Source organism: Salvelinus fontinalis, chromosome 37 (assembly GCF_029448725.1).
Source record: "Salvelinus fontinalis isolate EN_2023a chromosome 37, ASM2944872v1, whole genome shotgun sequence".
NCBI lineage: Eukaryota > Metazoa > Chordata > Actinopteri > Salmoniformes > Salmonidae > Salvelinus > Salvelinus fontinalis.
In genome coordinates, this window is record NC_074701.1 from 11,352,164 (window position 1) to 11,496,342 (window position 144,179).

The 144,179-nt window shown below is 43.0% G+C and overlaps 2 protein-coding genes across 6 annotated transcripts; one reads left to right on the forward strand and one right to left on the reverse strand.

Annotated features, from left to right (window-relative positions):
* Nucleotides 1-13,289: 13,289 nt before the first annotated feature.
* Nucleotides 13,290-74,362, reverse strand: LOC129836135 (regulator of microtubule dynamics protein 2-like). Of its 4 annotated transcripts, none has more exons than XM_055901959.1 (11): nucleotides 74,259-74,362; nucleotides 70,919-71,379; nucleotides 51,634-51,823; nucleotides 50,445-50,547; nucleotides 45,488-45,548; nucleotides 19,984-20,059; nucleotides 18,716-18,793; nucleotides 17,742-17,840; nucleotides 16,097-16,150; nucleotides 15,880-15,960; nucleotides 13,290-15,752 (listed from the first exon to the last, which is right to left on the reverse strand). In XM_055901959.1, the coding sequence occupies exons 2-11, from the start codon at nucleotides 71,368-71,370 to the stop codon at nucleotides 15,696-15,698; spliced, it is 1,251 nt and encodes a 416-aa protein (XP_055757934.1). In that variant the 5' UTR covers nucleotides 71,371-71,379; nucleotides 74,259-74,362; the 3' UTR covers nucleotides 13,290-15,695. The 4 variants fall into 4 exon arrangements, with proteins under 4 accessions (XP_055757934.1, XP_055757935.1, XP_055757936.1 ...); XM_055901960.1 differs by lacking the exon at nucleotides 74,259-74,362 and adding an exon at nucleotides 72,945-73,049; XM_055901961.1 differs by lacking the exon at nucleotides 74,259-74,362 and adding an exon at nucleotides 72,950-73,040.
* A 43,711-nt stretch (nucleotides 74,363-118,073) lies between these two features.
* On the forward strand, nucleotides 118,074-130,378 carry LOC129836137 (cdc42 effector protein 3-like). Of its 2 annotated transcripts, none has more exons than XM_055901964.1 (2): nucleotides 118,074-118,845; nucleotides 128,602-130,378. In XM_055901964.1, exon 2 carries the CDS (start codon nucleotides 128,874-128,876, stop codon nucleotides 129,864-129,866), a length of 993 nt encoding a protein of 330 aa, XP_055757939.1. In that variant the 5' UTR covers nucleotides 118,074-118,845; nucleotides 128,602-128,873; the 3' UTR covers nucleotides 129,867-130,378. The 2 variants fall into 2 exon arrangements, with proteins under 2 accessions (XP_055757939.1, XP_055757940.1); XM_055901965.1 differs by having other exon boundaries at nucleotides 118,074-118,716.
* The last annotated feature ends 13,801 nt before the right edge of the window (nucleotides 130,379-144,179 follow it).

The window sequence follows — 144,179 nt, forward strand, 5'->3', positions numbered from 1 at the left end:
AGAGTTGAACTAACCAATAAGAATGCTTGAACATTAAATACACATTTCTTTAGAGGCAAGTGGAAACATAACCAACCCTGTTACATAAGTACCACTCTTCATATTTTCAAGCACCGTGGTGTCTGCATCATATTATGGGTATGCTTGTCATCGGCAAGGACTATGGACTTTTTTTGCCAAAAAATAAATGGAATAGAGCTAAGCATAGGCAAAATCCTAGTTCAGTCTGCTTTCCACAGACACTGGGAGACAAATTCACCTTTCAGCAGGACAACCTAAAACACAAAGCCAAATATACACTGGAGTTGCTTACCAAGACGAGGTTAAATGTTCCTGAGTGGCCTAGTTACAGTTTTTACTTAAATTGGCTTAAAAAATATATGGCAAGACTTGAAAATGGCTGTCTAGCAATGATCAACAACCAACTTGACAGAGCTTGAAAAAAATGTTTAACAATAATGTGCAAATATTTTTCAAGCCAGGTGTGCAAACCTCTTAGAGACTTACTCAGAGAAAAATCACAGCTGTAATCACTGCCAAAGGTGATTCTAACATGTATTGACTCAGGGGTGTGAATGCTTATGTAAATGTATATTTCTGTATTTCATTTTCAATAAATTAGCAAACATTTCTAAAAACATGTTTTCACTTTATCATTATGGGCTATTGTGTGTAGAAGGGTGTGACAAATATAAATGTCATCCATTTTGAATTGGCTGTAACACAACTAAATATGGAACAAATCAAAGGGTATGAATACTTTCTGAAGGCACTCACTGTATTTGGTATTTTATTAGGATAAATCATTTCATAAGGATGGATGTATATGGGTGGGGCTTTCTTGGAGCACTTGTCACACCCTGATCCGTTTCACCTGTCCTTGTGCTTGTCTCCACCCCCCTCCAGGTGTTGCCCATCTTCCCCATTATCCCCTGTGTATTTATACCTGTGTTTTCTGTCTGTCTGTGCAACTTCATCTTGTTTGCCAGGTAAACCAGCGGTTTTCTCATAGCTCCCATGTTTTTGTCGTCCTTCTGGTTCTGACCCTTGCCTGTCCTGACTCTGAGCCCGCCTGCCTGACCATTCTGCCTGTACTTGACCTCGAGCCTGCCTACTGCCATGTACCATTTTGGACTCTGACCTGGTTTGAACTCTTTCCTGTCCCCGACCTGCCTTTTGCCTACCCCTTGGACTATAATAAATATCAGAGTTCAAACCATCTGCCTCCCGTGTCTGCATCTGGGTCTCGCCTTGTGTCGTTATTGCACTGGGAAGAGAGTTGAATGGAGGAATGGAAGAGAGGGACAGTTGTGTGTTAATTGTATGGATCGATTTCAGTGCCAACAGAAACTGTATTTGAATTTGTAAAGCACAAATTTAATCATTTAACTCATAATTACATTTGTATTTCATGATTTGAAACATAATTAAATGACTATTGCATTCAGTTTTAAAATTCAATTTCCATTTATTTGAATATTCAAATGAACTATTTACACTGAGTGTACATTACATTATGAACACCTGCTCTTTGCATGACAGACTGAATACATGAAAGCTATGATCCCTTATTGATGTCACTTGTTAAATCCACTTCAATCAGTGTAGATTAAGGGGAAGAGACTGGTTAAAGAAGGATTTTTAAGCCTTGAGACAATTAGAGACATAGATTGTGTATGTGTGCCATTGAGGGTGAATGGTTAAGAAAACAGATTTAAGTGCTTTTGAATTGGGAAATGGTAGTAGGTGGCAGGCACACTGGTTTGTGTCAAGGACTGCAACGCTAGTGGGTTTTTCACACTCAACAGTTCCCTTTGTGTATCAAGAATGGCCCACCATCCAAAAGACATCCAGCCAACTTGACACAACTGTGGGAAGCATTGGAGTGAACATGGGCCAGCATCACGGTGGAACGCTTTCTTCACCTTGTATAGTGTCCATGCCCTGACGAATTGAGGCTGTTCTGGGGGCAATAGAGGGGTTCCAACTCAATATTAGGATAGTGTTCTTAATGATGGTACCGTAATGTTGGTAATGTTGGTACCGCTAGCTTCAGTCTACCACAGAGAGCGTTTGATTCTATCAGTTCTCTATCTTTCCTGGCTGGCAAAGTACCTGGATGTTGTCTCGGAATTTAAATAACTGAATCTGAATGCACCTGAGAAGTTGAATATATGAAACTTTGGTCAACTTGAAAAGATAGTCTTGAGACTTGACACAGACAATATCTACCATATTTTGTTATTTTATTTTAATTTAAACTTTATTTAACTAGGCAAGTCAGTTAAAAACAAATTCTTATTTACAATGACGGGCTACCAAAAGGCAAAAGGCCTCCTGCGGGGATGGGGGTTGGGATTTAAAATAAAAAATAAATACAGGACAAAACACACATCACAACATGAGAGACAACCCAACACTACATAAAGAGAGACCTAAGACAACAACATAACAAGGCAGCAACACATGACAACACAGCATGTTAGCAACACAACATGACAACAACATGGTAGCAACACAACATGGTAGCAGCACAAAACATGGTACAAACATTATTCGGCACAGACAACAGCATAAAGGGCAAGAAGGTAGAGACAACAATACATCACACAAAACAGCCACAACTGTCAGTAAGAGTGTCCACGATTGAGTCTTTGAATGAAGAGATTGAGATAAAACTGTCCAGCTTGAGTGTTTGTTGCAGCTCGTTCCAGTCGCTAGCTGCAGCGAACTGAAAAGATGACCGACCCAAGGATGTGTGTGCTTAGGGGACCATTAACAGAATGTGACTGGCAGAATGGGTGTTGTATGAGGGCTGCAGTAGATATCTCAGATAGGGGAGAGTGAGGCCTAAGAGGGTTTTATAAATAAGCATCAACCAGTGGGTCTTGTGACGGGTATACAGAGATGACCAGTTTACAGAGGAGTATAGAGTGGAGTGATGTGTCATATAAGGAGCATTGGTGGCAAATCTGATGGCCGAACGGTAAAGAACATCTAGCCGCTCGAGAGCACCCTTACCTGCCGATCTATAAATTACGTCTCAGTAATCTAGCATGGGCAGGATGGTCATCTGAATCAGAGTTAATTTGGCAGCTGGGGTGAATGAGGAGCGATTACGATAGAGGTAACCAAGTCTAGATTTAACTTTAGCCTGCAGCTCTGATATGTACTGAGAGAAGGACAGTGTACCATCTAGCCATACTCCCAAGTACTTTTATGAGGTGACTACCTCAAGCTCTAAACCGTCAGACGTAGTAATCACACATGTGGGGAGAGGGGCATTCTTCTTACCAAACCACATGAGCTTTGTTTTGGAGGTGTTCAGAACAAGGTTAAGGGTAGAGAAGGCTTGCTGGTCAGTATAAGACTGTATCATCTGCATATAAATGGATGAGAGAGCCTCCTACTGCCTGAGATATGTTTTTGATATAAATTGTGAAAAGCGTGGGGCCTAGGATCAAGCCTTGGGGTACTCCCTTGGTGAAAGGCAGTGGCTGAGAGAGCAGATGTTCTGATTTTATAGACTGCACTCTTTGAGAGAGGTAGTTAGCAAACCAGGCCAAAGACCCCTCAGAGACACAAATACTCCTTAGCTGGCCCACAAGAATGGAATGGTCTACCGTATCAAAAGCTTTGGCCAAATCAATAAAAATAGCAGCACAACATTGCTTACAATCAAGGGCAATGATGACATCATTGAGGACCTTTAAGGTTGCAGTGACACATCCATAACCTGAGAGGAAACCAGATTGCATACCAGAGAGAATACTATAGACATCAAGCAAGCCAGTCAGTTGATAATTTTTTCCAACACTTTTGATAAACAGAGCAAAATAGAAATAGGCCTATAACAATTAGGATCAGCCTGATCTCCCCCTTTAAATAAAGAATGAACCGTGGCTGCCTTCCAAGCAATGGGAACCTCCCCACAAAGGAGAGACGGGTTTAAAAGGTCAGAAATAGGCGAATATAGGGGAAACAACCTTAAAGAAGAAAGGGTCTAAATCATCTGACCCAGATGTTATTTGGGGTCAAGTTTTAGGAGCTCCTTTAGCAACACGGACTCAGTGACCGCCTGCAGGGAGAAACTTTGTAGCAGGGCAGGGGAAAAAGAGGGAGAAGCATCTGGGATAGTTGCATTAGAAGAGGGGTGGGAGATGAGAAAATATTGGATGGGCAAGGAGGCATGGCTAAGTCAAATAGGAATCCTGACTTAATGAAGTGGTGATTAAAAAGCTCAGCCATGTGCTTCTTGTCAGTAACAACCACATCATCAACATTAAGGGACATGGGCAGCTGTGAGGAGGAGGGTTTATTTTCCAGGTCTTTAACCGTTTTCCAGAACTTCTTGGGGTTAGACCCACAGAGAGAGAACTGCTCCTTAACTTCTTGCAACTATAGGGGGTGCTGTTTCGCATTAGCATAATTTGCTCTACAGATTAAACTGCCTAGTACTCAATTCTTGCTCGTACAATATGCATATTATTATTATTATTGGATAGAAAACACTCTCTAGTTTATATAGCCATTGGAATTTTGTCTCTGAGTGAAACAGAACTCAATCTACAGCACTTTTCATGATAGGGAGTCAGATTTCAGACATCTTGGCCCCTGATCTGGAGTCAGTTTAAAGGTCCGTGTAAATGCTATGGAGAAACAGACACTTCTTACGTCTTCCCCTGGATGTCAGTACGTGATGACGCTTTGAATGGAGTCGATTGCGCAATCAGTGCCTCTATAAATCACCAAATACCGGAAGTAACTTTCTTTGGCTGCCTGCGCCTTGCGCACGAAGGATGTCGGACTCGCCTCCTTCCAAGCTGTTGTTTAGCCAGTAATATTTCTCCGGTCATGTTTTTACTAGTTATAGGTGTTAACAACATCATAAGGTAGTTAATTTGAACCGTTTTATAGCAATTTATATCCGTTTAGTGCGATTTTGAGGCATTGCTTTGTTGTGCACTTTGAAGCGCCGGGCATGTTTCGGGGTCCCGGTCGAACGTTAGTGGGCATTTCAACAGACAAGAGGACATCTTTCGACCAAAAGAAGATTAAACCCAAGAAAGGATACATTGCCCAAGATTCTGATGGAAGATCACCTCATAGTAAGAAATATTTAAGATGATAAATCGTTGTTCTGTAGAAAAATGTTAAACGCACGTTCCGCCATTTTGTTAGGTGTAGCTTTGCTTGGCGCAACCTGTATTGAAAAGTAAGGATAATTTAAAAAATGTAATTCCGCGATTGTATTAAGAATTAAATTGTCTATCAATCGCTGTCCACCCTATATTTTTTAGTCAAGTTTATGAGTATTTATGTATAAGACTAGATCACTGTCTAATATGGCGCACAACATTTTCTGACCAGCTGGGCTACTTTTGTCATTGTCTAACCATGATTTTGGTGGCTAAATATGCACATTTTCGAACAAACTCTATATGTATGTTGTAATATGATGTTACAGGAGTGTCATCTGAAGAATTCTGAGAAGGTTAGTGAAAAAATTAATATATTTTGGCGATATTTACGTTATCGCTCTCTTTGGCTAGAATCAATGCTCTGGTAATGTTTCCACATGTGGTATGCTAATATAACGATTTATTGTGTTTTCGCTGTAAGACACTTAGAAAATCTGAAATATTGTCTGTATTCACAGGATCTGTGTCTTTCAATTAGTGTATGCTGTGTATTTTTATGAAATGTTTTATGATTAGTAATTAGGTAATACACGTTGCTCTGTGTATTTATTCTAGTCGAGTTGTGATGGTGGGTGCAATTGTAAACTATGATTTATACCTGAAATATGCACATTTTTCTAACAAAACTATACCATAAATATGTTATCAGACTGTCATCTGATGAGGTTTTTTCTTGGTTAGTGGCTATCAATATCTTTATTTGGCCGAATTGGTGATAGCTACTGGTGGAGAGAGAAAATGGTGGACAAAGAAAAATGGTGTCTTTTGCTAACGTGGTTAGCTAATAGATTTACATATTTTGTCTTCCCTGTAAAACATTTAAAAAATCTGAAATGGTGGCTTTATTCACAAGATCTGTATCTTTCATTAGGTGTCTTGGACTTGTGATTTAATGATATTTAGATGCTACTATTTAATTGTGACGCTATGCTAGCGATGCTACTTAGTGTGGGGGGGGGGGGGGGGTGCTCCCGGACCCGGGGTAGATACTCGTGAAAGGTTAATGTAACTAACTTAGGCCTTCCAGATAGCCTGAGTGCACTTATTTCTCATTTGCCTTAACGAGAGTATGTGCCGATCCTTTCGCCAAATGCAATTCTTGAGGTGGAGTAACTCTGCAAGATCACGTTTGAACAAGGGGCTGAACCTGTTTTTAATTCTCATTTTCGTTATGAGGGCGTGTTTGTTAACACTACCACTGAAAATATTAAAAAAGAAGGTCCAAGCGTCTTCGACAGAGGGGATCAAGCTGATTCTGTACCATTTTACGGAGGCCAGTTCATGAAGGAAGGCTTGCTCAGTTTTTTATCAAGCATCTATGACAAATCAGGACAGGTCGTTCCACTGAGCAGCCATTACGAACACAGGCTGTAAAACAGTGATCACTAAAGTCATTACAGAAAACACCAGACTAGTGAGTAAGTGAGTAGGGGGCGCTATTTTCACTTTGGGAAAAAATCGTGCCCAAATTAAACGGCCTCGTACTCTGTTTTAGATCATACAATATGCATATTATTATTACTATTGGATAGAAAACACTCTGACGTTTCTAAAACTGTTTGAATTATATCTGTGAGTAAAACAGAACTCATTTGGCAGCAAACTTCCATACAGGAAGTGAAAAATCTGAAAACGAGGCTCTGTGTCAGGGCCTGCCTATTCAACTGGCTTTTATTTATGGATCTGTATGCACTTCATACGCCTTCCACTAGATGTCAACAGGCAGTGGAAGGTTGAATGGGGTGTCTAGCTTGATCTGAGGCCGAATAAGAGCTTTTGGAGTGACAGGTCAGCCATTTTGTCAGTTTTCCACGGCGCGCAAAGGAGCTCGACATTGTCTTCTGAAAAGCGTTCGGTATACACGGCGAATATCTCTGGCTCTGATTTTATTTGATACATTTGAGAAAAACATCATAAAGTAGGATTTTTCAACCGTGTTTGATCAGTTTATTAAACGTTTATTGGGACTTTCGGAAATTTTTCGTTCCAAGCGCAACATTTTCTTGGACACGTGAGCTCGACATGGCTAGCCAAAGTTGCTAATACGAAAGAAGAAATGGACATTCTAAAACCAAACAACGATTTATTCTGGACCAAGGACTCCTTGCACAACATTCTGATGGAAGCTCAGCAAAAGTAAGACACAATTTATGATGTTATTTCGTATTTCTGTGGAATATGTTGACCCTAACAGGGCGGAGAATATGTGAGCGCTGTCTCACAATAATGCATTTTGTATGTTGTAGTAAAGTTATTTTTTTAAATCTAACACAGCGGTTGCATTAAGAACCCGTGTATCTTTCATTTGCTGTACAACATGTATTTTTTAGTAAAGTTTATGATGAGTTCTTTGATTAGATTAGGTGACTGTCCAAAATATCTCCGGAGATTTTGGTGAATTGTTGCTACATATTCACAATGTATAACCACGATTTGCAGCTCTAAATATGCACATTTTCGAACAAAACATAAATGTATTGTATAACATGATGTTATAAGACTGTCATCTGATGAAGTTGTCCAAAGGTTAGTGATACATTTTATCTATATTGCTGTTTTTGTGAAATCTATGCTGGCGGTGGATAAATAGCTTTGTGTGTTTGGCTATTGTGATGAGCTAATATAATTCTATATTGTGTTTTCGCTGTAAAACACTTAAAAAATCGGAAATATTGCCTGGATTCACAAGATGTTTATCTTTCATTTGCTGTACAACATGTATTTTTCATAAATGTTTTATGATGAGTATTTATGTATTTCACATTGCTCTCTGTAATTATTCTGGCTGTTTTGGTGGTATTTGTGACGGTGACTGCAATGTAAAACTACGATTTATACCTCTAAATATGCACATTTTCAAACAAAACATAAATGTATTGTATAACATGATGTTATAACACTGTCATCTGATGAAGTTTTCAAAGGTTAGTGATTAATTGTATCTCTATTTGTGGCTTTTGTGAAATCTATGTTGGCGGTGAAAACATGGCGTTGTGTGTTTGGCTATTGTGGTGAGCTAACATAAATATTTATTGTGTTTTCACTGTAAAACATTTTAAAAATCGGACATGTTGGCTGGATTCACAAGATGTTTATCTTTCATTTGCTGTATTGGACTTGTTAATGTGTGGAAGTTAAATATTTCAAAAAAATATTTTTGAATTTCGCGCTCTGCGAAGGCAGCGGAATGTTGTGGGTGTTCCGCTAGCGGAACCCCGGGGCGAGAAAGGATAACATCGAGGAGAGTAGCCTTTTCTGGGTGTTTGGAGTCATACCTTGTGGGATTGGTAATAATCTGAGAAAGATTTGCTTTAGGACTTGGTCAGGTGGTTTAAGCATTTCTGAGTTTAGGTCACCTAGCAGGACAAATTCAGACTTAGTGTAAGGGTCTAGGAGAGAGCTTTGGGCAGTTAGGGTACAGGCCTTTGCTGATGGAGGACAATAGCACCCAGCAACAGTCAACAAAGAGCCATTTGAAGGTTTAATGCTTAAAACCAGCAAATGAAATGGTTTGGGGACAAAATTGGTGTAGACAATTGAGCACTGAAGGTGATCCTTGGTAAATATAGCCACTCCTCCACCTTTTGGAAGATCCGTCTTGCCGAAAAAGGTTATAACCAGTAAGGTTAACATCAGTATTCAAAACACTCTTCCTTAACCACGTCTCAGTAATGACCAACACATCTGGATTGGAGCTGTGAACCCACATTTTCAATTGATCCATTTTAGGTAATAAGCTTCTAGTGTTAATGTACAGAAAACCCAGGATTTTACGAGAGCAGAAATCAGTGAAGCAGATATCAGAGGACAAGTCAGACTTGGGGCTAGCAACAGTAGTTGGGCCAGGGTGTACATGCACATTTCCAGATATCATCAACAGTAATACAATCAAGGCACGGCAGAGGACAGGGAGAGCTCTGCAGTGCTGATTTATGACATCTGAATGTGCATCAGATGGCAACAAGATCATATTGTACAGCAATTTCATCAGCTAACACGAATACAAAGCCGGCGAGAGGTGGTTAGAATAGAATGGGAGGCCAAAAGTACATGTATCCAATAGAGTCAGTCCCGAGTGTGGGAACAAACACAGTCTGTCCCAAGGTTGGGTAAAGAAAGTTCACAGTCAACAAAGGATGCAGGAATCATGAGGCAAATAGTAAAATAGCAAAACGCAGAAGAATTAAAAAATATATATAACGACTTGGGGCTAGCCATTGTAAGTTCAGAGTCACTCGCCCCAACAGTGCGTGTGTGCTGGAGGTGAGCAAAAGCTCAGGGGAGAGGGGGGCAGTGTGTTGGGGGTACCTGTACCAGACAGGGGGAGACAGGCCAGGACAGACCGTGAACAGATCACCAGGTGGAATCCAAGCAGCAGTGCAGCAGGCAGTGGGAGTAGATGTCACACCCACTTGGGAGAAGCTTTTATTTCTGGAAGCAGATTTCTTGTAAATAATGCCATTGGTTGGCTTCAAAGTCTCCTCCCACTTGTTAGGCCCAAAGGCATTGAACACCTCTCACTTCACACCTCCGTGCTAATTGAAGTTGTATCTGGTCTGACCTAGCAAGCTCAGTTCCAGGTTGGATGGTGTCCTCAGGTCTCTGCTGTTTGTTTGCTAGAGCACCCTCCATATAGCTTGGAAAAAGGAAAGCAGTAATCCCTCCAGTTAAGGCCATGCTGTGGAGGGTAGCATCCTGCAAACGTCGCTGCCGAAAAAGTTTATCTAACTCTAGATCCATCGTTTTGTAAAAAACGCGTTGAAAAATGTAAGAGCTCACATGCAGCTGTGTCTCTCTCTCTGCTCCACCCCTGAAATGGAATATATAAATATTGAAATTGTATATTTAAATACAATGAACAATGAATGAAATTGAATTTTCAATGTATTCAATGTATCCCAGTGTCTGGTAGAATTTTAAAACGGAATGCAATATTAATTCAATTCAGTTTCAAATAATGAAATAGAAGTTCAATTCATTAATTCAAATATTCCATTTGTGGATTACAAATGCAAAAATATTGAATTCAAATTCAATGTCTTTAAACATTTTTTACATTCAAATGCAGTTTCTGTTGGTACTCATTTCGGTCCATATAATGGCCTGAAACCCTCGCAACGACACTACAAGCTCGGCACACCTGCATTTGGGGAGTTTCTCCCATTCTTCTCCGCAGATCTTCTCAAGCTCTTTCAGGTTGGCTGCCCCATCCACACACAATTACCTCATAATGACAAAGATATTTTTGCTAATTCATTGAAAATGAAATACAGAAATATCTCATTTACATAAGTATCCACAACCCCAAGTCAATACATGTTAGAATCACCTTTAGCTGCGATTACAGCTGTGAGTCTTTCTGGGTAAGTCTCTAAGATGTTTGCACACCTGGATTGTACAATGTTTGCTCATTATTATTTTCAAAACTCTTCAAGCTCTGTAAATTTGGTTGTTGATCATTGCATGACAACCACTCAGGAACATTCACTGTCTTCTTGGTAAGCAACTCCAGTGTACAGTAGACTTGGCCTTGTGTTTTAGGTTATTGTCCTGTTGAAAGGTGAATTCATCTCCCAGTGTCTGGTGGAAAGCAGACAACCAGGTTTTCCTCTAGGATTTTGCCTGTGCTGAGCTCCATTCTGTTTCTTTTTTATCCTCAAAAACTTCCCAGTTCTTAACGATTACAAGCATAACCATAACATGAAGCAGCCACCACTTTGCTTGAAAATATGGAGAGTGATACTCAGTAATGTGTTGTGTTGGATTTGCCCCAAACATACCCCACACATACAATTATCTGTAAGGTCCCTCAGTCGAGCAGTGAATTTCAAACAGATTCAACCAAAAAGACCAGGGAGGTTTTCCAATGCCTCGCAAAGAAGGGCACATATTGGTAGATGGGTACAAAAAAAGCAGACATTGAATATCCCTTTGAGGTTGGTGAAGTTATTAATTACACTTTGGATGGTGTATCAATACACCCAGTCACTACAAAGAAACTGGCGTCCTTCCTAACTCAGTTGCTGGAGAGGAAGGAAACCGCACAGGGATTTCACCATGAGGAAAATGGGGGACTTTAAAACAGTTTGAGTTTAATGGTTGTGATAGGAGAAAACTGAGGATGGATCAACAGCAATGTAGTTACTCCACAATACTAACTTAAATGGCAGAGTGAAAAGAAGGAATCCTGTACAGAATAAAAATATTCAAAAACATCCATCATGTATGCAACAAGGCACTAAAGACATACTACAAAATATTTGGCAAAGCAATTAACATTTTGTCCTGAATTTCAAAAAACAACAAAAGCACAAACGAAATGTGAAGCTACTGATGTGCACAAAGGCAACAATACGTAGAAAATATCCCACAACACAAACGAAGAAAATGGCTACCTAAATATGATCCATATCAGGCCAACATAGACATACAAAACCCCGAGACCTACAACACCCCTAGACATACAATAACCCTAGACATACAAAACTAGCGGACCCACCCTAGTCACACCCTGACCTCACCAAAATATAAAAAAGAAAAACAGAGATATCTAAGGTCAGGGCGTGACAGTACCCCCCCCCAAAGGTGCGGACTCCCAGCCGCAAACCTGAACCTATAGGGGAGGGTCCGGTTGGGCATCTACCCTTGGTGGCGGCTCTGGTTCTGGACGCAGCTTTGGAAGCTCCGGACCGTGGGTCGTCTCCGGAGGCCCCGGACCGTGGAAAAACAATTATGTATGTTAGCAGGGTATCAATTTAATATGATGAACAATAATGACATTTACTGTCATGGGTGGCAAAAAAATAGCTATCTGAAAGCCACACCTACTGAAAATAACCTATGGATTACATTAAAAAAAAAACTAACTGCTGGGTCAACTCAGCATGAAAGTGAATATAAACCAATTGACGGTTAAATTAACCCAATATGTTGGGTTATTCATGCAACACTGGCTGAATCAAAATAACCCAACGTGTGTTCTGTCCAATATCTATCCAACGCTGGGTTACCAAATAACCCAAATTGGGTTGATTTTAACCCAGCATTTTGTGTATGTGGTGAGGAATATGACCTAATCCCTGATAGCATGACTGATGACAGTTTGGTTTTGTGACTCATTACGTCACAATTTCCCATTAGCCAAAAATACTGACAGTCGTGTCTGTGATGGCCAATCATAAATTCATGACAGTTCCTCAAAAGTAGGATATAGTTGACCAACCTCCCAGACAGGCAATGTGCACAATAGCAGAAGTTTTTCAGTAAACCTTACTTTCAAGATGATGAACTACCGCAAACATTTCCAGTTAGGACATTATGAGAAGGGAAAGGAGAACATTTCCCAATTATGTAACTTGCAGCTACACTATGTTGTTCAGATGAGATAATAACCCTTAATGATTTCCCTGAGCCACTGGTATATTTGTTTGGCCTTTGAGGCTCATGAGACAAGTACAGTACGTTAGGGAGAGTTAGTGATTGTGGTATGCAGCAGGGTTGTGATTAAGACATTAACATGAACTTTTCAGTCCACTTTGGAAAATGAAGAGGCATTTGGTAAGAAGTTGCAACAGGATTAACTCCACTGACATGGACTACTGTAGTTCATTGCTGTGTGGAGGCAAGTTCCATTAATTTGGTACAAATGATAAGGCTAAACCAACGTTCCAAGGATTTATTTGGAGTTATTTTAATACTGAACAAACACCTGTGTTCCTTTAGGAGGTAATTGAATGAGTCTACGCCATAACAATAACCTGAAACATGACCAGACTGGAGGGAAGTCGGACTGGATTTGATCCAGTGACAAATTTAAATTGGCTCTGGAACAAACTACAGTCTGCACAAAAAGGGGAATGGAAGGGGGCGTACAAATAAAACGTCACACTTCACCTTTGGTAATCAAGCAAGAACTTGCGTTCATACCTTGCTATTCCATTACATTTGGACGGAGACCAGGGTAAATATTTGGTTGATAACAGAATGAAACTGTCCCGATTAGATTTTAATCAAGTGTTGCATACAAAAATAGTTGTGTGTGCATGTATTCCAGCAACATCCCCCCTCTCTCACACACACACACGTACACATGATTTCACGTATTTATTGAAAAATGGCACACTCAAATAACATTGATCAGTAGTGTCTATAGAATAGTAGTTTCCAGAGCCATGCATTTTCATTTCTAAATACATGGCTCGAGTAGTGTCTATATAATATTTTATGTACTGTATTTAATTTACAGGATATTATAAACTGGGTGGTTAGAGCCCTGAATGCTGATTGGCTGACAGCCGTGGTATATCAGACCATATACCACGGGTATGACAAAACATGTCTTTTTACTGCTCAAATGATTTTGGTAACCAGTTTATAATAGCAATAAGGCACCTCAGGGTTTGTGGTATATGGCCAATATACCACGGCTAATGGGCTGTATCCAGGAAATCCGCATTGCGTTGTGCGTAAGAACAGTCCTTAGCCGTGGTATATTGGCCATATACCACACCCCATCGGGACTTTTGCTTAAAATTTACTTCACTGCCCACTGGGCATAGACATCAATTCAACATCTATTCCAAGTTGGTTCAACGTAATTTCATTTAAATGACGTGGAAACAACATTCATTCAACCAGTGTGTGCCCAGTGGGTACAATGTGTACAACCCTAGATAAAACAAAAGCATACATTCATATTACTGGAACGTAGACAAATCTGAGGCAAAATAAATGATATCATTCTTGTATTTCACCTCTCAGATAAAGTATGCACCAGTTAATGGTTTCCAGAAGACTTGATAGGGAAGGAAACTTGACTCCTATGGTGGAATCTCAATTTCATACTCCTCGAGTCCTTTTTCCTCGCCTCATGTTCAAAACCCATTGGATGAGAAAGCCAGAGGTCCCTTCCCTCTGACCTCCTCCAATTGAGAAGGAGAAAAGGAGAGAGGACGCGACGAGTATGAAATTGAGATTCTCCCTAGGAGTCGTGTTTCTTCCCCTATCAAGTCCTTCATCTTATCCGATGGGACCATCATCTCAGTCTATGTATAACAGTGACAGGAACACAAAACCTGCCAACCAGCAGAGCTACACTAGTGGTCCACTCATTGCAGGTCAAAGAATACTTCAAAAATGTCCAAGTCTGCATCTGAAATGGCACCTTATTCCCTATTTAGTGCACTACATCAGACCAGAGCCCCTATTCCCTATTTAGTGCACTACATCTGACCAGAGCCCCTATTCCCTATTTAGTGCACTACATCAGACCAGAGACCCTATTCCCTATTTAGTGCACTACATCTGACCAGAGCCCCTATTCCCTATTTAGTGCACTACATCTGACCAGAGCCCCTATTCCCTATTTAGTGCACTACATCTGACCAGAGCCCCTATTCCCTATTTAGTGGACTATGGCCCTGGTCAAATGTAGTGTACTTTATAGGAAATAGGGTAACATATAGTTATAGTGCCTTCAGAAAGTAGTTAAACCCCTTGAATTTTCCCACTGTATCATGTTATAGCCTTTTTTAATCATTTTCTATTAAAAAATTAAAAATGAAAAGCTGAAATCTTTTGAGTCAATAACTATTCAACCCCTTTGTTATGCCAAGGCTAAATAAGTTCAGGAGTAAAAATGTGCTTAACAAGTCACATGAGACTCACTGTGGTCAATAATAGTGTTTAACATGATGTCTTGAATTGACTACCTGATCTCTGTACCCCACACATACAATTATCTACAAGGTCCCTCAGTCGAGCAGTGACTTTCAAACAGATTCAACCACAAAGACCAGTGATGTTTTCCAATGCACTTATTGGTAGATGGGTTAAAACAGAAAGAACAGGCATCAACATTTTTCTTTTAAAGCAGTTCTTAGGCTAGGCTATTTCAGTGTAATAAAAAAACGAATCAAGAATAATTATTGATACGTATGCAGTTAACAGAGGACCATATTCATTTCTGAAACCAACAGGCTGAGTATAATTATTAAAATATTTTCTAGCTACAGTATTGCCTGGTCCTCCACACTCGACTGCAGATTGTTTCAAGGTGAGATGGGAGATAATCTACATCCCATTGAACACCATTGATTGACATATACATCAAAGATAGGAACAGCCAATGAAATTGGATTCTGGGTGTAACTGCTTGCTGATAGGTCAAAACTGTCCCTTTTACTACAATCTCTTTAGTAAACAGATCTCAAAGAATTTTGATATCTGCTTTTACAAGACATCAAGCTGTGTCTGTGATAAACTTGTTCTCCAGAACACTGATCCCTAGCGTGCACAGCCGATCCAGTCATCTCCAATCCCAGAGAGTATTAGCAAGAGTCCGGTATTTCAAAAATGTTGAAGCCCCCATTGAAGGTACTGTCCCATCAGTAATCAAAGAAGACATTGATTTGGATTCCATTCATAGTGTGGCTTCCAGTGAAGAGGATCCTGGGTATCTCCCTAGCGAGAGGACGTAACCATTTCGAAACGTCCTCAATAAACACCTAGCGCAGGGAGAAGGTAGTCAAGCTCCTTCTGTGCCTCCTCATCCTTGGAGAGAGAGAGAAATAAAAAGAGACAACCCATCTCTTTTTGAACCACAAACAATGACAAAACGTGAGAAAACTAAGGCTTTAGAGCACGAGAATAAGCCAGTGACAATCCAGTCAGTACCCACCTCTTTGGAAACGGTTTCCATGGAGGCAGCAGCATCCCACATCTTCCTGGCCTGACCTTTCTGCCCCAGGTCTCTGTAACACTGACCAATCAAAAACACATTCCTCCTCCTCATCATTATCACCATGGGTGCACGTACAGAGTCCGTTTGATGATTGGATATACTGTAGATTCATCTAAGAGGCGAACATTACAACAACGCGGGCAGTCCGACTTACCTTGGCTAAAAACACATAGTTTAACTTGGAGTACTTGGGACGGATCTCCTCCACCTGTGAAAGAATCAAAACATGATAAAAAACACGAGAACGCTGCACTTGTTGACAATCAACTCTTTCGAGAGTTCAGCTTCCTGAGGCTGGGACAACATGCCCTCTCCCTGTCCAGAATCTCTGTATCCTGATTAAGAGTCATACTCTTGTGAAAAGGTAGCCCTGCACTGTAAGCACAAATCTCCCCCGCCAACCTAGAGAATGTCCGAGTTAAGTGTTACCATAAGGCCAGAGGAGGCTGGTGGGAAGAGCTATAGGAGGACGGGCCTCGTTGTAAAGGCTGGAATGGAATGAAGTGAGTCAAACGTGGTTCCCATACGTTTGATACCGTTCCATTGATTCCATTCCAGCCTTTACAAAGAGCCTGTCCCCCTATAGCACAATAACATGTCTGTATTCTTCCATTGGACCGGCACCAAAACCACAACCGCTAACAAAAACACTGCCTCACAGTTTACGTTCTAATGGCATCAGATCAGTCCAGGACAGGTACGGGGGGGGTTGGTACAGGATTTGGGCAAATGACTGCAATTGAAACTTAGAACCTGCTCAGCACACACAATTACAGAAAGGACTAACCATAGCACTATACTGCCTCTAGCCGTAGACAATTCTATTTCACTTGACTTTACCTTAATTCAGACCCTATATAGCCTGAGTACTAATAGTACAGTGAGAATAATACTAGGGAAACACCTGGGCACTAGGTATTGTGTAGTCACGGTTTGTGTACTTGGTTATAGTGGCACAGGTTGTATAACAGCAGGATGTGTTTGTTGAAGCTCAACAGCCTCTACCAGAGTCCTTGCGGCCAGAAGAGACAAGTTACAACAGAGACCACTTAAATTCAATTGATGGGTGAGATACACACGGCGTGAGGAAGAGGCATGAAGCAAGAGAATCTTGGCCAGGGGCAATTTCACATCTCTCTATATAAACATGTGAAATATGGGAACACAGATTAAGCCTCTGAATACTTGGGGTTTGGTCTTTCAATCTGGGTGCAGAAGTGACCTCTGGGCAAATCCCGACTCAACACCAAACCCGATAGGCTGATGTGCGCTACATGTTTCAATGGGTTGGAGAGAGAGCGTGAAAGAGAGCAGAGGATCTAACAACAAGTACGCAGGGAGGAGTTCTCCGAGTTTAAATGTACAGTGATCAGGAAAGCCGAGTTAAAGAGAGAGAACTTGGGGCGGCAGGTAGCCGGGCGGTTAGAGCGTCGGACCAGTAACCGAAAGGTTGCTGGATCGAATCCCCGAGCGGACAAGGTAAAAATCAGTTGTTCTGCCCCTGAACGAGGTAGTTAACCCACTGCTCCGAGGCCATCATTGTAAATAAAAATTTGTTCTTAACTGATTGCCTACTTAAATAAAATAAAACTTGAAAGGACTATGATTCTAACAGGCTAAAGTACACAGACTGAACTATGAAAGTAACAGAAACAGTGTAGCTGTCCATATTCAAAGCTAGCAGTTGGGCAAATGAGTAATGTACTGGTAAATTATATTTGCAAGGCCTGACATGCTTTACTCCACTAACACGCACTGCCAAACACCACAATCTGTGGTAGCAAGGGGAATCCCAGTACCTTGAGGAAGTTCTTCAGCGCATCTTGGACCGTGGCACTTGGAGGCTCTCCAAACAATGTGGCAGCGATTTTCCTCTCGATCCAGGACAGCTGAGCCACCTGAACAGAACCAGTGTATAGAGCCCTTTCAGAACATGGTAAATCAGATAAGCATTTAAAACAACATGGTGTGAACATGATTCTCACACTACAGTGTGTAAACAGTGCAAGTAGCATTTAAACAAGGGGGGGGTCATGGGAGTAAAGGATCTGGAAACGACTTTTTCCCCACCTTTTTTTTCATTTTTTCACTATGGAAAGACAGTTCCAAAATACTAACCAATGTTCCTAAAGCCCCGTCACTCAGGATGCGGAGACAATATAATCCGCAATGGAAGCAGTTTCTAATCCTAACACAAACCGACCCATCAACCAGTCACACACACACACCTTTTCCATAAAACCTGATTACAGGAATAAGATAATGGGCCTAATGTGATGGACTTGCTGGGTCAAACGCACGCACTGTACCTTCCCCGCCCCTTTCATCTTAGAAATGTGCAATTTTAGGTGTAGCACTGGCTTGCCGTCACCGTGGGCCCTTTCAAAGAGGGGCCCCTGCCTGAACGTAAACAGTGGATCAACGTTTAACATGAACACAGAGCAGAAAGCCCTTTAAATTCACTCTCACAAAACATCAGGTGTGACTTTTTCTTCCTGCTTCTGAGAAAGAGCCACTCATCTTGGACTGCAGCTAGCTACACATGGGAGGGTATGTGGAGGGTGTTTGTGTGTGTGTGTGTGTGTGTCAATGAGTGTATCTGTGTGTGTTGACCACCACCATTGTTCCATAGGCTAATGACTCCTTCTCAAAGCTTCTACATTGATCACTTTTCAGGGAGCGTATTCCTCACTGTATGGTTGACTTGGGTTAGTGTGTGTGTGTGTGTGTGTGTGTGTGTGTGTGTGTGTGTGTGTGTGTGTGTGTCACATACAGCATAGCACCAGCGGCCCAGCAGGTAGTAAGACATAGGATCCTGTGGTTTCAGCTCGATGGCCTTATCCAGATGATCCTGAACACAGAAGAGGACAGACAGCATTAAGCGTCGATTCATCACACCACACATTTTCCTCTGACCTGATCTGTCCTGCTCCACACCTACCCACAACTATGCCACAAAAAAAATCTCACACACACGCACATGCATCACAAGCTCCTATTTGTCATGCAGCCCTCTTCCTTTTTCCCTCCCCCTGTTCTTTTTTTTTCTCTCTCTCTCATATTTTTTTTCTATATAAATGCTGCATGCGGTTTCCCCAGTCTCAGCTGTTATGCAACCCATGCATCTGGGTGTTTTATTTATTTAACCCTTATTTTAGCAGGTAAGTTGACCGAGAACACATTCTCATTAACAGCAACAACCTGGGGAAGAGTTACAGGGGAGAGAAAACAGCCCATTTTAAGCTGGAGATGATTAGGTGGCCATGATGGTTTGAGGGCCAGATTGGGAATTTAGCCAGGACACCAGGGTTAACACCCTACTCTTATTACAAGTGCCATGGGATCTTCAGTGACCAGAGAGTCAGGACACCCGTTTAACGTCTCATCCCGAAAGACAGCACCCGTCACATGGCAATGTCCCCAATCACTGCCTTGGGGAACTGGGATATTTTTTTAGACCAGATGAAAGAGTGCCTCCTCCGAAAGAGTGCCACACCAGCAGCATCTGGTCTCCCATCCAGGGACCAACCCTGCTTAGCTTCAGAGGCAAGCCAGCCGTGGGATGTAGGGTGGTATGCTGCTGGACAGTGAGGGGAGTGATCTGAATAGAGCCCACAGTCAATAAGGGTAACGCCTGTACAGCAGTCAGTGTATACAAGCACGGACAATAACCGTATTTATAGGGGGAAAAATTACATTTAATTTGAGGGATACCTGACCTAAATAAGACCGTGGGTGATTCTTCGGCTGTCAAATTGTGGTTGTATGACCGGGGAGGACCCTCGACATAGCTGGGAACCAACACTGACTGAGCGAGACCACAGGGGAAGTTCTGGAAAAGCACACGCCCCGACCTCACCTCAGTTACCCTGTCTTATTATTGCTAAATTCCATCTGTGTGCCTGCCATCACCTCAGGTGCTGCTAATGTAGGTAAGGTCTGACATGCTTCAAGTACACACAAAACAAACACTTGAATCAGTGACTACATAAAGATATGGCTTTGTGTGTAGACGGTCTGTCAAAAAAAAAAATCACGTACTTTGAAGATGTAGCCATTCTTTATCCTGTTCTGCACAGTCTCGTACTCTGTCATGATTCCACACATTATGGCGTACCTAGAGAAACAGAGACAGAGACTTGAGAAAGTTGCTCGAGAATGTTGCTTTGGCAATTTGAATATGTCATTTTGTCATGCCAATGAAGCCTTTTGAAAGTGAGACAGATAGTGCCCTCAGAAAGTATTCATACCCCTTGACTTATTCCATATTTAGTTGTGTTACAACTGAATTCAAAATGGATTAAATATATTTTTTCCCCCCTCACCCATCTACACACAATACCCCATAATGACAAAGTGAAAACATGTTTTTAGAAATTGTTGCTCATTTATTGAAAATGAAGTACAGAAATAATCGCATTTACATAAGTATTCATACCTCTATTTCAAATACTTTGTAGAAGAAGAACCTTTGGCAGCGATTACAGCTGTGGGTCTGTCTGAGTAAGTCTGTAAGAGCTTTACACACCTGGATTGTGCAACATTTGCCTATTTTTTTCTCCCTGAAATTGCTTTAAGCTCCGTCAAATTGTTTGTTGATCATTGCTAGACAACCATTTTTATATAACTTGCCATAGCTTTTCAAGCAGATTTAAGTTCAAACTGTAACTCAGCCACTCAGTAACATTCACTGTCTATTTGGTAAGCAGCTCCAATGTAGATTTGGCCTTGTGTTTAAGGTTATTGTCCTGCTGAAAGGTGAATAAAACTCAGTGTCTGGTGGAAATCAGACTGAACCAGGTTTTCCTCAAGGATTTTGTCTATGTTTAGCTCCATTAAATTTATTTTTTTATCCTGAAAAACTCCACAGTCCTTAATGATTACAAGCATACCCATAACATGATGCAGCCACCACTACGCTTGAAAATATGGAGAGTGCTACTCATGAATGTGTTGTATTGGATTTGCTCCAAACATAACACTTTGTATTCGAGACAAAATGTGAATTGCTAAGCCACATTTTTGCCAGTATTACTTTAGTACCTTGTTCCAAACAGGATGCATGTTTTGAAATATTTGTATTATGTACAGACTTCCTTCTATTCACTCTGTCATTTCGGTAAGTATTGTGGAGTAACTACAATGTTGTTGATCCATCTTCAGTTTTCTCCCATCACAGCCATTAAACTCTGTAACTGTTTTAAAAAGTCACCATTGGCCTCATGGTGAAATCCTTGAGAAGTTTCCTTCCTCCGGCAACTGAGCTAGGAAGGACGCCTGTATCTTTTGTCGTGACTGGGTGCACTGACACACCATCCAAAGTGTAACGAATAACTTCGCCACGCTCAAAGGAATATTCAGTGTCTGCTTTTTAAATGTTAACCCATTTACCAATAGGTGCACTTCTTTGCGAGGCATTGGAAACCGCCCTGGTCTTTGTGGTTAAATCTGTGTTTGAAATTCACTGCTTGACTGAGGGACCTTACAGATAATTGTAAGTGTGGGGTACAGAAATGAGGTAGTCATTACAAAAAACCATGTTAAACACTATTATTGCACACAGAGTGAGTCCATGCAACTTATTATGTGACTTGTTAAGCACATTTTTACTCCTGAACTAATTTAGGCTTGCCATAACAAAGAGAGAAATTTGGGGGATGCTTATATTTGTCCTGTTACACACAAGTGTGCAATTGAAATGCGTCTCTTTGCACGTCTCAACTTGCCCTGAGACACCTGTAGGGAGTGGGGTCACGGCCAGGGTCGCCATTTTACAGCGCCCATGGATCAATTAGGGCTAAGTGCGTTGCTCAAATCAAAAATACCCCCCAAAAAGCAGCAGTAAAATAACAATATCGAGGCTATATACAGGGGGTACAGGTACAGAGTCAATGTGCGGGGGCACCGGTTAGTCGAGGTAATATGTACATGTAGGTAGAGTTTTTAAAGTGACTATGCATAGATAATAACAGAGTAGCAGCAGCGTAAGAGGGGGGGGGGGGGGGGGGGGGGGGGGCGCAATGCAAATAGTCTGGGAAGTCATTTGATTAGATGTTCAGGAGTCTTATGGCTTGGGGGCAGAAGCTGTTTAGAAGCCTCTTGGACCTAGACTTGGCGCTCCGGTACCGCTTGCTGTGCGGTAGCAGAGAGAACAGTCTATGAGTAGGGTGGCTGGAGTCTATGACAATTTTTAGGGCCTTCCTCTGACACCGCCTGGAATAAAGGTCCTGGAGGGCAGGAAGCTTGGCCTCAGTGACGTAATGGGCCGTACACACTATTCTCTGTAGTACCTTGATGTCGGAACCCGAGCAGTTGCCATACCAGGCAGAGATAACCCGTCAGGATGCTCTCGATGGTGCAGCTGCAGAACCTTGAGGATCTGAGGACCCATGCTAAAAAAAAATTGTCTCCTGAATAGGTGTTGTCGTTCCCTCTTCACGACTGTCTTGGTGTGCTTGGACCATGTTAGTTTGTTGGTGATGTGGACACCAAGGAACTTGAAGCTCTCAACCTGCACCACTACAGCCCCATTGATGAGAATGGGGGCGTGCTCGGTCCTCCTTTTCCTGTATTCCACAATCATCTCCTTTGTCTTGATCAAGTTGAGGGAGAGGTTGTTGTCCTTGCACCACACAATCAGGTCTCTGACCTCCTCCCTATAGGCTGTCTTGTCATTGTCGGTGATCAGGCCTACCTCTGTTGTGTCATCGGCAAACTTAAATGATGGTGTTGGGAGTCGTGCCTGGCCATGCAGTCATGAGTGAACAGGGAGTACGGGAGGGGACTGAGCACGCAGCCGAGGAGCCCCCGTGTTGAGGATCAGCGTGGCGGATGTGTTGTTACCTACCCTTACCACCTGGCGGCGGCCCGTCAGGAAGTCCAGGATCCAATATCAGAGGGAGTTGTTGAGTCCCAGGGTCCTTAGTGATGAGCTTAGGGGGCACTATGGTGTTGAACGCTGAGCTGTAGTCAATGAACAGCATTCTAAAATAGGTGTTCCTTTTGTCCAGGTGTGAAAGGGCAGTGTGGAGTGCAACAGAGATGGCATCATCAGCAGAACTGTTGGGGCGGTATGCAAATTGGAGTAGGTCTAGGGTTTCTGGGATAATGGTGTTGATGTGAGCCATGACCAGCCTTTCAAAGCCTTTCATGGCTACAGACGTGCTACGGGTCGGAAGTATTTAGGCAGGTTACCTTAGTGTTCTTCGGCACAGGGACTATGGTGGTCTGCTTGAAACATGTTGGCATTACAGACTCAGACAGGGAGAAGTTGAAAATGTCAGTGAAGACACTTGCCAGTTGGTCATCGCATGCTCTGAGTACACGTCCTGGTAACCCGTCTGACCCTGCGGAGAGCGTGATCACACAGTCGTCCGGAACAGCTGATGCTCTCATGCATGTTTCAGTGTTACTTGCCTCGAAGCGAGCATAGAAGTTATTTAGCTCGTCTGGTAGTCTCGTTTCACTGGGCAGCTCTCAGCCGTGCTTCCCTTTGTAATCTGTAATACTTTGCAAGCCCTGCCACATCCGACGAGCGTCGGAGCTGGTGTAGTACGATTCAATCTCAGCAAAACAGTCCTGTAGCATCTGCTTCATCTGACCACTTTTTTATTGACTGAGTCACTGGTGCTTTCTGCTTTAATTTGTGCTTGTATGCAGTAATCAAGAGGATAGAATTATGGTCAGATTTTCCAAATGGAGGGCGAGGGAGAGCTTTGTACGCGTCTCTGTGTGTTGAGTAAAGGTGGTCTACAGTTGTTTCCCCCTCTGGTTGCACATTTTGCACAGCAGGAAGTTAGGTCAAACGGATGTAAGTTTCCCTGCATTAAAGTCACCGGCCACTAGGAGCGCTACCTTTGGATGAGCGTTTTCCTGTTTGCTTATGGCTGTGTACAGCTCATTGAGTGCGGTCTTAGTGCCAGCATCGGTTTGTGGTGTTAAATAGACGGCTACGAAGAATATAGATGAAAACTCTCTAGGTAGTGTGGCCTACAGCTTATCATGAGATATTCTACCTCAGGCGAGCAAAACCTTGAGACTTCCTTAGATATAGTGCACCAGCTGCTGTTTACAAATATACATAGGCTGACACCCCTTGTCTGACACCAGAGGCTGCTGTTCTATCCTGCCGATACAGTGCATAACCCGCCAGCTGTATGCTATTAATTTCGTCATTCAGCCACGACTCAGTGAAACATAAGATATTACAGTTTTTAATATCCGGTTGGTAGGATATACGTGCTTGTAGTTCGTCCACTTTATTATCCAGAGATTGTACATTGGCCAATAGTACCGATGGCAAAGGCAGATTAGCCACTCGTCGCCGGATCCTCACAAGGCACCCCAACCTCCGTCTCTTTCCAACCTCCGTCACTTTCTGCGAATGACGGGGATGAGGGCCTGTTCGGGTGTCTGGAGTAAATCCCTCTCATCCGACAAGGGAGCAGCGAAAGATTTTTCTCCCCACCTTGTCGGCTCTGGTATTCAAACCAGCAACCTTTCGGTTGTACACATTTAGTAATGTTATTGCGGGTATAGCGAAACCTCCCAGACAAGCTCCTCATTAAACAACTTGAGAAGGAGAGATAAGATCAGCTGCTTCCCTCTTTTCCGTTGTTCTCTATCCCAATTAAAGCTCCAATCTGTACTTTAGGAAGCTGTTCAATGGTCATTTCAATTCTAGAATGGTTGCCAGTGTATAGCTCCAAAATACGGTCAAAACAATCGCTTGGATTTCATGGATCGTTAGTCCAAAACAAGTGAGGTGTTGTCTTTAGTTGTTTTTCGAATCCCAGAATGCAGCTTTAACATACAAGGGCCACTGGGAACAAGGAAGGGGCAAAATAAAACAGTGGAAGATGGTGTGTTTTATCCCCAGCCTGTAGCTGTGGGTTCTGAGAAAAGTGTGTTGTGCCAACCGCCAATGTTCACATTCTGTTGCCTGATTAGCAAAAAAGTATTAGGATTGTGTGTATGCTCTGTGTACCGATTTGCATATGCTCCATGTGATTCATATGTGCTTTAAAACCACCTATACGGTGGGTGTTGCAAAAATAAGACAGCGATAAATCAAGTGCCACCCACACCACACTTACAAAAGCATCTTTATCTATTATCTGCCAAAGCAAATGGTGGGCGAATTGTATATAACGGTAACAAAACGGTACTTGTTTATTTTCTTATGGCAGCGCGAGGTGCGGCTACACCAACTGTCGGTAATGTGGGTAAACTGTCGGTAATGTGGGTAAACTGTCTGTAATGTGGGTAAACTGTCTGTAATGTGGGTAAACTGTCTGTAATGTGGGTAAACTGTCTGTAATGTGGGTAAACTGTCTGTAATGTGGGTAACTGTCTGTAATGTGGGTAACTGTCTGTAATGTGGGTAACTGTCAGTAATGTGGGTAACTGTCTGTAATGTGGGTAACTGTCTGTAATGTGGGTAAACTGTCTGTAATGTGGGTAAACTGTCTGTAATGTGGGTAACTGTCTGTAATGTGGGTAAACTGTCTGTAATGTGGGTAACTGTCTGTAATGTGGGTAACTGTCTGTAATGTGGGTAACTGTCTGTAATGTGGGTAACTGTCAGTAATGTGGGTAACTGTCTGTAATGTGGGTAACTGTCAGTAATGTGGGTAACTGTCTGTAATGTGGGTAACTGTCTGTAATGTGGGTAAACTGTCTGTAATGTGGGTAAACTGTCTGTAATGTGGGTAAACTGTCTGTAATGTGGGTAAACTGTCTGTAATGTGGGTAAACTGTCAGTAATGTGGGTAACTGTCAGTAATGTGGGTAAACTGTCAGTAATGTGGGTAACTGTCAGTAATGTGGGTAACTGTCAGTAATGTGGGTAACTGTCTGTAATGTGGGTAAACTGTCTGTAATGTGGGTAAACTGTCTGTAATGTGGGTAAACTGTCTGTAATGTGGGTAAACTGTCTGTAATGTGGGTAACTGTCTGTAATGTGGGTAAACTGTCTGTAATGTGGGTAACTGTCAGTAATGTGGGTAACTGTCAGTAATGTGGGTAACTGTCTATAATGTGGGTAACTGTCAGTAATGTGGGTAACTGTCTGTAATGTGGGTAAACTGTCTGTAATGTGGGTAAACTGTCTGTAGGACCTTTATCTGGTTTTATTCTTTTTAAATTTGTGCAGTTCTGCCCTTGAGCCCTTCTTGTCTATTGGTGTTCTGCATAATTTCATGTTTTTATGTATTGTGTGGACCCCAGGAAGAGTAGCTGCTGCTTCTGCAACAGCTACTGGGGATCCGAAATAAAATACTGACTATTAAGGTTAGGGGAGGTAAAGCAGTCTGCCAGATGGCCTAAAAAGGTCCCAACAGTTAGTATCTAGGGAGCCACGAGGGTAACACCTTTCAGAGCCACCATGCCCCAAAACCCTATAACCCTATTTAACCCATGCATAACACATTTATAACCACAAGTTGATGTAGTGACGATGAATAACACGCCTGTAAAGAAGCAGCGTTTAACCGCCTAGAATAAACTGTACAAATGATAGTTTGTCGAGGAACATTAGCGATTGTCACGAGTGCAAACACAGTAGTGAAAAACAACAACTCTTCCATTTGTTTTTATGTAGTCCTATTCAATATAATATGATTAACAGCTATACATCTAAAGTGAAGTCAGGGGAGTGGAGTTGAGAAACACAGAGTAGCATAACAGAGGTGCGTACTGATCACAGTTCATATGGAACATCTCACAGGTGAGGGCTGTCTCAATATTAACCGCAGGACATTTTTCCTGTCTCTCAGTGGTTAGGCCGAGTTAAGTATTATTATTTCAGCATCTAACGCTGCTCTGGCATAGCCAACGAAACTCAACTCCATGATTTACGATGTGGGCGGACTGGAGCTCTGACATCACGTAAAATTAAGTTAGCAAAAACTACTGATTTCGCCTCCCGATTGGTGCAGCGGTCTAAGGCACTGCTTTGCAGTGCTAGAGGCGTCACTACAGATCCTGGTTCGATCCTGGGCTGTGTCGCAGCCGGCCGCGACCGGGAGACCCATAAGGCGGCGCACAATTGGCCCAGCGTCATCCGGGTTAGGGGAGGGTTTGGCCGGCCGGGATGACCTTGACCCATCGTGCTCTATCGACTCCTGTGGCGGGCACGCTGACACGGCGGTTGCCAGTTGGACGGTGGTTGCCACCGCTGCTAAAAAAAATAAATATTGAAACTAGGGAAAGACTGTTATGCCCAAAAAAATGTCCGGTCCCTATATACCCCTACCAATGCTTCATCAAGACACTTTACAGTGAGTCTTTCTGGATATGACTGTCCGATAAAGGTCTCTAGGATGTAGGTTAGAATGTGTCAAAGAAGGGTATTTGCACCTGCCATTTGAGATTCTTTTTTTGTTTTTTTTAAATGAATCTGGCAGCAGCTCTACCGTAAGCCAATTTCTCAAGTAGAAATATAAGCCAATGCTTAAAGTTTACATTTGCGATGTGTGAAACAGCACCTTGACTCCAGAGGCAGAGAGGGGGGGAGGAGAAAGCGAGTGGATGCGAGGGTGAGAAGTGGTGTGTCTGGCCCCAGGGGACCCCCCCCCCATGTTGTTTGGGGGTTTTCCCCCTGCTGAAACAATATCCCCCATAACTTTTTACAGAAAGGAAGCGAGGGAGAGATCAAGAGAGGTGGATGGCGTCACAGGAAACAGAGAAAAGCACCGTCATCGCCAGGACATTGCGCAAGGTTATTACAATCCACTTCTTCCTTGAAATCTCCCACTCCACTGGCCAAAGACAAAGGGGGGGAGGGCAAGTGTCAACTGCTTGGCGGAAGCAGCAGATTAATTTCAGCCATCAGATCCAAACATAGAGAACTCATTGAACTCAGAGAGAGGACCAGCAGGCAGACAGCACCCCAGGCTAAACCTAAACAGCACAGGGGTGGAGGAACTCTGAATCCTGGGCAACCTGTGTGTGGGAGTAGATGAGCTAATGTTCTTAGAAAAGAGCAATGGAACAAAAGTGGATAGTGTTCCTGAATTATTTTTTTGGGGGGGGGGGGGGGGGCACACCATGACAGTCGTTTTATAGTATGAGGAAATGTAAATCATAATTAACAAGCATAAACCAACGCCTGCCAAGGGGAAAGTTTGAGAAGTCTGAGGAACGACAATAAGTTCTCACGGAAATGGTAAGTAGAATAAACAGTGTTAACCCAGATTTATAAACTATCTTGCAACACCGGAACGGTTTGGCCCTAAGTGCCCGTCCCCCACACTTACGCACGCACTCCAACCTCAAACTGGGAGCTTTATCTAATTTCCCATCTGTCCATTAAACCGGGGCACGGACCCAAACTGCTTTAAGTTTCTTACAAACTCCATTAGTGGATATAGGATAAAGCTGTAGCTCTTAATTAACTAAACAAACACGGAAATGTCTCCCTCTTTTACTTGACAACAGTGAGCTGTGGTATGTGTGAATGAGCTAACGCTAATTATTTCCTAACGAGCAAGGCAAACAGGACTGTTGGCTCACAGAGCAGGCACATGGCACCCTGTGACACTTTTCCATGGGAAAATACACACAGCAATTTAAAGAGGCCAATAACATTCAGCGAAGATAGGTTTGGTTCACAAATGACAATTTCACTGGTAAATCCTAGAAAATGCACACACTGGGGAAAAGATTAGCCTTCGTAAAACAATGTGTTTGCAAGTACACATAACATACTGCAAGTTACAGTCCTTGCCATATGTATTTGGACAGTGAAGCTAACATTTTTATTTTGTCTCTGCTCAAGCATTTTTGATTTGAGATCGAACGATTGACAAGTGAATAATAAAGTATTTTCATACACATCTTCTTTAGACATAAAAGCACTTTATGTATTGTGGTAAACCGTGGGGCGTTTGGTTTGAGCGCACAGAGATGGACACAGAGACAGGGAGGCTCTAGTCAGGAAAAACGCCTTTACTGGGCAACATAAAATAAACGTAACAAAATAACTTCTCCCTCCTGGTCCGACTCGGGCCCAGTGGAGACCTCTCGCGGCTGGGCATGGGTTGCACAGGCGACAGTGCGCAGAGGGCATGGACTCCTCCCGGCCAGGACAGCTCCACGCAAGCTTCACGGCCACGGATGGTTCCGTCTGGGCCCCATTCAGCCCCTCATCTCTCTCGGTACCTTTCTTCCCCCTTCCCGCGTCTGCACTCTCTGCCTGGGGTCCTTTCAGCAGGTCCTGGGTGTTCTGGTGGGTCTCCACCGCAGTCAGCAAATCCTCCAAGCTTTGGGGGTCCTGCATACTCGTAGGAGAGGGACCGAACGTACCGATCCAGGACAACCTTATCGATTATTGGGAGGGATAGTACGTCAGTCAGTAGACAGCCCTTGGGTAAGGTGACTCAGGATCTCGCGTTTGAGTCCCTCATAATGCTCTGTCTGGTCAGCGTTCGAGTCGAAGTAGGCCTTCTGGGCCTTCCCGGAGAGGTAGGGTGCCAAAAGGCTGTCCCACTTGGGCTTGGGCCACCCTTCACGCTGCGCTGTCCTTTCGAAGGTGCACAAATACATCTCCAAGTCATCTTCCTCCGTTAATCCGTTAACTTGACCAGGAACTGACTCGGGCTAGACTCCTATGACGTACCACCTTTCAGCTGGGCTACGTCCGCTACTAATCAGAGGTTTTGTATTGGTTGACACTCTCCCTTAATTGGTGCCGTCAGCATCGGGGTGCCCAGCACAGGTACTCCCAGCAGAGGGAGTCAATATCGCGGCACGTACCTCCCCTCTATCAGCCAACCTCCGGGGGTAGACCTCCCGGGATACCACAGTATCTACTCCCCTTGTTTGAACAAAAAATAAGTATCTGGTCAAATTAGTTTATTAGAGTAGTCAAAATGTGATTATATGGTCTCATATGTCATGCACTCAATGACTACATCACGCTTGCAACTCTACAAACTCATTTAGGTTTGTTTAGGGTCATGACATTAAAACTGGTGAGGACCGTATAGCAGGTTGGATCGGTTTATGCTATATGTGAGGGAGATGAATAACTAGCAATATGCAGGTCAACAAAATATGATTAGCACGTATCGCACACACCATTTATATTGGTGGCAAATTAGTATATTTCAGCAGTGCATTATGGGAAATAACTTTACAGTTTCAGCAGAATCAGAGGGCTTGATCTAGTACAATCTACTATAGCTGTATTCCATTCGTTGGTCGATGATGAGCAGTCAAGTCCAGACAGGCCCCAGTGTTTCAGATGAGGAATGCAGCATTGGGGCCTCCACAAACACAAACAGGATCCATGCGGTTACTTTCTACCCCAGAGAACTAATTAAAAGCAAGGGGATTTTTCTCTACACACCAAGCAAGGTGGTACACTTTTTAATCAAAACCAGGTGGGGGTTTATATCTACTTTAGATTTTCAGGAAGTGATGTGCCACAGAGGTGATATAAGGAGAGGTGGTTGAATTTACAAAACTAAATGGTGGAGTGCTCAATATGAACATCAAACTTTGCTTGAGAAGGACTCTCTCTGAGAAGAAGGTAGATGACATGGGAGCCACTATGAGGCTCATTAACATGAACCAATACAACTATCACCAACACAACAAGTATAACCACACAACATTAAATCTATTTAGCCAATGCCTTCAGAAACTGATCATACGTCTCGACTTATTCCACATCACAGCCTGAATTCAAAATGGATAATTCATTTTTCTCCTCACCCATCTACACACAATACCCCATTATGACAAAATGAAAACATGTTTTTAGAAATTTTGCAAATATATATACAAAAGTATGTGGACACCCCTTAAATGAGTGGTTTTCGGGTATTTCTGCCACACCCGTTGCTGACAGGTGTTTAAAATCGAGCACACAGCCGTGCAATCTCCGTAGAGAAACATTGACAGTAGAACGGCTTTACTGAAGAGCTCAGTGACTTTCAACGTAGGACCGTCATAGGATGCCACCTTTCCAACAAGTCAGTTCGTCAAATGTATGCCCTGCTAGAGCTGCCCTGGTCAAAGTGCTATCATTGTGAAGTGGAAACGTCTAGGTGCAACAACGGCTCAGCCGAGAAGTGGTAGGCTACACAAGCTCACAGAACGGGACCAGCAAGCGCTGTCCTTGGTTGCAATAACGAGTTCAAAACTGCCTCTGGAGGCAACGTCAGCATAATAAACACTTCATCAGGAGCTTCGTGAAATGGGGTTTCCATGGCCAAGCAGCCGCACACAAGCCTGAGATCACCATGCGTAATGCCAAGTGTTGGCTGGAGTGGTGTAAAGCTTGCCCCCATTGGACTGGAAACGCGTTCTCTGGAGTGATGAAGCACACTTTACCATCTGGCAGTCCTACGGACGAATCTGGGATTGGCGGATGCCAGCTTCCTGCCCCAACGCATAGTGCCAACTGTAATGTTTGGTGGAGGAGGAATAATGGTCTGGGGCTGTTATCCATGGTTTGGGCTCGGCCCCTTAGCTCCAGTGAAGGGAAATCTTAACGCTACAGTGTACAATGACATTCTAGACGATTCTGTGCTTCCAAATTTGTGGCAAAAGTTTGGGGAAGGTCCTTTCCTGTTTCAGCATCACAATGCCACCGTGCACAAAGCGAGGTCAATACACAAATGGCTTGTCGAGATCGATGTGGAAGAACTTGACTGACCTGCACAGAGCCCTGACCTCAACCCCATCAAACACCGTTGGGATGAATTGGAACGTCGACTGCGAGCCAGGCCTAATTGCCCAACATCAGTGCCCGACTTCGCTAATACTCTTGTGGCTGAATGGAAGCAAGTCCACGCAGCAATGTTCCAACATCTAGTGGAAGCCTTCCCAGAAGAGTGGAGACTGTTATAGCAGCAAAGGGGGGACCAACTCTATATTAATGCCTGTGATTTTGGAATGTGATGTCCAACGAGCAGGTATCCACATACTTTTAGTCATGTAGTGTATCACATTTACATAAGTACTCACAACTTTGAGTCAATAAATGTTAGAAACGCCTTTGGCAGTGATTACAGCTGTGATTCTTTCTGGGTAAGTCTAAGAGCTTTGCACTACAGTTGAAGTCGAAAGTTTACATACACTTTTAGATTGGAGTCATTAAAACTCGTTTTTCAACCACTCCACAAATTTCTTGTTAACAAACTATAGTTTTGGCAAGTCGGTTAGGACATCTACTTTGTGCATGACACAAGTCATTTTTCCAACAATTGTTTACAGACAGATTATTTCTCTTATAATTCACTGTATCACAATTCCAGTGGGTCAGAAGTTACACTAAGTTGACTGTGCTTTTAAACAGCTTGGAAAATTCCAGAAAATTATGTCATGGCTTTAGAAGCTTCTGATAGGCTAATTGACATCATTTGAGTCAATTGGAGGTGTACCTGTGGATGTATTTAAAGGGCTACCTTCAAACTCAGTGCCTCTTTGCTTGACATCATGGGAAAATCAAAAGAAATCAGCCAAGACCTCAGAAAAAAAATTGTAGACCTCCACAAGTCTGGTTCATCCTTTGGAGCAATTTCCAAACGCCTGAAGGTACCACGTTCATCTGTACAAACAATAGTACGCAAGTATAAACACCATGGGACCACACAGCAGTCATACCGCTCAGGAAGGAGATGCATTCTGTCTCCTAGAGATGAATGTACTTTGGTGGAAAAAGTGCAAATCAATCCCAGAACAACAGCAAAGGACCCTGGAAAGTTGCTGGAGGAAACAGGTACAAAAGTATGACCCGAGTTAAACAATTTAAAGGCAATGCTACCAAATACTAATTGAGTGTATGTGAACTTCTGACCCACTGGGAATGTGATGAAAGAAATAAAAGGTGAAATAAATCATTAATTTCATGCATGTTAACATTAGAAGCCTACTCCCTAAGTTTGCTTTATTCACTGCTTTAGCACATTCTGGCAACCCGGATGCCTTAGCCGTGTCTGAATCCTGGCTTAGGAAAACCACCAAAACCACTGAATTTTCCTTCCCTAACTATAACATTTTTCGCCAAGATAGAACTGCCAAAGGGGCGGCGTTGCAATCTACTGCAGAGATAGCCTATATTGAATTGCTATATTGTAATTACTTCGCCACCATGGCCTATTTATTGCCTTCCCTCTCTTATCCTACCTCATTTGCACATGCCGTTTATAGATTTTTCTACTGTATTATTAATTGTTTGTTTGTTTAATCCATGTGTAACTCTGTGTTGTTGTATGTGTCGAACTGCTTTGCTTTATCTTGGCCAGGTCGCAGTTGCAAATGAGGAGTTGTTCTCAACTAGCCTACCTGGTTAAATAAAGGTGAATAAAATAAAAAAAATCTCTATTATTATTCTGACATTTCACATTCTTAAATTAAAGTGGTGATCCTAACTGACCTAAGACAGGGAATTTTTACTAGGATTAAATGTCAGGAATTGTGAAAAACTGAGTTTAAATGTATTTGGCTAAGGTGTATGTAAACTTCAACTGTATAAACACCGATTATTCGTCTAAAATTCTTCAAGCTGTGTCAAATTGGTTATTGATCATTGCTATACAACCATTTCCAAGTCTTGCCATAGCTTTTCAAGCATATTTAATTAAAAACTGTAACTTGGCCACTCAGGAACATTCACTGTCTACTTGGTAAGCAACTCCAGTGTAGATTTGGCCTTGTGCTTCAGGTTATTGTCCTGCTGACAGGTGAATTCAACTCCCAGAATGACTGAAGCAGGTTTTCCTCTATGACTTTGACTGTGCTTAGCTCCATTCAGTTTATTTTTCATCCTGAAAAACTCCCCATTCTTTAACGATTACAAGCATACCAATACAGGGTTCATACACATTTTGACAGATGACTTTTCAGGACTTTCCCATTACTTTTAACCACATTTTCATGACCAATCATTGGTGGCATCTCTAAGGTATTGGCACTAGTCAATGAGTGTCAAATGATGCAAAGCTTATTTATCGCAGTTTTGGTTAAAATAATAAAGATCTATAAAATAATTGTGGACAGGAATACCTTAACAGATACAACAGGAAAAACTGGAGAGAATATATATATATATATATTTTTTTACATAACAAGTGCTTTCTTTTTGTGGTCTGACAGTCTGAGTTAAAAACATACATGTAAACCTGAAGAAGTTGTTTCACATTTAAACTTAACTTACTATTTACATTTTTGACTGTCCCGGACAGTGCAGGAGATAATTTCACACACACAAACACTGATGACACAGCAGGGGGTAGGTAGGGTTAGGAAAAATCTCATGCTCCTGGAAGACACACACACAAATCCTGAACAATTTGTTTGTTTGACATTGAAACTTAACTTCACATTTCTGACAGTCCAGGAGCTAAAATGAAACACACACACGATGATGACACAGCAGCGGTAGGGTTAGGACAACCCTCATGACCCTGAAAAACACACACACACACACAACTTTCAGTCCGATAAACTGAACACTCACATAGCATAAGTGCTTTTTTCTTCTTGAATGTCCACAAGAGATAAACTGAACACTATTTTGCCAGCTTAGTTTTTCATTGCTACAAGTTTCTCTTTGATCTGTTTTTCAATCTCCAGCAGAGATGCCTTCTCTTTTGCAGTACGTCAGAAACGGAGGGCGATGCAAGTCAGTTTGCTTGTAGCATCTGCCTTCTCTGCATATTCCTCAACTGATTTTTCAAGAGCACTGATATCAGATCCCAACCTGGTCCTTTTCTTCTTCAAGAAAGAAAAGGGCCATCAATGAGACCCTTTCTCTTCAGGTCGATGACTTGTCTCTCCTTCAGTCTTTTCTGCTCATCCAAGCACCCATGGTACCTCAGCCTTGCTCCTGCGGCTGACATCAACAGCTCTTTGGTGATCTGTAGATTACTTTGTCTGTTTACAGAAACGTACTCTCTGTACAGAAAATGTCCACGTCAAAAGAGACATGGTATAAACAGTTCAAACAGACACACAAGCAATTCATGAAAACGACAGCGTACCTGTAACTTGGTTATACCCCCAACGTCTCTGACGTGATCAACAATGAGCCTCAGAGCCAATAGTGTGTTCTCCTTCTGATTCTCTACCACAACCTCCTTATTGATTGAGTCACCTCTCCACACTAGCCTGTCCATAAGACAGGACAAGCAGCATCTGAACAACATCCCACAGCCTGGAGAAGGCATCTTGTGACCCCATGGTCTCCTGCACCAGTGTGTCCACCCGGTTTGTCTTGGGTCAAACTCGCCGAAGCTGGCTTGGAGTGCAGCAGCATCAACAAAACTCTGAAATCTCTCAGAACATCCTCACACACGGGACTCCTCCACATGGTTGGCAGTAACGAGTGTAAGCAGTATTCTCTATCTGTGGTACACACAGCTGGTTGGATATTGCCATCCATCTTGGCTCAAAGCACTGCATGCTTCTCACCATATGGTGGTGCACTGGAGCCTTCTTCATGACCTTCTCCAGCAGTGTGATCACGAGTCTCTTGCAGTCCATCTTGATCTCCAGCACATGCCTCTCTGTAATCTTTCTGGGAGATTTGAGTTGATTGAGGGTTGTTTCTGGTGCAAATCCAGTGTTAAATCATTGAACTGTCCTTGCGCTGACTGCTGTCCTCAAATGGAACTTGGAGGAGCTTCAGTGTTGAGGTGGCTTCTTTCAGGGTGTTTTCCTTCACAACCGTTCCATGAGCTGTGAGCTAATGAATATTGTTCTTTAGTTTAAGCTCGGATAGGAAACTTGGATTCTAGATTACATATTAACATATGTGTACATTAATGGAATGAAACCTAAAACAGTCCAAATAAATCACAATGTGACAATTGTTTGATTAATACTTTATTTTAGTAAACAGCACTAGGAATGATCCTTTCTGTCCCATGTATTTTGAAGACAAAACACAGTAAATACTGTATCAATCGTATCACACACACATACAAAATGTGGTCAACTTATCAATAATTATCCATATTTCTTTACCTTTCATCATTTTTAACATGTCCTCACTCAGGAAGGGCAGTGTGGGTTTGTCCGTTTGGTACATGGTGAGGAAGGGGGTGATTTGTCTGGCTACGCCATTGAAGATGCCCACTTTCACAGGGAAAGCAGCGCAGCTGTCATTCACTAAGTCAAAAGACTTGCACTTTGGATTGGGTAGTTCTCCTTTTCTCACCATCTGCACGTACTGTTTCCCGTGAGGCCAGAGCAGCAGTACGCAGCCTGAAACATGAGAAACAAGATTCTCTGGTCTGATGAAACCAAGATGGAACTCTTTGGCCTGAATGCCAAGCATCACGTCTGGAGGAAACCAGACACTGCTCATCACTTGGCCAATACCATCCCTACGGTGAAGCATGGTGGTGGGAGCATCATGCTGTGGGGATGTTTTTCAGCGGCCGGGACAGGGAGACTTGTCAGGATCGAGGCAAAGATGAACAGAGGAAAGTACAGAGAGATCATTGATGAAAACCTGCTCCAGATTCTCAGCATCTCAGACTGGGGCTAAGGTTCACCTTCCAACAGGACAACGGCCCTAAGCACACAGCCAAGACAACGCAAGAGTGGCTTCGGGACAAGTCTCTGAATGTCCTTGAGTGGCCCAGCCAGTACCCGGACTTGAACCTGATCGAACATCTCCCCTGATTGTTTTCTCAACAACATTGATGCCCTGAATTTAGCAGGCGCTATCGACAGATCTGTTGGAAAAAGTTGTGATGGGCTACTTTATGTACACACCACGGTCAGTGTGAACCAGAGTGACTTGACAGAACACTGGCTAAACAATATGTAGCTACAAACAAAATGGTGTTAAATGGTTTCAGTCTGCCGTAAAGGGTTCATCCATGTATTACGACGGGTAAGTGTCGAGCTACATTTTCAGATAAAACTTTCCAAATTTTGTCAAAGTCATTTTTATGGCAAGCTAAAGCGAACTGTTATCTATCAAACTTTAGCTTGATGGCTCGCTAGCTAACATTACATTTATGATCTGTGGAGTAATATTATTCAAATCAGAATCCATTTGCATTGCTAGTTATAGTCTAATGTTAGCTAGCTAACATTGGACCTAGTTTGCTAGCTTTAGCTCCCTGCAGATTTATACTACAGCTATGACAATATTTGTATTGGTAGTAGTATCAGTTCGGATTATGCCGATTCCTTGTTTAGCTAGCAACATGTCTAAATAAAAAACTAAATTTTGGCCGGATTATTACATGACCCAATAAATTAGCCAGGTGTGTCTGGTGGTGACTACGGCCATCTATCGTATTTCATGAACATGTGTACATATCTGGACAATAGTGACCCATCCACTTAGCTAAATGTGGCTGGGGGAGGTGGTTATATCATTTCCTTCACATGACCCCATCAAATTAGACAAGTGTGTCGGGTAAGCGTCATCTAATAATGATACAAATATTTTATCTGGACACTTTGTTTTTTATATTGCTCCTATGCAAGTAACCACTTTACTGTATCACTTACACCTTCTGTATCCTGTGCATGTGACAAATAAACGTATATTATATTTGATATAGCGTGTGAATCCTTAAAGAGATGGGTGGGGCTAAGGCTTAAGAGGATGTGAACGATGCTGAATGGGTGTAGACAAAGAGCTCTCCAGTAGGTCCACCAGAACACTCAAGGGATATTTTCTCAAAAGTGGGGTTACAAGTTTATAAACTTTCAAAGCAGAATTACTTCCCCATTATTCCTTAACTGCATTGTATGATATACACATTTTCTTATCTCGGAGTCTCTACTTTCATCCAATGTAAAAAAATAAAAACATTTCAAATTTTGCTACATAATACCGAATCGACAATGTCGGTCACATAGTTGGGCGGTTACGATTGGGTTATTAACGATTGTGGGCGGGTGAACAAACAGCTGACCCGTGCACCACTAGAAGATGCATAACTATTAGGGCTGGGAATTGCCAGGCACCTCACGATACAATATAATCACAATATTTAGGGTGCTGATATAAGATGTTCTATGTTTTCAGGATATAGAGCAGAAACTGGTGCAAAAGGAACATGAACCATCAGAGACTAAAAATTATGTTATAAAATATTGGCTTCTACAGTGCAACAGGAACATATTCAGACCCCTTCACTTTTTCCACATTTTGTTACTTTAGTTTTTTCCCCATCAATCTACACACAATACCCCATAACAAAGCAAAAACAGGTTTCTAGACATTTTTGAAAATGTATTTAAAGAAAATAATGAAATATCACATTTACTTAAGTATTCAGACCCTTTATCACATTCTTCTCTGCAGATCCTCTCAGTCTCTGTCAGAATGGATGGGGAGCGGCGCTGGACAGCTATTTTCCGGTCTCTCCAGCCTCTGGCTGGGACACAAGGAGATTCAGAGACTTGTCCCGAAGCCACTCCTGCGTTATCTTGGCTGTGTGCTTAGGATAGTGGTCCTGTTGGAAGGTGAACCTTCGCCCCAGTCTGAGATGCTGAGCACTCTGGAGCAGGTTTATCAAGGATCGCTGTACTTTGCTCCGTTCATCTATCCCTCGATCCTGACTAGTCTCCCAGTCCCTGAAAAACATCCCCAAGGCTGCCACCACCATGCTTCACCGTAGGGATGGTGGTGGCCTAGTGATGAGCAGTGTCTGGTTTCTTCCGCATGTGACGCTTGGCATTCAGGCCAAAGAGTTCAATCTTGGTTTCATCAGACCAGAGAATCTTGTTTCTCATGGTCAGAGTCCTTTAGGTGCCTTTTGGCAAACTCCAAGTGGTCTGTCATGTGCCTTTTACTGAGGAGTGTACATACTTCCCTCTGGCCACTCTACCATAAAGGCTTGATTGGTGGAGTGCAGCAGAGATGGTTGTCCATCAGATTCTTGGTCACCTCCCTGACGAAGGCCCTTTTCCCCCTGACCGAGCGGCCATCTCTAGGATGAGTCTTGGTAGTTCCAAACTTCTTCCATTTAGGAATTATGGAGGCCACTGTGTTTTTTGGGACCCTCAATGCTGCAGAAATGTTTTGGTACCCTTCCCTAGATCTGTGCCTCGACACAATCCTGTCTCGGAGGTCTACGGACAATTCCATTACCTGATGGCTTGGTTTTTGCTCTGACATGCACTGTCAACTGTGGAACCTTATATCGACAGGTGTGCGCCTTTCCAAATCATGTCCAATCAATTGAATTTACCACAGAGGACTCAAATCAAGTTGATCAATGGAAACAGAATGAACCGAAGCTCAATTTGAGTCTCATAGCAAAGGGTCGGAATACTTATGTAAATAAAAAGGTATTTATTTTTTTACACATTTGCAAAAATATCTAAAAACATGTTTTTGCTTTGTCATTATGGGGTAGTGTGTAGATTGAGGGAAACAAATGATTTAACTTCTTATGGCTGTAGGGGCAGTATTGAGTAGCTTGGATGGTGCACAGAGGTGCCCATTGTAAACTGCCTGCTCCTCAGTCCCAGTTGCTAATATATGCATATTATTATTCGTATTGGATAGAAAACACTCTGAAGTTTTAAAAACTGTTTGAATTGTTGTGGCAGATTTTCAACCAAGCTCTCATTGAAATTACAGCGAGATATTGATGCGTTTTCACTTCCTACGGCTTCCACTAGATGTCAACAGTCAATAGAACTTTGTCTGATGACTCTAATGTGAAGGGGGGCCGAAGGAGACAGGAATTACTAATCACTGCCATGAGGTGACCACGCACTGAACACGTGCCTTCACATGAGGAGGACCTCTGTTCCACCGCTCTTCTGAAGTCAATCTAATTCTCCGGTTGGAACGTTATTCAAGATGTATGTTAATACATTTTGGAAAATAAGGCTGTAACGTAACAAATTGTGGAAAAAGGGAAGGAGTATGAATACTTTCCGAATGTACTGTATGCTATCTTGAGATAAACACATCACTATATTATTATCGTGGCAAAACATGTCAGCTGTATCAGAATTGGCCTTCATTTGCAAGATGTCATTTTTAAGTCTTTATTAAATGCTACACAGAGTGCACCAGTTTCACTAGCATGGGGTTAACTCAACATAAATTAGATCATCATCAAGATTAGCTCATACAAAAATCAGACAATCTCCTGCCATGGCCTGGTGTGCTTTGGCAGCATAACGAAGACACGCACGCGCGCACACAATCTTAAATCAATCTGTCTGGGGAATATTTTCCTGACTCTGGAGTGATGATTGGCCTTGTCCTACTTTAACTGGCAGGGATTGCAATGCACTCTAAACCCAGATGCTTGTAAGGACAAGATTCCGGACACACGTTTCAGCGCAAAAAGGCCTGTCACTATTCTAGGGACCGCAGGACAACTCTGTCACTCATCCAAAACCATAGGCTTCTGAACTTCTGTCCTGAGGCTACTCAAGCTGCATGTTTTCATTCTGTCTCAGGGCCTGTATTAACATAGGCCTTTCCCCTCACAGCCCGTCAGAGCTCAGTTTCTCCGCTTCCCAGCGCAGTATGGTTTTTGACTGACAGACGTTATAAACTTGAGCACCGCACACGACAAGATGCCCCTATCCCTCCCACTAATTGGGCTACTTTTGCACATTTGTTGTTGACAAGAGAGGGAAATGCTGTAAATTGAGGGGAGTCGACGGGTTCTGAAAGATGAGATGTTGAGGATTATAATAAATACCGCTTTGACGTCATACAGGCAAAACCCCACACCCTTGAGTCCAAATGTGCAGTAGTATCTAACAATTCACAACAACACACATCTAAAAGTAAAAGAACTGAATTAGGAAATATATAAATATTAGGACGAGCAATGTCAGAGTGGCATTTACTAAAATACAGTATATACATATGAAATTAGTAAAGCAGTATGTAAGCGTGATTAAAGTGACCAGTGATTTCATGTCTATGTACAGAGGGCAGCAGCCTCTAAGGTGCAGGGTTGAGTAACCGGGTGGTAGCCGTCTAGTGATGGCTGTTTAAAAGTCTGATGGCTTTGAGATAGCTGTTTTTCAGACTGGCTGCATCACCGCTTGGTATGGCAACTGCATGGCGCTACAGAGGGTAATGCGCAGTGGTGTAAAGTACTTAAGTAAAAATACTTTAAAGTACTACTTAAGTCGTTTTTTTGGTATCTGTAGTTCACTATTTTTGGCTACTTTACCTTTTGTTTTACTACATTCCTAAAGAAAATTATGTACTTTTTACTACATACATATTCCCTGACACCCAAAAGTACTCGTTACATTTTGAATGCTTAGCAACACAGGAAAATGGTCCAATTCACACACTTATAAAGAGAACATCCCTGGTCATCCCTACTTCCTTGATCTGGCAGATTCACTAAATACAAATGCGTTGTTTGTAAATATGTCTGAGTGTTGGAGTGTGCCCCAGCTATCTGTAAATTAAAAAAACAAGAAAATCGTGCCGTCTGGTTTGCTTAATATAAGAAATATGAAATTATTTATACTTAAGGTCATTTTATCAATTACATTTACTTTTGATACTTAAGTATATTTAAAAACCAAATACTTAGTAGTATTTTACTGGGTGATTCACTTTTACTTGAGTCATTTTCTATTAACGTATCTTTACTTTTACTCAAGTATGATAATTGGGTACTTCTTCAAATCAAAGTGTATTTGTCATGTGCGCTGAATACAACAGGTGTAGACGTTACAGTGAAATGCTTACTTACAGGCTCTAACCAATAGTGCAAAAAATGTATTAGGTGAACAATAGGTAGGTAACGAAATAAAACAACAGTAAAAAGACAGGCTATATACAGTAGCGAGGCTATAAAAGTAGCGAGGCTACATACAGACTACATACAGGTTAGTCAGGCTGATTGAGGTAGTATGTACATGTAGATATGGTTAAAGTGACTATGCATATATGATGAACAGAGAGTAGCAGTAGCGTAAAAGAGGGGTTGGCGGGTGGTGGGTGGGACACAATGCAGATAGCCCGGTTAGCCAATGTGCGGGAGCACTGGTTGGTCGGTCCTATTGAAGTAGTATGTACATGAATGTATAGTTAAAGTGACTATGCATATAAGATAAACAGAGAGTAGCAGTAGCGTATAAAGAGGGGTTGGGGGGGGGCACACAATGCAAATAGTCTGGGAAGCCATTTAATCAGGAGTCTTATGGCTTGGGAGTAAAAACTGTTGAGAAGCCTTTTTGTCCTAGACTTGGCACTCCGGTACCGCTTTACATGCGGTAGTAGAGAGAACAGTCTATGACTGGGGTGGCTGGTGCCTTTGACAATTTTTAGGGCCTTCCTCTGACACCGCCTGGTGTAGAGGTCCTGGATGGCAGGCAGCTTAGCCCCAGTGATGTACTGGGCCGTATGCACTACCCTCTGTAGTGCCTTGCAATCAGAGGCCGAGCAATTGCCATACCAGGCTGTGATGCAACCGGTCAGGATGCTCTCGATGTTGCAGCTGTAGAACCTTTTGAAGATCTCAGGACCCATCCCTAATCTTTTTAGTTTCCTGAGGGGGAATAGGCTTTGTCGTGCCCTCTTCACGACTGTCTTGGTGTGTTTGGACCATTCTAGTTTGTTGTTGATGTGGACACTAAGGAACTTGAAGCTCTCAACCTGCTCCACTACAGCCCCGTCGATGAGAATGGGGGCGTGCTCGGTCCTCCTTTTCCTGTAGTCCACAATCATCTCCTTAGTCTCTGTTACATTGAGGGATAGGTTGTTATCTTCCTGTTGTCTTCCACCACTGGATACTGTGTATGGCCTAGTACATCACTGGGGGGCATTTCCTGTAGTCAACCACCCACTCCACGGTTTTGACTGTGTTGAGTATTTTTCGGTTTTGACTGTGTTTTGACTGTGTTGAGTATTTTTCAATTAAAAAATGTGCATGCAAACGAGTTCTCTCTCGTTGAATGACAACAAAGACTTTAATGAAGAATCCCTACTTTTGGCCAATCACCGACGAAGGGGCGTAGACTTCGGCTCCGAACTTCAGCTTGCCTCCAGAAAAAAATGTAGTGTGCCCGAACATCACCGAAGTCCAAAACAAACAAAGACATCAAAACGTTGTCATAATATATGCACGAACTCTACCAAACTGTTTCAGCTGGGAAGAAAGCATACACCTTTAGTCTACACCTGTTGTTTACGGAGCATGTGACAAACAACATTTTATTTGGATAAAGTTCCAGGGACACACAGTTGTTCATGGGAGAAGGAGACACACACAAACACTTAGGTTACTTCACGGACCATGCTTCAAATAGATCGTAAACACTAGCCTCTGTTCACCATCTCAATGTCCTTGTGCTTGCACATGGCTGCAAGTGTGGGTGTGTGCACAGTACACACCACACAGCCAATGTGGTCATGGATGGGTGTTGGAGGAAGTGAGGGGCTGGCAGTCTGTTTTATTTATTTAACCAGGAAGGGCTCGTTGAGATTTAAAATCTCTTTTTCAAGAGCGTCCTGGCCAAGATAGGCAGCACCAAGTCATTACAAAAATTACAGACAGACAACATGAAAAACTACAAGTAATCTAGTAAAAACCATTGAATTCACAAGAGTATAACAAAATCAAAAACATTGACAGGTCAGGGAATCAGCCTCAAAATTCTTCTTCAGTGGACCAGTCTGGATAAGTTCTTCCAGTTTAAAAGTACTTTGTGTTCCAAGACGATGGGGCAGAGTACATAAAAGCCCTTTCACCAAATTCAGTTCGGACATTTGGAACAGTTAGCAGGACAAAGTCCAGTGAACGAAGAGAGTACCCACCACATTTCTGAACAATAAAAATGGCCAAATAAAAAGGTAGTAAACCCAAAATGGCTTTGTAAATAAAAGTATACCAGTGACTGAGCCTACGAGTGACTAGAGAAGGCCAGCCAACCCTGGTATACAAAGTGCAGTGGTGCGTAAGGGTTTTGCAGTTTAAAATAAATCTCAAAGTGCCATGGTAAAGAGTGTCAATTGATCTCAAACACTGAGCGGAAGCATTCATATATAAAATATCCCCATTGTCTAGTAAAGGCATAAATGTAGCTGATACTAGCCTCCTTCTGGCTTCAAAAGAAAAACAGGCCTTATTCCTAAAATAAAATCCCAATTTCAGCTTAATTTTTTTTGTAAGTTGTTGAATATGCAATTTAAAAGAGAGGCCGTCATCAATTAAAATTCCAAGATATTTATATGAGGTTACAACCTCAATCTCCTTGCCCTGACAGGTAGTAATAGGTGAAAGGTTCAGAGGTCTATTTCTTGCAAAACACAATTAGTTTAGTTTTGTCAGTATTGAGGATAAGCTTCAATTGACACAAGGTATATTGAACAGTATAAAAAGCAGTTTGCAAGTTCTGGAAAGCTTTTGTAAGAGACGAGGCACAACAGTAAATAAAAGTATCATCAGCATAAAAATGAAGTTGTGCATTTTGGACATTTTTGTCTAAATCATTTATATAAATAGTGAATAAGAGAGGACCAAGTACAGAGCCTTGGGGCACACCATTAAAGACAGACAATTTAACAAACATAACCCCTCAAATTGAGTGCACTGAGTTCTATCAGACAGATAGTTAGCAAACCATGCAACTGCATGCGCCGAAAGACCTACACTCAACAATCTCTGCCTTAGTATAGCATGATCAACTGTATCAAAAGCCTTAGAGAGATCAATAAAAAGTAAGACACAGTGCTGTTTTTTGTCAAGGGCTTCAGTGATATCATTTAAAACCTTCATGGCTGCTGTAATTGTGCTATGCTTCTTCATGAAGCCCGAAAATAGAGTTAGTAAATAAAAACTATTTTAGCTGTTCACTTACAAGGGTTTCAAGTATGTTCACCAGGGGTGACAGCTTTGAGATTGGCCTATAATTATTTAAAAGAGTTGGATCTCCCCCTTTTAAAAGTGGTAGGACAAATGCTGATTTCCAGATATTTGGAATTTCATTATATTCCAGGGTTAGATTGAACAGATATGTAAGTGGTACAGCTATGAAATCAGCTGCCAGATTTAAAAAGAAGGGATCCAAAAGATCAGGACCTGCAGGCTTTCTTTGATCTAAGGATTTCAGGGCTTTATGTACCGCCTGCACTGAGAATGGCAAAAAGCTAAAAGTTTGACCAGCTCTCACTGGTTCATCCACACAGGGTTGTACAGAGACAGAGGACACTGGTTCATCCACACAGGGTTGTACAGAGACAGAGGACACTGAATCAAACAGCCTACCAGATGATACAAAGTGCTCATTGAAACAATTCAGCATTTCAGTTTTGTCATATATAGCAACAGAGTCCTTCAAAACACATGACGGAAATTCATTTACATTACTGTTACCAGACAGACTTAATAGCCTTCCAAAACAACACTGAGGCAACAACAACGCATGAAGTCAGTGGAGCGGACATCCAAGGAGAGGTAACAATGTTCACTCTTTGGCATTTAAGTGGCAAGACGGACATGGCACCTAGCCATAAATGACATAACCGAATGGCTACAAGCGAATTGAGTTGCCCAACTAGGACTGGAACATAGGTTTAAGAGGATGTATGTGTAACGTATGGCTATTAGCAAAAAAGACTCACCACTGATGACTTTCGGCACACATAGGGTTCATCTTCACGGCTTCCTCTCCAACTTTCTTCCCTGAGGGGAGAAAAGAGGGAGGACATGAACAGAGCTACTGCACTGAAACGCGAACTCAGCATACAAAATACTGGCAGCACGTTTGTGCACGTCATACAGTATACACAAACATATAGGAATGTACCTACATTTAGTAGATGAGGAGATTCAACAGAACCACACAAGATGACATGGACATCATTCAATGACGCGCATCACACGAAAACAAAAAGACGCCATACAAAACGAGAGAAGAGACTGGGCATGAGATGATGAACAAATTAAAATCAACAGTGACATGAAAGATAATCCAGAACGACAGCAGGGCCATAAACGTGATGTCTTTGTTGCTTTAAAATAGCCAACACTGCATCATCGCCCTGTTTTCTTCTGTGTTTCCAAACCACTTGACAATGGTGCCTTTTGCGGAAAGCACCTGGCCAGCCTTGCTTCGAGGCCCATTAATGAGGAAGGATTACTGTATGAAGAAACAGGTCAAGCCAGTCTGTGCTGTTCAGCACAATCACACAACAGTCTCTGTTGAGAAAAAAGAAAGACTCTAGTCTAGATGGTAAATGGTATAGTGCTGCACGTAATATGCCGAGGCTCATGGCCAACATATTGTTACAGTTACACGAGACATGCAAAGAGTGTTGTGAGTTATCTGCTTACAAGCACTGCAGGGGATGGAGTATTTGAAAAAGGCAGGGAGAAAATAAAAACATGCAAGCTGAATGTAGCGATTTGAGTGAACACCTACATAACTGTTCAAAAGTTTGGGGTCACTTAGAAATGTTCTTGTTTTTGAAAGTAAAGCAAATTTTTTTGTCCAGTAAAATATCATCAAATTGATCAGAAATACAGTGTAGACATTGTTAATGTTGTAAATGACTATTGTAGCTGGAAACGGTTGACTTTTAATGGAATATCTAAATAGGCGTACAGAGGCCCATTATCAGCAACCATCACTCCTGTGTTCCAATGGCACGTTGTTAGCAAATCCAAGTTTATCATTTTAAAAGGCTGATTGATCATTAGAAAACACTTTTGCAATTATGTTAGCACAGCTGAAAACTGTTGTGCTCATTGAAGAAGCAATACAACTGGCCTTCTTTAGACTAGTTGAGTATCTGGAGCATCAGCGTTTGTGGGTTCGATTACAGGCTCAAAATGGCCAGAAACAAAGAACTTTCTTCTGAAACTCATCAGTATATTCTTGTTCTGAGAAATGAAGGCTATTCCATGCGAGAAATGGCCAAGAAACTGAAGATCTCGTACAACGCTGTGTACTACTCCCTTCACAGAACAGCACAAACTGGCTTTAACCAGAATAGAAAGAGTGGGAGACCCCGGTGCACAACTGAGCAAGAGGACCAGTACATTAGAGTGTCTAGTTTGAGAAGAGGCGACTCCGGGATTCTGGCCTTCTAGGCAAAGTTGCAAAGAAAAAGCCATATCTCAGACTGGTCAATAAAAAGAAAAGATTAAGATGGGCAAAAGAACACAGACACTGGACAGAAGAACTCTGCCTAGAAGGCCAGCATCCCGGAGTCGCCTCTTCACTGTTGAAGTTGAGACTGGTGTTTTGCGGGTACTAGATAATGAAGCTACCCGTTGAGGACTTGAGGCAATAGGCTATGCAATTGCGTGAGAAAACAGTGATTGGGCTCTATTAAAAAGAGGATCCCATCAACGTTAATAGGCTTACTATATTTATTTCTCAACTTTCCTAATATTAAGCACATTGCTTCTCTTTACAACAGGAGTATTAGCCTACCTGGTTGGCAGGAAAATGAACCACAGGGAATATTAGCCTATCACAGTGAATGATATATCATCCCCAGCTTGTGTGTAGTAAGGCAAGAAATGCACTCTTTTTTAACGATTTAAAAAAATCATAGTTGCACACCTCATGTAGCCTAGCCCATAGACCTATATGTTTTGATACGGTTTGTATCACAAATAAAGTTGCCAAATCATTTTAAGAAGTTAAGCACATTAATCCGCTTTACAACGGGGGTAGAGCCTAAATGGTATACATACGCAGCACGTGAGTTTCAAGCTTGGGGAAGATAATTTCCACTGTAAAAAATGTACTTTTAAAATAAAAGCATTACATGCATAAATGCGGTCACTTTTGAGAATGGTGTTTTCCCGCTAATGGAACATTTGCGCTTATAGCCTACTGCCATGTGCGCATTGCTGCGCTTATGTGAAGAAATAGCCTAATAGTTATCAACATTTAAAGCTAAACATTCTGATCCGTTGAGTCAGCCTCATTGCTTTAAAAAGTTTTGGGATGCTAGTGGTTGTATTACTTTGGGATCTATCCCATCCCACAACTGTCCCAGACTATGTTTGTAATATTTCTTTCTCGCACAGAATAGGTCAACTTTTGTACTATGGGGGATAGTAGATTGACATAGACTAGTGCTTTTGCTGTTCGTTAGACCTACTCATCTTGTTGGCTGACGAAAAATAAATGTGGACAGTTCTTCCAATATCTTTAATATGCGCAAATTGGATACAGAAGCGTGCAGTTGTGTTCCGGATGTGTCGGTCTTCACTTGTAGCCTGTGAGAAAGACCCGATCACATGACAGAGAGCCATTTGAGTGAGAGGTGATTTGGAGCATGCAGCCGGGAGAAGGGAATTATAATTATTATATTCAGCCCAAGGGCACAGCGGCCACAAAAGACATGGATGTTTTTAGGGGGAATTATCAAGTGCTTGTCAAATTGTGAATGAGAGACAGATGAAGTGTGTACAGCCTTCGCAAAAAAAAAGTAGAGCTCATGACTTGACTTTTTTCAAATCCTCATTAGAGTTGCATCATGCAGCCTTAGGATGTATTTAACAAATCTAAACATATAGCCCAATGTTTGTTTCACAACTAAAGTTACAGAAATAACTCTAAATTAAGCATATAAGATTGCCTGTTTTTGTTAACCGCTCAACACAGAAAAGACGCATGTGCGCACTCCCTCAAATCGTTTGGAGAAAATATTTATATTTTATTCAGCTAATGTTCAATTGTATTCTTCATACTATAAAATTATGCCATGGAATTCTAAGCAAATCTTGTCTGCTAAATTAACTAGTGTAGCTCACAGCCATATGGTATAGCCAGATCAGGGCCTAACATAAGAACAACTGAGTATACTATTCTGTTCTTCTGAAATAGACTACATTTTCTTCATATCATGTTTCTTTAGACCTGACCAAAATAAATAATAGATTTATTGTGATCTCGAAGGCTATATTACATGGATTTATTAGACTTTTTGTTCCAAAGGTCTGCATCAGTGGCTTGTAGGCTATGCGTGGAAGCCAGGAGATACTAAATGTGTATGTTAATTAACGGTCAATTATCGTGAGACCGGCAATTATTGCAACAGGCAGACCCAAACCAGACGGTGATAGAAGAGGCGAGGATGGACTCAATGATGGTGTAGAATCTAACCAGAATTGTCAGAGAGATTTAGTTTCCTCAGCTGGCACAGATGGTACACATCCTCTGTTGAGCCTTCTTGGTCACCACTGATGTTGTCCTCCCCCTTGAGGTTGTGAGAGATGATTGTCCCCAGGGAATTTGAAGGACTTGGCCGTGTTGACGGCTGAGCCATCAATCTCGACGGAGAAAGATGGTGGGGGGAATTTCCTGTAGTCAACCACCATCTCCATGGTTTTGACTGTGTTGAGTTCCAGGTTGTTGTGATTGCACCAGGCGGTCACCCTCTCCATGGTACTTGGATTTTTGTCGTCAGAAATGAGTCCAACCAGGTTGGTGTCATCAGCAAACTTGAGTAGTTTGACGGATGTGTCGTTGGAGGAGCAGTCATTCGTGTAGAGTTAGAAGAGGAAGGGAGAGAGCATGCAACCCTGTGGCGCCCCCGTGTTGAGAGATGTTTTCCCATCTTAACGTGCTGTGTCCTGTTGGTCAGAAGTCGGTGATCCACCGGCAGATGGAGTCAGATACATTCAGCTATGTGAGTTCATGCTGTAGCAAGTCCGGAATGATGTGTTGAAGGCTGAGTTAAAGTCCACAAACAATATCCTCGGGTTGTTGAGGTGTTGAAGGATAGTGAAGGCCCATGTTGAAGCCATCATCCACAGACCAATTGGCTCTGTAGGCGAACTGTATGTGGTCAAGGAGGGCGTCGGTGGTGGTTTTGAGATGGGACATAACCAGGTGTTCCAAGTTTTTCATGATGACGAGGTGGGCGCTAAAGGTCTATAGTCATGCAGGCCGGTCGTCTTTTGTTTCTTCTTGCCAACAGCATTACGTCATTCTAGACATGTGAAGAGTGTGAAAAGTTAACTGTTATATGTAGTGTTGTTTTGGCCAAATGGACCAACGTGCTAGATTGCAAGTCCATGTACAACCGTGTCTTACTGACAACTTAATGTGGAGCAATAGATGGCTCATTGTGCATTATCGCTAATGCACATATAGCTGTAAGTAGAGCACTTCATCATAAGCCCACAGATGACAGAAGACCGCTGTGCTCACTAACTTCGCCAAAGCTCACCACAGATCCTGCCAGTTATCTTTGTGGCCAGATTTTAAATTGGCTTACTGAGGTCATATTATCAATACTAGAGGTTCACGCCAACTGGTTGGTTTTCCAGGTGTCATTCAGTTGCTGATTTACACCAGGACTACCTCCAGGCTACTCCGAGACGTGGACACTGCCAACAAGTGGGTGGCCTGCAGAACCAGTTGTGCAAATGAACATGCATGTCTCCAATACCAGGAACTGTTATGGTTGCATATTTCCAGACACTCTGAAAAACCTGGGAATTTGGGGAAATAGAAACCTTGGCATTTTGGGAAATTTGGGGAATTGTATAACCCTAATCTTTGGTACATGCTGTGAATACTGGAGATCAAGGGGTCAGTATGTGGTTTATTACCCGTCTCTGCATGGGTCTTCTTCTGCTCTAGGTTGGTAGTGATGTCGTGGACATCCACATAGGCCCGAACTAGTCGCCATAAGAAAGTAGTGTTCTGTCCAAACTGTGAAGAAAAGAGGAGTGTCTGTGTCATTAAACTTCACATATTGACTTTAATTTGGAGGCAGGCTTCACCGTGGAACTTCACTGTTCATACTTGGATTCAAATAGTATTTGTTTTGCTCTTTTGGAAAAATATAGATTTCGTCTATGCAAAATTCCATCTAATTATTGTCAGCATTGAGCAAATTTCAGGTCTTCTGAGCGGAAAGTTGAACGTTGTGAGAATTTTGTGCAACTTCCAGCATGTGCTTACTGTGAACACTGAGGCTGTAACCCTTTAAGTTACAGAGACATGAAAAAAATTATGAAGGGCTTGATGTTAACCTTTTGACAAGTAGGAGATATTTTTTTCTTGGTCTCAAACAACATGGGCCAAATAGGTGACTGGATATTGCATTGTATTATGTTGTATGATGCAACTACTTTACAAAATAAAAGTCATTATTATTACCATACAGAAAATCAAAGAAAAATGTAGGCTACCCTCTGCCTATTGACTTCTTTGCATATTCAAGCCTGTCTCAAATTACAACACAGGCCCTTTAATACATATAAAAGCTATTTACCTGACTTGCTTTTCAAAGACAGCTAGAAATGTACAAGTTGTGTGCTCTTGTAGGAAGCAGTCACTCCCCCATTGCTGACCAATAATTAGCTATAGCCTAACTGGGCAAATAACTCGCTAACTAGCAAAGAATATTAACGAATGTGCATGTGGCTCTGCACTTTGACCTGAGAAGCGCATCTACTCGCAACCTCGGGTGATGGAAAGACGGCTCGTTGGCTACTTGTTAGTAGAATTCTACTCTGTTGCCTTCAGCAAAGTCCCCGACTCAATCTTGCAAAGATTCGTTTTGGTTGATGCATTTAAAAAGGGGGATGATATTATGTTGATTCACAAGTCTCACAGGGAAACGTTGATCTAAGTATAGTGTAAAATAACGGGGCAAACTAATCAGTAACGTTTCAATATTGTGCATTTCTGGCTGCGTGGACTGGCATTTCTTCTGTGCAGCAGTCTTGGACATTGCTTCTAGGCCTAGGACATCTAAACTAAAGCCTAGGACTGTTGGTTGAAGTGGCCCACCTCTGTCCTCTTATCCAGCATGGTGCGGAGGCACTCCCTCTTGTCTCCATCCGTGCCGTTGTGTAGAGCGTCCACCCTCTCCAGGAGGGCTGAGAACTCGTCCAGAGGCTCGATCACTGTCACTTCCTCCTGACTCTCATCAGCCTCACTCTTCTCTTCTTCCTCAGAGTCTGTCAGAGCCGTAATGTACCTGGAACACATGACGAAGCATTCATTAGGGCCACAGCCTAAATTCTCAGTTTCCTTGGCATGTGTTGTCATAGTTACGTGGGAGGAAGATGAACTGAAAGTGTGGGCGGTTTAAACTTAAAATCCCTTGTGTGGTTGCTTCAATTCAACTCCTAGCAGACCACTTGGTCTGAGTGGGAACCAGTGATCCTATGCAATGACTGGGTTACCATATAAAATGTAGCCTGTAGGCTACGCCTTAGTGTGCCAAGACAGTACAAACTGTACTGGCATCAGGCTATACATATATAGTGAAGAGGGGTGGGAGTATCTTCAGAATGGGATCCCTCTGATAATGACTCAGAGTGTGAGTCTTAGTTAACAAGTGCCTTTAATTACCCCCTCTCTGCCAGATGCTGTCAATAACAGATGAACCTTCCCTGTTGGTTTACACGCAAACAGCAACACGTTTGATTACACAAGTGGGTTACTTTAATTGTGTATAAACGCTGCCTAGCAGTTAAGAAGTCTTGACACAGATACGTGAAGGGTTTCCGGTACCGAACACAGAGACTTGTTTGTCTCTGTCATGGCGTGGCACATAATGTCCCTGCATTAGCCCCGGTTTCCCACTTCCAAAAAAGCCCCCTTTCAATTACTGTAAGTACATACTAACACCCTCAGCTAACACTTGAACAGGGGAGGTGAAATAGGTGTGTATTAATGACATAGGTAGAAATTCAAAGAAATGGAAGAGTGAAAGTGAAAAGGTTTAAACATGAAAGGCCTCCATTAAGTGCTGGCAACAGCTACATCATCGGCGCTTAAGGAAACGTTTGGGTCTTGTGAGCGATGGTTCTGGGCTAGGGGGAGGTGTGTTGGAGCGGGCCGCTGACCGGCACATCGTGGGCCCACAACAGGTGGTGGAAGCCCCATCTTAGATACCTCCCAACTCACAAAACTTAGGTCAGGCCCGAATAGCTGATTAATTAAAGGTGCACTACGCAGAAATCGCTCCGCCATTTCCTGGTTGCTACATTTTTTTAATAGTTTGCGTAATTTCAGATTGTGACAAAACAAGCAAGCATTGTGTAGAGAATCATTGTACCATCTAAACCGCTGTGAACTATATTTTCCTTAACCAAAAATATTGTAATTTCAGCTGTTTGAAGCTGGTGTATAAAAATGAAGTAAAAAACTAAACTTAATAACGGGAAACATAGAAAGTGCACATAGAACATATCTACCGCTTCTTAGAATTGCTTTTAATGAGAAGGACAGAACTAACGCACATTTCTATGCACATTTGGCCAGGTCACCCAAAAAGTTACATACTGCAGCTTTAAGTCTGTGCCAGAGGAGCCAAAAGTACAGTATATGCAGGAAAACAGCAACATTGCTTCTCCGTGGGGCAGGCAGTAAAATCCAATGACGTTGTAACAACATGACTAAGCAATGATGGAATGCTTCGGTCTCTTACTTAGGCTGCCTATAACAACCTTCTCAAACAACGCCTACCCAATGCCTCAGAAAAGTTAAGAAAATCCAACACCTAAAACTTCCGGGATAGTGTGTCACTTGTTGTCTTGAAATAGACAACCAAAGGTCGATGCAATGCAAGAATATCATGGCTATAGGCCTATTTTCCCCCATTTTCCAATCTAATTGGACCACTGAGTAAAAATGGAAACACACCCAGTCATGGAGGTGCTTTATGTTGGGATTATGCTGCTGTCAATCTCTCCTCTGCCATTTGTGTGGCCAACGAGCCCAGCATGTTAGCTCAGACTCCCTCTGCTTGTTGCTTTAATGCCGCTGTTTGCTCGAGACCACAGCTCTTAATCTGTCCACACACACACCTCTCAGCAGAAGAAAGCAAACACACTGCGGCCCTAGCCAAGAACCTAGCCCACTCACTCACACAACACACAGTGAAAAGCCCGGCCGATTGAGTCACAAGACATTCATTCTAAAATGAATTATCTCGTGTTACCAAAATAGAGTAAGACTTGTTAAATACAACATCTAAAAATTCTAACAAAAATGTGGGGGAAACATACGAAGAGGGAATGAATGAATCTGACAAGATAGATAATTGATGATCTTTATCCTAAAAAACAGATTACAACATTTTAATGAATAGACATAGAACCGGTGTACCACAGGGTACAGTTCACTGGCCATTGGCGTTCCTGGGATCTGGAGCTGTGGCCTTGTTTACAAACCCAGATTCCTAATCTCTGCACAGTGACCTCAGAGTAAGCTCCAAACCTGCAAGCTGGTGCTGAACCCATTTACAGAGCATTCGGAAAGTATTCAGACCCCTTGACCTTTTCCAAATTGTTTTACGTTTCAGCCTTAGTCTAAAATGTATTAAATACATGTCTCTCGTCAATCTACACACATTACCCCACAATGACAAAGCAAAAACAGAAATACCTTATTTAGAAAAGTATTCAGACCCTTTGCCATGAGACCCGAAATTGAGCTCAGGTGCATCCTGTTTCCATTGATCATCCTTGACATGCTTCTACAACTTGATTGGTTTCCACCTGGGGTAAAGTCAAATGATTGGACATGATTTGTAAATGGTACACACCAGTCTATACTGTTGTGGTCCCACTGTTGAAAGTGCATGTCAGAGCAAAAACCAAGCCAAGAGGTTGAAGGAATTGTCCGTAGAGATCCAAGACAGGATTGTTTTGAGGCACAGATCTGCGGAAGGGTACAAAAACATGTCTGCAACATTTAAGGTCCCCAAGAACACAGCCTCCATCATTCTTAAATGGAAGAAGTTTGGAACCACCAAGACTCTTCCTAGAGCTGGCTGCCTGGGAAAACTGTGCAATCGGGGGGGAAGGGCCTTGGTAATGGAGGTGATCAAGAACCCGATGGTCACTAACAAAGTTCCAGTGACAGAAGGACAATCATCTCTGCAGCACACCACCAATCAGACCTTTAAGGTAGGCATATGACAGCCCACTTAGAGTTTGCCAAAAAAGGCACCTAAAGGACTCTCAGACCATTGGGAAACAAGATTCTCAGACCGTGATGAAACCAAGATTGAACACTTTGGCCTGAATCCCAAGCGTCTCGTCTGGAGGAAACCTGGCACCATCCCTACGGTGAAGAATGGTGGTGGAAGCATCATGCTGTGGGGATGTTTTTCAGCGGCAGGGACTGGTAGACTAGTCAGGATCGAGGCAAAGATGAAAGGAGCAAAGTACAGAGAGATCCTTGATGAAAGCCTGCTCCAAGACCGCAGACTGGGGCGAAGGTTCACCTTCCAAAAGGACAACGACCTTAAGCACACACCCAAGACAACGCAGGAATTTCTTCGGGACTCTGTATGTCCTTGAGTAAGTCTCTGTATGTGGCCCAGTGGCCCAGCCAGAGCCCGGACTTGAACCCGATCGAACATCTCTGGAGAGACCTGAAAATAGCTGGGCAGCGACGCTCCCCATCCAGACTAGCAGAGCTTGAGGTTCTACAGAGAAGAAGGGGAGAAACTCCCCAAATACAGGTGTGCCAAGCTTGTAGCGTCAATGCCACGAAGACTCGAGGATGTAATCACTGCCAAAGGTGCTTCAACAAAGTACTGAGTAAAGGGTCTGAAACCAAGTAAATGTGATATTTCCGCGTTTGCTTTGTCATTATGAGGTATTCATTTTTGAATAAGGCTGTAACATAACAAAATGTGGAAAAAGTGAAGGGGTCTGAATACTTTACGAATGCAGTTTGACTTTGCAGTGCGACACTGATTTTAAGTTGTTGCAAGAGTGCCAATTGAACATTTTCCCTGGACACGTTAGTTTTTTAGCTCATAATTCACTTTTTTTTTAATCATCATGATTTATTCAAACAGTAAATGTGCAAATGACCAAACTTAAACCAACTTTATGAAGAGGCAACAACAGTACGGGAATCCCCGTCTGTGTGTCAGTGCTCAACACGGGATGTTTGGGAAACCCTTCCGGGTCAGTCGATCATCCCGTCAGTGGCCAGCATGGGCCAGTGAAAAAAATATTGTAATAATGCTATTTTTAATCTAGGCTATATAATAGATTTTTACATTTTTTATATGGATTCCCGAAGCTGTTCATTCATTAGGTTGATTAATTATGATCACATGCGCGTTGCACATTTATAGCCGAAAGATAATATGTTGGGCGGAGAGAGTGCGCAGCTCTCAAACAGCTGGTTGTTCCGTGGAGCGAAGACCGACAGCAGTTGGGGTAGGAAAGCAGTAAGAAATATGTTGCAAGTTATATCTACCAGTAAATGCTAAGGTAAGAATGGGTACGCAAACCAGGTCTGCGGTTGTCTATTGCACTTGTGTAAAACCATGTGCAGATATTATGGGCAAGACAACATTGAATGTTGGCTTCAACTTGTTTTTTTTCCTATAAATTACTGAAACAATTGCTGTGTGCGGTGTGCTACTTTCTGTAGCCGTTAGCGATGCTAATGATGGCATTACCATTTTCAGGTAGATGAAAAGCCAATTCAAAAGGTAACCACAAAGTAGCCTATGCCTACCTGACAGAATCATGATTATTTGCATCAATCCAGTGGACAGTTTGTTCCGAAAACTCCATTAAAAATGCGCTGCAAAAACACAGCTAGACAAACTCAACTGTTTGGCTGGTGCGCACCTGAATTAAAATATTAAGATATTCTAACAACTGGTCCCCTGATGTGGTTTAAAAGCATTGCTATGGACTTGGAACATCCAATTCAGTTCTTTATATTTAAAAAAAAAAGCGTGTTTCGGAGTATGGAAATTAAAATAAAATAAAATATATATATAAAAATCAGTCCTTCACCCATTTGTTTTGTTTTTTGCCATAGTATCGTTTTGGTATTAAGTATATTTTTTCAAATCCTGCCCTCTAGAGGATTTCACAGAAAATGAAACATGGCACTTTGAAATCGGCAATAAATACATTTTGCACTTTATTTTAAGTATATTTTCTTTGCTGTTACAGTATCCAAATCAATGTAAGAAGACAAGGGCATGCTACCTTAAAAGACGGCTAGTCGTTATTAGCTTGGATCTGTATGGAATGCAGGCACATTATGGGACACAGGCCAGGTCATTATCAACTATTTTAGATTTTTTTTTTTTTTTAATTGGTGCGACCAAAATCATGTGCTGGTGCCACCAACTGAAAAAGTTAGTGTATCTAGATCCTTAGGGGAGAGAACCCCAATGCATTGTCTTACATCCATTTGTTTGTATACTGATTGATCCGTTTATACTTCCATTCATTCAGCCCTCTCCTTTCCCTCCCTGCGCTTGTTTACTCAATGGAAAGTGGTGAGAGAGACAGCAACGGGTAGTACTGAGTGATCAGGGCATTCCTGTAACGCCATTCCATGGCCCATGAATCACTGGAGTTGAAACAGAAAAAAAAAAGACAGGATACATTCATGTGTGTGTTTATATACCATCATTATCCGCCCTCCATTTATAGAACAAACATCACAGGGCCTGTGGTCCTATTTCAACACTGTGTTAAAAAAACGAATAAAAAGAAAAAAATTAAAACACACACACGGCCAACTGTACCTTGACTGTGTGCCGTGCCAGTTTGACTTGGGTCTAGTTAGGGGACGAGGGGAAAGGGTAAGGCAACATGCGACCGCTTAAAAACTTCAAGGGGCCAATTGGCCATTTTCAGCACTGGCTCCATAGATTGATATGCACTGTGAATACATAGAACATTCCAGTAATGTTGGCATGCCATCACAGTGGTTGTGGAGCATATTTGCAATGAATGGAGGAAATACATTTGCTCTAACTACTTTGATGAAACAGTGACAGTACTTAACACCTTTAGGGCCACCAATCACCGATCATCTGGGTCCAATGTTTTTAACCACACCGTATGTGTAGAGCACACACTAATTAGTGTAATACAGGCCTAAACATGATGCAAAAGTTGGCCTGCACCTTGATGTAATGCTACTTTACCCTTTGCACCAAATGAATGTATTTGTAAATGCCACGGTCAAAAGTCTTGCCAAGACCAAATATGGGACTGGTTTCAGGAAACTAGGCGTATGTCACTACTTCACAGGTGAGCCACTTGAACAAATGTGTATTTCTTTTTTTTTCAAAATCGTGTTGCTCTCCACTTTCTGGAGGACCGACTTTTGAAATCAGTGGATCGAGATGGTGGAATAAGAGTATGATAGCTAAGGAGATGGAGAAAATTCTGGCCTTTGATTGCAAATACACAGAGGAAGTTGAAAAGAGAACACACAGAAGGCTTTAAAAAAACACCTGTCTCTGGATTACATTTTCAAACTAAGGGCAGCCATGGCATCCATGACAGAGAGGGAGATGCGTCCATCCATGTATACGGATAAGAGAGTCTAGCTAGCTACATTTTCAGATATTACACGTTTCAAATTGTCAGAAAGTAGTTTACATTTCAAGTTTAAGCGTACTGTTAGGTAGCTAGCTAACGTTAGCTGGCTGGCTTGCTATCTAACATTATGTATGTGTAGTAATGTTTGTACCTCAGAGCCATTTGCATCGCTAGTTATAGCCTAATGTTAGCTAGCTAGCTAACATTGAACCTGGTTGGTTAGCTACCTGCAGATTCATGCAGGGTAGTAACGTTATGAATTGGGATTAAGGTTAATTATTTAGCTAGCTAAGTACAGATCTAAACAAAAGACTCCAATATGCAAGTAAGCATTTCAATAGAACGTTCATGATGTCACTGCGACAACTGTCGATAGACCTAACTGGTAAATTCGCACTGGCTATCTTCTCCGATTTCAGCGCAGAAGAACTGACAAATTTATGAACGCTCAACACCCGTTGAATATGGCCAGTGTCAGTAAACGTTGGCAAAAAAAAGCATAATTACATTTTTGCCAGCAATACAGTTACAGTCACCAACGCTCTGGATAAAATAAAAACAGCCTAACCAGCACTGCTAGGGCGAGTAAAAAGGTCAGAGTCAGCTTTTCTCACATGTGTCTGGAAGTAGCGAGCAAGCTATCCAACGTTAGCCAGTTAGCTTGGGAGCTTGACTTTACGAATAGTCTTCAAATCTTTGATTGTTTAGTACATGGCCTCACATGTGAATCCTCAAAGAGATGGGCGGGGCCAAGGCTTAACAGGGTGTGAACGATGCTGAATGGGTGTAAAAAAGGCTTACCAAAACATTCAAGTGCCATTTTCTCAAAAGTGGAGTTACAAGTTTATCAACTTTCAAAGCAGATTTACTTTCCCATTGTTCCTCAACTGTGGTGTTTGATATACAATTTCCTAGCTCTGAATCTCTACTTTAATCCAATGTAGAAAAACACCATTTCAAATGTTGCAAAATAAGACCGAATCGAGCCGGTCGGTCACATATGTTCCAGGACACATCTGATGGCATTGAGGAGTTTACAACATCAGTAATCGGCTTCATTAATAACTTCTAATGGCTTGGGGGCAGTATTTCGACGTCTGGATGAGAAGCGTGCCCAAAGTAAACTGCCTGTTACTCAGGCCCAGAAGCTAGGATATGCATATAATTGGTAGATTTGAATAGAAAACACTAACGTTTCCAAAACTGTTAAAATAATGTCTGAGTATAACAGACCTGATATGGCAGGCGAAAACCTGAGGAAAATCCATCCAGGAAGTGGGATTTTTTTGATGTGGGTAGTTTTCAATTGAATGCCTATAGAGTATCTAATGGAGTAGGACCCAGATTGCAGTTCCTATAGCTTCCACTAGATGTTAACAGTCTTTAGACATTGTTTCCAGCTTGTTGTCTGAAAAATGAAGAAGAATGAGACCTTTCTGTCAGTGGACTGTAGAATCACGCAGTGCTGGTTTGCGCTCGTGACCGAGTGCACGCCCTTCGTTGTTTTTTCTTTCTATTGAATACACTATTGTCCGGTTGAAATATTATAGATTATTTAGACAATTGACAACCTGAGGATTAATTATAGACATGCTTCGACGAACTTTACCGGTACTATTAGGATGTATTCGTCTGCATGTTTTGAACGCATTTGAGCCAGTGGATTACTGAACAAAACGCGCCAACAAAACTGAGTTTTTGGGATATAAAGAGGGACTTCTTCGAACATAAAACATTTATTGTGTAGCTGGGACTGTTGTGACTGAAACCAGATGAAGATCTTCAAAAGGTAAGTGATTACATTTATCGCCATTTCTGACTTTCGTGACTCCTCTACTTGGTTGGACAAGGTTTGTATGCTTTTGTAAGCGGGGCGCTGTCCTCAGATAATCGCATGGTACGCTTTCGCCATAAAGCCTTTTTGAAATCTGACAAAGCGTCTGGATTAACAAGAAGTTCATATTTCCCGCCGATGTATAACACTTTTATTTTTATGAATGTTTATTATGACTATTTCTGTATTTTGAATTTGACGCTCTGCAATTTCACCGGATGTTGTCGAGGTGGGTCGCTAGCGGAAAGCCTGCGCCAGAAAGGTTAATAAGTGCCTCGATGACATAATCCCCACAGTGACCGTACGTACATATCCCAACCAGAAGCCATGAATTACAGGCAACATCCACACTGAGAGAAAGGCTAGAACTGCCGCTTCCAAGGCGCATGAACTAACCTGGACACTTAAGAAATCCTGCTACGCCCTCCAACGAACCATCAAATAGGAAAAGCGACTATACTGGACTACTACACCGGCTCTGTCGCTCTCGGATGTGTCAGGGCTTGCAAACTAATCAAATCTTATTGGTCACATACACATGGTTAGCTTCTATGCTTGTGCTTCTAGTTCTGACAGTGCAGTAATATCTAACAATTCCCCAACAACTACCTAATACACACATTTAAAGGGGTGAATGAGAATATGTACATATACAGTGAGGGAAAAAAGTATTTGATCCCCTGTTGATTTTGTACGTTTGCCCACTGAAAAAGAAATGATCAGGCTATAATTTTAATGGTAGGTTTATTTGAACAATGAGAGACAGAATAACCACAAAAAAATCCAGAAAAACGCATGTCAAAAATGTTATAAATTGATTTACATTTTAATGAGGGAAATAAGTATTTGACCCCTCTGCAAAACATGACTTAGTACTTGGGTGGCAAAACCCTTGTTGGCAATCACAGAGGTCAGACGTTTCTTGTAGTTGGCCACCAGGTTTGCACACATCTCAGGAGGGATTTTGTCCCACTCCTCTTTGCAGATCTTCTCCAAGTCATTAAGGTTTTGAGGCTGACGTTTGGCAACTCGAACCTTCAGCTCCCTCCACAGATTTTCTATGGGATTAAGGTCTGGAGACTGGCTAGGCCACTCCAGGACCTTAATGTGCTTCTTCTTGAGCCACTCCTTTGTTGACTTGGCCGTGTGTTTTAGGTCATTGTCATGCTGGAATACCCATCCACGACCCATTTTCAATGCCCTGGCTGAGGGAAGGAGGTTCTCACCCAAGATTTGACGGTACATGGCCCCGTCCATCGTCCCTTTGATGCGGTGAAGTTGTCCTGTCCCCTTAGCAGAAAAACACCCCCAAAGCATAATGTTTCCACCTCCATGTTTGACGGTGGGGATGGTGTTCTTGGGGTCATAGGCAGCATTCCTCCTCCTCCATACACGGCGAGTTGAGTTGATGCCAAAGAGCTCCATTTTGGTCTCATCTGACCACAACACTTTCACCCAGTTGTCCTCTGAATCATTCAGATGTTCATTGGCAAACTTCAGACGGGCATGTATATGTGCTTTCTTGAGCAGGGGGACCTTGCAGGCGCTGCAGGATTTCAGTCCTTCACGGCGTAATGTGTTACCAGTTGTTTTCTTGGTGACTATGGTCCCAGCTGCCTTGAGATCATTGACAAGATCCTCCCGTGTAGTTCTGGGCTGATTCCTCACCGTTCTCTTGATCATTGCAACTCCACGAGGTGAGATCTTGCATGGAGCCCCAGGCCGAGGGAGATTGACAGTTCTTTTGTGTTTCTTCCATTTGCGAATAATCGCACCAACTGTTGTCACCTTCTCATCAAGCTGCTTGGCGATGGTCTTGTAGCCCCTTCCAGCCTTGTGTAGGTCTACAATCTTGTCCCTGACATCCTTGGAGAGCTCTTTGGTCTTGGCCATGGTGAAGAGTTTGGAATCTGATTGATTGATTGCTTCTGTGGACAGGTGTCTTTTATATAGGTAACAAGCTGAGATTAGGAGCACTCCCTTTAAGAGTGTTCAGAAGTTCAGAACCACCAATACTCTTCCTAGAGCTGGCCCCCCAGCCAAACTGAGTAATCGGGGGAAAAGGGACTTGGTCAGGGAAGTGACCAAAAACCTGATGGTCACTCTGACAGAGCTCTAGAGTTCTTCTGTGGAGATGGGAGAACTATCTTTGCAGCAATACACCAATCAGGTCTTTATGGTAAAGTGACCAGAAAAAAATCCACACCTCTGGTAAAGACACATGACAGCCCACTTGGAGTTTGTCAAAAGTCACCAAAAGGACTCTGACCATGACAAACAAGATTCTCTGGTCTGATGAAACCAAGATAAAAATCTTTGCCATGAATGCCAAATATCAAGTCGAGGAAACCATGCACAGCTCATCATCTGGCCAATACCATCCCATTCGGTGAAGCATGGCGGTAGCAGCGTCATGCTGTAGGGTTGTTTTTCAGCGGCAGAGACTCGGAGACTAGTCAGGAGAGGCAAAGATGAATGGAGCAAAATACAGATGTCCTGAGCACTCTGGAGCAGGTTCTCAGACTGGGACGAAGGTTCACCTTCCAACAGGACAAGCCTCGAGTGGCCGAGCCAGAGCCTGGACTTGAACCTGATCAAACATCTCTGGAGAGATCTGAAAATAGCTGTGCAGCGACACTCCCCATCTAACCTGACAGATCTTGAGAGGATCTGCGGAGAACAATGTGATCAACTCCCCAAATACAGGTGTGCCAAGCTTGTAGCGTCATTCCTAAGAAGATTCGAGGCTGTAATCGCTGCCAAAGGTGCTTCAACAGAGTACTGAGTAAAGGCTCTCATGTAAACATAATTTTATTTTTAATACATTTAAAAAAATATTTTAAAAAACATTTTTTGCTTTGTATTTGTGGGGTAGATTGGGGAAAAAGACGATTTAATACATTTTAGAATAAGACTAACGTAAAAAAAAAAAAAGTGGAAAAAGTAAAGTTATCGTTACTCATTGTGTATCTATTATTACGGGTTTTACTTTTCCATCTTTTATTTTCTTTCTCTCTGCATTGTTGGGAAGGGCGCGTAAGCATTTCACGGTTAGTCCACACCGGTTGTACGCAAAGCACGTGACAAATAAAATGTGATACTAATGGAGCATAATAGGGAAGCCTGGAGCCAAGCACGTTAGTGTTACGCTAAAAGAGAACTGAAAGGAAACTGTGACAATGGGGGAGGGGGAGTAGTGGGTGGTCACAGTCCAAGTGGTACAGTATGCAGGTGGAGGGCAGAGGAGGGGTCTACCATGCCCTGCAGACATACTTACTATACGTAGAAGGTAAACTGCCGGGAAATTCACAGGAATGGGGGTATCAGAAAGTCAACAGTGATTTGGATGCAAGATTTTAATTTAATAACATGTAGGCCTACTTTCTAGGGGAAAATACTGTATCTCGGGTACATCCGTCTCCCTCCATGAAGTTCAGAATGCGAAAGACTGAGAGAGATATAATGTGACTGGCCTGGACACTCATCACTAAATCATTTTTTACATTCTAAGCTTTTAATTACAAAAGACAGACAAGGTCATTTTTCACTTGAAAAACCTCTCAGTGTGTGTGATCAGACATGCCCGTTACTAAATAAACAAAAGTCTTCTCCTTAAAAATCAGCAACTATCCAATGCCAAACGCTATCATTTTAAAACACGAAACGTTATAATGTCCTCTAGCTACGGGAAAACAGCATGACGTGGATAAACGGCAGTGGGAACTGTTTGAGGAATGACAAGTTCCGACATGACACTTTACAATGAGACCTTTGACAGCTCGGCATACAGACTGGGAGATTGATGGGCTTGCTCGGTTGAGGTGGGAAGTTCGAGGAAGCGGTTTTGACAAATGAAAAGTGAACGGTGCAAACTGTTTGAGCGCTCCACCTTGCGAGTGTGTGTTGCTGAACTGAGCAAACACAATCCTTATCAACTTTGACCTGCTCCAATAATTGAGCCGCCTTCTTTGTGGTCCTTTGTAAGCTCAGTTGGTAGAGAATGGTGCTTGTAATGTCAGGGTAGTGGGTCGAATCCCAGGACCCCCCCATACGTAAAATGTATAGATGCATGACTGTTAGGAGATTTGGAAAAAAACATCTGCTAAATGACATATATATTGTCACACGTCTGTGAGGTACGGCGTATTGTCTGTACCCCATTATAGCCGCTTCGTGTTTCAGCAAGACCCAACACAACCTGCAAATATATCACCGCTGGTCATGGTGCGAATTTTCTTTTTTATTTACCCAATTTCATGGTATTCAATTGGTCGTTACAATCTTGTCCAATCGCTGCAACTCCCGTACAGACTCGGGAGAGGTAAAGGTCGAGAATCGTGCGTCCTCTGAAACACAACCAAGCCGCACTAATTCTTGACACAATGCCCACTTAACACGGAAGAGACACCGTGCGCCTGGCTACTGTGTCAGAGTGCACTGCGCCCGGCCCGCCACAGGAGTCGCTAGCGCGCGATGGGACGAGGACATCCCTGCAGCCCAAACCCTCGCCTGATTTTAGAGTACTTTTTGACCAAAAACAAATGGTTTTATTTATTTTATATATAGAAACTTTGGGGGGGGGGGGGGGCTCAGCTGTAGGACATGCCTCTAAATTACATAAATCATTGCATTCTAAACTCCATCAATCATTGCCAAAATGTAAACATTTAAAAATCAGCGAGAACACTAAAAAGCATGAAGCCTGCCACACCGTAGCATGGTTTTTCTAATAAAGATAACTCAGCAGTGAAGGATATAGTCAAGTGCTGTTATTTCCTACAGTTCCAAGCCACGGTGCAACAGACAGCCAAAGCTCTTTAAATGCAGGTGGTGTGAGGTCTATGGGTGTAGCTGGCACCTCTGGGTGAGTGCCACGCATTCCCTAAGGGCTAGAATTTGTCCATTGCACCTTCACCCCCTTCCCGCTCTAACAAATCACAGGGGAGAGGGAAAGGCGCTTTAATTACGGTAGGTGTGTGCGTGATTTGATTTCTTTCAAACCATAATAACCCGGGATGTAATTTAGAACATTTGATGGGGCCGACAGCTGCCACTCAAAGCAAGTTGCTGGAGGGCAGGCTGAGGCACCATACTTCGGTCTGCATCTCTTTCTCCAACAGGGAGGAGGATAAACGAAACTCCATTGATAACAGAGGTGGGAGAGAACCGATGACCTGATATAACCTAGTCCTCGTGTGATACAGTAATTTATACCGTATGAAACTTAGATATTAGGCCTAAACTTCCAGTCTATGAGCTTTTTCACTACAAAGATAGGAGAGTAGTACGCTTTACAATAGACCACCTGATTATTGTATCACTCAAATATGGCCTGATTCCATCAGTCTAACTACTACAACATACAGTAAGTTATGGCCTGAGTAAGAATGCAAACTAAGGACTTTAAAGTCTGTAAACCGAGAGGCAAAGCCAAAGAGACAGACACACTGAAGACAGCAAAACACAAACAGTAATTAACTACCCGGAGTGTTCTGGCTGGCTGTTGGCCTGCTTGTTATGTCGGTACAACTAGAATACGCACCCAGGCGACTGCTAGATTTCTGCCAGGATACAAATCTGGAGCTAACCTAACTGGGGGAGGTGCCATGATCCAGCTCTGATCTGCAGCCCATTACACTCCTCTGCCCCGCCCACTTTGCCGGGTTTAGATGCCGAGCCAGGCCAGGTAGGGTGCCTCTTTTTCTTGGCACACTAATTTACGCATGCTTAGTGAAAGTACAGGAAAAGTCCATCCAGGTGATGCTCTCATAGTCAAGAGCTAAGTCCTGCAACGCGACAACAAGTGATTAATCCACAGCATTCTCGTTTCAGGGGAAGTCTCAGAACATCACTACTGTTCTACCCTTTTCTATATTCACCACTAGAAAACATCAGACACGCTTTAATATGTTTTTTGTTTTTTTCCAGAGATCAAGACCATTCTGTGAATACGCGTAACAGAATAGCCTCACTCATCTTTTCTGTTCTGTTTGGTGTAAATGGGACATCGTGGAAGAATGCAATTATGGTTTTAGAAACCATCTGTTGGGGGTTTCTAGTTACAAAAATCATGTTTATTGGACATGAAAAAGGGAAAGCCATAACTTGGACGCCCGTTATGTAATTCATGTCGCAACGTCAGAGTAATCCTCATACCCAACGGAGACTGTGCTGGAAGTGGTATTGGAGGGCCAGTAGGAGGCACTCTTTCCTCTGGTCTCTCAAAATATATACCAATGCCCCAGGGCAGAGATTTGGGTCATTGCCCTGTGTTGGGTGCCATCTTTCAGATGGGACGTTAAACGGGTGTTCTGACTCTCTGTGGTCACTAAAGATCCCATGGCACTTATAGTAAGAGTAGGGTGTTAACCCTGGTGTCCTGGCTAAATCCCCAATCTGTCCCTCAAACCATCATGGCCACCTAATCATCCACAGCTTCCAATTGGCTCATTCAGTCGCCAGTAATTATTCCCCAAGTCATTGCTGTAAATAAGAATGTGTTCAGTTAATTAACCCTGGTAAAATAAATGAATAAAAAATGCAACGTTCAGATTTACTCTACTCAATAAAAACAGAAATGTGCATAAAACGTAATTCCTCATTCTAGGTTTTTCTAACCGCAAGAGATGAAAAAACAGATTGCAATTTTTTTTAAAATAAGCTACAGTAGACTAAAAACAAACAAAATATAACTATTGTGAAATAGATAGTGTCCGTAAAATGTATATAAACTCAGCAAAAAAGGAAACAAGATCCTCTCAGTCAACTGCGTTTAGTTTCAGCAAAAATAACATGTGGAAATATTTGTATGAACATAACAAGATTCAACAACTGAGACAAACTGAACAAGCTCCATAGACATGTAACTAACAGAAATTGAATAATGTGTCCCTGAACAAAGGGGGGGTCAAAATCCAAAGCAACAGTCAGAATCTGGTGTGGCCACCAGCTGCATTAAGTACTGCAGTGCATCTCCTCCTCATGGACTGCACCAGATTTGCCAGTTCTTGCTCTGAGATGTTACCCCACTCTTCCACCAAGGCACCTGCAAGTTCCTGGACATTTTTCGGGGTAATGGCCCTAGCCCTCACCCTCCGATCCAACAGGTCCCAGACGTGCTCAATGGGAATGAGATCCGAGCTCTACGCTGGCCATGGCAGAACACGGACATTCCTGTCTTGCAGGAAATCACGCACAGAACGAGCAGTATGGCTGGTGGCATTGTCATGCTGGAGGGTCATGTCAGGATGAGCCTGCAGGAAGTGTATCACGTGAGGGAGGAGGATGTCTTCCCTGTAACGCACAGCCTTGAGATTGCCTGCAATGACAACAAGTTCAGTCTGATGATGCAGTGACACACTGCCCTAGACTATGACGGACCCTCCACCTCCAAATCGATCCCCTCTAGAGTACAGGCCTCGGTGTAGCGCTCATTCCTTCGACGATTAACGCGAATCCGACCATCACCCGTTGTGAGACAAGAACGCGACACGTCAGTGAAGAACACTTTTTGCCAGTCCTGTCTGGTCCAGCGACGGGTGGGTTTGTGCCCATAGCGACGTTTTTGCCGGTGATGTCTGGTGAGGACCTGCCTTACAACAGGTGAACAAGCCCTCAGTCCAGCCTCAACTCAGCCTATTGCGGACAGTCTGATGACTGATGGAGGGATTGTGTGTTCCTGTGGTAACTCGGGCAGTTGTTGGTGCCATCCTGTACCTGACCCGCAGGTGTAATGTTCGGATGTACCAATCCTGTGCAGGTGTTGTTACACGTGGTCTGCCACTGCGAGGACGATCAGCTGTCCGTCCTGTCTCGCTGTAGCGGTGTCTTAGGCGTCTCACAGTACGGACATTGCAATTTATTGCCCTGGCCACATCTGCAGTCCTCATGCCTCCTTGCAGCATGCCTAAGGCACGTTCACGCATATGAGCAGGGACCCTGGGCATCTTTGTTTTGGTGTTTTTCAGAGTCAGTAGAAAGGTCTCTTAAGTTTTCATAATTATGACCTTAACTGCCTGCCTACCGTCTGTAAGCTGTTAGTGTCTTAATGACCATTCCACAGGTGCATGTTCAATAATTGTTTATGGTTCATTGAACAAGCATGGGAAACAGTCTTTAAACCCTTTACAATGAAGGTCTGTGAAGTTATTTGGATTTTCACAAATTATCTTTGAAAGACAGGGTCCTGAAAGTATGTATAAGCTGGAAGTAGAAACACAAGTGTTATTGTTTATTAGTGTACTCCCCAAAATAGGGGAGGTAGGGTTTGCGGGAAATAAATAAATAAATATATATATATATATATATATATATATATATATATATATATATATATATATATATATATATATATATATATATATATATATATATATATATATATACACACACACACACACACAGTTGAAGTGGGAAGTTTACATACACCTTAGCCAAATACATTTAAACTCAATTTCACAATTCCTGACATTTAAACCTAGTAAAAATTCCCTGTCTTAGGTCAGTTAGGATCACCACTTTATTTCAAGAATGTGAAATGTCAGAATAATAGTAGAGAGATTTATTTAAGCTTTTATTTATTTCATCACATTCCCAGTGGGTCAGAAGTTAACAAATACTCAATTCACATTTGGTAGCATTGCCTTTAAATTGTTTAACTTGGGTGAAACGTTTCAGGTAGCTTTCCACAAGCATCCCACAATAAGTTGGGTGAATTTTGGTCCATTCCTCCTGATAGAGCTGGTGTAACTGAGTCAGGTTTGTAGGCCTCCTTGCTCACACACGCCTTTTCTGTTCTGCCCACAAATGTTCTATGGGATTGAGGTCAGGGCTTTGTGATGGCCACTCCAATACCTTGACTTTGTTGTCCTTAAGCCATTTTGCCACAACTTTGGAAGTATGCTTGGGGTCATTGTCCATTTGGAAGACCCATTTGTGACCAAGCTTTAACTTCCTGACTGATGTCTTGAGAAGTTGCTTCAATATATCCACATAATTTTCCTACCTCATGATGCCATCTATTTTGTGAAGTGCACCAGTCCCTCCTGCATCAAAGCACCCCCACAACATGATGCTGCCACCCCTGTGCTTCACGGTTGGGATGGTGTTCTTTGGCTTGCACGCCTCCCCCTTTCTCCTCCAAACATAACGATGGTTATTATGGCCAAACAGTTCTATTTTTGTTTCATCAGACCAGAGGACATTTCTCCAAAAAGTACCATCTTTGTCCCCATGTGCAGTTGCAAACCGTAGTCTGGCTTTTTTATGGCGGTTTTGGAGCAGTGGCTTCTTCCTTGCTGAGCGGCCTTTCAGGTTATGTCGATATAGGACTTGTTTTACTGTGGATATAGATACTTTGTACCTGTTTCCTCCAGCATCTTCACAAGGTCCTTTGCTGTTGTTCTGGGATTGATTTGCACTTTTCGCACCAAAGTACGTTCATCTCTAGGAGACAGAACGCATCTCCTTCCTGCGCGGTATGACGGCTGCGTGGCCCCATGGTGTTTATACTTGCGTACTATTGTTTGTACAGATGAACGTGGTACCTTCAGGCATTTAGAAATTGCTCCCAAGGATGAACCAGACTTGTGGAGGTCTACAATTGTTTTCTGAGGTCTTGGCTGATTTCTTTTCATTTTCCCATGATGTCAAGCAAAGAGGCACTGAGTTTGAAAGTAGGCCTTGAAATAGATCCACAGGTACACCTCCAATTGAATCAAATGATGTCAATTAGCCTATCAGAAGCTTCTAAAGCCATGACATAATTTTCTGGAATTTTCCAAGTTGTTTAAAGGCACAGTCAACTTAGTGTGTGCAAACTTCTGACCCACTGGAATTGTGATACAGTGAATTATAAGTGAAATAATCTGTCTGTAAACAATTGTTGGAAAAATGACTTGTGTCATGCACAAAGTAGATGTCCTAATCGACTTTCCAAAACTATAGTTTGTTAACAAGACATTTGTAGAGTGGTTGAAAAGTTTTAATGACTCCAACCTAAGTGTATGTAAACTTCCGACTTCAACTGTATATACCCCAAAAATATATGGGGGATTAGAAATGATGCAGACTGCAATATTAAACATGATCCAGCCCATAAAAAAATAAAAAAATCTTAAAAAGCTACAGTAGCCTATGTGAATAATATGAATATCAAGCAATAGGCCGGAAATTTCCCACAAAGCTTTGAGACAGGAAGACATTCTGAATGCATTCATGTACAAGAAAAGCTGTGCAAGTTAGGCCTGACTGTTAACACAAGTGCCTTGTTTTAATAGTCACTACTTACCTGTTAATATATTGTTTTCATAAAGAGGAATTTTAAGAGGCAGTGCATTTAAAAGCAGACATCTGTTGTTTATGTTATTCCAAGCCTGGCGTGTGATCAATGTATTTGGCTGTAGATGGAGGATGACTGGGCGTGTGGCGCTAGATTCCACTCTCTGACACCCCAGGCACATTCACATACAGTACTTCTTATTTTACCACATATATTGACTGAGCAAATCAAAAAGTCTGGTGATGCAGGGTGAGCATGTGAATTTGGCTTATTAAGATATTGATCAAGTACAGGTGGGATAGTTAAGGTGGTGCAGCTGGCAAAGAGGAAACCAGAATTTGAGTATAAAAGGCCAAAGGGTGTGGTGGATGCTTGGACAGAGACGATTATGTAGCAAACTACAATCATATCATCATGAGTGAATCATTGTAGGACATTTTAAATGAGACCTCATGCCAAAACAAGTCAGAGTTTTGGAGCCGTTGCATTGAACATAGAAATAAAGGCATTTCAAATACTATGAACATTTCCTTGTTTTTTCTATGAAATCATTCTGACGTGTGGATTTCCCCCCTGTATCTGAAACAACCAACATCTGACGATGCCAGAGAGAAAGATAGGACTCACCCTCCTTCACTCTCAGCCCCCTCCTCCGAGCTTAGGCCTTCAGCTCTGGCTACTCTCCTCCTGCGTGTGGGTATAGTGCGGTTTGGTGGGCCTGCCCTGATGCGAGCCACGCCCCCCTCGGCCACGCCGCTGCGTCCTCTCAGCTCATCCCTCACGTGTTCCTGCAGCTTTGGGATGGCACTCTTTAGCGCCCGAACCTCATCTTTCAGTTCTGACACACACTGGATCAGGGCTCCGAGACGATCTAGAACCTCAGCCTGACCCAGCATTCCCCCCACCACCATACTGGCTCCAGCCGCCCGCTGGTCATTACTGCTGAGGTACTGCTCACTGTGTCCACTCTGTGGCATGGCCCTCCGGCTGTTGTACAATGCCACGGCGCCCAGGCTGAGGCCAGCCGCTCCAGCCAACACACCCAGGACCAGAACCTTGTTGTCTGATGACTGGGCCATCGTGCCAACCTGGAGACAAAGAGGAGGAATGAAAATGACACATATTAATTATGAATTTGCTCCGTTGTGCAGTGACAACTTCTGATTTTAGGAATTGTTTACTTGAGTATCCCGCAGCAGAGAAAGTAGTGTTTGCAAAAAGTTCAGAGTTGACTGAGCAAGGAGCTGAGTTGGTCAGCCCTTAGCTCTTGTTACTTGCAGAGTTTGACCTCTTTGATCTTAACCCAATCCGCACCTCCATTCTAATCATTAACACATCCAATGTCCATTTCCTACCAGTCTACATGCCAACTGATTTAATAGTTCCCGTCACACGAGCAGCTAAATTCTCTGTGCCTATTAAATAATACAATGTAGGCCATTTGGCTAAGCTCTTAAGTGTTTCCACAAACACTGGGCAAAGACCTGCAGATAAAGCCTACAGCTAAGAGGACCTCAAGCCAATTAAGGACACTTAATCAACAGACAAAATCAGGGCATTGTTTAGGACAGCATAGTAAAATGATTGATTGGGTTAGCTGTCAAATGTGGAGAGCCTCAGCTGCAAAGTCAAGCAAACTAGTTTTGGGTATAGAAATGTAGCAAAGTAAAAAGCCACTTAACTTCTGAAACCCACCAGCCAGTGACAGTTTAAGAAAGTGACCTAGTGACTAGTAGCAAGCTGTCAAGCTAAAGCTGGTAACGTCATGGGGAGGGATTAGTCACTCTCCTGTTGGGTCCTCCCATTCACCTCAGTGTTAGACTAGCTAGTTACGTTTGCACGAAGGACTAACGCTAACAGGATTAGCTAGCTAGCTAACACTTGAACCAGTACCTGGGCTTGAGGAGACGAGATCTCATCTGACGCCCAGGGATCCTTCAATTCAGTCCCATCAACCAGCTCTGCAAACGTTATGTCAAAATACGTTCGGTACTCACCAGAATATTGAGTTTTGCAGAGCAACTATCGTCATTACTGCCGTTCCGTACGGCATGTACTTCCCCCAAAAAATTCTAAGTAAAAATGTAATAATTGACCTTTCTGGATACTGTACTGTACTGCTGCTTGAGGAGCCTTAGATTTGGCGCATGCGCACTTGGTCCAAAACAATATTTTTAATTTAGACCTTTTTTGGAAGTAACGGCAGTAATGCCAATAGATGCTCTGCGAAAGTCTATATTTTGGTGAGTACCGATCGTGTTTTCACGTCATAACGTTTGCAGAGCTGAATTTAAGGATCCTGGATCTCGTCTCCTCAAGCCTGCTGGTTCAGCTAACACTCAAGCTATTCAGTTAGCGAGACAGGTTAATGTCAAAGAAAGGGCATGTAATGGCATGGACAGAGCCACCTAGGTTGCGAACTAATGCCTGACAATGGTGTTCACGATGTGTTGTTTACTATAACCAAACAGAGAAAATAGATCGCTAGCTAAAGTAGCTTTAGCGCAACATAAAGCAGTGTATTTGAGTGTGGCACCCTTATGCTATCGCATAGTTGTGGACTTGACAACAGTTAAATGTAAAACACTTTAAGGTTCAATAAAATAATATTAATTAAACTCCAAAAAAGGTAGAAATTGTAGCTGTCATTGACCTTACTGCGGAGAAGCGAGCAGTCTCTGTACACCTGTAGTTTGAGTATTATTTATGTGTAACAACCAAATATTCCGTCTTATCAGGAGAGGTTGATACATCATCGAAATGTTCCGACCTCAACCGCAATGACTGTGTGTCAGTTTACCGATCAAGGTAGGGTGATACTTTTTAACGCATCAAACCTGTCAAGTCCTTTGATGATTATGTAATTTACAATGGAACAAAGTAACAACCTGAAAACCGTACTACATGTGTTCCTCTACAACTCAGATAGAAGCGAGTAGCCACACCATTTGTATTATTGTTCACTCCCCATCACGGCCGATCGTGATACAGCCGGAGATCGAGGAATCGAACCAGGGTCTCAGGCCTCTAGCACTGAGATGCAGTGCCTTAGACCACTGTGCCAATTCTGTAAAAAAAACATTTATTGGGTAATCATTGGTAGTAAGCTATCGCTGATTTTAAATGTATTTATATTTAGCTGTCTGCTATATACATTTTCTGGATATTATTAACCCCAGATATCTCAAATAATTATTGTATCATGTTATTCAACCCACTGGACAGTGGGCACAGATGCCAGTTCAACGTCGAGTTTTGATTGAGTTACCAACTAACGTGAATTTAACTTAAAATCAACCAAACATTTCCCCATCTCATTGGAATTTGGTTAAAAGTTTGTTGAAAAAAATACTAAATTCCCCTACATTGATGACCTTTTGAAAATCCAATCCGTTTCCCACAGAACATCATCACATTTAATTATTTTTGATGAAATGACGTGGAAACCTTGATTCAACCAGTTTTTGCTCAGTAGGAAAGGTCCATGTGGCATTTAAACTAACAATACTATTGTGGTCTTTGATCCTACAATGATGCGTTTCCAAAACATTTCAGATGTCGAGGTTTAAAGATCTGCTGGAAAGCAGAGACTGTCATGTAATAGATTTGAGCAAAAGACTAATCCAGGGGCTCAGCTGAACGGCCAAAGTACACTCCAACAAACAACAACACCCATGCACCTCTGTGTTAACTAGGTTGAATACCAGACTGCACCCTGAGAACAGGCAATGAGAACAGTCTCTGAATCCATTGACAAATCAGTGTAATATTATCTTAATGAAAATGGCATTTTTACAGAATAAAGTTAACTCAGAATATAGGTTCAAGGACCCCTACAGCTGAAATTCCATAATCACAAAAATCAGTCCCATTAGGCCATGGTTTTTTTTATGTTATTGATCAACTTCGAAAACACCCCTTATTCATTTTAACTGGATAAGAATTGCAAAAAACAATGGCAACTCACCTCGAAAAGGGATTTTGTCTCTCTGTGGGAGCTGTTCTCACACTGTCCCCAGGCTGAGTGTGTACGAGGGAGGATCACAAATGCACTTAATCTGATCAACTTTGAACCTGCAGTCAGTTGAAGCGGCGCTGTCCTCGTCAGCTTTTGATTCTCAGGGTTATAAAAGGCCGTTTAATGTTAACCTTTATTTAACTAGGCAAGTCAGTTGAGAATAAATTCTCATTTTCAATTATTGCCTAGGGTTAACGGTGGGTTCTGCTCCTGCCTTGTTCAGAACGACAGATTTTTGTTAACTTGTCAGCTCGGGGATTCGATCCTGCAACCTTTCGGTTACAAATCCAACGCTCTAACCACTAGGCTACCTATGCCGTGCTATAGTAGTAAAATTGAAATGTTGATTTTTCAAACATATTCTGTACAGTAGGAACATTCTGTACTGTGAAACATCAGAAACAACAGAGTGGTAGGATCAGATTGTAAAAAGTGTAGTATTTTATTTTTTTTAAATACAAAAGTTATATATATATATAGTTTTTTTTTTTTGTGCAAAATATCCCACACGGTTGTTCTTTGTCTGTCACAACATCACTTCAGTTTGCTTATCTCCTGGATAATCTGCCCACCATATTTACATCTCACCTGCACCACAGTAATGCTGCTATAGGGCTCAAAGTACTCATTGGAAGATTTCAATCAAGCTCCTTTAAAATTATATTTACATAATACATACAGATACACAATTTCCTGTCTCAATCAAATCAAATCAAGTTTATTTTATATAGCCCTTCGTACATCAGCTAATATCTCGAAGTGCTGTACAGAAACCCAGCCTAAAACCCCACGTCCGGTGGACAGGTCAATTTGATGACGTAACTTTTTTGTTTTTATAATTTGAATCACATGGATTTCATAACCATAACCTTGAAAGATAATGTGCTTTGTTTAACCAACCCAAGATTATTTTGGAGGTTGTGTGATTCTACAGAAGTGGTGCAAATTGCAATCCCACCCCAACAAAAACTTTATGTTATACCCTTCCCCAGATATATGCCTATTTTTTTTTTAAACAGTTAAGTCTCTTTACTTAGGATATGTATTTACATGCTAGGTTCTAATTCAATCCAAGGCAATGACAAATATATATTTTAATTAATATAGTACAAAGTCATTGTTTATACATCGATTTCTATTGAGAGGTGGGTGTCCCAAACCCTAACTCTTTATGTTAATATTTTTTTTTAAACAATTAATGATTTTTGAAGAAAAAAATCTAAATGCAATATTATTTCAATAGATCATCTTGAGTTGTTCTATTATTACATTCAAAGATACTGATCTATTTAGTCGTTTTGTTTATCTTTCAAACATCTTTCTCCAAAAAAATGCTGTCCCACCTTTTGATGTCATTACCGAAACACACACATTAAAAGACTATAGAATGAATGTGCCTTAAGCCACACCCTTACAAATGTCACCAGGTAATGGGATTGCACCCCTTTCCAGCATGGCCACATGGTGAGTAGTCTGTCTGCAAACATTTTGGAGAAAATGAGTGAACAATTTGGTAAATCTTCATATATTTTTAAGAACTGTCACTACCGAACATTTAATATATCAAGAAATATGTCAAGTACGTTGTCAGGACTAAAATATATGTTTTCTGGGATGTACAGTGCCTTGCAAAAGTATTCATCCCCCTTGGCATTTATCCTATTTTGTTGCATTACGACCTGTAATTTAAATAGATTTTTATTTGGATTTAATGTAATGGACATACTCAAAATAGTCTAAATTGGTGAAGTGAAACGGAAAAAAATTACTTGTTTAAAAAACGGAAAAGTGGTGCGTTCATATGTTTTCACCCCCTTTGCTATGAAGCCCCTAAATAAGATCTGGTGCAAACAATTACATTCAGAAGTCACATAAATATTTAAATAATGTCCCCCTGTGTGCAATCTAAGTGTCACATGATCTGTCACATGATCTCAGTATATATACACCTGGTCTGAAATGCCCCAGAGTCTACAACACCACTAAGCAAGCAGCACCATGAAGACCAAGGAACTCTCCAAACAGGTCAGGGACAAAGTTGTGTAGAAGTACAGATCAGGGTTGAGTTATGAAAAAATATCAGAAACTGTGAACATCCCACAGAGCACCATTAAATCCATTATTAAAAAATAGAAAGAATATGGCACTACAACAAACCTGCCAAGAGAGGGCCGTCCACCAAAACTCACGGACCAGGCAAAGAGGGCATTAATCAGAGAGGCAACAAAGAGACCAAAGATAACCCTGAAGGAGCTGCAAAGCTCCACAGCGGAGATTGGAGTATCTGTCCATAGGACCACTTTAAGCCATACACTCCACAGAGCTGGGCTTTATGGAAGAGTGGCCAGAAAAAATAAGCAAACCCATTTGGTGTTTGCCAAAAGGCATGTGGAGACTCCCCAAACATATGGAATAAGGTACTCTGGTCAGATGAGACTATAATTGAGCTTTTTGGCCATCAAGGAAAATGCTATGTCTGGCGCAAACCCAACACCTCTCATCACCCCGAGAACAACATGGTGGCAGCACCATGCTGTGGGGATGTTTTTCATCAGCAGGGACTGGGAAACTGTCCAGAATTGAAGGAATGATGGATGGTGGTAAATACAGGGAAATCCTTGAGGAAAACCTGTTTGTCTTCCGGAGATTTGAGACTGGGACGGAGGTTCACCTTCCAGCAGGACAATGACCCTAAGCATACTGCTAAAGGAACACTTGAGTGGTTTAAGGGGAAACATTTAAATGTCTTGGAATGGCCTAGTCAAGGCCCAGACCTCAATCCAATTGAGAATCTGTGGTATGTCTTAAAGATTGCTGTACAACAGTGGAACCTATCCAACTTGAAGGAGCTGGAGCAGTTTTGCCTTGAAAAATGGGCAGAAATCCCAGTGGCTAGATGTGCCAAGCTTATAGAGACATACCCCAAGAGAATGCAGCTGTAATTGCTGCAAAAGGTGGCTCTACAAAGTATTGACTTTGTATAGTGAATAGTTATGCATGCTGACGTTTTCTGTTTATTAGTCTTATTTCTTGTTTGTTTCACAATAAAACAAATATTTAGCATCTTCAAAGTGGTAGGCAAAAAATCCATTTGAATTCCAAGGCAACAAAATAGGAAAAATGCCAAGGGAGTGAATACTTTCACAAGCCACTGTACATTTGTCCAAATTAAAGAGATCCAGTCATGTGTTAACTATGGGGTTACTTTTAAAGTAAAAAGAGTAAAAATTGTCCAAACCAAAACGGTCACAACCGAAACAATTGGCAGCATATAGTGGTCTCATCTTTGTATCTGTGCCATTATGGCATCTGTAGCAGCTCGGCAGCACCATTGAGGTTATCTCCATTTAAAAGTTGCATGCGCCTTGCTCTACCAACCGAGCTTATTATGTGGGTAGTGGACAAGTGCACACTTCAGGGAAAAGTGTAGATATTGAGATGCATAGCCAGCAGGGGGGCTCAAACCCTTCAAGAGCCCAATCTATTTGGCCATAACATAGGTGTGTATAATGTCCTGGACTGTAACGTACTGTGTGCTACTGAACTATACTGTACTATACAATATTATACGTTTATTGGTCAGGCACACAGATTTGCATATGTTATTGCAGGTACAGCGAAAATGCTTTTGTTTGTAGTTCCAAAAGTGCTTTAATATGTAGCAATACAAACAATACACACATATTCCAAAAAGTAAAAAGAAAGAAATCCCCACCCAGTTGACTACTTTTAAATGGTGGAAACCCTCAATGGCAATGTCTATACTAAAAATGAGTTATATCCATCTAGAGTCCTCCATTTATTTCTATGATTGATAACGAACCACCTGTTATTTTGTCAAGATAAAATAGGTAATGTGATCATTTAAACATCAAACAACATAATTAATTAGATGCATAAGTAAATCAATCAACACGTTTCAGAATCATACAATCAACATTGAACATTTTACAGAGAACAATAGAGATGAACAACGTAGTAACAACATGGATTTTTAACACTTTTTAAAATATATAATTTGGTATGCAAATACCATTTCTACAAGTATTCTGTAATAGAAGGTTAATCAAAATGATCACAATTGTGCATGGTTCTCCCTTTATTGCAACTGTTTTGGTGAGGAATTCAGGTAAATATTTAAAATATGCAATACAAACAAAGTGTGTGAGTAGTATACTGTGTACAGTGCCTTCAGAAAGTATTCATACCCCTTGACTTATTCTACATTTTGTTGTGTTAGAGGCTGAATTCAAAATGGTTAAAAATTAAACATGTCCCCCATCTACACATTTAGAAATGTTTGCAAATTAATTGAAATACTGAAATACCTAATTTACATACAGTACCAGTCAAAAGTTTGTACACACCTACTCATTCAAGGGTTTTTCTTTTATTTGTACTATTTTCTCATTGTAGAATACTAGTGAATACATCAAAATGATGAAATAACACATATGGAATGATGTAGTAACCAAAAAAGTGTTTTCCAAAATGTTTCAAAGTAACCACACTTTGCCTTCATGACAGCTTTGCATACTCTTGGCATTCTCTCAACCAACTTCACCTGGAATGCTTTTCCAACAGTCTTGAAGGAGTTCCCACATATGCTGAGCAGGTGTTGGCTGCTTTTCCTTCACTCTGCGGTCCAACTCATCCCAAACCATCTCAATAGCCCTTACACATCCTGGAGGTGTGTTGGGTCATTGTCCTGTTGAAAAAAACGATAGTCCCACTAAGCGCAAACCAGATTGGATGGTATATTGCTGCAGAATGCTGTGGTAGCCATGCTGGTTATGTGTGCCTTGAATTCTAAATAAATCACAGACAGTGTCACCAGCAAAGCACCCCCACACCATCACACCTCATCCGCCATGCTTCACGGTGGGAACCATACATGTGGAGATCATCCGTTCACCCACTCTGCATCTCACAAAGACACGGCGGTTGGAACCCAAAATCTCAGATTTGTACTCATCAGACCAAAGGACAGATTTCCACCAGTCTAATGTCCATTGCTCGTGTTTCTTGGCCCAAGCAAGTCTCTTCTTCTTATTGGTGTCCTTTAGTAGTGGTTTCTGTGCAGCAATTCGACCATGAAGGCATGATTCATGCAGTCTTCTCTGAACAGTTGATGTTGAGATGTGTCTGTTACTTGAACTCTGTGAAGCATTTATTTGGGCTGCAATTTCTGAGGCTGGTAACTCTAATGAACTTACCCTCTGCAGCAGAGGTAACTATTGCTCTTCCTTTCCTGTGGCAGTCAGTTTCATCATAGCGCTTGATGATTTTTGAGACTGCGCTTGAAGGAAATTTCAAAGTTCTTGAAATGTTCCGTATTGCCTGACCTTCATGTGTTAAAGTAATGATGGACTGTCATTTCTCTTTGCTTATTTGAGCTGTTTTTGCCATAATATGGACTTGGTCAGTCACCAAATAGGGCTATCTTCTGTATACCACCCCAACCGTGTCACAACACAACTGAATGGCTCAAACGCATTAAGAAGGAAAGAAATTACACAAAGTAACTTTTAACAGGGCACACCTGTTAATTGAAGTGCATTCCAGGTGACAACCTCATGAAGCTAGTTGATAGAATGTCAAGAGTGTGCAAAGCTGTCATCGAGGCAAAGGGTGACTACTCTGAAGAATCTCAAATATAAAATATATTTTGATTTCTTTAACACTTTTTTGCTTACTACATGATTCCATGTGTGTTATTTCATAGTTTTGATGTCTTCACTATTATTCTACAATGTAAAAATAAAGAAAAACCCGGGAATGAATAGGTGTGTCCCAACTTTTGAATGGTACAGTACTGTAAGTATTCATACCCATTTGCTACGGCACTCCAAATTTAACTCAGGTGCATCCAATTTCCTTTGATCATCCTTGAGATGTCACTATGACTTGATTGGAGTCCACCTGTGGCCAATTACATTGTTTGGACATGATTTAGAAAGACAATTGTGTCGTAAATAGGTTCACTACTCGAGGCTTTGATCAACAGTGTACACTTGTGGCACTTGCTGGTAAAAATAATTTAGAGCAAAATTATTGATTATTATTATTTGTGCCCTGGACCTATAAGAGCTCTTTGTCACTTCCCACAAGCCCGGCTTGTGACAAAAACTCCCACTCATTCTTATGTTTAATAAATGTATTGTATAGTGTGTGTGTGGCAGGCTTACAATGATGGCAAAAAAACAGCGTTTGAGAGTGCGCTGACCCTGGTGCTAGAAGGGGTATGCAGCTGGAGGTTGAATGTTTGAAGGGGTACGGGACTATAAAAAGGTAGGGATCCACTGCACTAGAGTGGATACAGGCCCACAGCCTGCATTCTTCCAGCCTGAGGGAACAAAACCCCCACCTGAAACTCAGAGGTATGGTGTGTAAAAAAAAAAAAAAAAAGAAGCCTGGCCTTGGACTTGCCCCACAGACGCAGATGGACCGATAAGAAGAGAGGCATCTAGCCATGGCCTCGCCTCCATCGGGTCAAAGTCCGCAGATAAGGGGCCATCGTCAACAGACATTTATTATCCGCCAACGGCAGGCAGCCGGCCAAGGCCTCATGCCACTGACGGGGAGAGAAAGCGGTCTGATTCGCCTCATGCACAGAAATAGGCTCATAACTGTTGTCAAATGATACACATGTAAGAGGATGAATAATTCAGCCATTGCTATCAGTCGCCTGGTGAGAGACCACAAACTTTCAGGTTGAAAATCCCGCCTCATAATCACATATTGGGGTTTCACCGACTTACATTAGGTGGGTTACCTCAGTTGACCAATCACTTCAGCATCACTTGCCTGCCATGTAACGAATGTATTCATTTAGCCATAAGGATGTGCCAGTCAGGTGTTGTATCATCACAGATATCTTATTATCTCTATTTCCCCCTCTCTGTGTTTGGGAGAAAGCATGCTCACACTCATTCCATTGATGTCTAGCTTAACCTTAAAGTTAAAAAAATATATAAATGGACTGTTTGAAAATGTGAAGAATATGTATAAATGTGAATCACATGTGTATTCGGCATACCCCGACGGCATTGCGCGTAGGAAGGGTAAAAAAAAAAAAGAATTTGTTTTCTATTTTTCCAACATATATCAGGTAGATGTTCAGTGCCTTCAGAAAATGATCATAACCCTTGACTTATTCCACATTTTGTTGTGTTACAGTCTGAATTCAAAATGTTTAAAATCCATTTTTTCCCTCACTACACACATACCCCATAATGTTTTTAGAAAAAAAAAACACACCATGAGTCAATACTTTGTAGAAGCACATTTGGCAGCAATTACAGCTTTGAGTCATCTTGGGTATGTCTGTAACAGCTTTGCAACATCTGGATTTATGGAGCAGCGTTGAACAGCAATCTTCAAGTCTTTCCACAAATTTTCAATGGGATTTAAGTCTGGGCTTTGGCTGGGCCACTCAAGGACTTTCACATTCTTGTTCGGAAGCCATTCCAGCATTGCTTTGGCTGTATGCTTGGGGTCATTGTTGGAATGCAAATCTTCGCCCCAGTCTAAGGTTGTTTGCACTCTGAAGTAGGTTCTCATCAAGGATTTGCCTGTATTTGGGTCTATTTATTGTTTCCTCTATCCTTACCAGTCTCCCAATCCATGCCTTTTAAAAGCATCCCCCTAGCATGATACTGCCACCACCATGCTTCACGGTAGGGAAGGTGTTAAACGGGTGATGAGCTGTGCCTGGTTTTCTCCAGACATAGCGCTTTGCATTCAGGCCAAAGGATTCAATTGTTGTCTCATCAGACCACAGAATCTGTTGACTTACAATCTCAGAGTCTTTCACATGCCTTTTTGCAAACTCCAGGCGTGCTGTCGTGCATTTTTCTCAGGGGTGACTTCCATCTGGCCACTCTCCCATAAAGCCAAGATTGTTGAAGTGCTGTAGAGATCATTGTCCTTTTGGCAGGTTCTACCATCTTAGCCAAGGAAGTCTGTAGTTCTGTCAGATTGGTCATTGGATTCTTGGTCACCTCCCTGACCATGGTTCTTCTTGCCCGGTTGCTCAATTTGGTCGGACGGCCAGCTTTATCCCCTTCCCCAGACATATTCCTCATTACAATTGTCGGAGATCTACTAGTGATGTTACATGTGATACCTGAGCTCCGAGGCATGCGTCGAAATCGCTAAGCAGTGTACTCTGAAGCAGTGTGCTGATGCCTGTATTATTTTATCAGGAGCACGTGATCAATAATGTCTGAAGCTTTGTTTCGTTGAACAACCACCTGATTGGTTAGGTATTGGTTTGGTAGAAGACAAAAAAGCTGTGCTGCGCATGCACTATGGGTTGTGGGGCAGCTATAATAATACTGCTAATAATAATGCTCTTTATTTAGCCATCTTACATATAAAACTTTATTTGTTTATCGAAAATTGTGAATACCTCACTACAGGTTAATGAGAAGGGTGTGCTTGAAAGGATGCACATAACTCTGCAATGTTGGGTTGTATTGGAGAGAGTCTGTCTTAAATCATTTTCCACACACAGTCTGTGCCTGTATTTAGTTTTCATGCTAGTGAGGGCCGAGAATCCACTCTCACATAGGTATGTGGTTGCAAAGGGCATCAGTATCTTAACAAACTCGATGATCTTAGCCTTACTTTAAAGCTGCTTGTTGGGTACAGTTGCTAGATCAACCAGTACCAAAACAAAAATCAGCATTAAAAAAAAAAACTTGATTTTAAATGTCATATACAGTATGTGTCTAAGCAGCAGAAACATTAACTTTAGCACAAAGGCAGAGGAGGTTTTAGATACTTTGACATTTGATGGTCTCTTGATTGATGGATCTGCGATATCGTTTTTTTTTTTTTTTTTTTTTTTTTACAGATGTAGGAACTTCATTTGATTACTCTTTTGTTGCTGAGAATTGTCCTGCAGGGCATGAAATGCAAACTTGTAGCATATTATAGGTTTAAAAAGGCTTCTAAAGTTAGAAATTTCCACTTTAAAATGACAAACTTGATTTTCCCTAACGAAAAAGGTATCAAACCCTACAAAAGAAATGTCCATTAATTCATTAAACGAATCTGGGTTTGGCGTATGCAAAGATCTAACCCAGGGGTGTCAAAGTCAAATGGACGGAGGGCCAAATAAAAAATTTAGCTACAAGCCGAGGGCCGGACTGTTCGAATGTTCATTGAAAAAAATTTAAATGACGCATATAGTCTAGTGAACCTAATTGAACCTACTGAAAACCTAACAAATATATTCCAATATGATCAGATAAATAAAGCAATATTTTCTTATGGCTCTGTCAGTAATCTTTAATTTTCAACAGACACAAAAGACAAATTTCCTTTATATAAAAATCCCCATAACATGAACATTAAATGAAAGAAACCGGTATTCAAGGCACCATCAGTAGCCTATATTTTCTATTTTAGCAAAAGTGGGCTAAATTTACTTCAAAGAAAAAAACAATAATAGCAATTTTCTATCATCCACTCAACTGAAATATTTTTAAAATATAATTGGATTGAAATACAATAAAATAAAGTGCAAAAATCTATTAATCAAAAACAACACTTTGTTTAAGGAGAAGTAACATGCAGTGAAAACAAATATTAAACTTTAACTTTTAAACTTGAACTGAGTAAAAACTCTAAATATGTGATTGCACAGTAATGTTCACTTGTTTGAGGTTGAGGGTGATACTTGGTGGTGTCCCATCTTTTCCACAAGTTCATCAATGTTCGGGGTAAGGCTCTGAGCTGAGGAAATCCTCAGAATTGAGTGGAGGTGTTCAGCAGTAAGTCGACTTCTGTGTGATGTTTTGTTCAGGTTCATCAAAGAAAACAGTTGTTCACACAGGTATGTGCTGCCAAACATAGACAACGTTTGAGCAGCCTGGATGCGCAGCTGGGGCATTGTGTCGGGGAGGAAACGGGCGAACTCCGCAGCACCCACTGCCACATATTTTGCCCTCAGTGCATCATTGCATTGGAGGTCAATCAACTCCATTTGGAGGTTTGGTGGTGAGCTTTCCACGTCAACAGCAAATGGGTTACCGAGCAGTTCCAACCTGCTTTTTTGTGCTTCAAAGTCAGCAAATCGGCGTCGAAAGTCAGCGGCAAGCATACCTATTTTATCAGCCAACTGTGCGCTCGGGAACGCACTGGTAGAGAGCTTCTCTTTCATGGTCTGGCAGCTGGGAAAGTGGCTCAAATTTTCTTTCCGCATCTGCGTCTCCCACAGAGTCAGTTTGGTTTTAAATGCCTTCACTGTACTGTACATATCAGAGATGACATGATCCCGACCCTGCAGCTGCAAGTTCATTGCATTCAGATGACTCGTAATGTCACACAGAAAAGCCATTTCACACAGAAACATTTCGTCTCGGAGTTGTGTTGTGTCTTTCCCTTTGCTGTCCAAGAACAGACAAATCTCCTCACGAAGCTCGAAACATCTTTGAAGCACCTTTCCCTGGCTTAGCCATCGCACCTCTGTGTGATAAGGCAAATCACCATGCTCCGTTTCTAACTCCGTCAGAAATGCCTTGAACTGGCGGTGATTCAAACCTTTGGCTCTGATAAAGTTAACTGTGCGCGTGATGATGCTCATTACATGCTCCATTTTCAAGGCTTTACCGCACAACGCTTCCTGGTGTATGATACAATGATAAGCTGTCAGCTCACCTGTCGCGTTTTCCTCTTGCATCTTTTCCCGTATCTTCGCCACCAGTCCGCTCCTGTGTCCACACATCGCAGGTGCTCCGTCGGTTGTCAAACCCACGAGTTTTTCCCAAGGCAGCTCCATCTCATTTACACATCTTGACACCTCTTCATACAAATCATGCCCCGTAGTTGTGCCATGCATAGGACGTAAAGCCAAAAACTCCTCTGTCACGCTTAGGCTGGAGTCCACTCCGCGGATGAAAATTGACAACTGGGCAATGTCAGAAATGTCGGTGCTCTCATCCACAGCCAAGGAATATGCAATGAAATCTTTTCCCTTTTTCACAAGCTGCTCTTTTAGATTGATGGACAACTGGTCTACTCTCTCGGCAATGGTGTTTCTGCTCAGACTCACATTTAAAAAGAGTTGCCTTTTTTCTGGGCAAACTTCGTCACAAACTTTAATCATGCAGTTTTTGATGAAATCCCCCTCCGTAAATGGCCGGGCTGATTTAGCGATCTCTTCTGCCAAAATAAAACTGGCCTTGACAGCAGCCTGGCCTTGTGATTTGGCTTTTTTGAACAGAGCCTGTCGAGATTTGAGGCCTCGTTTTAATTCCTCTGCCTTTTGTAGCCTTTGTTCCATGTCCATATTCTTGTTTTTGTCCGCGTGTTTCGTTTCATAATGTCGTCTCAGATTATACTCTTTCAGTACCGCCACACTTTCTCCACACAGAAGACACACAGGTTTTCCAGCTACCTCCGTGAACATATACTCCGACTCCCACCTTGTTTGAAACCCCCGGTTCTCAGTGTCCACCTTCCGTTTTGCCATTTTTGATGGGTATCTGAAAGTTAATTTTACTGTGATGCTGACGACTGCTGTGCCAATAAATATTGAAATGAAGCAGCCTACTGCTCGGTGCGTCACCGATGCATTGTGGGAAATGTAGTATTGGTGCGTGTAAAAGATCTGCGGGCTGCCGGCTTGCTGCGGTCTGCGGGCCGGTTCTAATAATAAATCAAGATCATCCCAGGGGCCGTAAAAAACCTTCTCGCGGGCCGGATGTGGCCCGCGGGCCTTGACTCTGACATATGTGATCTAACCTATGGCAAAATGCATGTTTTGACATATTTATTCACATAGATGTAGGAGTTCACACAGAGCACAGTGGGTCCAATGTCTAAGATCTTGTTTTAACTGCCACATCCAGACACGACAGTAGATTCGCATTAGGGGCCCTGATTCGGTGTGTCACATGACCCAAGGAATAGTGTGTTTATTTGCCATCTCTCCATTACTGGGGAACATCATGCGTGTAATCCCGACCCTCTCGCCCACTGCACAGCTTGGCACAGCTTGGCGTGGCAGGTCGCCCCATGCCACCCCTGCCTATGATATGATGTGATTTGTCAGACTTTCAGCTCCCGTGTGTCACAGGGCTGCATGTTGTATTACTCAAGCATCAACCAATGGAACACTGTTAGCTTCTACATGAAAATATTATGATTAAATATTAGTGTGTATGTCACAACTACATGTCAATCAAACTATAGACCATCAAGCTGTGTCGATAACATAGGTCCAACATGATGAATCAGAAATGGCACGTTAAAATAGCATGTTTGACAGTAAATTCTTCTGACAGCTCCTGACAAGTGTTTGATTGATACTGTATCGCTGGAGTCTCCTGAGAAAGCAAATTCAATGCTGTGACTAAAGACACCACTGCCCCTCAGTGTTTATGGCTGCATGTGGCATTGCATCTATGTATCTGTCTCATGCACGCACACACACACAAACACACAGCGCAGAATGCTCAATGAGGTTAAGAAGAATCCTAGAGTGTCAGCTAATGACTCAGCTAAATACAGAAATCTCTGGAACATGCTAACATCTCTGTTGACGAGTCTACAATACGTCAAACAGTAAACAAGTATGGTGTTCATGGGAGGACACCACGGAAGAAGCCACTGCTGTCCACAAAAAACATTTCTGTACGTCTGAAGTTAGCAAAAGAGCACCTGGATGTTCCACAGCGCTTCTGTCAAAGTATTCTGTGGACAAATTAAACTGAAGTTGAGTTGTTTGGAAGGAACACACAACACTATGTGTGGAGAAAAAATGGCACAGCACACCAACATCAAAACCTCATCCCAACTGTAAAGTATGGTGGAGGGAGCATCATAGTTTGGGGCTGCTTTGCTGCCTCAGGGCCTGGACATCTTGCTATGACTGAAAAATGAATTCCCAAGTTTATCAAGACATTTTGCAGGAGAATGTAAGGCTATCTGTCCGCCAATTGAAGCTCGACAGAAGTGATGCAACAGGACAACGACCCAAAACAGAAGTAAATCAACAACAGAATGGCTTCAACAGAAGAAAACACTCCTTCCGAAGTGGCCCAGTCCTGACCTCAACCCGATTTAAAATGCTGTGGCATGACCTCGAGAGCGGTTCACACCAGACATCCTAAGAATATTGCTGAACTGAAACAGTTTTGTAAAGATGAATGGTCCAAAATTCCTCCTGACCGTTGTGCAGGTCTGATCCGCAACTACAGACAACGTTTGGTTGAGGTTATGGCTGCCAAAGGAGGGTCAACTAGTTATTAAATCCAAGGGTTCACATACTTTCCCACCCTCCACTGTGACTGTTTACGCGGTGTGTTCAATAAAGACATGAAAACGTATAACTGTTTGTGTTATTAGTTTAAGCAGACTGTGTTTGTTTGTTGTTGTGACTTAGATTTAATTTTCACTCAGTTTTAATTTTATGACCTATTTATGCAGAAATCCAGGTATTTCCAAAGGGTTCACCTTTGGAAAGGGTTTTTCTTGCCACTGTATGTATATACTGTATTTTATACCATCTATTGCATCTTGCCTATGCCGCTCTGTCATTGCTCATCCATTTATTTATATGTATATACTCTTAGTCCGTTCCTTTACTTAATGTGTGTGTATTAGGTAGTTGTTGGGGAATTGTTAGATTACATGTTAGATACTGCTGCACTGTCGGAACTAGAAGCATAAGCATTTCGCTGCACTCGCAATAACATCTGCTAACCATGTGTATGTGACCAATACAATTTGATTAGACTTTTCAGCATTTTGCTGAACAATACATCTTTAAATTGCATTATCTTTTAAACCACGACTATTTGTTGGTCTTTTTGATTTCGAAAATAATTTCTGTTGGAATAATCTACTCATAATTCCTCAGAAATGTGAATAGTCTATATTTTAATCTACGTTTTTTTTTTAACCTACTGTACACTCACGAAACATAAGAGACAAGTCAAATTGACAAGGGGTGCTTTTCGTTATAGTCCAAACTTTACCACCAGGTGGCGCCTACAGAACTGACTTTGAGAAAGCTCACCTGCTGGGACCACTATCGCAGAGCACACAGGACACCTTAGAGGAATAAACCATTTAAAGAGGGATGTTACAATTTTGTGGGTTTCTGTCTTCCCCCCCCCCAACCCTTTTATGATGTGCATGTCTTTCAAAAGATCATCATTTTGTGATCACCATTTCTCAGATCAGCCCCTAATTTGACACAGTTACGCTATGTGTGGGTGCAAGGTAAGACAACAATTATGGTAATCTGATATTACACACAAAGCAGATACGCAACTTGTTAGGTTTCTACATATCTTTCTTGGCATCTCTGTATTGTGTCTCATTTTGGTCCAAAATGAGAAATATCTGTCTGCCTGAAGACCTGAGTCATCTGATCTCCCAGGGTTGTTATGTCTCCACTCATCAGGTAGATAGGACTTAATTAGACATTACAAAACACCAGGGTCATATTCATTTGGCAGCAAACAGAAGAAAACAAACTGAAACAGGGAGGGACTACATACACCTGTCCAATTATAAATGCTCTTCCAATCTCCATTGCGCGACACTTTGAAACATTTTGCTATGGTGCGCCCTAATGAATACGACCCAGACAAAGCCTTGCCTGAATGAAGGAGAAGGGGCTGTCATGAACACTAGGGCAGCTTTGCGTCAGCCTAACTCTTTAACTGCTGTGGAACACCTGCAGTCCGAGGTGAAGTCATGTCTACCCGCAATCCAAACTGCATCCACGTAGCGTTGTGAAGAAATGTAAAAAAAATGTATATATATATGATTTGAGCTAATTGTCTTTGACTCTAAGCAAAACATCTTCCAAATAAAAACATTTCAGCTTGAAGTGTCAACGGCTAAAAGTGTCCCAATGCCTACACACTTAACATAATTTAGTGTGCCGATGTGAATTGAGAAAATAATGTTCTTTCCGCAAATTATTTACAGTAATGCTGTTACATCTAGTTCATGTTTTTCTCTCACTCGCTCTCTTTCTGTGGTCGCTGAGTAGAACTACCACAGTGGCAGCGAGGCCCGGGATAGCAGAGGGTGGAGAAGGGTTGTATACTTGCATGTGGGCCACTGACTTGGTTCTCTTTAGTGTTTCTCAACCATACTCTGGCCAGTGGAATGGAGGCTGCTGCTTCCTCATGCATGCCAGTGGTCAGCGCCCTGCCTACACACCCTCTGCTATTTCTGTCTCTTCCTCTCTCTCCAAGTTCAGCTGCACTCGCTCCACACAGATAAAGAACTGGTGAGACATTTCATGGACCTTAATGTTCCTGATAACACAGTCAGAAAGTGACTTGTTAAGACTACTCTGACTAATAATCCTTCAGGAAGAACAGAGCAGAGAGCCACATCGTTTGAAAGAAATGTAACGCATTCCTTTTGTTTAAACATGGAAGTGGCTCGTTGTGAATTAATATGTTCCATTTGGTTTTATTCAATCAGGCAAAGAGAGAAGATTGTTAAGTGGTTGAACTTTGCACAGAGCAGTATTGTTTGAACTGAGCGAACATTTGTATAACACTCGAGCATTCCTGAGTGAGTTGAATGTGTTGTATGGTTCTGAAAGGAACGGCGAGAACATTAGAGTGAATTTTTCTGCTTCATGTCCACTCGGATAAACTGCAGACTTCCAATGACGCACGTACACAGACACACGAGATTTACAGGCATGCGTCTACAGTATGTACACACTTTGAAACACACACACCCACAGTCACTGGTACCCTGTGTATATAGCCTAGTTATCTTTATTCATTATGTATTTATTTTCTATTATTTTATTTATTTTTCTCTCCATTGTTGGGAAGGGCCCGTAGGTAAGTACTTTACTTTTCGTCTACGCCTGTTGTTTACTAGGCATGTGCCAAATGAGATTTGATTTGATTTGAAAGTCTCACCCCCCCCCCCCCCCCCCCCCCCCCACCCCTTAAAACCCCCTTAACACACACACACATTCTCACAGTCTTGAAATGGAACTATCTCTGCATAAAATACATTTCCAGAGATCACTTTCTTTGTGTCAGTGGTGACGGTGTTGACTGACAGCATCTCTTGGTTCCAGATAACCAGGTCCAGATGGAGCAGTTCGGATGTGTCTGCCCCACTGATTTACTCCCAGGCCTTGGACAGGACAGGGCGAGGGGTCTAGACCAGCACCCATAGCGCCACACCCCAACCCCCAGCCCAGCGCAAATCCAAACCACATGGGAGAGGTTTAGATGTCCTTTTGATCTGTCCTGTGGGAGATCAGGATATCCCATCTAGCGGCTCCCTTCCTGCCCGGGTTGTGGCAGATTCTATGAACAGTCTGTAATAAACCCATAATGGGACTTCCAGACATGATCTGTTTATAATAAGACAGATGGACACTGAGTCATGGATGACTGGGCATTTTATAAGACATCTCTACATATGGACTGTAGCTGACTGACTAACAAAGTATCCAGATGGTACATTAAAGTATGAGGACACCCCTTCAAATTAGTGGATTCTGCTATTTCTGCCACACCCGTTGCTGACAGGTGTATAAAATCGAGCACACAGCCATGCAATCTCCATAGTCAAACATTGGCAGTAGAATGGCCTGTACTGAAGAGCTCAGTGACTTTCAATGTGGCATGGTCATAGGATTCCACCTTTCCAACAAGTCAGTTGTTCAAATTTCTGCACTGCTAGAGCTGCCCCGGTCAACTGCAAGTGCTGTTATTGTAAAGTATAGAACGTCTAGGAGCAACAACGGCTCAGCCACGAAGTGTTAGGCCACACAAGCTTACAGAACGGGTGCCGCCGAGTGCTGAAATGCGTAGCACGTAAAAATCCTCTATCCACGGTTGCAACACACATTACCGAGTAAGAAACTGCCTCTGGAAACAACGTCAGCACAATAACTGTTCGTTGGGAGCTTTGTGAAATGGGTTTCCATGGCTGAGCAGCCGCACACAAGACCAAGATCACCGTGCGCAAAGCGTTGGCTGGAGTGGTGTAAAGGTCGCCGCCATTGGACTCTGGAGCAGTGGAAACGCATTCTCTGGAGTAATGAATCACGCTTTACCATCTGTCAGTCCGACGGACCAATCTGGGTTTGACAGATGCCAGGAGAATGCAACCTGCCCCAATGCATAGTGCCAACTGTAAAGTTTGGTGGAGGAGGAATAATGGTCTGGGGCTGTTTTTCATGGTTCGGGCTAGGCCCCTTAGTTCCAGTGAAGGGAAATCTAAATGCTACAGCATAAAATGACATTCTAGACGATTCTGTGCTTCCAACTTTGTCCCAACAGTTTCAGCATGTGCACAAAGCGAGGTCCATACAGAAATGGTTTGTCGAGATCGGTGTGGAAGAACTTCACTGGCCTGCAAAGAGCCCTGACCTCAACCCCATCAAACACATTTGTTCCATACTGACTAGGCCTAATCGCCCAGCATCAGTCCCCATCTCTCTAATGCTCTTGTGGCTGAATGGAAGGAAGTCCCCGCAGCCTTCCCAGAAGAGTGGAGGCTGTTAAATAATGCCCATGATTTTGGAAGGAAATGTTCAACGAGCAGTTTGTCCGCAGTGTTCACATACTTTTTTGTAAATGGGTGTGTGAATACTGTAGAATAAACCTGTGGTTCTCAACTGGTTCTCAGCTGATTGAGAGAATGCCAAGAGTGTGCAAAGCTGTCATCAAGGCAAAGGGTGGATATTTGAAGAATCTGAAATCTAAAATATATTTTTATTCGTTTTTTGGTTACTACATGATTGCATATGTGTTATTTTATAGTTTTGATGTCTTAACTAGTATTCTACAATGTACAAAATAGTAAACATAAAGTAAAACCCTTGAATGAGTATTTAAAAAAAAAAAAAAATCTGATTTACAATGAAGGCCTACACCGGCCAAACCTGGGCCAATTGTGCACCGACCTATGGGACTCTCAATCACAGCCGGTTGTAATACAGCCTGGATTCGAACCAGGGTGTCTGTAGTGACACTTCTAGCACTGAGATGCAGTGCCTTAGACCGTTGTGCCACCCGGGACTAGGTGTTCAAAACCTTTTGACCGGTAGATGTATATGATTGGATTAGATTTGGTCCGGACCAGACCAAATCTGAACCAATGATAGACGTCTGTGTTTGGGCCAAATATGGTCCGGACTGAATCAAGGCCGGTCCGGGCAGGACCAAAAAAAGACGTAGCCGTCGGAAAATGCTTAGTGGGTTACCTGTCTAACATCTAACATCAGTTCGCTTGCACAAATATGAGGTGTGTCTTTAAAAACAAACGCAAAAGTGACAATTTCATGGACCACTAATGGCAAGTTTTAAGACCCACAAAACGCAGGTCTTAACGATAACGCAGTTGATAATGGCTTGGATTTTGAGAGGGGAAACGCAGCCTATCCAGCCATGATGCACAGTACCCATGAACGAGAGATCATGGAGGTGAATCTCGTATTTAGAAACATAAAAAAAAGATTGGGTTCTACCCCATTTCTTTTAACTTGGTAAAAAGAAACAAGTATAACCTACCTTCCCCTTCATCTCATAGGTGTATATTTTTATCCTGGTCATAGCCAATTAGCATGTGAATAAAGGGGGTTTAAATAGTCAACTGAGACTGCTATGAAATATTTTGCTTTTTTTATATCATGCTTTTTCATTATTCACAATTCACATACCTGCATACTCCATTTCGTAGGCAAGTAGGATCTCCATCCCCATTTCATAGAGTGCCCCTCGTCCGATTACCAAAGGCACGCTACTCCAAACAATTCAGTCCTCCTATAATGCCATATCAACAACAGAGATTTGGGGAGAATCTACCTAGCACATAGGCAACGATACAATTGACAGGAGCCTAGTATTTTGCATAGATGTGTGAATGTTATGTGTAAAGACATTTAGGCCTACATGTGCACACAGTGCCATGGAACGAGAAAAGCGAGTATGAAATCATGCTTTTGACCCCATTTAGAAATGGGCCTATTCTTGTTGTTTTAAAAAACAGATTGCTTGTTTTCCGTAATACCATGAAACGTGACACTTTTAGAACCTAGACGTCAGTGTTTAAAACTTAAGCATTAGGTATTTAGATTTGCCAATAAGTGTTCTCATCTTAAACACTGGCGTTTAGAATGCAATATTAAGCACAATAGTCAATTTTTCCAGTCAGTTTCCAACCAGGAGAACACTTATATCACCTAAGTATTCAGATTTTGTGTTTACTTTCCCATCGTCTTGTTTAGAGTGCATTTAGTCATTCGAAAAAAGTATGTGACTTTCCATGCCTTTCATTCAGATCAGTGTTAGGAATGTCTGTCACCTTACCTACATTTCAGCACAACTGAACAGGACATTTGATTCAAGAAATATTTTCAATCGCATCGTGTTGTTCCTCGACTGTGTGGAGTTCATTTCCATTAACTCTGAGTGAAAAGACATGGAAGGGGCTTCATTATCATATTTCCCAGCATGCTTTGTGGCAGGTTCATTTCTAGAATAGTTTGTTTTAATATCAGTTTCCTCATGCACATTGATTAATTCATTGAACTATACAAAGATAAATAACTCAAGCGTTTCTAAATGAATCCAATCTGTACATGGTTGGATCAGGGGAGAACGACTGCCCCTTCGCATTAAGGATTTCATGTTCAAGGCCGACCGTGCTACTTCAGACAATTGTGTCCAGAAAACAAGATCCCCCATTATAGTCAATTGGAGTATGGTGATCTTCGTGGAGATATCATTTTTTCCCCAAAACGTAATCGTATACCAATACTTGCTTTTATCTCACCAGATGTATGTACTGTATGTCCTTCAACCGATTACTTTAAACACACACACAGACGGAGTTTGAGGCTAATTTAGTTGCTACCGGCAGCAAATTTATGTCACAAGCCTGTGTATATTTTGCTTACTGTGTGCGTCACACATACAATACAATTTACGTGAGCTTAGTTTTATTGTATTTGAAGGGAAGTGCGAGGCGTAAAGACATATAGGCTAGGCTTGTTGAAGACAATTACGAAAATGTTGACTGCCAACACTCCGAACATAGGCTATTGAGTAACCACTGGAGTGTTTTTTTTTTTAAACTGTTGCTATTACTTGTTACTGTAGTCTATGTTTTTTAATAAACTGTAGCATCAATCCACAATGGACCAGGACGAGAATAGTCCGTGCCCACTGTCGAATTAGAGTTGATGACAACGCGAAGACCGTCAATAACTTGCAGAAGTTGAGACAAACGCATGCAGTATTAAGCCATGGAATGCGTTGATTGACCAGTGACATGTTTATTCATCAAAACCCAGCTCTTTCGCGCCACCGCAAAATATCGCACTTATAATTCCAGCTGTGAAAATAGCAAAAATATTTTTGCTCACACCCCTGGACCTATAGCACTACCGCCAGCACTTAGATTTACCAGCACTTACATTTACCATTTCTTTAGGTTTGTTAAAATAGAGCCCTGTATGTCTGTTTTCATGTTATTCAATACATCTGTCATACCGCTGATTTACATTCGCCTTCAAGAGAATATTTGACCTCTGTCCGTTTGGACAGTTATGCTACTACCTTTTGATTCATTGTGATGATTCACTACTTAGAGCTGTCTTCTCTTGGTAGGATATGCACACCATGGAACTTGTTGATATACTGTATGAATGTTCTTGAGCACATTCCTTACTTGTGCCCAAGGGAGTGATTTTGAACCATTAAGTTAACTGTGATTGTTTGTCACTGGGTCTAGTGTACTAAAACAAACTATAAAAGTGCAATCCCTGACCCACCCCGTCATAAATACCACAAAACCACAGTTAACTAAGGCCCGTATTTATAAAACGTCTCAAAGTAAGAGTTCTGATCTAGAATCAGGTCCCCCCCCTGTCCATATGATCTTATTCCTTATGATTTAAAAGGATAAACTGATTCTAGATCAGCCTTCCTACTCTGAGATGCTTTATGAATGCAGGTCCAGGGTTTTCATAAAAAGATGGTGTAAGCCTGAAAATGGGATGCTTGGATGATTGGATCCATTGGATCTTGGGTTGAATCATCAAATTATCTTTATTCTAATAATATAACTCAATGAACAGTTCTAATATTGTAAGTCAGATAGTGAAGATAAGAATGTATTTGTCTTCTTATAAGACAGACTTGCTATCAATGCCCCCTTTCATGCCCTGCGTTGATAACCTACGCTAATGCCCCTACCCAGTGGGCACACACTCGTTTAATCAAACATTGTTTCCATGTGAACCAACATGGAATAGACGTCTGTGCCCAGTGGGTACCCATCAAATCCCCTTACTTGTGCATGATCAGTTCATTTGTATACCCTCTCAGTGCTCCTGTCTTTTGCACACACTCAGTTTCACCGCACGTGCTCAGTGTCTCTGTTCTTCTGCACACCCTCACGGGCTCTGAATACAATGAAGGCTGAAGTATCTGTGGCATGCGCCTAGTAGCCCCCGCTCAGATTGCCTCGGACACATACTGGAGTTTGAGGAAAATACATTTACACTTCTGTCCCAGTCTCTATTGAGTAATAATGACATGCTTTGTGAATAATGTATGATCGTTCAAAAAATGTATAGTTCTTGTGTCTATGCCTATCTGCTTATACTAAATTTGAAAGATAATATCGGTATGTTCGTTTCACGGGTCAGGACAGAAATAACACCACTACAGCAGTAAACTGAAAGTGTCTATTGTCTATTTAGGTAATGGCTGTTCTATAGGTCATGTGGTCCTTTTGAGTGTTCTTGGGTGCACTAGACAAGTTAGGGCAGGTGCAACCCCCCCCCCCCCCCATCCAAAATTTCTCACTTTGTTTTTGTACAAGTCCTTTTTCATGCATCTACATGTACATGGTAGATTACCAGCCCTGGGATGTGAACACCCAGCGCCTTATAGCAGCCTGCTGGAGATGAATGTAGGAGATAGAATGCACTAACAGTAATGGATGGCTGCATGCTGAGTCATGTTTAGTAGGGGGCTCCCAAGTGGCACAGTGGTCTAAGGCACTGCGTCTCAGTGCTAGAGGCGTCACTACAGACCCTGGTTCAATTCTAGGCTGTACCTGTCCAGGTTAGGGTTTGGCCAGAGTAGGCTGTCATTGTAAATAAGAATTTGTTCTTAACTGACTTGCCAAGTTCAATTAAAAAAAATACACTTAGTAGTCTATATAAATGAGTGAATATCACAGAAACCTAATGAGGGGAAGACGGCTCATAATAATGTCTGGAATGGAGTTAATGGATTGGTATCAAACACATGAAAACCATATGTTTGATACCATTCCATTCACTCTGTTCCAGCCGTTATTATAATTTCATCCCAAACTAAAGTGCAACCAGCCACCTGTGGTGAATATTGCCTACTCCCCAATTAAGACCACTGCTAATGGAATGTAAACTCCTACAGTATACGTACACATCAGATGCTGCTTTTTTTGCTCAATTTAATTCAATATTACTATAATCCCCAAAGAGACAATTAATTACAAAGGCATTGTCAGTCCATGGCAACAACATGGAATAGATTTGGAGATTGAATATATGCATTTAGATTAAAGCATATTTTGTGGCTCAAATATTTCCAAACCTTTTTTTAGTCAAACCTGTCTGAGACAGTAATCTAATTTTGTGATATGAAACATAAAACAAACCGTTTTTGTAGATTGTGCGTGACTTTCTCAGATAATACAAGCCCATGGTTAAAAAGGACAGAAGGACTAAAAAGTACCAAGTTTAATAAATGTGTCTGTGAGCTGGCAGCTGCCATGACTGCTAATGAACTGTTGAGCCCTCTGCCTGAGTCGAAGCGGCTGAGGATACCATACCAGATGTCCCAGGCATATTGCTTTACTGCGAGTGAAACCACACAATACGGCAATCTAAAGCAGATGAGGCATACACGGAGAGAGGCTGATGAAGTTCAAGTTGGACAAAATGTGACGATGGTGGATATGGCCTGCTAAGTTTGAATGTGCGACATATGGAGGAGTTCATGGATTTCTGTTCAAGATTACCTGATGGCACAAGTGATACCAGCGGTTGTACTTTAGGTCAGGGAGGAATTTAGGGAGAGACTGCAGAAACAAAGTGATCAAATCAAACTGACTTTGGAGTTTCCCATGGTCATTTTTCTCCATCCTTGGAATTATTTACTGACCATACTGATAAGAGGGGAGGACTTCCGTAAATACCAACTGGAATGACACATGAGGTCCCCATGGACATCCTAGCATGCTTGCAGAGAAACAGGAAGCCTCAGTATGATCATATCAGGGATAACTCCACACAAATGTATTTCAGGCGGGTCCATAAAACAGTCAGCTTAACCAAAACAATGTTTTTTAGAAGTGGTATTTGTGGGGGGGGGGGGGGGGGGGGTTGTAGTCCTGGCATAGCCTGGTCACAGATCTGTTTGCGCTGTCTTAGCAACAATTACCATAAGATGCCACTAACAGATGTAGGAACAGCCCACTGGGCACAGACGTCGATTCAACATGTATTCCACGTTGGTTCAATGTCATTTCATTGAAATGATGTGGAAACAACATGGATTCAGTGGGAGACCCGACAGTAGTTTGTCCAACATCTCAATATAAACAAAATTCCTAAACTGAAGAATGTTAGAAACGCATGTTCCCTGAGACTTTAACACATATCTAATGAGAACCAGACTTTGCTTGAGGCCAAGAGTTTACAGGAGTAAATCACGACCCACAGAAGGCACCTTTAACTCTCTGCAACAGTTTACCAGCTTCCAGATTTCCATGATTCTCTGAGTCAGAGCTAAAGTTAGGGCCTTGGTTTGGCCTCACTGTGACACTAGCCTGAAGCCTCACTTAGCCTACTGCACTGTCACCACTCTACCATACCATCAAGACTATCCTGCCAATTCCCATGGCTAAATAGCAGTTATGGGGTGGTACCACCGGACAACCACAGTCATTCTTATGCGATGGCTCACTCATTCATTTCACAGATTACTACTGTATTTCTTTTTTCTCTTGCAGATGTGTGCCAGACATCACTATGCCATCTTATACTGAACAAAACTATAAACGCAACATGCAGCAATTTCAAAGATTTTACTGAGTTACAGTTGGTGTAAGAAAATCTGTCAATTGAAATAAATTCATTAGACCCCCTAATCTATGGATTTCACATGACTGGGAATACAGATATGCATCTGTTGGTCACAGATACCTTAAAAAAAGGTAGGGGTGTGGATCAGAAAACCAGTCAGTATCTGGTGTGACCATCATTTGCTTCATGCAGCGCGACACATCTACTTCGCATAGTGTTGATTGTGGCCTGTGGAATACTGTCCCACTCCTCTTCAATGGCTGTGCGAAGTTGTTGGATATTGGTGGGAACTGGAACACGCTGTCCTGCACATTTAGATCCAGAGCATCCCAAACTTGCTCAAAGGGTGACATGTCTGGTGAGTATGCAGGCCATGGAAGAACAGGGACATTTTCACCTTCCAGGAATTGTGTACAGATCCTTGCGACATGGGGCTGTGCATTATCATGCTAAAACATGAGGTGATGGTGATTGATGAATGGCACGACAATGGACTTCAGGATCTAATCCCTGTATCTCTGTGGATTCAAAATATCATCGATAAATTGCAATTGTTAGTTGTCCGTAGCTTATGCCTGCCCATACCATAACCCCACCACCACCATATGGCAATCTGTTCACAACATTGACATTATCAAATGACTCGCCCACACAACGCCATTCGCGTGGTCTGCAGTTGGGAGGCCGGTTGGACGTAGCGCACTGTGTTGTGTGACAAAACTGCACATTTTAGAGTGGCCTGTTATTGTCCCGAGCACAAGGTGCACCTGTGTAATTATCATGCTGTTTAATCAGCTTCTTGATATGCCACACCTGTCAGGTGGATGGACTGTATTGGAAAGGAGAAATGCTCACGGACAGGGATGAAAACACATTTGGGAGGAATGGAATACGCTTTTTGTGCGTATGGAACATTTCTGGGATCTTTTATTCCAGGTCATGAAACATGGGACCAACATGTTGCGTTTTATATTTTTGTTCAGTATAGTTTAGTAGCAATTAGCATAGTTAAGGACCCTCAGTAAGAAAGCTGAGAAATTGTTACCTTCTCAGCTTTAAATCAACATCCGCCACTGATCACATCAAAACTGTAACTACAGTAGTACAGTAGTACAATATTCTATTGTACAGTAGTTCCATTACAGTAGTACTGGAGATAGATATACAGTGGCTTGCGAAAGTATTCACCCACTAAGGCATTTTTTCTATTTTGTTGCCTTACAACCTGGAATTAAAATATATTTTGGGGGGGTTTGTATCATTTGATTTACACAATATGCCTACCACTTTGAAGATGCAAAATATTTTTTATCGTGAAACAAATAAGAAATAAGACTAAAAAATGAAAACTTCAGCGTGCATAACTATTCACCCCCGCAAACTCAATACTTTATAGAGGCACCTTTTGCAGCAGTTACAGCTGCAAGTCTCTTGGGGTATGTCTCTATAAGCTTGGCACATCTAGCCACTGGGATTTTTGCCCATTCTTCGAGGCAAATCTGCTCATGCTCCTTCAAGTGGGAAGGGTTCGGCAGGTGTAGAGCAATCTTTAAGTCATTGCAGACTCTGGGGCCTTTCAGAACAGGTGTATATGTACTGAGATCATGTGACAGATCATGTGACACTTAGATTGCATGGGTGGACTTTATTTAACTAATTATGTGACTTCTGAAAGTAATTGGTTGCACCAGATCTTATTCAGGGGCTTCATAGCAAAGGGGGTGAATACATATGCACGCACCACTTTTCCGTTTTTAATGTATATATATTTTTGAAACAAGTTTTATTTCTTTTTTCACTTCACCATTTTCGACTATTTTGTGTATGTCCATTACACGAAATCCAAATAAAAATCTATTTAAATTACAGGTTGTATTGCAAAAAAATAGGAAAAACGCCAAGGGGGAGGAATACTTTTGCATGGCACTGTAGGTCACAATGTGTGGTCTAGTTATAAGATGACAGGTCACCATGCAAATCATTTTGGGATATGGCCGCAAAGCAAGATAGTGTTTACTATACGCAATGCCCCCCTCTCTCCAGATCCTCTTACAACTCTTTGCTCCTCTCTGCTCACTTTTAGAGAATTGACCAATAACCACATTGTGTTGGTCCCTCCCTAAGTACAGTACAGTGGAGAACATTGTGAAATGTTTACTCTCAGCCTGAGAATGAATGTGCACATTTAACCCTCCAGTAACGGAGGCCGGGGACAGAGGTGGCCTTCCAAAGCTGGCCTCAAGCCTATACACATTTACAAACTGTAAATTTAAGACAGACAGAGAGAACCCATTGCACATGTAAAATAAATCCTAACTTATTCAGGAATGTCACCATAATTCTCAGTCATTTTTTTTTAAAGCATATTTCCCTGAACCCCCAGAGAGTAGAGATTGTGGGGGAATGTTATGATAGGCTTAATCTCTTGACATGTCTGGTCTCTTATAAAGAGATCCATCTCCAAAACCAGACACTATAAACCACATCCTAGTGTAGATCAGCACTCCTACTCTGTTGTTTTTCTAAATACGGGCCAAGGCTCTTTTGTTATTCTTTCTGCCTTACTTTTCCCTCTTTTCCTCCTCTAGTCTGATAATAATGTGCCGACACTGGTACAGGTGTAAACATCGGCGGCGTCACAGCATCTGGAGAGGGACGTTGGGAGAGGGGCAGGGATGTGTCCGAATGCTTGATAGAAATTCTGTTGATGTCACCATCAGGATATTGACTGGTGCTATTCCCTATATGTATTTGGCAACAAACTTCAGGAGAAATATAAAATGGAAACAAACACTGGCGCTTGGGAATGAACAGAGGTCCATTCGGTTTTCCCACATAACATTTCAAGGCTAAATGGAAATGGCCTTATCTTCATTTTTTAACATTAGGGAGTAAGAGAAACATAACACATGGTGGAAGAAATGTGTCAAATAAACGTGTTGACTAAAAATAGACGTGGAAAGGTAGGAAGATAGAGAAATACTTTATCAAAATGTTTGCAAGATGAAGACATGGACATTTTAGTTGAACTAAAGAGGCCTTGTTCAAATCAAATGTTTACTTGTCCTATGCTTCGTAAAACAACAGGTGTAGACTAACAGTGAAATGCTTACGTATAGGCCCTTATATACACAGTGAGTAACGATAACTTGGCTATATGCACGGCAATGGTGGTCAGTGATGTTTAAGATGAGGGAGGATGGTAAAAAAATGTATGAGCATGGCCTTATTTGTATTACAGCCCATTGGATGGCTGTCAATTATATTCCATTCAACACGCTCAATGTAGCATCGATAGGTTTAGGCTACTACATGATACTCACATTTTCTGTATGCCTATCATGAGGTTGCTACATCCTAGCCTATGAATGAAAGTTTACTACATAGGTGCACATATTGAGAGAAAAATTTGAGTAATCAAGGTGACAGACAGTGAGACATTCAATACCGCCTTGCACACTCTTGCCTGCATCTAGCTGATCTAGTGTGGAATCATTAGTCCAACAGTTGCAAACGAGTTTCTAATGGAAAAATGCAGGTACATTTATTCCTGTTTCATTTTGTTTTCTTCCGTTTAAGAACCGTTTTTAAACAGAATCAGCAAAATGACTACACCCCTGATCACATGCAAACACAATTCACTTTCATAGCAGCCACATACAAACAGCATGATCATTTTGCCCATTGTAGAATTTCTTCTCACATATACGCTCTCTCCTCCTCTCACCTTTTCCATTCACTTGAGGACTTCAGTGCACATCACATAAGCTGGCTGTGATCAGGCGAAAAAACCTTTCAAAGCAAAACTTTCATATTTGGTATTTTATTAGGATCCCAATTGGCTGTTGCAAAACCAGCAGCTACTCTTCCTGGGGTCCACACAAAACAGGAAACATGACATAATACAGAACATTAATAGACAAGAACAGCTCAAGGACAGAACTACATAAAAATGTTTAAAAGACACATGTAGCCTACACATCAATACCTACACATAAACTATCTAGGTCAAATAGGGGAGAAGCATACGCTTTCTTGAATTTGTTCTGAATTTTGGGACTGTGAAAAGACCCCTGGTGGCACGTCTGGTGGGGTAAGTGTGTGTATCAGAGCTGTGTGTAAGTTGACTATGCAAACCATTTGGGATTTTCAACACATTCATGTTTCTTATAAAAAATAAGAAGTGATGCAGTCAGTCTCTCCTCAACTCTTAGCCAAGAGAGACTGGCATGCATAGTATCTATATATGTCCTCTGATTACAATGAAGAGCAAGACATTGCGCTCTGTTCTGGGACAGCTGCAGCTTAACTAGGTCTTTCCTTGCAGCACTCAACCACACAACTGGACAATAATCAAGATAAGACCTAATCTAGAGCCTGCAGAAACTGATTTTTGAAGTGTGGTGTCCAGTGGAGATTTTAGCATGTATATCTTGGTGGGGCAAACAAAAAAAAAACAAAAAAATCGATGCATGCCAGCAAAGCCACTGCACAACACAACACAACACAACACTAAACAATACATTAACTGCACTTAAAACAGTGTCTACATAAAGCTGTCCCAACAGCAGAGCTTTCTTTTCAGCACCATGTAGTGAATCCTTACCACCGCTACACCTGGATATCAGTGGAGCCTTGTCTGGCAGCAAAACAGTTCATTCAGCCTTATTACCTGCCTTTAAATAAAAAATAGTTGGTATGGCTGGCTTGCTTAAACAAATGTGGTTTCTACTGACAATAGAGATGTACAAACTATGGCATAAGGGGACAACGAGCAGAATTCAGAAATTCGGCCATTCTTCATGTGCACCGCCAAGTCAGAATAGTAGGCTAAATTATGAGGGGGAAAAAGACCAAATTATTAGGGTGAGGCACATGGGCTACTAACAGCGTAGTGTCCCCATAAGTGACAGAACACTGAGCCAATCACGGCGCAACTAGAGAACAATTGTCACAACTTCCGCCGAAGTTGGTCCCTCATCTTGTTCGGGCGGCATTCTGCGGTCGACGTCACCGACTTTCTAGCCATCGCCGATCCACTTTTCATTTTCCATTGGTTTTGTCTTGTCTTCCATCACATCTGGTTCGAATTCCATCAATTACATGTTGTGTATTTAACCCTCTGTTCTCCCCCATGTCCTTGTCCGTAATTATTTGTTGTAGTGCTTATGCACGGTATGCTGGTATGTACCGGGTTTTGTTTGACCCATTTATTTTGTATTGTTCTGTTGACGGTGGTTGTAAATCAGTTTACCACCGTTGTAAATCAGTTTCTGCTCTCCTGCGCCTGACTTCTCTGCCGCCAGTAGCATCGCATTACAGAATTACGGACCAAAACTATGGAGTCAGCAGGAACAGTTACCCTGGGTATAGGGGTGGGGGAGTGCGTCCGGGAGCACGCAGCAATGCTCCAACATCTTGGCACCACCATGGACCGCGTTGTCCAGACAATGGACTGCTGGGGGAGACAGGGACTTCTTCCAGCGCCTCCACCAGCACAACCGGGGTCTCCACTGAGTGCCCCTCTTCATCCTGGTCCCAGTGGGATTTGTCTCTCCCTGCCCCAGTAATATTATGGGAGGGCTGCGAACTGCTAGGGGTTCCTTCTACAACTGGACCTATACCTGGCCACCGTTCACCCGGCTCCGTCGGGCCGTGAGAAGGTATCTGCCCTTGTCTCGTGCCTCACCGGGAAAGCCCTGGAGTGGGCCAATGCCGTGTGGAGAGAGGGAGATGCAGCGTTGGACCAGTTTGAGGAGTTCACCCGCCGTTTACGGGCGGTCTTCGACCACCCGCCCAAGGGTACAGTGGTGGAGTTTGCCCTGGAGTTTAGGACCCTGGCTGCCGGCACGGGATGGAACGACAGAGCCCTGATCGACCATTACCGCTGCAGTCTGCGCGAGGACGTTCGTCGGGAGTTGCAGAGGTACCACCCCATCGACGGGGCGATTGTGAGATAAATCTCCTGGTAGACGCTGCACTTCCCAGGAGTCACGTGTATCCCCTCTCACAGGCGGAGACGGAGGCTATGGAAACATATGTCTCCGAATCCCTGCGTCAGGGGTACATTCGGTCCTCCACTTCACCCGTCTCCTCGAGTTTCTTTTTTGTGAAGAAGGAGGGAGGTCTACGCCCGTGTATTGACTATCGGGGTCTGAACCAGATCACTGTGAGGTATAGTTACCCGCTACCACTCATAGCCACAGCGATTGAGTCAATGCACGGGGCGCGCTTCTTCACCAAACTAGATCTCAGGAGCGCTTACAACCTGGTGCGTATCCGAGAGGGAGACGAGTGGAAGACGGCTTTCAGTACCACCTCAGGGCACTATGAGTACCTCGTCATGCCGTACGGGTTGACGAATGCGACATCAGTCTTCCAAGCCTTTGTGGACGAGATTTTCAGGGACCTGCAGGGTGTAGTGGTGTATATTGATGACATTCTGATATACTCCGCTACACACGCCGAGCATGTGTCCCTGGTGCGCAGGGTGCTTGGTCGCCTGTTGGAGCATGACCTATACGTCAAGGCTGAGAAATACTTGTTTTTACAGGAATCCGTCTCCTTCCTAGGGTATTGCATTTCCACCTCAGGGGTGGAGATGGAGAGTGACTGCATTTCAGCCGTGCGGAATTGGCCGACTCCCACCATGGTAAAGGAGGTGCAGCGGTTCTTAGGGTTTGCCAACTACTACCAGAGGTTTATTCGTGGTTTTGGTCAGGTAGCGGCCCCCATTACCTCACTGCTGAAGGGGGGGCCGGTGCGTTTGCAGTGGTCGGCTGAGGCGGACAGGGCTTTTAGTCACCTGAGGGCTCTGTTTACCTCAGCTCCCGTGCTGGCTCATCCGGATCCCTCTTTGGCATTCATAGTGGAGGTAGACACGTCCGAGGCTGGGATAGGAACGGTGCTCTCTCAGGGCTCGGGTACGCCACCGAAGCTCCGCCCCTGTGCCTTCTTCTCGAAGAAGCTCAGCCCGGCGGAGCGAAACTATGACGTGGGGGACCGTTGCCTGTTGCCTGTCATCAAGGCCTTGAAGGCGTGGAGACACTGGCTTGAGGGGGCTAAACACCCTTTTCTCATCTGGACTGACCACGGCAATCTGGAGTAGATCCGGGCAGCGAGGAGACTGAACCCTCGCCAGGCAAGGTGGGCCATGTTTTTCACCCGTTTTGTGTTTACCCTGTCCTGCATACCAAGCTCCCAGAACGTGAAGGCAGACATATTGTCCCGGCTGTATGACATAGAGGAGTGGCCCATGGATCCCACTCCCATACTCCCCACCTCCTGCCTGGTGGCGCCGGTAGTGTGGGAGCTGGACACGGACATAGAGCAGGCGTTACGTGCAAAGCCCGCTCCCCCCCAGTGTCCCGCTGGGCGTCTGTACGTCCCGTCTGCTGTTCGTGACCGGTTGATCTATTGGGCCCACACATCACCCTACTCGGGTCATCCTGGGATCGGTCGGACAGTGCGCTGTTTGAGCGGGAGGTACTGGTGGCCTACCTTGGCTAAGGACGTGAAGGTTTATGTTTCCTCCTGCTCGGTGTGCACCCAGTGTAAGGCTCCTAGGCACCTGCCCAGAGATAAGCTACATCCCTTACCTTTTCCACAACGGCCTTGGTCGCACCTGTCGGTGGATTTTCTAACTGATCTTCCACTCTCACAGGGTAACACCGCGATCCTGGTCGTTGTGGACCGTTTCTCTAAGTCCTGTCGTCTCCTACCTCTGCCCGGTCTCCCTACGGCCCTACAGACTGCGGAAGCCCTGTTTACACACGTCTTTCGGCACTACGAGGTACCTGAGGATATAGTGTCTGATTGGGGTCCCCAGTTCACGTCTAGGGTCTGGAAGGCGTTCATGGAACGTATGGGGGTCTCGATCAGCCTTACTTCAGGGTTTCACCCCGAGAGTAGTGGGCAGGTGGAGAGAGTGAACCAGGATGTGGGTGGGTAATAACTAAATATACACTATGTAAAAAAACAGCTCTTCCCCCGCAAGGGACCGTTCATCTCAAAAACTAAAGCAAATATGATGCTTCTGGCCATCACCTGTTACATTTGGTTGAGTTTTCAACTAACGGGAATTCAACGTGAAGTCAACAACAAAAAATCACAATATCATTTGATTGGTTATAAGTTGGGTGGAAAAAAAGACCAAAACCCCTTCGCTTGATGACTTTTTGCAAATCCAGTCAGTTTTTCACATTGACTCAACGCCATCAGATATATTTTTTGGGGGGTAATGAAATGACGTGGAAACATTGATTCAACCAGTCTTTACCCAGTGGGCTGTTCTTGATACATTTAAATACGACTTTCTATATCATTTTTTAATTATGTACATTATTATTTTATTATTATTTATTATTAGTATTATTTTCTGTTGACACCCCTGTTTACAGACCACCCTGGAAGCACTGGTCTGAAAACACTGTATACAGCGTGCAGTAGAATGTGTTGATCACTTGGTTGACAGGTGTAGGCTACTGTAAAACAATAAACTGTCCTCTCCTCAAGTGTGAAAGCTCGCCAAAGAAGTATAGTTTTGTCTATTGTTATAGTTATCGTCCGTGGTGTGGATGAACCTGAAGGGCATGCAAAACTTTGCAAGGCAAGGTACAATTTTTATGTAGGCTACATGAACAGATGTGGAATAAAATTGTGAAAGAGGAATGCGACAAATGGATCATTTTACCCAATGAAGGTAGGACAAAATAGGCCTACATCAATGGAAGAGTTGTCCCATTCATTCTATAGTCTTAAACTATTTATCAGGGTCGTGAACACGGTCCGCAGATCAGACTGATGTCATAGGATCCGAACACATAATAGTTCACACAGCTGCTTGGAGAGCTGATCACTGTGACCATATAGTCATGTGTTAAAGGTTGAGGGTTGCCCTATTGCCTGGGTCAAGTGAACTGAGCTACCGGGCAAGTTGAGCCTGTTCTGAGTTTGTCCCAGCTGATACATTTAAAAAGCAATATATATAATCAGCAAAGAATTCCAGTAGGCTCAGCCTAAACTGACCTTTCTGGCTCATCCCATTGTTTAAGTGAAAGACAGAAAAAATGTATGGCATTTATGGTAGCCAGTCAAGTTAAGCCTGCTATGTGGTTTCCCCATTAGGAAGGTGATATTTTTATTTTTTTACTGAATTCAAGTAGCCTAACATTTTGGGGCCACACTAGGGCTTTTTTTCTCCAAACCTGCCACTGATAGCGCAAGCAGACCACGACCCCCTATGTCCTATTGCTCTCAGGCATGAGCTGCGTGTCGAAATAGCACCAGAACTTAATTTTACGCTTGAGCAGCCTATCATACAGCCGGCATGCTTTACGCCCAGGTCACATTAAAATAAATAGGAGCGTCTCGCACTCTGCAAAAGTTATGTGATGTAGCGGGCCAGTAAAAAATATATTTTTTAAATACTGCTGACTTGTAGTGCCTTTCAGACCTTAAAGATCGAATCTGAATTTGGGGAAACAGTTCGCCCCAGCGCCTTTGTTATTATTTTTGTTTTGTTGATGAAACTGCAAAGAGGAGCATCTGGCAGCGTGTTAAAAAAAATTGCAGTACATATTCTGATGTTCTATCACGCTTGCAATGATGTCCAAGGGGGGAAGAAAGTGTTCGTAGTTTGTAGTAACTTCTTTGTCGTTGTAATATCCCAAACGGACATGTCCGTTTCACCAATTTAAGGAGCCTAGCTTTAATGTCGATCCCTGTGTTGCCTTTGTATTTTGGTCGTCTGGTATGATAAGAAATGTCGTCATTTCCTCGTGTTAAGCCAAACATTTCACGAAGCTATACAAAGTGTTGCAATGCCGGAATTATTAGACTGCTGGCTGGTGGCAATAATGTCAATTCTTGTTCACTAATTCATGTTGGAAATTCAAACGTTGCAGTTTGTAAAATACAAGAGCACACTAATCAGCTACCAATTCATTTTTTGGAATATACAACTGTCCTGTATAGGCCACCTGAACCTGCACGGTATGAGCCAACTTCGCACTCTCTTCCAGCTTGGACAGAAAGTTGGTGTGGATAAAAGCAGTCCTCAGCAGGCTCCCGAAGTCCTCCATTTTTGTCTACAACGTTTTCACCCCGGCCTGTAGGTCCAGGTTGCGGGCACGACCGTTTTCTATTCTGAGTATTGCCAACCCAGACAGTCTTTCCTGAGACATTGTGCATTATACTGTATGTCCATTGCGCTGCACATAATGCAAACTTAACCTTGAATGATGCATGTCAAGATATACCAGAGACAAGGTACTGTTGATAATGCAACCACACAATTCAAACGCCGGTTCAGACCGTTCACCAGTATGAATAAAATCGCTAACCACTGTATTCGTTCAAGAACTGTTGTCAGTTAAAGATGATAAACTGTTTGCATCTACCAATTTGTCTGTCCAGGATCCAGAAGACCTGTCCACAGAGCTTCCTATACAGTTAGTCTCTTTCCGTAAAGTGTTGAGGCCGGCAATTAAGGATAATGAGAGGCTCAATTAAAGTTGTTGCAGAACTGCTGTAATTGAAGCACCACTCCCTTCTTCCCAGTTACCCTGATGTTGCTATGGCAATCGAGCTGTTTATACGATCCCTTTAATTGTTGCGGAGATATCGTTTTTTTTTTTTTACAAAAACTCATAAAGAACTACCTAAGAAAAGTAGGCCTATTTCAATCTGATTGAAATACATTTCATGTTCAATCAATTGAGTTCTATTTTGCTACTTGTAGGCTACTGTCTGTAGTTAGTCTCAATATACTGAACAAAAATATAAAAACAACATGCACCAATTTCAAAATGTTTACTGAGTTACAGTTGGTGTAAGAAAATCTGTCAATTGAAATAAATTCATTAGACCCCCTAATCTATGGATTTCACATGACTGGGAATACAGATATGCATCTGTTGGTCACAGATACCTTCAAAATATGTAGGGGTGTGGATCAGAAAACCAGTCAGTGTCTGATGTGACCACCATTTGCCTCATGCAGCGCAACATCTCCTTCGCGTAGAGTTGATCAGGCCGTTGATTGTGGCCTGTGGAATGTTGTCCCACTCGTCTTCAATGGTTATGCGAAGTTGCTGGATATCGGCAGGAACTGGAACACGCTGTCATACACGTCAATCCAGAACATCCCAAAAATGCTCAATGGGTGAAATGGCTGGTGAGTATGCACGCCATGGAAGAACAGGGACATTTCCAGCTCCCAGGAATTGTTTACAGATCATTGCTACATGGGGCTCTGCACTGTCATGCTAAAACATGAGGTGATGGCGGTGGATGAATGGCACGACAATGGTCCTCCAGAATCTGATCACGGTATCTCTGTGCATTCATTTTGCCATAGATAAAATGCAATTGTGTTCATTGTCATAGCTTATGCCTCCTCATACAATAACCCCACCGCCACCATGGGGCACTCTGTTCACAAGGTTGACTACAGCAAACTGCTCTCCCACACGTTGCCTTACACGTGGTCTGTGGTTGTGAGGCCTGTTGGACATACTGTCAAGTTCTCTAAAACAATGTTGGAGGCGGCTTATGGTAGAGAAATTAACATTCCATTCTCTAGCAACAGTTCTGGTGGACATTCCTGTAGTCAGCATGCCAAATGCAAGCTCCCTCAAAATTTGAGACATCTGTGGCATTGTGTTGTGTGACACAACTGCACATTTCAGAGTGGCCTTCTACTGTCCTCAGCACAAGATGCACCTGTGTAATGATCATACTGTTTAATCAGCTTCGTGACATGCCACACCTGTCAGGTGGATGGATTATCTTGGCACAGGAGAAATGTTCACTAACAGGGATTGTAAACAAATGTGTGAACAAAATTTGAGCAAAATAAGGTTTTTGTGTTTAGGGAAAATTTCTGGGATCGTTTATTCAAGCTCATGAAACATGGTACCAACACTTTACATGTTGTGTATATTCTTTTCAGTGTATATTTCATGATATGTACCCTAACATCGGTGATTTAATGCATTTGTATTGGGTAAGCATTGGAACAAGTCGCCTCAATATTTGCAGCCATAGGTGGTAATATCTCTCCGGGAGCTGATCTGTCCTCAGTATTGTGAAATAATTCTAACGTTAAGGTAAGATTTGAATGGATAAAGCTGATCCGAGAGCAGAGTTTAGTTTCTTTCCATCCTGTCAGTATCGACACATGCTCCAACAACACACTTCTCTCTGCGTGATGTTTTGGGAAATGCATGTTACGTCTTCGGCCGTTAAAACACTTGTAACCTAAGTTCCATCTCTATCGGGAAACGGTAGGTATGTTCTCTGCTATCTACTTTATGTTTTAATTATTATTTTGGGTAGGAGGGTCAATCTTGTTTTTTTCAAGCGTTCAAAGAAGGTTATGTGAAGATATACACTGCTCAAAAAAATAAAGGGAACACTTAAACAACACAATGTAACTCCAAATCAATCACACTTCTGTGAAATCAAACTGTCCACCTAGGAAGCAACACTGATTGACAATAAATTTCACATGCTGTTGTGCAAATGGAATAGACAAAAGGTGGAAATTATAGGCAATTAGCAAGACACCCCCCAAAACAGGAGTGATTCTGCAGGTGGTGACCACAGACCACTTCTCAGTTCCTATGCTTCCTGGCTGATGTTTTGGTCACTTTTGAATGCTGGCGGTGCTCTCACTCTAGTGGTAGCATGAGACGGAGTCTACAACCCACACAAGTGGCTCAGGTAGTGCAATTCATCCAGGATGGCACATCAATGCGAACTGTGGCAAAAAGGTTTGCTGTGTCTGTCAGCGTAGTGTCCAGAGCATGCAGGCGCTACCAGGAGACAGGCCAGTACATCAGGAGACGTGGAGGAGGCCGTAGGAGGGCAACAACCCAGCAGCAGGACCGCTACCTCCGCCTTTGTGCAAGGAGGTGCACTGCCAGCGCCCTGCAAAATGACCTCCAGCAAGCCACAAATGTGCATGTGTAGAAGAGTTCATCATTGCCGTATGCACTGACAAAATGTCGTCCGATCTAGCAAACCTCATCCTTAGTGTGACTGTGTATCTTCTGGGAAAAGTTATGTTTAGTTGGTTGGGTGCAGTAGCAAGCCCTAGAGCTCTGTCGTTTCCGCTATTTAACGGTCCCCTTAAAGAAGAGACAGTGGTGTGTTCTCTTCCTCCCCAGATCATGTGCTGCCAACTTGTATGCCTCAGTGACATCACCCTGAGCCACACCACCATTATAAAAGGCCTGTATTCACAAGTGTTGTTTAAACAGTGCCAAATGATATCCGTTTAACTTAAATAGAGGGTGGCTCCACGGTACGCTGTCTACAACAGAATCTGTCCCTATAGTAATTTCAGTAACGGAGCCTTGTATTGTGTTATCTACAGCTGGTTATTACTGGCCCAATCTATCACATAAGATATCATTGCATGCTTGAAATGGATTAATGAATGTATGATTGGCGCCGGAGGAGATGCCTGCTCTTTTACGGGCTCTTAACCAATTGTGCTATTTTTCTCTTTATTTGTCACTTATTTTGTACATAATGTTTCTGCCACAGTCTCTTATGACCGAAAAGAGCTTCTGGATATCAGGACAGCGATCACTCACCTCGTGATGAAGATTTCTTCTTTAACGAGTCAGGCGCGAAGGATCTTCTTCGGTCACCCGTCATTCGCTGTAACGGTCCTGACCTGTTTTATGTTGTTTTTTGTATGTGTTTAGGTCAGGGCATGTGTTTTGGGTGGGCAGTCTATGTTATCTGTTTCTATGTTGGTTTTGGTTGCCTGGTATGGCTCTTAATTAGAGGCAGGTGTTTTGCGTTCTCCTCTAATTAAGAGTCATATTTAGGTAGGGTGTTCTCACTGTTTGTTTGTGGGTGATTGTCTCCTGTGTCGTCGAATGTATGTACCATACGGGACTGTTTGGCTGTTCGTTTATTTTGATGTCGTCTGTTTCCTGTCCGTGAGTTTACGTTTAGTTATGTAAGTTTATGTTCAGGTTTCGTCAACGTCGTTTTCTTGTTTTGTATATTTGAAAGTGTTTTGTTTTTCGTGTTGCCATCGTCGTTGTAAATAAAAAGATGGCTTATTTCCCGAAAGCTGCATTTTGGTCTGATGATCCTTCTCTCCTCTCCTCGTCCGAGGATGAGGAGAGAGACAGCCCTTACAGAATCACCCACCAAACGAGGACCAAGCGGCAAGGGAATGCTCAACTGAGCAACAAGGACTCCTGGACTTGGGAGGAGATCCTGGACGGTAGAGGACCCTGGGCTCAGCCAGGGGAATATCGCCGTCCCAAGGAGGAGTTGGAAGCAGCGAAGGCTGAGAGGCGCTGGTATGAGGAGGCAGCGCGTCGACGCGGTTGGGAGCCCGTGAGTCAGACCCAAAAATTTATTGGGGGGGGGGCACACGAGGAGTGTGGCAAAGCCGGGTAGGATACCCGAGCCAACTCCCCGTGCTTACCGTGGAGGTAGAAGGCGTCGTACTGGTAAGACACCGTGTTATGCGGTAAAGCGCACGGTGTCCCCAGTACGCGTGCTTAGCCCAGTGCGGGCTATTCCACCTTGCCGCACTGGGAGGGCTAGGTTGGGCATCGAGCCGGATGTCATGAAGCCGGCCCAACGTATCTGGCCTCCAGTACGTCTCCTCGGGCCGGCGTACATGGCACCAGCCTTACGCATGGTTTCCCCGGTTCGCCTACATAGGCCGGTGCGGGTTATTCCACCTCCCCGCACTGGTCGGGTGACCGGGAGCATTCAACCAGGTAGGGTTGGGCAGGCTCAATGCTCAAGAGTGCCAGTACGCCTCCACGGTCCGGTATTTCCGGCGCCACCTCCCCGCCCCAGCCTAGTACCTACAGTGCCTATACTACGCACAAAGCCTCCTGTGCGTCTCCAGAGCCCTGTACACACTGTATCTTCTCCCCCTACTAATCCTGATGTGCTTGTCCTCAGCCCGGTGTCACCAGTGCCGGTACCTCGCATCAGGTATAGAGTGGGCTTTGAGAGTACAGTGTGCCCTGTTCCTGCTCCCCGCACTAGTAGGAAGGTGCTTATCCTTAGCCCGGTGCCTCCAGTTCCGGCACCACGCACCAGGTCTACAATGCGCCGTATCCGGCCAGAGCCATCCGTCTCCCCAGCGCCATCTGAGCCATCCGTCTCCCCAGCGCCGTCTGAGCCATCCGTCTCCCCAGCGCCGTCTGAGCCATCCGTCTGCCATGAGCCTGCAAAGCCGCCCGTCTGCCATGAGCCTGCAAAGCCGCCCGTCTGCCATGAGCCTACAGAGCCGTCCGCCAGACAGGAGCCGCTAGAGCCGCCCGCCAGACAGGAGCCGCTAGAGCCGCCCGCCAGACAGGATCTGCCAGAGCCGCCAACCAGACAGGATCTGCCAGAGCCGCCAACCAGACAGGATCTGCCAGAGCCGCCAACCAGACAGGATCTGCCAGAGCCGCCAACCAGACAGGATCTGCCAGAGCCGCCAACCAGACAGGATCTGCCAGAGCCGCCAGCGAGCCATGAGCAGCCAGAGCCGTCAGAGAGCCATGAGCGTCGAGAGCCGTCAGCCCGCCATGAGCGTCGAGGGCCGTCAGCCCGCCATGAGCGTCGAGAGCCGTCAGCCCGCCATGAGCGTCGAGAGCCGTCAGCCCGCCATGAGCGTCGAGAGCCGTCAGCCCGCCATGAGCGTCGAGAGCCGTCAGCCCGCCATGAGCGTCGAGAGCCGTCAGCCCGCCATGAGCGTCGAGAGCCGTCAGCCCGCCATGAGCGTCGAGAGCCGTCAGCCCGCCATGAGCGTCGAGAGCCGTCAGCCCGCCATGAGCGTCGAGAGCCGTCAGCCTGCCATGAGCGTCGAGAGCCGTCAGCCTGCCATGAGCGTCGAGAGCCGTCAGCCAGCCATGAGCGTCGAGAGCCGTTCAGTCAGGATCTGCCTGAGTATATCAGCCGGGACCTGCCCCTTGTCCCGGTGCTGCCCCTTATCCCGGTGCTGCCCCTTATCCCGGTGCTGCCCCTTATCCCGGTGCTGCCCCTTGTCCCGGTGCTGCCCCTTGTCCCGGTGCTGCCCCTTGTCCCGGTGCTGCCCCTTGTCCCGGTGCTGCCCCTTGTCCCGGTGCTGCCCCTTGTCCCGGTGCTGCCCCTTGTCCCGGTGCTGCCCCTTGTCCCGGTGCTGCCCCTTGTCCCGGTGCTGCCCCTTCTCCCGGTGCTGGCCATTCATTTAGGGGATGTTAGTTTTAGGGTGGTCATTGGGAGGGGAAGACAGAAGCGGGGAGTGACTATGGTGGTGTGGGGACAGCGTCCAGAGCCGGAGCCACCACCGTGGTCAACTGCCCATCCAGACCCTCCCCTGGACTTTGTGCTGGTGCGCCCGGCGTTCGCACCTTGAGGGGGGGGGTTCTGTAACGGTCCTGACCTGTTTTATGTTGTTTTTTGTATGTGTTTAGGTCAGGGCATGTGTTTTGGGTGGGCAGTCTATGTTATCTGTTTCTATGTTGGTTTTGGTTGCCTGGTATGGCTCTTAATTAGAGGCAGGTGTTTTGCGTTCTCCTCTAATTAAGAGTCATATTTAGGTAGGGTGTTCTCACTGTTTGTTTGTGGGTGATTGTCTCCTGTGTCGTCGAATGTATGTACCATACGGGACTGTTTGGCTGTTCGTTTATTTTGATGTCGTCTGTTTCCTGTCCGTGAGTTTACGTTTAGTTATGTAAGTTTATGTTCAGGTTTCGTCAACGTCGTTTTCTTGTTTTGTATATTTGAAAGTGTTTTGTTTTTCGTGTTGCCATCGTCGTTGTAAATAAAAAGATGGCTTATTTCCCGAAAGCTGCATTTTGGTCTGATGATCCTTCTCTCCTCTCCTCGTCCGAGGATGAGGAGAGAGACAGCCCTTACATTCGCAGGAGAAAGAGACAGAGATAGCGGCGATGTACAATACCGTTCAAAAGTTTGGGGTCACTTAGAAATGTCCTTGTTTTTGAAAGAAAAGCTAATTTTTTCCCCCATTCAAATAACATCAAATTGACATTGTTCATGTTGAAAATGACTATTTTTGCTGGAAACGGCTGATTTTTTTATGGAATATCTACATAGGCGTACAGAGGCCCATTATCTGCAACCATCACTCCTGGGTTCCAATGGCATGTTGTGTTAGCTAATCCAAGTTTATCATTTTAAAAGGCTAATTGATCATTAGAAAACCCTTTTGCAATTATCTTAGCACAGCTGAAAACTGTTGTTCTGATTAAAGAAGCAATAAAACTGGCCTTCTTTAGACTAGTTGAGTATCTGGAGCATCAGCATTTGCGGGTTCGATTACAGGCTCAAAATGGCCAGAAAGAAATAACTTTTTTCTGAAACTCTTCAGTATATTCTTGTTATGAGACATGAAGGCTATTCCATGTGAGAAATTGAAAAGAAACGGAAGATCTCATACAATGCTGTGTACTACTCCTTTCACAGAACAGCGCAAACTGGCTCTAACCAGAATAGAAAGAGGAGTGGGAGGGCAAGGTGTACAACTGAGCAAGAGGACAACTACACTAGAATGTCTAGTTTGAGAAACAGACGCCTCACAAGTCCTCAACTGGCAGCTTCATTAAATAGTACCCTTAAAACACCAGTCTCAATGTCAACAGTGAAGAGGCGACTCCGGGATGCTGGTCTTCTAGGCAGAGTTGCAAAGAAAATGCCATATCTCATACCGATCAATAAAAATAAAAGATTAGGATGGGCAAAAGAACACAGACACTGGACAGAGGAACTCTGCCTAGAAGGCCAGCATCCCGGAGTCGCCTCTTCACTATTGAAGTTGAGACTGAATGAAGTGCTTTGAAAGGCTCACATCAACACCATTATGCCAGAAACCCTAGGCCCACTCCATACCGCCCCAACAGATCCACAGATGGTGCAATCTCTATTGCACTCCACACTGCCCTTTCCCACCTGGACAAAAGGAACACCTACGGGAGAATACTATTCATTGACTACAGCTCAGCGTTCAACACCATAGTGCCCTCATAGCTCAAAACTAAGCTAAGGACCCTGGGACGAAACACCTCCCTCTCCAACTGGATCCTAGACTTCCTGACGGGTCGCCCCCAGGTGGTAAGGGTAGGGAACAAAACATATGCCATGCTGACCTGCCACAGGGACCCTCAGGTTGAGAGCTTCACGGTCCTTGGTGTCCATTTCACCAACAAACTATCATGGTCCAAACACACCAAGACAGTCGTGAAGAGGGCACGACAAAGCCTATTCCGCCTCAGGAGACTGAAAAGATTTTGCATGGGTCCTCAGATCCTCAAAGTTATACAGCTGCACCATCGAGAGCATCCTGACAGGTTGCATCACTGCCTAGTATGGCAACTGCTCGGCCTCCGACCACAAGGCACTACAGTGGGTAGTGCGTACGGCCCAGTACATCACTGGGGCCAAGCTTCCTGCCATCCAGGATCTCTATACTAGGCGGTGTCAGAGGAAGGCCCTAAAAATTGTCAAAGACTCCAGCCACCCTAGTCATAGACTGTTCTCTCTGCTACCGCATGGCAAGCAGTACCGGAGCACCAAGTCTAGGTCCAAAGGACTTCTTAACAGCTTCTAACCCCAAGCCATAAGACTCCTGAACAGCTAATCAAATGGCTACCCATAGTATTTGCATTGTCCCCCTCTTTTACGCTGCTGCTACTCTCTGGTTATTATCTATGCATAGTCACTTTAACTCTACCTACAGTACATGTACATATTACCTCAATTACCTCGACTAACCGGTGCTGCCGCACATTGACTCTGTACCGGTACCCCCTGTATATAGCCTCGCTACTGTTATTTTACTGCTGCTATTTAACTTTTTATTTTTGTATTTTTTACTTAACCAACAATGCAGTTAAGAAAAATAAGTGGTAAGGGCTTGTAAGTAAGCTGTATTCGGCGCATGTGACGAATAAAATGTTATTTGATTTGATTAGGGCGAGTGAGTTATCAACGTCAAATTTACTTGAGCGGAGGAGTGGGAATTTTGGGATCTGTCCTACATTGAACATGACAGGATTACTCTTAGTATAGAATTTGGACATGTGAGGACACCCATTCACTACTTTCCCCCAACATAAACACAGGCATAAACGGGAGGCGGCTATCACCCACTCTTTATCCCCCGTCTCTCTTCTCCTCTCATTCTCTCTACCCCCCCCCCCCCCCCCCCCCCATGTCACAACAGAGCAGCAGTGGTTCCCAAGGTGATATGTTCTTTGGGCAAAAATAGCAGCAGAGCGCTGCAAAATACCCCTTAATTTGTGAAGCACAGCTTCCCTACGTCCTTGAGGGCATCAGGTTAGAGGGTTTACAATGCGACAAGACGATTATGTGAACATCATTGTCCTTTTCACCTAGCCGCTGTGAAAAGGGACAATGAAACACACACACACACACACATTTCAATTGGGTATATGGGAATCCCACCAGGAGAGCAGTTTAACAAAAGTATGTCATGTGTTGTCTGGTAGCCAATTAATAACTGTCCTCTGGATCACTGCAGTGCCGCAGAGTCCTGTAGGATTTAGCCTACTCAACCATGTAGGAAACAGAGAAAATGTTTGGAAGAACATAAAGCATACTGTGCTATGCGGCACAAAGGAGCGAGCCAGAATGCGAATGAACATGCCGGTCTGAAAATAGTCACGGGAAATGGTGGGAGAATGAGTGTCTCAATGTATTTTATGAGAGAGAGAGACCCTGAATACAGTGTCTGCTGTATGCCCACTAGATTTACAGAGCAGATTGGATCAGATCAAGGCAGAGAGAGTAAAGAGGAGAGAGAGAGGATAGAGTGGGGGAACTGAGTGAGAGAGCAAAAGAGAGAGAGAGAGAGAGAGAGAGGCAGAGAACAGACAGTTTAAACAGCACTGTTTCGGGAAAGGAGGGACTTCCAGCGCAGCAGCAGAGGCAGCGTACTGATCCAACTAGCTACTGAGCAGAACTCCAGAGCACCAACCTCACCCTCAGCCTGACCTCTCTCCACCCCAGCAGATAGCTGCCCACTGACGGAAGAAAGAGCAAGAGACACACCAGGGAAAAGGAGAGGATCCCACTCCACCCATAAAAAAACGCCTGGAGCTGTGGCTAGGGGAGCAGACAGACAGACACAGGTGCTGCAGACGGCGGTGAGAGAGGGTTATAGGAGGAGGAGACTACAGCGCCAGAGCGGAATAGCTAGATCGAACCTGAGAGGAATTCCAAAAACAGCTGTCCGGCAGACATCCCTCCCGAGAGCAAGTGGCGAGAGCAGGGCGGCCCCAGGGCAGAGACAGTAGTCAGTCAGCCCCAGTGAGTTTGGGAACCACACGCCACACACACACACCTCTTTCGCAGTCAGCACTAGGACTGCAGACCTTCAGGAGGACAGTGGACACCCTTTTGACAGGAACCAGGAGCTTATCCTAGGAATTACACAAGGTGAGGGAAAGGGTGAGAAAGGTTTAAGACTTGTTAGAGTGTAATGTGTGTAGAATATCTCTTGCATCGTATCATGTACAGTGATTTGGTACGTTATGGTAAAACCTTCAATGAGACTAAGTATTCAAAGGGACAATGTTGCTGTTAGCGTGTGTCTACATGGTTCAACACTGTCGAATGTGATAATTAGTGTTCAGTTATGGATATAAAGAGTGCAGGGGTATTTTACGCCAGCGCTCAGTGCGTTTGTCCAGCAAATGTTCTTGCACTACATGACAAGGGGTGAGCAGTTCGGGGCAACCTGACACCACTTCTTTCTTTCCTAGAGGGGACATTTTAAGCCCGGCAACACACTTCTGACATGTTGAGCTTTGCGTTAATCTCCCGAGTGAACAGATTTTATTTTTAGGTTTTCGCAAGGTTTTTTGAGAGGCTCATCAGACTGCACTCATCACATTGCCAGTGAGTGGTTGTGTTGTCATTCCCTTCTGCTTTGATATGGTTTCCTGCCCGGCCCTGCCCGGCCCTGCCAAGGACAACTGGGCAGAACCCACGCTAGCGAGTGGCACGGGGTAAACGCTGACAGCTGGGGTGGGGAGGTACAGAGGAGGGGAGAATCAGACAGAACAAATACACCACCCTGCCATTCTATTACACTCCCACCACAGCCACACCAGGCCCCAAGAGGAACAACTGCCTATAATTGAGGTTTCTTTATGTAACAAAACAGCTCGGACCAAGTCTTCTTAGGGCTACCATTACCCTCTGCTGTGGTATGCCCTAGTTCTTTTTTAAATTGCGGACGAAAAGAAAAGGGGACGATCTATTCATGGTCATGTCAGAATTTAAGGGGTTAAAGGTTAGAGTTTAAAATATAAACACGGGCTATAACCTCCCAACATGCATACTGTACATCAAAATATATGACTATGTTTTTACAAAACGACATGTTCAGCGACCATGAAATCCCTAAAAAACTTAATATCCCACTAATGCTAGTATGAGACAAACATTTGCTTGACGGAAGGATTGTCTAAAATAGGTCAAAATGTGAGCCGAAAGTGTGTGCGGCTTCAATGCTTAACGTAGGCCTTTCTAGGTTCGTCACCCCTATGATGCATTTCTGTGTACAGTGAGACCAAACTGTAAAGTCTCATCATGGGCACTTGTTTAGAATACAGCACACTTACACAAGCTTTAATAATAAGCGGACGCAGATAGTCCAAACAGCCGGTTGTGGGTAGACCCTCACCCAAAATCATCTGTCCATTACCCAAAACCCTCACCGCTTCCCTAGTCTACTACAACCCTCTCTGCTTACAATAGCTAATTCCCTTAACAGGATCTTGCTTTGTACTACATGGAATTCCCCATGTCTGTAATGAACCCAATGCTGTCCTTAGAGGCTGGAACTGCTCCAGCTCCCCCATCATGCCTGCATAGATACAGTACATACAGCTGACCCAGTGACACAGAAGGTTTATTTGCCACTCTCGATGATTGGACCGGTGCTCAGCAACCACTTGGGAGGAAGGCGCCAGCAGACCCCCCCCCCCCCCCCCCTCCTTCCCCAGAGGTGTAAATAAAAACCCTTGACCGCATTCTGCAGTGGCGTCGCGGCGGGCCCAGGGCTGGCAACGAACATTTGCTGCTCCTTTTGGGCTCTGTTCCAAAAGTACAGAGTGAATCTGGCCTTGAGTAGGAGTTAAACCGGTACGCAACTTCTCAACAATTTCACAACCAGTGAAAGTTCCAGTTTAAATATTTATATCAGATATTTTTGCTTTTTATACAGCTTGCGTCCTCTATTAGTTATCCTGCCAGAAGAACGTTTTTAATAAAGAATATATAAATATTAGCCCCTCTTTTTTTTTGTTGATACATACACACATTTACATACATGGTACTTTTTTTTTGCACAGTTACAGTACATAACAAATACCTTGTTTTTTATATATACACATATTTTGTATGTGTATATTTTAGTTAGTCCTTAGACATCTATGTAGTGTTTTCAGTAATAACTATTACCGATCATGAGCTTTTTAAACCCAGCCCTCTGATACTCTTAGCAACATCTGCAGAGCTATAATTGTTCTATGATTCATATACTGTATAGAACATTCCGTCGGTGGCAAGAATTTTGCACAATAATAATACATTGAAAAACTCTGTGTTGAATCAAGCATTGTTTTGTATCAGTTCATACCCCATGTGTCATATATATATATCAGACATTTTACTTTTATACCGCTGGCGTCTGCTATTAGTTATCCGCTCAGAAAAACAGAGTGGGCTGACTGAGCTGAATACGACTTCCTTTTTAATTAACTAGTGGCCTCTCACATTCTAATCATGCCTGCCAAATGGGGCCAAACTCCACTCCACCACCAGAACGATCAGTTTGAAGGTCATCCGCTTTCCGTACACGGCTGTTGACCTTGATTTAGATGCATAACGGATGTCTCTCTATCTATACTATCAATAGTATAACTCTGTAGAAATCTTCCACCCAGCCAAATTTCCCATTGTTGGACTAGAGGGAACTTGGCTAGGATGAGGAATTCTATATAGGGACTATACAGCTGATTACAACAAAATAACACGCTCATCCATCATAATACTATGGATTTCCCATGACACTTGAGAATAGCAGATCTGTATTCCATCCGCACAGACCCAGCAGGTGGTCTGGCTTTGATGCAAGGGCAGTCCAATAATCAATAAGTATGTCAGACTGTAGCTGCCTAAGCCAGTGACCTTCTGCAGTATGGGAATGTAACATATGGCAGGTAACATGGCTGCAGTTGCAATCACAGCACAAGGTACATACATTGGAATGAACCCACGAGAGGAAGGGTTTAGGATTTGGAGGTTTGCTTGTCTCTGACCTCCTATCGGAACCCAGCCGCAGTGAGCCTTAGCTGTCAAGGTCAACTAGGAAAGAGTAGTATGGAGAGAGGCGGAGAGAGAGAAAAGGAGAAGGGAAAAGAAGTCAGATGCTATGCGAGGCAGGGGATCAGTGTTTTCTTTTCTGTCCCTTTAAAGAAACACCGCAGGACTCTTTTGACGGTCTGGTATTTCTCTCTCTCTCTCTTTCTCAACCTCTCCCTGTCAGACGCACAGCAAACAAACACATGGCGCGTGTTCAAACCTTCTCGCTATCTCTCCTGAGCCTAGTCAAGCACCTCATACAAACACTCACTCCAACACTAACATGCACACAACCCTTAAGAGAGCAGTGTTGCCATTCAGACCCACTCATACATATTCTGCATCCTTCCACCCTGCGAGAGAGAGAGAGAGAGAGAGAGAGAGAGAGAGAGAGAGAGAGAGAGAGAGAGAGAGAGAGAGGTAGAGAGAGAGAGAGAGAGAGAGAGAGAGAGAGAGAGAGAGAGAGGTAATGCCCACCACCCCCTCCAAGCGAGGACATTCTCTGAATCACTTCATATAGCCTACCATATGTTCAGTTTTTGGCACTTTGGTTTTGTATTGTTTGAGTAAGTAAGTCTTCCAATAATGTATGTATGACCATTGCTGTATTATACTTAAAAATGTAGAAGTGTGATGGGAAATGCAGATGCCAATATTGCTCCACTCAACGGGAAGTCAAATTATTTTTAGTACATGAAACACTGATGTTATCATTTAGATGGGCAATGGTGATATTATCATTCATTTAGTCTAGGCACCAAATGCCTCTGGTTAAAAGAGACTACTGTGTCTGTCGTCTTCAAAGTTATACAGGTATCCGGTCTGCAGTCCAGATAAACACCATGCCAAGTGTCCATGGCTGTCTCCACTAAACATGTACCATGGATAAATGTGAATTTGTGAATTTTTAATAGGCTCCCCATTAGCTAACGCCGTAACGTTAGCTAATCTTCCTGGGGTCCAACACCAATTAATAAGATATTACAAACAATTACAAATGAATACTTTACAAACATTTAACAAGTAGACAACACAGACAATTAAAATACCTGACAGTAAACACATTTAACATTCAGTCGATGCTTTCTATTTCCTGCCCAGTCATATGGTTTATCGCATTAGATGTTCTTTAAAAAAATTCTCGAAGGTGGATTTACTTTTTGCCTGAGGAATATGGATTGGTAAAGGGTTCTATTCAGCTGTGGCTCTATATAAAACTATAGATTTAAGGTGATTTGTCCTTGGCTTGGGTTGTCTTAGATGCCCTGAATGTACCTGTCTAGTTTGGTGGTTATGTGTGTTGCTAGTATGTACTAACTGGCATGAAAAATACTGTCGTTTTTGAAAAATATAACATTCCTAAAGAAAATCTGAATACTGGATATTCATTTGTTTTCAACGTGAAGCCATGAGAGATTCTGATGCATTTGGATGGTATTCATACAGATAGAGCAATGAAGAGCTAATCTGCCAGCCCTGTTTTGAGCCATTTTGAGCTTTTTATATCTTTCTTTACTTCAAATTACCATATAACTGGACAGTTCTCTAAGTGTGATAGGACCAGGGATTGAATCACCTGATTCAGAGTGCTAGATGTTACATAATCTGAACATTTTCTTGAAACAGAAATTCCCGTACCCATCTTAATAACAATGTTATTTATGTGTTCTGCCCATGATAAAGCTGCGTCCAACATGACAACTAGTAGTTTCATTTTTTCTCACTTGCTCTACATGCGTTCTGTTCACAGACAAATTCAATTGGGGATCCTCAGCAAGCAAATATTTTGAACCTAATACATCTAGTTTTATAAACACCAATTTGTTCATATCAACCCACTCTGACACCATTCTTAGTTCACTACGCAGTACATCTGTTAGCTCATTGTATTCTGATGCTGCACTATACACTGTAGAGTCATCAGCATACATGACCACTCTTGCTTTGTTCAATACTGAAGGAAAATCATTAGTAAGGCTAGAGTAGAGAAGTGGGCCTAGGCAGCTTCCTTGAGGATCACGTTTGAAAACCTCTTTACTGTTTGAAAAACTACCATTAAAGAACACTTTTTGCCTTCTCCTGGATAGATGGCTTTCCATCCAGGATAGAGCTGCAGACTTAAAACCATAGTATTTGAGTTGACCTAGTAATAGTTCATGATCAATTACATCAAAAGCAGCACTGAAATCCAGCAACACTGCACCAACTAACTTCCTGTCAACCATACACTTTAAACAATCATCTGTCATTTGTGCTAAGGAAGTACTCGTAGAATGCCCTTTTTTGTATGCATGCTGAAAACAAGTTATATGAGAAATAATCCTTGATTTGTACAGATACAATGTTTTCCAATAATTTACTTAACACAGGCAGCAAGTTTATAGGATGACTATTAGGACCAGTGAATGCAGATTTTTTTATCCCTAGGTAGTGGAATAGCCTTTGACTCTTTCCAGACTTCTGGGCACACCCCATACATTAAGCACTTGTAAAAAATATGAGAGATTGGGGTAGATATTTGGTTAGCTGTAACTCTAAGCAATATGGCATCAAGATTACCTGTACCAGGTGACGTGTCATCAGAAAGAGACAACAGCATCCTTTCTACCTCGTCCGTTTCTACTTGGTGAAATTTGAACCTGCATTGCCTCTCCTTCATGATACAATCTTTTTTCAGGGTATATGACATGGAGCCATCAGTTGGAATCATAGAATTCCTCAACTTGTACACTTTGCCTGTAAAATATTCATTAAAGTAGTTTGCGATGTTGTGTGGTTTTGTATTAATATACCCTCTGATTCAACAAAAGAGGCGGACATGTTTGAATTCCTACCCATAATAGCATTCAACGTTCTCCACAGTTTTTCCCATCACACTTTACTACAGTATATCAATTTTGTGCCGATACAAGATTTCCTAATTTACAATAATTTGCTTATCAAACAGAGTGCCAGATTTATCTGCTGCTTTTTTGGCATCATAACGTTGAATCATTACATTTCTCAGCTCATCATCAATCCATGGGGCACCGTTTGACTTCAAAGTGCATTTTCTTAAAAGGGCATGCTTACCAGCTATACCCATGAATACAGTTGAAGTCGGAAGTTTACATACACCTAGCCAAATACATTTAAACTCAGTTTTTCACAATTCCTGACATTTAATCCGAGGAAAAATTCACTGTCTTAGGTGAGTTAGGATCACCACTTAATTTTAAGAATGTGAAATGTCAGAATAATAGTAGAGAGAATGATTTATTTCAGCTTTTATTTCTTTCATCACATTCCCAGTGGGTCAGAAGTTTACATTCACTCAATTCGTATTTGGTAGCATTGCCTTTAAATTGTTTAACTTGGGTCAAACGTTTCGGGTGGCCTTCCACAAGCTTCCCACAATAAGTTGGGTGAATTTTGGCCCATTCCTCCTGACAGAGCTGGTGTAACTGAGTCAGGTTTGTAGGCCTCCTTGCTCTCACACGCTTTTTCAGTTCTGCCCACAAATTCTCTATGGGATTGAGGTCAGGGCTTTGTGATGATCACTCCAATACCTTGACTTTGTTGTCCTTAAGCCATTTTGCCACAACTTTGGAAGTGTGCTTGGGGTCAATGTCCATTTGGAAGACCCATTTGCGACCAAGCTTTAACTTCCTAACTGATGTCTTGAGATGTTGCTTCAATATATCCACATAATTTTTGTTCTTCATGATGCCATCTATTTTGTGAAGTGCACCAGTCCGTCCTGCAGCAAAGCACCCCCACAACATGATACTGCCCCCCCTGTGCTTCACGGTTGGGATGGTGTTCTTCGGCTTGCAAGCCTCTCCCTTTCTCCTCCAAACATTTCGATGGTCATTATGGCCAAACAGTTCTATTTCTGTTTCATCAGACCAGAGGACATTTCTCCAAAAAGTACAATCTTTGTCCCCATGTGCAGTTGCAAACCGTAGTCTGGATTTTTTTTATGGCGGTTTTGGAGCAGTGGCTTCTTCCTTGCTGAGCAGCCTTTCAGGTTATGTCGATATAGGACTCGTTTTACTGTGGATATAGATACTTTTGTACCCGTTTCCTCCAGCATCTTCACACGGTCCTTTGCTGTTGTTCTGGGATTGATTTGCACTTTTCGCACCAAAGTACGTTCATCTCTAGGAGACAGAACACGTCTCCTTCCTGAGCGGTATGACGGCTGCATGGACCCATGGTGTTTATACTTACATACTATTGTTTGTACAGATGAACGTGGTACCTTCAGGCATTTGGAAATTGCCCCCAAGGATGAACCAGACTAGTGGAGGTCCACAATTTTTTTCTAAGGTCTTGGCTGATTTCTTCAGATTTTCTCATGATGTCAAGCAAAGAAGCACTGCGTTTGAAGGTAGGCCTTGAAATACAACCACAGGTACACCTCCAATTGACTCAAATTATGTCAATTAGCCTATCAGAAGCTTCTAAAGCCATGACATAATTTTCTGGAATTTTCCAAGCTGTTTAAAGGCACAGTCAACTTAGTGTATGTAAACTTCTGACCCACTGGAATTGTGATACAGTGAATTATAAGTGAAATAATCTGTCTGTAAACAATTGTTGGAAAAATTACTTGTTTCATGCATACAGTAGATGTCCTAACCGACTTGACAAAACTATAGTTTGTTAACAAGACATTTGTGGAGAGGTTGAAAAACAAGTTTTAATGACTCCAACCTAAGGGTATGTAAACTTCCGACTTTAACTGTAATTTCATAAACAAACTTAGTGACATTTCAGGATCATCCTTACTACACACTTCTACCCATTGCACATTCTTAATCTCATCCACAAATGAGTCCTCATTGAACCCTCTGTAGGACCTTCGGTAGATTACCTTAGCGCCAGCCTTTGGTATTTTAGTTTTCCTTGTGAGTGCAACCAAGTTATGATCAAAATCAAATCTAATTTTATTGGTCACATACACACGGTTAGCAGATGTTAATGCGATTGTAGCGAAATGCTTGTGCTTCTAGTTCCGACCATGCAGTAATATCTAACAAGTAACCTAAAAATTTCACAACAACTACCTTTTACACACAAGTGTAAAGGAATGAATAAGAATATGTACATATAAATATATGGATCACTACAACCTAGTGCCACTGATACAGCTTTAGAGCAATGTTCAGCCATATTAGTAAAAATGTGATCGATACAAGTTGATGATGTGATACCGGACCTATTAGTGAATGTTCTGGTTGGTAATGTCAAAACTTGGGTCAGGTGACATACATTGGCAACGTTAGGGAGCAGAGGGAGCAAGTAGCTGGCTTACTCGGAGAGCCTCTGATAAGGAGTGTGCCTGTTGGCTGCAGTATGTCCCGTTAGACTGTGGATATTCTCTCAGTCAAACTTCTTTGGGTGGATCAGGACGCCCAGGCACTTTTGTGCCATGTTGCACTCTGTCGGCGAGGGTCACTGCTGACAGACCTCTCACAAGTAAATATGTATATAACTGGGCAAGCACTCTCTCCCTCTTTCTACTCTCTCCTCTCCATTGCTCCCTCTACTCCCTGCCCCTTCATCTTCGCCTGTTCCACTCTTCCTCTTCAGTGTCTTTTTCTCTGTGGCTGCTAGATTCTGTCAGGCAACACTTAGTTTTCTCCTCTCTCAATTCATCCTCAGCAAGCGTCGCTGCAAGTACAGCTAAATCATATGCGTACATTGCAACACAATGGCCTCGGAGAGATTCATTTATAAAACAGTCATAAGCAAATATTTGGAAAACAATCTACAGTAATACCTCTTGACAATTATGATTATCCTCCTGATGGATTGTAGACTCATCCCACTGGGCACAAACTGGCTGAATCAACTTTGTTTCCACATAATTTAAACATAAAAAATGCAATGCGATTACATTGAATCAATGTGGAAAACTGATTGGATCTGCAAAAAGTCATCAACGTAAAGGAATTTGAGGGATTTGTATTTTTTCCACCTAAATCCAATGACATGGTACATTTTTGGGATTGATTTCATGTTGAATTCACGTTAGTTGACAATCAAATGTAAATCAAAACTAGAGGTTGAACTGATGACTGCCCAGTGGGATGACTGGTATTTCAGTCAAAATGACGATTAAAACAGAACGTCCAGCTATCAAAGTAAAAACAAATAAGCATCTGCATCCCCCTCTTTTAAAATCCTCCAATAATCCCTTGTAGCCCTCCTCCAACCGTTAGTTCTCCTAACTCCTCCCTTCCCTCTTTCTCTGCATCGCTTCAAACCCCCCTCTTTCCCTCTTGGTGCGTGTCTGGGCAGTAGCCCTCTCCTCCATCGTCTGCCTTGCCCTGATCCTACTAAAGCCCTCTCGCCTCTCTTCACCCAATCTGCTGTCCAGCTGTTCCATATTAGCACATGTAGGAGGCGGCAGCCTTGGGGGGCCTCGTAAGGGTCTGAGCAGATGGGCCTGAGCCTGGGCTTCAGTTTACCAGGCCTTGCCCTCAAATCTCATATGGCCTTTACGCTCTCCAAATGCATGGGGATGAGGGGAACTGGGGATGAAGACATTCTGTGTTTGTCCACGATTTATTTTGAGGTCTTGTGTAAGTAACTTTATATTGTTATTTGAATGGGGATTGACATGAAGTGTAGATCATCAGTGACAGACCAGTTGGGATTCTAGGGAAGAAGTTGGAGAAATGTCTATGTATCAACATTTTATTGGAATGTAAAATGTAACATTGGCTCAAGCATCTTGGCACAACATACCCCAGATTTGACTGATAAACTGTATGTTCAGGGGAAAAACTGGATAAAATATCTGATCTCCTTTTGTTCCCTTTCTTTCCTCAGAAAAGTGTCTGGTTGACCCCTCTGCAACCTCATAGACAACACTGGTGAGAACTTGGACTCCTGATCAACTTGGATTTCCTGATTAATGACACAAATATCAAAGCTATCTCCGGAGCAGGCAAAGACAACACAGCCGTTTCATTGAGAATGTAATTTCCTCATCTCCCCAGGGAGACCTTGTGTTCAGTGTGAAGTTCTTCACCAATCCTAAAGTTCCAGGAGTGTCCTCCTCTTTGTCCTTTATCTCTGAGCTCTATTCGCCAGTGACCACCATGCCTGCCAAAGCACCCATCTACCTGAAGTCCACAAATAGCAAGAAAGGCAAGAAGTGTCGTCTGAGAGACATCCTGTCCCCAGACATGATCAGCCCACCGCTGGGGGACTTCCGCCACACCATCCACATCGGAAAGGGCGGCGAGAGGGACGCCTTCGGGGACATGTCCTTCCTCCAGGGAAAGTTTGAGCTCCTGCCTGGGAAAGGTGAGGTGTTCCGTCCGCAGTACAGCATCCACAACGAGTTCCTGCGGGCCAACAGCGCATCTGACGCCCAGTTTCCCGAGACACCCTCTCCAGTTCTGAAGAACGCCATCTCGCTCCCTTCAATCGGGGGGAGCCAGGCCCTCACCCTACCCCACCTCTCCACCGCCGTGTTCTCTATGCCTGCTACAGACCCCCTGGGTTGCATGGTAGGGCGGGTCCCTACCTCTCCCCTAGGGAGCCCAGACGGGGCTGGCATCCTGGAAATTCAAACCTTGTTGCGTTCCATCGAGGTCTTCAGCAGCGACCCGACCAGACATCCGACAGAAGTCACAACCAAACCAGACGTCCTGCTGGATCTGATAGAGAAAACAGAGAAGCCAAAGACGAAGAAGGTCTCCAAAAGTAATCATAAAAAGCACAATGGTGAAAACGGGTATGAAAAGCCTTCACCTACCTATTACATCAATGGCAACAGCAATGGTAATGGTGGCTTCAACGGAAATGACAACCGCAATGGCTTTAGAAGCTTTAACAATGACATTACCCTCCGCTTCGAGAAAAAGCTCTCTGATTGCAATGGAGACTGGGTGGACAGGGACAGCGGGGTGGACGAGGGGCGCCTTTGCGACTTTGACTTTGAGTTCTCCAAGGACAAGAGCATGTCACAGTATTCAATCTCCCACATCACTGGGTCACTTCTGTCACTTGAACTCGATTTGGGCCCCTCCATTCTTGATGATGTACTCAACATCATGGGTGACCCCAAGGCAAAGAGCAGACCTTGAGCAATGCCAAAGCTGAAGAGGTGAAAGGGAAATACAGAACGAGAGAAGTATGAGAAATGTCTCACAAACCTGTTAAGATACAGTCCATGGCATGTGGAGAGCTGATTATGTCCTTATTTTCAAAATAAGTTTCTAATTTAGCTTCTTTGAAGTCTCAATGCTTTTATTGTTTGTGCGTTGTGCTACCAGTATTGAGAGATGCATGTGCTATTGAATTACTACTAAACCAAAGCCATTGTGCCTTTTATTTTGCAATTAAATTAAGATTAAAGGGTAGTTTAGTGTTCTTATCCCGGCTTTTGCTGTAGATAAAAAAGGTTGCTTTGATACACAATCTAAAGCCCTGTTTCTCTGTAAATATAATGCATCTTGTTTGACTTTTAACATGTTTATCAAGGCACTGTTTTGTTTGTCACACGACCATTTTATTAACAAAACTACAAAGAATCCTATGCATAATATACAGTACTTGTGTTTTTATTCAATGGCATTAATAAATAAAATGTGTCCTATTTCCCTCTACTTTTTTCAAAATAGTGAAATAATATGTGATTGTGCAAAGTTGTATCATTGATGGTATGATACAGTTTATTTCAGAGAAAAAGACGGAGGTTTGAGAGTAAAAGATGGAAAAACTCAAAGTGAAGACGATAGGCCGACACAGTACAGTACACTTGGAAAGTGAGAAAGACGAGCAAAAAGGCGAGAAGGCGTGAGAAGAGATGCGAAATGGAAACAGAGAAAAAAAAAGGGGAAAAAAAGAGAAGGACAAAATAGAGCTCTTTCTCATCTTCTGGCATTCTTTACGTTCTCCTTCACTGCCCTGCCGTGGGAGCACTGGTGGGAGAGCACTCAACCCGGCGCCTGCTCCGTTTGTCTGCATGCGGACGGGACAAGCAGAGGAGGGGTCTTTAAAATTCCCTACATTCCAGTAACGGAGCGCAAGCATCCAGGAGCGGGCATAAATCAGCTGTTTAGAGTTGTTCCATGGCTTGTAAAAGTGTCTCACAAGACAGGCAAACTTTTTTTTGCTCCGTGCAAAGAGATGGATTGCAGCTCGCCTCTGTCTTTGATCAAGAAGGTGTAGACCGTATGATTTGGCAAGCCTTCCCCCCTCTCTGCCACTCTTCCATACCCTCCTGTTTATCTCCATCCTCCATCTCCTCTTCTGGTCTCTTAGTGGTCACATGCAGGGTAAGTGTCCCTCCACAGTGCCTCATTCTATGTCTTTAGAACCACCTCCTGTGACTTGCTAACTCAAGTCCCCGTATCATGTTAAGCAGCAATGTAAACAAGTAGCTCCATGCTTTTCACATGCTACAGTACATCCCATTTGTTCAAAAGTGTTCGAAAGCTAATTTCACATGCAAGTCATGAGTTTGGTTTGGTGGGTTGCTCCCATTTTCGTAGAGGAATCAGTCGATGTGGTAACCTTCCCCAACATTTTCGTAGACTTCAATATGTCCGTAAGCAACCATGGAAAGCCCAGTTCAGGGCGTCTCACGCCAGATGTGAGGAGAAACATGCGCATTCACCGCCCGTCATGCAAAACTCATATGCTAGCTTGTAGATGCCTTAGCCAGCGGAGATTCCCTGGTTGAGTGGCATATTCAACTTTTGTAGAGTCGAGCACAACTTCTGAGCACTAGTTATGGAATCCTTGCTGCTGAGGATGAGGTAATGACTGTTTACACCTGCGATGGTACATCCATTGAGTTGATGACAGATTTCAGTGGACAGGTGTGTACCGATATACAGTTGAAGTCAGAAGTTTACATACACCTTAGCCAAATGCATTCCTGACATTTAATCCTATAATAGCATTCAACATTCTCCACAGTTTGTCCCATCACCCTTTACTACAGTATATCAATTTTGTGCCGATACAAATTTTTTCATTTACAGTAATTTGCTTATCAAACAGAGTGCCAGATTTATCTGCTGCTTTTTTGGCATCATAACGTTGAATCATTACATTTCTCAGCTCATCATCAATCCATGGGGCACCGCTTGACCTCAGAGTGCATCTTCTTAAAGGGGCATGCTTACCAGCTATACCCATGAATACAGTTGAATTCGGAAGTTTACATACACCTTAGCCAAATACATTTAAATTCGTTTTTTCACAATTCCTGACATTTAATCCGAGGAAAAATTCCCTCTCTTAGGTGAGTTAGGGTCACCACTTAATTTTAAGAATGTGAAATGTCAGAATAATAGTAGAGAGAATGATTTATTTCAGCTTTTATTTCTTTCATCACATTTCCAGTGGGTCAGAAGTTTACATTCACTCAATTCGTATTTGGTAGCATTGCCTTTAAATTGTTTAACTTGGGTCAAACGTTTTGGGCAGCCTTCTACAAGATTCCAACAATAAGTTGGGTGAATTTTGGCCCATTCCTCTTGACAGAGCTGGTGTAACAGAGTCAGGTTTGTAGGCCTCCTTGCTTTTTCAGTTCTGCCTTCAGATTTTCTATGGGATTGAGGTCAGGGCTTTGTGATGGCCACTCCAATACCTTGACTTTGTTGTCCTTAAGACATTTTGCCACAACTTTGGAAGTATGCTTGAGGTCATTGTCCATTTGGAAGACCCATTTGCGACCAAGCTTTAACTTCCTAACTGATGTCTTGAGATGTTGCTTCAATATATCCACATCATTTTCGTTCTTCATGATGCCATCTATTTTGTGAAGTGCACCAGTCCGTCCTGCAGCAACGCACCCCCACAACATGATGCTGCCACCCCTGTGATTCACGGTTGGGATGGTGTTCTTCGGCTTGCAAGCCTCTCCCTTTCTCCTCCAAACATTTCGATGGTCATTATGGCCAAACAGTTCTATTTCTGTTTCATCAGACCAGAGGACATTTCTCCAAAAAGTACAATCTTTGTCCCCATGTGCAGTTGCAAACCGTAGTCTGGATTTTTTTTATGCCGGTTTTGGAGCAGTGGCTTCTTCCTTGCTGAGCGGCCTTTCAGGTTATGTCGATATAGGACTCGTTTTACTGTGGATATAGATACTTTTGTACCTGTTTCCTCCAGCATCTTCACAAGGTCCTTTGCTATTGTTCTGGGATTGATTTGCACTTTTCGCACCAAAGTACGTTCATCTCTAGGAGACAGAACACGTCTCCTTCCTGAGTGGTATGCCAGCTGTGTGGTCCCATGGTGTTTATACAGATAAACATGGTACCTTCAGGCATTTGGAAATTGCTCCCAAGGATGAACCAGACTTGTGGAGGTCTACTATTTTTTTCCTGAGGTCTTAGCTGATTTCTTTTGATTTTCCCATGATGTCAAGCAAGGAGGCACTGCATTTGAAGGTAGGCCTTGAAATACAACCACAGGTACACCTCCAATTGACTCAAATGATGTCAATTAGCTGATCAGAAGCTTCTAAAGCCATAACATAATTTTCTGTAATTTTGCAAGCTGTTTAAAGGCACAGTCAACTTAGTGTATGTTAACTTCTGACCCACTGGAATTGTGATACAGTGAAATAATCTGTCTGTTAACAATTGTTGGAAAAATTACTTGTGTCATGCACAAAGTAGATTTCCTAACCGACTTGCCAAAGCTATAGTTTGTTAACAAGACATTTGTGGAGTGGTTGAAAATCAAGGTTGAAAAGCAAGTTTTAATAACTCCAACCTAAGGCTATGTAAACTTCCAACTTCAACTGTATGTGAACACTGCTGTTTACAAAAGGTGCTGTGGTTGCAGTATGGTGTGATATGTTGTATTCCTTTGAAAGTTAAAAGGCTTTGCATCAGAACAAATAATTACCGGAGACTGATTTGACGTCCTCAAATGGAAAATACTGAAAACTTTTTAATTGTCTGTAATGTGCTATAAAAGGTTCCTGTCATATACTAATTATTATTACTATTATTTTTAATGCTTTCAAATTTCATGTGAGACGTTCCATTTGTGTGTTTGTGGGATTGTTTAAGTTTGTTGTCTGGTGAAGCCTTGTACAGCTTCTAGTCTCGACCATGCTGCTTATCGGTCACTGAGGTGCTGGGTTAGGGCTGCCAATTGTATTTTTGTCTTTCATCATACATGTTTGTTTCGTAGGATTTATTTCTATTATAAATAAAAATAAAAATACCCTTTTTCTCCCCAATTTCGTGATATCCAATTACAGTCTTGTCCCATCGCTGTAACTCCCGTACAGTCTCGGGAGAGGCGAAGGTTGAGAACCATGCGTCCTCCGAAACACGCACTGCTTCTTGACACACTACTCGCTTAACCCGGAAGCCAGCCGCACCAATGTGTCAGAGGAAACACCGTACAACTGGCGACCAAAGTCAGCGTGCATGCGCCTGGCCCGCCACAAGGAGTCGCTAGAGTGCGATGGGACAAGGACATCCCAGCCGGCCAAACCCCCTCCTAACCTGGAAAACGCCCCATGGGTCTCCCAGTCACGGCCAGTTGCGACACAGCCTGGGATCAAACCCGGGTCTGTAGTGACACCTCAAGCACTGTGATGCAGTGCCTTAAACTGCTGCGTCACTCGGGAGGCCCAGTCAGATTTTTTTTTTTTTCTTTCAACTATAGGCCTCATATAGCCTGTACTGCCTGTCTCAATCCCCAAATTGCCAACTCTCTGTGCTGGTCTACCCAAAAATCATGCAAGAATAATAAATAATGCCAGGGATTGTGCATATTTATATAGAAGGTAGAAAATAGCCTTGTTGGACTGTGTTTTATGACCGGGGGATTCAGGGACAAAGCAGGGCTGGATCAACCCAGGGTTCTATCACAGCTGCTTTTCCTCAACCTCTATGTATGCTACAAACAAAGTAAAGAGAGATAATCACGAACCAAATGGATACATTTAGCATGTGATACACCCACAGACATATAACTAAATAGAACAATATCCCTACTTGTTTCTCTGACTCGATCTTGAATTCACTGCCTGTTTTCCAGCTCAGACTCAAGTGCCTTTCAAATGCAATTACTATAAATGTTTGGCCCAAACTTAGTTATTTTCCATGTTTTCACCACATGGAGCCAAACAAACACAGTCATTATTTCTGGGGGAAAAGGGTGTGTTGTAATTGGTTTAGCCAGATTAGTGACACTCCAGAAGGAGAGAGAGGTGACACGGGCGTCGACAAATTCTGCTCTACCTGGAGCCCTGTAATTGTCTGTTGGTCGCTTGACAAAAATAGCAAATACTTAAAGGCCCAATACTGAGGTAACAATTAAGTACTTTTATTGTGATTGTTTTCAATTAAAATTATACAAAATAGCAAGAGCAATTTTCTCAAGCAAGAATTTTGCTAGGACTATCTAGAAATGGTCTGAGTAGGGAAGGAAAACTGAAAACTAGCTGTTATTGGCACAGAGGTTTGGAACTCTTTCTAATTGGTCTATTCACTAACTTACCGCCTTGCGTTGTCACCAGGCAGGCCAAAACTCCACCCCACCACAACAGGCTGAAATGTATTTTCAAACAGCTCTTACACCAAAAGGGCATTATCATAATTTTCACAATTTCATGGTATTATTCCAACCTCCATAGTGTGGAAATACACTGCTCAAAAAAATAAAGGGAACACTTAAACAACACAATGTAACTCCAAGTCAATCACACTTCTGTGAAATCAAACTGTCCACTTAGGAAGCAACACTGATTGACAATACATTTCACATGCTGTTGTGCAAATGGAATAGACAACAGGTGGAAATTATAGGCAATTAGCAAGACACCCCCAATAAAGGTGTGGTTCTGCAGGTGGTGACCACAGACCACTTCTCAGTTCCTATGCTTCCTGGCTGATGTTTTGGTCACTTTTGAATGCTGGCGGTGCTTTCACTCTAGTGGTAGCATGAGACGGAGTCTACAACCCACACAAGTGGCTCAGGTAGTGCAGCTCATCCAGGATGGCACATCAATGCGAGCTGTGGCAAGAAGGTTTGATTTCACAGAAGTGTGATTGACTTGGAGTTACATTGTGTTGTTTAAGTGTTCCCTTTATTTTTTTGAGCAGTGTATGTCTAAAACGCAGGGAAATCAAATTTTTTACTGCACTGGGCCTTTAATGCCAGCAGCATACCACCCTGCATACCACTGCTGGCTTGCTTCTGAAGCTAAGCAGGGTTGGTCCTGGTCAGTCCCTGGATGGGAGACCAGATGCTGCTGGAAGTGGTGTTGGAGGGCCAGTAGGAGGCACTCTTTCCTCTGGTCTAAAAAAAAAATATCCCAATGCCCCAGGGCAGTGATTGGGGACACTGCCCTGTGTAGGGTGCTGTCTTTCGGATGGGACGTTAAACGGGTGTCCTGACTCTCTGAGGTCATTAAAGATCCCATGGCACTTATCGTAAGAGTAGGGGTGTTAACCCCGGTGTCCTGGCTAAATTCCCAATCTGGCCCTCAAACCATCATGGTCACCTAATAATCCCCAGTTTACAATTGGCGCATTCATCCCCCTCCTCTCCCCTGTAACTATTCCCCAGGTCGTTGCTGCAAATGAGAACGTGTTCTCAGTCAACTTACCTGGTAAAATAATGGTAAAATAAAATAAAATTTAAAAAATCACTCAATTCTATTTTCTGTGGGTTGGCAACGTGATGACAATAAGAAGCCTCGGTAAAAGGGAGGAATTAACTGGAAAACTATGTTTATTCACTTGCCTGTTACATGGAATTCTAGTTGACTAACCATGGAAACACAAACAACAATTAGTTTATAGCCATTTTTCTTTTGAACATAATGGAGGTATTAGTCATGTGTAGCTGGACTCATGGATCAGTAAACATCCCCTCCTATGATAAGCCAAATATAGTGGCTAAACTGGCTATTTGTTTTATGCATGCAAAAATCCCATTATTCCTATGTAATATGACATGTAAAACATTTACTGCTAGGCTTGTTTTCACAAAGAATGTTTTGGTTCATCGCGACCGTTGATAAATCGTTCGTGGTTCTCAAGAAACTGCCTCTCGCTTCAAATACCCCAACAGAACATTTGAGATCATGGGAGTCCAGCTCTCTCCTGTTTCTGTTTCCTGGACTAAGGTGAAGCTGTCAGGTTTCAGGATGAATAAGCTTTGGCCCGTGGGCCAGGTGTGCCAAAGAAAGCATAACTCAAACCAAGACATATTTTTCCACCACTTCTCAGACAGCCCAGAATAATGTGTGCAGTGTCTTTCACATAGAGGTGTTACTTACAGAGTCCCTCACAGTGATATTTGCACTAGGTGAGAAGAGGGACAGTTTTTAATAGGACATTTCCCTGCTCTCTGGCATGGCGTGGAGACAGAAGAAGCACGGTAAGGAGGATAAAGGTCTCCTTGATTTCCCCTCACACCGCTATGCCACAACATCGAGCAAAACATGACCGCTTTCCATCCATGCAGAAGGCAGGACAAGAGAAAATGTTTGAGACTTCAACTCGGCCTATCTTGATAATAAATATGAGCGTTATTGTTATTGCATAAGAAAGATCGAATTTCTTGTGGAGGGAATGCCAGGTTTGATGCTTGGATTAAGCCCCCAGGACCAGGGCAATGAGTGGAGCTTTATGGGAACATTTACTTTGGGATGCTTTGTACAGAACCAAGGATTGTGTGTTCACCCCAAACCTGCTGAATCAGTTGCTTGGAATGGAACCTAGCTCACCTTAGACAGAAGAAAAAAAAACAGCAGAATGTAGAGTATTTACTTCACCTGAGGGGCGAATAAAATAACAGGAGGAGAAAGTGACGCAGAGCAGACTACAAGCAGGCTCACATGCAGTTTGGTCTCCAGGGCATGCACACTTCAGGTCTGCCGTGTTGACGGTTGTTTGCTGACCGTTTCCATGGCGAGGGAGATTTGTGTCTGCAGCATGTGAAGACTGAAGCTGAGGTGGGGGGCAAAAGTCTCGGGTTGAAGCCCTGAACCATGTCAGATTGGAGGGAGAATGATGGGTTCAAGACGAAATCCAGACGCCGTTCCAGTGTAGGACTTTTTGTGCAGCCCTCCTCAGTACTCACAACCCACGTAAACATGTTTAGAACTGTTTACCTGCACGCGGCTAAAGGTCTCTGTGGCTGCTTTGAGAGGGAGAGTTGACTAATCAACGTTTCACCACTGCATTTGTGAAGTTTGAACTTAGTCGACAACGTACAGTGAGCTCCTAGAGCATTGGGACAGTGACAATTTTGTGTTGTCTTGGCTCTGTACTCCTGCACTTTGGATTTGAAATGATACAATGACTATGAGGTTAAAGTGCAGTTTTAATTTTGAATAAAGCCAGTGTGTCTATGTATGCGGATGACTCAACACTATACATGTTAGCTACTACAGTGACTGAAAACACTTAAAGAGCTGCAGTTGGTTTCAGAATGGATGGCAAGGAATAAGTTAGTGCTAAATATTGTATTTAAACTAAAAGCATTACGCTTGGGAGAAATCCTTGACTAAACCCTAAACCTCCACAAAATCTTGTAATGAATAATGTGGAAATCGAGCAAGTTGAGGTGACTAAACTGCTTGGAGTAACCCTGGACTGTAAACTGTCATGGTCCAAACATATTGATACAACAGTTGCTAGGATGGGGAGAAGTCTGTCCATAATAAAGAGCTGCTCTGCATTCTTAACAGTACTATCAACAAGGCAGGTCCTGGTTTTGTTGGACCTGGACTACTGTTCAGTCATGTGGTCAGGTGCCACAAAGAGGGACTTAGGAATATTGCAATTGTCTCAGAACAGGGCAGCACGCCTTGCCCTTGGATGTACACAGAGAGCTGACATTAATAATATGCATGTCAATCTCTCCTGGCTGAAAGTGGAGGAGAGATTGACTACATCACTACTTGTATTTGTGATAGTTATTGACATGTTGAATACACCGAACTGTCGGTTTGAACTACTGGCACACAGCTTGGACACACATGCATACCCCACAAGACATGCCACCAGAGGTCTCTTCACAGTCCCCAAGTCCAGAACAGACTATGGTAGGCGCACAGTACTACATAGAGCCGTGACTACATGGAACTTTATTCCACATCAAGTAAGTCATGCAAGCAGTACAATTTGATTTAAAAAACAGATAAAAATACACCTTGTGGAACATCGGGTACTGTGAAGCAACACAAACATAGGCACAGACACACGATAACATACGCACTATACCCTCACGTACACATGGATTTTGTGTTGTCGATGCAGTATGTGGTTGTAGAGTAGGGGCCTGAGGGCACACACTTAATATGTTGTGAAATTTGTTGTGAATGTATTGTAATGTTTTTGATTTATTTTTATTTTGCTGGACCCCAGGAAGAGTAGCTTCTGCCTTGGCAACAGCTAATGGCGATCCATAATAAATACAAATACAAACAGTTTGTCACGCCCTGGCCTTAGTATTCTTTGTTTTCTTTATTATTTTAGTTAGGTCAGGGTGTGACATGGGGAATGTTTGTGTTTTGTTGGTTTTGGGTGATTCTATGGTAAAGGGGTTGTTGGGTGTAGGATATGGGTTTGTGTTGAGTACATGTGTCTAGCGTTGTCTATGTATGTTTAGTTGTCTAGGAGAGTCTATGGTTACCTGAATGAGTTCCCAATTAGAGACAGCTGATTTCGGTTGTCTCTGATTGGGAGCCTTATTTAGGGTAGCCATACAACTTTCAGTTGTTGTGAGTAGTTGTCTATGTGATACGTTTGTAGCCTGTGTGTGCACATCGTTATTTAGCTTCACGATCGTTTTCTTGTTTTGTTTAGTTCGTAAGTGTGTTTGTTTCGTTTTGCCTTCTTCGTCAATAAAAGGAGATGGCTTATTTTCCTAATGCTGCGTTTTGGTCCGTCAATCCTCCACACGATCGTGACACAGTTTAGAAATTGCAGGACCTTTTGTACATAGTCCCCACATTTTAGGGAACCATAGGTATTGGGAAAAATTCACTTATGTGCATTAAAGTAGTAAAAAGTTCAGTATTTGGTCCCATATTCCTAGCACACAATGACTACATCAAGCTTGTGACTTTACACATTTGTTGTATGAATTGTCTGTTTGTTTTGGTTGTGTTTCAGATTAACTTGTGCCCAATAGAAAATAATGATAAACAATGTATTGTGTCTAACACTTTTGGAGTCATTTTTAACAAAAACGTCTGTAGTGTTAGAAACATATTCTATTCTTATTTACAATGAAAGTGACTCCAAAATGACACAATACATTTTTGACCATTCATATACTGTCACGGTCGTCTTGAGGTGAATGAATGGACCAAGGCGCAGCGTGATATGAATACATCTTCTTTTATTTTACGACGAAGATGAACACGAAACGAAACACTTATACAAACTATACAAACTACACAAAACAACAAACAACCATGAAGCTACAAACGAAAGTGCACACACAAGCTACTTACGTTCAACATAGACAATCTGCCACAATCACCTAAAGCCTATGGCTGCCTTAAATATGGCTCCCAATCAGAGACAATTAATGACATCTGTCTCTGATTGAAAACCAAACCAGGCAACCATAGACTTTCCTAGAACTCTCTCCTGAACACAACCCCATACACTATACAACACCCCCTAAACAATACACACACCCTAAACTAGACAAAACACACAAACTTCCCATGTCACACCCTGACCTAACTAAAATAATAAAGAAAACAAAGAATACTAAGGCCAGGGCGTGACATATACCGTTTTGAGACAAATCAGCCTAGCATGCTTTTTTTATATACACAGCATGGCTTACATTTCACATGATCAGATTTGTTGTGCTTTTTGAATGGAGGAGTCCTCTGGACAGTCAGATAACCCACCAAGATAAAACACATTCTGGATGTCCATTGAAGGAACAGTTGTTCTACTTGGCAGATGAACAATACACAGCACAGTTTGAAACCTACGCTGATAAACTCTGCAAATATAAATCCTATACCCATAACCTGTTGAATTGGTGTAGGTGTCTCCTTCTGACTACCACTCATACAGACTCTGTCAAGATCAATCTAAGCCACTGTCAGGAAGTGCGGCAGGTAGCCTAGTGGTTAGAGAGTTGAATCCCTGTGCTGACAAGGTAAAAATCTGTTGTTCTGCTCTTAACCCACTGTTCCCTGGTAGGCTGTCATTGTAAATAACAATTTGTTCTCAACTGACTTGCCTTGTTAAATTAAAAAAATAGCTCCTTTTTTAAAATTGCCTAATGTTCAATTAGAGTGTCTGAGTAGTAGTGTCATGTGGATCCTGTCCCAGTGCATGCTGGAAGCCTGTAACAGACTTACCCCATGCTGACTGGCCTTGTCAGGAGGACATGTCTCTCTCCTAGCTGCGATGCCTAGTCCCCATGGAAAATGGTCAAACAGATGATGTGTGTTGACAGTGCTGGGCTGTTTCACCGCCTGGTACAGCAACTGCACCGCCTGGTACAGCAACTGCACCGCCCGCAACCGCAGGGCTCTCCAGAGGGTGGTGCGGTCTACCCAACGCATCACCGGGTGCAAACTACGTGCCCTCCAGGACACCTACAGCACCCGATGTTACAGGAAGGCCAAAAAGATCATCAAGGACATCAACCACCCAAGCCACGGTCAGTTCACCGGGCGATCATCCAGAAAGCGAGGTCAGTACAGGTGCATCAAAGCAGGGACCGAGAGACTGAAAAACAGCTTCTGTTTGTCAGACTGTTGAATAGCCATCACTATCTGGCTTCCACCCGGTTACGCAACCCTGCACCTTAGAGGCTGCTGCCCTATACACATAGACTTGGAATCACTGACCACTTTAATAATGGAACACTAGTCATTTTAATAATATTTAAATAATGTTTACATACTGCTTTACTCATCTCATATGTATATACTGTATTCTATTCTACTGTATTTTAGTCAATGCCACATTGCGTGATCAAATATTTATATATTTCTTAATTCCATTCTTTTACTTCTAGATTTGTGTATATTGTTGTGAATTGTTAGATACTCAAATCAAACTTTATTTGTCACATGCGCCGAATACAAACAGTGTAGACCTTACCGTGAAATGGTTACTTACAAACCCATAACCAAAAGTGCAGTTCAAGAAAAAGTTAAAAAATATTTACCAAATAAACTAAAGTTAAAAATAATAAAAAGTAACACAATAAAATAACAATAACGGTGCTATATACAGGAGGTACCTGTACCGAGTAAATGTGGGGGGGCACAGATATTACTGTACTGTTAGAGCTAGGAACACAAGCATTTCGCTACACCCACAATAACATCTGCTAAACATGTGTATGTGACCAATACAATTAGATTTTATTTGCTGTCTGACACATATTGCAACACACCCCATATGGTGTCATATGGGAATGAGGGAAGATGTTGAGGAAGGTAGCATGTTGTGTCTGGGTGGAAGGCAGCACAATGCTTCTCTCAGAGAGAGGTCAAAGTTCACTGTGAGATTGTCATAATTTAGATTTGTATATTTATGCCTCTAACTTTCTCACTCATCATTATTCACAATTCATTCAGGATTATCCGTAATCATGGTTGCATCCACATTAATGTAGGCGTCTTTATAAACATATTATATTCTTATTTACAATAAAAGTGACTCCAAAATGACACAATACATTATTTACCATTCATTTCTATTGGGCACAAAATGATCTGAAACACAAACAACAAATGCATCCAACAAGTTTGTCATCATTGCGTGTGTAACGATCGTCTTCGGGAGAAAGAGAGGAGGACCAAAGCGCAGCGTGGTAAGTGTTCATGATGATGTTTTTAATTAAACTCAGAACACCAAACAAAACAATAAACGATGTGAACAAATGAAACAGTACCGTGTGGCGACAAACACTGACACGGAAGACGAACACCCACCAACCAAAGACAAAACAGGCTACCTAAATATGGTTCCCAATCAGAGACAACGACTAACACCTGCCTCTGATTGAGAACCATATCAGGCCAAACACAGAAACAGACAAACTAGACATACAACATAGAATGCCCACTCAGATCACACCCTGACCAAACAAAACATATAAACATACAAAGCAAACTACGGTCAGGGCGTGACAGTACCCCCCCCCCCCCAGGTGCCGCAAAACCTGAACCTATAGGGGAGGGTCTGGGTGGGCATCTGTCCGCGGTGGCGGCTCTGGCGCTGGACGTGGACCCCACTCCACCATAGTCTTAGTCCACTTTATTGGCGTCCTTTGAGCGGCGACCCTCTTGAAGGAGCCCACTAGACTGAGGGGCGCCTCTGGACTGAGGGGCAGTTCCGGACTGAGGGGCAGCTCCGGACTGAGGGGCAGCTCCGGACTGAGGGGCAGCTCCGGACTGAGGGGCAGCTCAGGACTGAGGGGTAGCTCCGGACTGAGGGGCAGCTCCAGACTGAGGGGCAACTCCGGACTGAGGGGCAACTCCGGACTGAGGGGTATCTCAGGACTGAGTGGCAGCTCCGGACTGACGGGCGGCTCTGGCGGCTCCTGACTGGCGGGCGGCTCTGACGGCTCAGGACAGACGGGCGGCTCTGACGGCTCTGGACAGACGGGCGGCTCAGGCGGCGCTGGACAGACGGGCGGCTCAGGCGGCGCTGGACAGACGGGCGGCTCAGGCGGCTCTGGACAGACGGGCGGCTCAGGCGACGCTGGACAGACGGGCGGCCCAGGCGGCGCTGGACAGACGGGCGGCTCTGGCGGCGCTGGACAGACGGGCGGCTCAGGCGGTGCTGGACAGACGGGCAGCTCAGGCGGCGCTGGACAGACGGGCAGCTCAGGCTGCGCTGGACAGACGGGCAGCTCAGGCGGCGCTGGACACACGGGCAGCTCTGTAGGGAGGAGACGGAGAGACAGCCTGGTGCGTGGGGCTGCCACAGGACCCACCAGGCTGGGGAGACCTACAGGAGGCTTGGTGTTAGGAGGAGGCACCTGAAGGACCGGGCTGTGGGGGAGCACTGGAGCTCTGGTGCGCAGCCTTGGCACCACTCCCCCAGGCTGGATAACTACTCTAGCCCGGACCCTCCAGAGTGCAGGCACAGGTTGAACCGGGCTGGGTGAGCACTGGAGATCTAGTGCCTACTACGCACACCTCTCCCTTAGGCTCCACTCCCACATTTGCCCGGCACGAGCGGAGCGCAGGCATAGGACGCACTGCACCCTCCCAGCGCCCCGGAGACACAGCACGCAGAGCCGGTGCAGGTCTTTTTAATAAATCCAAAACTGAACACAGGAACAAAAACAATAAACGATGTGAACAAACGAAACAGTACCGTGTGGTGACAAACACTGACACGGAAACAAACACCCACAAACCAAAAGTGAAACCCAGGCTACCTAAGTATGATTCTCAATCAGGG

Bases quoted from the DNA above. Each gene is read 5' to 3' on its own strand.
- LOC129836135 (XM_055901959.1), bottom strand. From the start codon at position 71,370: ATGGCCCAGTCATCAGACAACAAGGTTCTGGTCCTGGGTGTGTTGGCT. The intron at 18,794-19,983 runs GTACGTGATTTT...TTCTGTGTTCAG, and splicing joins AGAATGGCTACATCTTCAAA to GATCATCTGGATAAGGCCAT. The intron at 15,753-15,879 runs GTGGGTACTGAC...TCTCTCTCCAAG, and splicing joins TGGAAACCGTTTCCAAAGAG to GATGAGGAGGCACAGAAGGA.
- LOC129836137 (XM_055901964.1), top strand. From the start codon at position 128,874: ATGCCTGCCAAAGCACCCATCTACCTGAAGTCCACAAATAGCAAGAAA.